The sequence below is a fragment of the Schistosoma haematobium genome, chromosome 4, assembly GCF_000699445.3.
Source record: "Schistosoma haematobium chromosome 4, whole genome shotgun sequence".
In the NCBI taxonomy this organism is placed as follows: Eukaryota; Metazoa; Platyhelminthes; class Trematoda; order Strigeidida; family Schistosomatidae; genus Schistosoma; species Schistosoma haematobium.
The window spans coordinates 16,269,465-16,413,643 of NC_067199.1; the positions used below are offsets into that span (position 1 = coordinate 16,269,465).

Genomic DNA, 144,179 nt, shown 5'->3' on the forward strand with positions numbered 1-144,179 from the left:
CTCCATCTATCTGGCGACCCGATGGCTAATTCTCGTGGACTGGCAGGAGTAGGGATAGCACTCAGTATGAGGGCAGAAAAAGCACTATGAGAATGGGTCCCCGTTAACAGTCGCCTATATGCTGTTCGGCTAGACGGCTTCGTAAGAACTCAGAAGAACAGGGAAACACGTCGTTGCCTTCCCATCGTTTCTGCCTACGCTCCCACCGACTGCAACCCGGATGAGTTGAAAGATGACTTTTACAGAAAGCTGTCTGGACTTCGTCATAAAGCTAAACGCTCAGACATAGTACTCGTAGCAGGTGACTTTGATGCCCAAGTGGGTAGTTTGAACCAAATAGAAAGACATTTAGGTGGACATTCTAGTATCCGGACTGAGCGAACAGGTAATGGTGATCGTCTACTGCAACTACGCTCAGACAATGGTTTATTTTTAGCAAACACAAATTTTAAGCAAAAGAAGAGACATCGTCTAACAAAGCGACCCCCTGCACCAAACCAACGATGGACTCAAATAGACCATATTTCCATCAGTCATCGTTGGAGAGGGTTGATAGAAGATTGTCGCTCATTCTGGAGTACCTGCTTGGACTCCGACCACGCCCTAATACGGGCACGCAGCTGCCTGCGCCTCACTAGACGCAAAAAAGCCACATTCAAAAGACGCATTAGAACTGATCTGAGCAGCGAGAAAACCAAAAGTAGGTTCCAGAAACAAGTGAAGTCACACTTAGGTAGTTCTGAAAACGAGGCTGACCCAGATGTTGCTTGGAAAGATATACAAAAGACTGTGGAAACAGCAACGAAATCTGTTAGTGACTTAAACCACAGAGTTTCAAAGAACCAGTGGATTTCTTCAAAGTCTATCACACTGATGGATTCTCGCAAACTCGTCCCATCAGGTTCCGAACATGATGAAGAGCGACAACAAATCAGATCTAGGTTAAGAAAAAGTCTAAGAAACGACCGTGAGCAGTGGTGGGCAACGAAAGCAAAAGAGATGGAAAAGGCGGCGACTGTAGGGAACACAAGACAGCTTTACAGACTAATAAAAGAAACTGGAATAAATAGTTAATCTGAAACGATGAATGGCAGCTGGTCCAGATGGATTGGCTCCAGAGGTCTTTAAGGATGGTAGTCCAATTTTAGCGATTAGGTTGACTAATATTTAAGCTAAGATCTAGGAGTTAGACGTTATTCCATCTAACTGGTCACAATCACTTATCGTCCCAAAATCATCCTGTGACAACCATAGAGGGATTAGTTTAACTAATATAATATCTAAAATACTAGCCTCGATAATTATCAGACGCCTAACTAAGACTCGTGAACTGCAAACACGAGAGAACCAAGCTGGCTTCAGACCTGGTCGTGGCTGCATCGACCACATATTCACCATTCGTCAGGTTTTAAAACACACATGTTTATCGGCGTCCGACAATGGTGTTCTTTCTCGACTCTAAATGCAATTTGTTGCTGCAGGACTGACCTTTGTCAACACCTGAACTAAGGATAGGGAGTGAAGCAGTCGAACGCGTTGACAACTCCACTTATCTTCGAAGTCTGACCAGCCCTAATGGGTTGGTATCGGGTAAGTAATAATGAGGTTAGATGCAGAGTATTCGGGAATGATGATAAATCAGTTGATGAGGTCGTGAATCTTCGTCGACTGAGATGGTTGGGTCACGTGTTATGTATGCCTGGACACCGATTACCATGGCGCACAATTCTGACTAGTGTTAGGGACAGTTGGGAGAAAGTTAGAGGCAGTCAAACCGAACATGGCACCAGTCCATGAAGTCACTAACATCTGGTGTGGGCCATGTTGGTAGACGCAGACTACTTTGTCGGGGTCTTCGGGACTTTCGTAACCAATGGTTAGAGACTGGGTGACATGGCTGAGAATCAATCACAATGGCTCAGGTGTATACACTCTCTTTCTTCCCTCAAACTATGAGATTAAAATTACATTATATCTTTCTTTCTACGAACTAATTCTTTTTTCCTGTACCATATCATTAAATGCAATCTTTCTTATATATATTACCACCATTGAATTAACTACTTCTGTGAATTCGGTGTTCATCTTGTTGTGCTAATGCGGTATGGCAATTTGGACCGATGCATATATGTCTGTTCCTACGTTGTATCTAACTCATTGATGTTCTGACTACATTGGCCAGAAACCACAAGCCGTAAGAGTTTACTCTTGTCTGTTTGACTGACTAACAATGGTAAAAAGTTTCACTAGATTCAATATCTGCGTCACTACCTACCACTATTGTGTTACCGAATAATGCCATATTCAGACGGTTTGAGGATTTTGTGGTAAGTGCCAACGCCTTCGTGTATCTCGAATCTTCAGAAAGCCTGCGTGGGATGCACTACTGCAACACCATAAGCCGCGTCCTTTTTAGGAGCATAAATCAGGAATGATAATGTGAGGTGAAGTGGTATAGCCGATATATCCTTTCTGGTTGTTCGCGATAACAGACTTTATATCACAGAAAAAGACCTAGGCATTCCCGCCTTTTCCCACAAAGTCACTATTAAGCCAACAGAATTCATTGTCTTAATTTCCGGAACATTTAGTAGCCTGACTCCCGTAATGTATAAGATTGTTTCTATAGTCTCCTTGAGTCCTCAAATTGAAAGAACGTGCGTGTTATGTCCCCCTAGACTAGGAGTATCTCTTTCTTGAAGCGCGTCACTGTTATTGTTACTACCTGTAAAGAACTTATTTATATATAAATGTTGTAAAGGGATCACTTCGGATCTTATTTCAAGTGTGTGCACAATAGTTTAAGTAACCCTTAAATAATGTCGACAATATTTTAACAAATTCTGTAAAGTTTAAAAGGGTGCCAGTTCGTTTAAACGTACCTCTAAATATTTTACAACTATGATTGTAGAATACAATTTGATTAAAGAGTATTTTATTTAGGACAAAATTCAAAGTAAACCTTAACTATGGATTATATAAATATTTACAAAATTGTGAGTATAGAGGAAAGAACCTACATTCACTAAAATGTAAAACGTAAAATAAGTGTGTTCTGAGCAAGAAAATAGATGCAAATAATCATCATGCTCTAACAAAACCATTATGGTATCCCGTTGAAACAATGAATCAAAGTGTGCGGATGAAGAAAGGTAATAGAAAAGGTTAAATGAGGTCATGAATATGAAGTGTTAGGTGTCTCTACTGCCTGAAACCTCTTTTTATGAAGTAATCTAACAGCTTATACAACTGTTAGTCTAAAATGAAAGGATGCGGACGTATATTTGAATGATAGTCGGTGTGTTGAAGTGTGTGCAGTCGAAGCTGACTAATTGTCATAGAAGCCAAGTACGAGGTACTCAAACGTGATTTGGTACATATTTTCTGACAAGGGTCCTCACCTGATTGCGTCCCGTCAATCTTATAAAATCAATATCAACGGCAAAGACTTACAAAATTATTAACCACTGAAGGTCCATGAACTATAAAATAAGCCGTATTCAAATCTCCTGAATGCCCTAAGTTTTCAGTCTTTCAATACAGAAGGATTTGGAGTGACATGAGTGACATATCACATCGCTCGCAACCCTCCTCACCCCGATAAATCACTTGTATGTTTCAGTACCGGGTGACACCTGATAGGATATCCACGTAGGGTAAAACATAAAAGAACTCACGCGAAAATTCGTGCGTGCTTTTTCTTGGTCAAAATCAGTATACTGTGAAATTTCTTACCGGGGCAACATTAATTGCACCTTTTCTCGAATGTTTTGGAAGGACGGTAAACGCCCACTTCGATCCCATAGGTACTGGGGCATTTACTTTAGTTGTTAATTCTCTATCACTTTTCCGGTAATGAAAGGAATGTTTTTGGACCTCTTTTAGGTTCAGACTTGTGTATTGCTGAAAGAAGGCCGATGGCTTGTGTTGATCAATATCTTATAGGCTTATGTGAGTGTCTGTGGGACGGAGTAAAGAGGTTTTGCTTCTCAAGCACCTGTGTGTTTGGTAAGATCCGGAACTCCAGATTTGTACTAATAGCTTCGCTCTTTACCTTTATCTAGATATCCCAGTCACCTTTTGAATAGGAGCTTGCAGCCCGAACGCAGTTTTCAAGTTTGGATCTCACCAAGGTTGTGTATACTGTAGTGGACATACTTGTATTGAATTTGGCAAATTTCCGTCTTAAGGTCCACAAAGTTCAGAACCTCTTAGTTGCAACCGCACAGTAGTGGGCCACAACCTTAAGATCGTTAATGATCTCTGTCGAATGGTTGAGGGCCTACTCGAGTTAGATAGGAATGGTGTAACCAACAGCTAACGCTAAAGCAACACCTCGCAATCAGCACCTAACGTGAATTACCCCCTCGTCGTATCAGGGCACTATGGATGCTTTGAAGACCGAACAACACAAAGGACGTTATTACAGAAATATGTTAGTTAAAGTAAGTACGAGCGAGAGTGTGATCGCTACCCTGACGAGTTTATCTTAAAACACATCTGTTCTTGCAGTAAAACGGAATGTTGTCTCATCATTGGAGATTTCAGCGCACCGCATATCAACTAGATGGAGCTAAGAGCTTCAGGTAGGGGTTTCGATGGCGACCTTCTATCAACCATTATTCAGTGTGCACCGTAAAACCGGTACATATTGACTTGCAACATGATCCGTCATTGCTGGACCCTGTTCTTACACATCATTGTGACGATATCATCGATATCCAGCGCCTTCCCTCACTAGTGAATAGTGATCACGTAGTTTACGTTAAATTTCGGATACATGGTATATAATATGTACCCGCTCCACTCCGTCCCAATATCTGGTGAACTAATATTTCGGCAATCAGAGACTGTGCTATCTTAAATAACTGGTCGGATCGATCGAAGAAGAATGGAAAACGTTTAAGGCTACATTCGAGTCCGTAACAACACCGTTTCAACATGTATGTTATTACATTGCTCTCCATGGATTAATAAGGAAACCCAAAAGCTGTTGAAATGTAGAAAACACTTCTTGTCAACAGGGCACACATCACTTAAGTGTGAATACCGAAAAATCTGGAATATATGTGAAAAGACTATAGCTAGATGCCGTACTATTTACAAAAGACAGTTGGCATATGATAGCCGTACTTGCCCCAAATGATTGTGTTCGTACTTTAAACGGCGAACCAAACGTACTGATGGTGTTCCCCCGTTACTGTTACACGAAAGTTCTGATTTACTGGCTGAATCAGATCACGCAAAAGCTGAAAAATTTTCGAACTACTTTAGCGAAGTCTACTCTACGTTTATTGCAACAAATACTTGTCCCAATCACACCGAGATACCAGCCATAGAACATGTACATGTGACTGAGGAAACTGTTCTTCCATTGATCAGTAACCTCAAACCTTGTAAAGTATCGGGCACTGATATGTTACATGCACAGCTGCTGTCATCTTCTGAGGACATTATTTCATAACCAGTCGTGACGCTCTTCAGCATGTCACCGTCACTCGGTCAACACCCTAGAGATTGGAAAGATGCTATAGTCAGTCCGATACTAGAGGATGGTTAGAGACAGACCACATCCAACTACCAACCTGTCAGTCTAACCAGCATAGGCGTTAAGTTACTTGTAAAGATAATTCGGATCAAGTTACCAAGTTACATAGGTTAGTATAATCTATTAACTCCCGATTTCGAAACAAGAATTCATGCTCAACCAACTTTTTATGAGAGAGGATTGGACAGCAGCCTTAGACAACGGTATGTTGTCGATGTGATATTCATAGACTTTAGCGAAGCGTTTGACAAAGTTTCACACCTAGATTTTATACAGAAGCTCTCGAGCTTTGGAATAACAGGTGCTGTTCAGGAACGGACAGGAAACTTGTTATATGACCACAGGCAGAGAGTAAGTGTTAATGAGACGCTATCCCAATGGAAGCCGTTAAAAAAAGGTTTACCCATGGTACTATCTAAGTTCCCTTATCCTTCCTTCTGTATGCCAATTAATTACCGCGATTGCTTAAGTCGTCGACATTGTTTGTGTGTGATGTCAAAATCTGGGGAACAATAAGCTGATAATTTTGATCTCCAAGCTGACCTAGACGAATTCATTAGACGGGCTCGAGGTTGGTACTTAGAAGTTAATTCTAGGAAGAGTGTATCCATGCATACCGGACACGGTAATGGTTACTGTTGATTGTGAATTTCTCCCATGCGTTCAGGAACATAAAGACTTAGAGGCAATAACAAGTCACGACTCGAAAACAATTATGCATTGCGGCGCAACTAGTGCTAAAGAGTTTCGTACGTTTTGGTCACTTCACCGATCAATCAAATGCTTTGATGAGGAGATATTTCGCAGTTCATATCACAGCAACGTAAGACCACAATTAGAGCACTTTGTTCAGGCAACTGGCCTATGTCTAATTAAGGATACTAACTCACTTAAGCATGTTCAGAGTGTGGGAACAAAATCAGCGATGGCTCTTTCTATAACTTTCTTACAATGAACGCTTAAAACGCTTAGACTGTTTCCCCACATCGTATCGCAGGATGCGAGGTGACCTAATATTGGCATTTCATATCTTTAATTACGACTTGAGTGTTCATATGTCTTATATTTTTGGTCCCTCCAGCACTAATAATCTACGAGGTCATAGCAAGTAGGTTCACAAACCGCGATCTAATAAACTCGAAGTGGACTTCCGTTTTTTCATCGAGTGGTCAGGGACTGACACGCCTTACCCAAACAAATGGTATCAGCCCCATCAGTGAGCGTTTTCAAGGAGAAGCTGGACCTTCACTGGAAGGCAAACATTCAGGATTAATGCAGGTCAACCAACCTACTATCCCTATTACTGAAGACAAGTCTATTATGTGGGACCTTAAAGAATGGTTTGGTGTAACCAATGTAGAAAACATCCACTGATTTTCTTTTATCTAGTAAATCTGTCCAACTCTCGAAAAGTTTGTTATTTCTGCTACTCGAAGTACAAGGTTTTGAATTTTAGCGGTACTTAGTCTTCAGTCATCGTGGTCGTTGTATCGCAACGTTTCTTAATTTGACTCTTATAATCGTCACCTACTTTTGTCTCTCGTGACTATGATTGCCAAATGATTGAAGGTCTTGTATATAATTCAGGAGTCAATCCAGGTTTTCAAAACTTTTTGGGGGAATTTGATCCGTTTTTTCCGAAGCAACCGATAAAGGGGAAATAAAGGCGAATAAAGGGGAAATAAAGCAGACTTAAGCGTAAATAAAGGGGCGATGTCTCTCTTCCCCCTTACATCGTGTATTTATGGGAAAATTATCGACAATTGGGAGATTTTGGGAAAGCCGCCATAGAAAAATTCAGGGAATATTCCGGAAAACGGCACCAAAACCCCAACATTTCCACAGATCTGGGGAAATTTCCCAAAATTTTGGGGTTTTCCCCAGAATTTTACTACCTTTTGGGGAAATTCGCCTATATTTATTGACAAAACCCCAACATTTTGCGCAATTTCGGGGAAACTATTCAAAATATGTCGTTTTAACGCAATATTTCTTCACAATTTTCTACAGGTATCAATAAAAAGCCTGACGATTCAATAGTAAGTACCCAAAGGTTCCTACTCATGTACTCCATTTTTTCCTGTCAACTTTGCACAGTAAACGCAATGCCGAAGCAATTTGACTACAATTCATAACGAGAACCGATCTGTCGCCGCAGTTAAAAGACTGACGTGTTGTACATGGAAATCTTTATCCAAGTTTAACAATGTACAAATTTTCCATTAATACATTACTTCTCCCAATTCTTAGCAATTGCTCATGCGTTTTGAATAAGTACATTAGTTTGATGTTGAACTTTCATTTACAGTGTTCTACAAAAAGAAAAACAGTACTCTTTAGTAAGCAAACAAATGTCATGACAATCATCCAACTTATGTATCTTGAATGTCACGTAAAATGTTCATGACGTACCAGCGGTATAACAACATTGTGAATATTCGAGATAAAAAAAACCTACGGTTACGTCTGTTAATACTTGCGAAGCCAGCCGAAAATAAGATGGACAAGAAATAATTATTTGCGTATAAATGTTTATTACAAACTAATATCGAAACAAAAACTGGTATTTAATCAAAGATCTAAAGTGCATTTAGCTCATCCTTTCTTTTGATTGTCATCCACGCTCATTGACTTTATCTCTTGCGTCGTGTAAGAAAGCCTTGCGTGCAACATCCATGGCTTGTGTTGTTTCTTTCTCTGGATAGGCTGCACCTCGGAACCGTGAACACAGAACATCTACAAATATATTAATTTTGCAATGTCAACTTACTTTGAATCGTCCTGTAGAATCTGTAATTACTGATACCTAGCTTACTCTTAGTTCCGTGTAACGTACAAGTGATTGCCAGTTCCGGTGTCAGCATGGGAGCTAGGCATGCTTTGGTTGGTTTCCGAGGTTCATCACATATGATCTCGGACAATCTGACCACCTAAACATTTTTAAACACCTGTTCCAACTTACGAATTGATCATACATGGGTGTGAAGGACAGGTGCAGCGACAACATAGACACTTCAAGTTTCGAATTACCATTAAAAACACATGAGAAATTGCGTACTTTTGAAGCTGCTTTAAAGGAGGTCAAGTCTCCTAATCCTGACATGACCATGATATTTGTTTGCTTACTAAAGAGTACTGTTTTTCTTTTTGTAGAACACTGTAAATGAAAGTTCAACATCAAACTAATGTACTTATTCAAAACGCATGAGCAATTGCTAAGAATTGGGAGAAGTAATGTATTAATGGAAAATTTGTACATTGTTAAACTTGGATAAAGATTTCCATGTACAACACGTCAGTCTTTTAACTGCGGCGACAGATCGGTTCTCGTTATGAATTGTAGTCAAATTGCTTCGGCATTGCGTTTACTGTGCAAAGTTGACAGGAAAAAATGGAGTACATGAGTAGGAACCTTTGGGTACTTACTATTGAATCGTCAGGCTTTTTATTGATACCTGTAGAAAATTGTGAAGAAATATTGCGTTAAAACGACATATTTTGAATAGTTTCCCCGAAATTGCGCAAAATGTTGGGGTTTTGTCAATAAATATAGGCGAATTTCCCCAAAAGGTAGTAAAATTCTGGGGAAAACCCCAAAATTTTGGGAAATTTCCCCAGATCTGTGGAAATGTTGGGGTTTTGGTGCCGTTTTCCGGAATATTCCCTGAATTTTCCTATAGCGGCTTCCCAAAAATGGGGAGATGGGGTTGGGTTTACACAGATCTCGAGACCTCTTTTCAAAACAGCCTACATTAGTGTACAACCCTTTCTTTATATCATAACTTTATGATCCATATCTATCTAATTATAAATTTATGTCAGCATTCAGTGCAACTTGTATCATGACTCAGAAAACCCTTCATTGGTCGGTAGGCAATAACTATAGCAACCAGACATATAGCGGTTTAACACCACGTATAAAATTTCCGTATACCCCATATTTACCCGACACTATATCGGGTAAAAGGTTAACCTGAATCAATTTATTTGGAATATATTGAATCGTGACGGTAGAACTAGTAGAATTTACTTTAATACAGCTATGAGTAGTTCAAGTATTCGGGCTTTTTCTATTGAAGTTGATAACAAAAACATAACAGTTAAGGACGACTCTTGTTATATAGAAAACCAGGTTGTATACTGCAAGTATTTGCGAAAATAACCCAGAAAACACTTTAGTTATAGTGAGTAATCTAGACCCAAATATCAATTTTTAGAAAAAGTATTGTAGGTGGTATATTATCTGTTGTTGAAATAACCTCGAGAGAATTCGATCTTATTAAGTACTTAACCGTAGCATCTGCTGCTGTGGGTACGTTCAATGAGGATGGTTACTGCAACAGTTTTATATAAAAATATAACTAGCCTACACTTTCAATAAATGCAGTGAAGCATCTAAATTATGTATATCATAGCTTGTAATGGATTCACCTGAACCCAAAACTCAGTTTATAATGCCATTGTTTATCTTACCAATGTTTTATGCCTGAAAATTTGATCCCATGAATTAGCGTAGTTTTTATATATACCTATAAAGAATCTAATGTAAGTAAACTACGGTATATCATTCACTTCCTGTTTCTGTGATGCTTTCATTTCATATTCATCCACTTTTCTTGAAACTTGAAAGGATATTGACGGAAGTTGACGATCTTGACTATTTCTCCCTTATTTATCCATTCGTACTACTACATATCTAGATAAGGTGTTAACTAAACCAATTATTTTGACATCTATTTGGTTATATAGCCACAAAACATATTGTGCTATCTGACTTAAAGGGACTTCGTCCACAAATTCTTTATCGTGTTTTTATTTCTAAGGTGGTTATCTTGTTTTGATACTTTGAAATTTTCTTTTCCAAGAAATTATTTTTGCTCGTAGAAGTACTTATTGAATATTTTCGACTCCTCACCTTTTTCTATTCACAAACCACTTAGTGGATCCAAGTAGCTTTCATAAGTTACAAAAATGTTTCACGAAGTAACTAGGTGTTATTCCGTTTTGTACGTTGGAACGCAAAATTTGGCCGCGTTGATTCGACTTGTAAAGTATACAACTTTCAACTAGCTGGTCTCTAAGCTTTATTGACAAATTTTACTCAAAGTCTCAACATAAATTTTCTTTTCTGACCCTATTTTGTTTATTGTTAAACCCAAACTAGTGTACCAACTGACAAGGATCACAATATTTCGTCAAATTGTTGTAAATTCACATGGAGAATGTTTAGCCAGCGAAGTACGTAAGTCTTACTCAACTTAATATTTGTTGTACTTTAGATTCTCTTTACACTCCCTGGCCAAAGTCTGAAGAATTTTCGAAATGTTCTCATTGTTTAAACACTTATTTCACAATGTCTTCTTCTCGGCATATTTACTATGTCGCTCGTGAAATGTTTCCCGCCTGTCTTTTGGCAGGTGTTGGAATGGTAGTTGCGGGATGTTATATTGATATGCTGAAGTCCTCCGTATGGTCATCATTAATAATTTATATTCTTGTAGGGCACTTTAACTTCGAAAGAGGAAAGTATTTTTGAGATCATTCCACCAATTCTTGGACTGAAAGGAAATTTAGAAGTTGCTCTTTCCTCTCGATTAGCTACTGTGGTTTGTTTGACAATATGTTTTCCTAAAACTTTTAGGTTCATTTTCGAAGAAAGTTTAACGAACTATCTTTCTGGTTGTTCACAACTACTCTGGCTTTTATACTTGTTAAGCGTCTAAATTTGTTATATATATCTTAATAGGTTCTTGCTGTGTTTGCAAGCACAATTATACCTTTAGTGGTAATAACGTTACATAAACCATCGGGTACATCTCATTTCCCTGTTGATCTTGTTCATCTTATCTGCATTTCATCAATGACTTGCATTTGTGCCACGTGTTTTATAGGCAAGTGTTCAATTTCTATTGCTCAAAATTTTTGAAGGCGTTGTTGTTTACGCAATAGTATGTGTTTGCGTCTTTTGCGGAGCGAATCCTGATAATGTTGCTCCACCCGCAGCCGCTTTGGGTGATCTTGTGACTGTTTTGATTATTTCACATGTGAACTATTACTTTATCGTGCGTAAGTTTTTTATTTGTATTTATTTTATACAACTAATCTATTCTTACTCACTCCTCAATGCAATAGTTTATACAAGACACCCGAATAGTTTATAACTTGTATTCAGTCACTAATAGGCTTCCCAAAGTGTAGATTTTCCAGTTTTTACTAATAAACGAACAGTGTTGCTTAATATATAGCAATGGCTTCCCGTAAAATTCACCATGTCAAAATGGTGAAGGGTATAATCTTGCAACATTAAATGTTCGGATTTCTGAGCATCATCCTGCGTCGTTGGTCGAGGAACAAAATAAAACAATGGGAACTCTATTCTGGGACATTTAGTCAATACCGATCGCCCCTTTGGCAAACATTTTGCTTTATATATATGTAAACCAACAGGTAAATGCAAAAACTAAGTTATCGCCTTGGCAACTGATTAATCTGTGATTGAATTTCTAAGAATACAAAGTAATGTTACGCTAGATTAATCCACAACTTATCTTAGAAGCTCATTTACTAATATTATGAAAGCAGAAGATTCACAATCATCAAAAACAATAGTTGCTTTACTGAATCACGCTCAGTATCATTTTAGCAGTTATTCATACTTCATGACAGGTGATTGAAATATCTTGTAAAACGTACGGGAATGGTTCAACTGGTCTGCAGCAGCGGTCTAGTTCCTAGCGATTAGACTTCCACTAAGGTTGAAATAGCTGCAACGAACTTAAAACAAGACGTAGCAACAAAACCTGACTGTCAGTCTACATAGTTTATCGAAGATCACGTTCTGGTGTCATTCCATTTGAAGTAATAAATAATGTATGGGAATCAGTAATAAATTCTCTAGACTAATTTCGATCCTTGATCATTTAGTTTCATAACAAAACGCAAAACACTTTAAGAGAACCACAAGGAAATCATTTTACTTAAATTGTCATCATCTGTGGCTCCAGATGTTAAATCACCTATTAAGGAGTATTTTGTGAGGAGCTTCCCTCAATTTAAGTCATGTTTACAAGTAGATTTTGATTTTTAACTCAGTCAGAACCTCTCTTCAGAATTTATTTGTTGTCTCAAATAGTTTTAGTTTGCTAAATGGGTTTTTTCTGTGAGGTATAATTAAAAGTAATGTCGGATCCATCCATTGTAAAACTAACGACATCGTTCAAACCTGTCTCTTAAACGTTTTCATCTTGTTACAGATATTACAACCAGCATATTCGTATAAGTCCCAGAGAAACTTCGCTATTTTCTTTTTATCTCAATGATTGTTCATAATCGTAGTAAAGTAATACAAATTCACTGGATATTTGTCTATCCAAAAGGTACATTCTGTGTGTTCTTATTTGAAAAATCTATGGCATCATGTTATAGCCTTGTGGTGGTTGGTTCTCTACTATGCATCAGGGATGACTCATCTCTCATTGACTGCGTCCCCGTTAGTAGTAATTGACGTCTCACTAAGTCAATCGGCAAATATGTTCCACAACTATTTACTAAATATATTGTTATAAATACCTCGACTAATCAGATTACTGAATTAATGGAATAGCAACTTCCTGATTCCGCTTCAGGGTCAGATTCTGCGCCTCCTGTTTCGATTTAGCATAGTAGTATCACACATTATATATGGATCATAGCCTATTGCACAGTCTAATACTTGGTTAGTGAGTAGTACTGATTCACTAATTACACTTTAATCCCCTTAACTAATAGTTTCTATGATCAGTCGATCATGTATATAAAGGTAATTTTGCAACGTCCAACTAATTTATAATTATATATGATGTCAGGTATATCACTAGGTAAGGGAATCTATCAAAATATTTTTCACCTTTAATTTATTTTTGGTAATGTTCTTGTAGATCCAACTTTGACTGTCACCGTTGCCGTGTGCATGATTTCTGTGGTTCTTATTTTGAGTATATCTTATTTGTTATACTATTCAAATGTCAACGTATCTGGTGATCTTCTCAGTCTTATTATTGCACCTAATACTTTTAAAGAAACTGTCATTCCTTTAACTCTTGCAATTATCATGAGTAGGTAAGTTGAAAGTAAAAATTTGCTTGAAAAATCACAAACCATATGGTATTTATGATGTAAAGATTTTGTGGTTGTTCTACTAATCTAGTCCATATAGCTTCTTTTCGATGTTTATTTATTTATTTATTTCAACACATAGATATTGGTACAAAAAGGCACCAAATACATATGCGCCACACAAATCTCATTCGATATGTGTAAGGGCTGTGATACTGCCCGGGTGCCCAAACCGAAGCAGGTGGTTTTCTTAGGGAGCCACTCCCCGAGCCTTCGACCTGAAGGTCTGATCCACAAGACAGTGGAGCATCGTAAGGAGATGCAGTCCCATGGAAGCCGGTGATCAACAATTGGTTCATACGCCATTTGTTCCCTCAGGATACTGGAGCCCATGTGCACCATTGGTTTGGAATCCGGTTAAAGCGCCGGACATTCGCTTTTCGTCCTCATTTTCGTAAACACCTGTGGTTCGAGAAGGCAGTGAGTAGGACTTCCCTGGCAGAGGCTATTTACGATGTAAATGTTATTTGCCTACTGACTACGTACGTAAATGTTATGACTGGTCGTCAATTGTTATATCAGAAACGCTTGTTAATTATACTTGAAAAGGGAGGAGCCACCGCGATTCCCACGACGCGAAGTAAGAACACCAAGACTGGTACAAATGAAGGTTTACTAACCCCAAAACACGACGACCTCAGTCAAAATTACGTTCATATATTGATTGTATACCCATTTTGATCATTAATTAGGATAGAATCATATATATGAAAAGTACCCAGAGTTACAAAAAAGTACATGTCGCATGTCATGTTGAACATAGTTCACGTTGATTTAATACAAGAATATCATAGCTTCAACAAACATCACGCTCAAATGAGTTAATGTTATAACAAATAAATTATCATACTGGAAAAACAAAACAAATACTACATTGAGTAATTATCACACTGAACTAAACATACAGAAGTAATGTTAAACAAAATCACAATGTATTTTGTTTTTTAATCCCCATATCAGTAATTTTTTTTCACTTGTGATAGTTTACTAGGTATATGTAGGTGGCATAGTATGTTTTCTCAAATAAAAACATTTCTTAGTAATAATATAAATTTCGGATTAATAAAAGTGTCTTTCAGAAATAAAATTAAAGTTATCAAATTCAGACTCCATCATAAACACCGTAGGATTTGATCCAATCGTAATTCAGTCCAAGTTACCGCACTACTTTACTTCAGTAAGATAAAACTAACATGATACACATCAAATGAGTCGAAGTGATAGTGATGTGTATGTGAATGAATTATACTAAATATATGGAATATAGTTAGTAAAAAGAAATGAATTTGCGGAAAAAATAATATTTAAACTCAAAATCTGTGAATAGATGATGAATGAATCCATCTTCTCCAGTGTGCAACTGTTACCTAACGTTAAATTCCTTAAGATGCACGTTTCACTTTACTGTTTACAGCTATAGATTCTCTCATTAGTTCATATATTTTCGATCAAGTTTTCACGCGTAGTTTATTCCATCATTCAGATGTAATCTACAGTATACTCATAAAGTGATATAAATTATCTGTTATAGGAAAACTTTATTTTTTAAATAAAGCCGTAAATGTCCCCACTTCATTAGAATTTTTCTGTAATTTACGCAGTGATGTATTTGTTTCCAAATATTGACTCTTGATGGTTTATACTAGTTGATGAAGTAAGAAATATCTACATTTTGTTTAGAAAAAACTGCTCCTAGATACGTCTGGATGTGGTGAAAGTTAGAACTGTTGTATATTTTCCCTCTGTATTCGTATAAAAGCGCGATTAGCTTCTTGTAGTTCAAGCGCCTCTGTTCATGTTTCCTATTGTTTGAGAAATCTTGGCAATCTTTAACTGTTTTCATCTTATTCCCATTCTTTTCCTGCATAATATTTAAAAAATTATTGTATTAGGTAATATCGAACAATTTCTTTCTTTTGTAAATGAAACTTTTGACTTTACTAGCATATGTGGGAATATATCCGCCCGATTTCTGATAGATTGGCCCATTATTGCGCGCCTTCAAGTCCCAATAAATGGTAATTCATCTTACATATACTTTTGTGAACTTGTTTTAACCACATTGTGTGCAAAAGCGAGAATAATACCATTTTTATATACTCATACGTACTCCATACAATGTAGTTCAGTATTTGAACCTCCTATTAACTGCTTGCAGTCAGACCTAAAACTAAACATATGTTGTTTGTAGTCTTGTAAAAAGATTTTATACCTAAAATAACACTTGACTTAATCATACGAATAAGTATCTAATTTGGAAAACAATTGGGCTTTTCCTTCATTGTTTGAAATTTATTTTGCAGTGAAATGATAATGTCCCTATTTTCAGAACCCTTATCATTTTCTAGATCAGTAGTAGTTCCACAAATTATGAAACTCATCTCATCTTAATCGTTTACATAAGTTAGTCATCACGCGACTTTTCTATTAAATGGTGCTTTTTACTCATCTATTAATGTACTTCGTAAATAATGTGTCACGCAGTGATATGTTCAACTGTGAAAAGAAAAAACCTACAATAACTGTCTTGTATAAGTTGAACTTTCTTCGTAGTTATAAGTTTTAGGATTGATTTGTGACAAATGCGGCAGTTCTGTTGGATACATTTCTAGTGTAACTTACCAGTTCGGTTATTTTATGTTGAAATGTATCTGATAGTGATTGATTTAACTGTTTAGTTTAGAGGTATAGGAAACTAAATGTCGTAGTTTGCTTACATCTAGTATAGTTAATCATCAAAGTAACTTCTTGCGCATAGCAACAAATCTATATTTAAAACATTCGTAATACTGATTGTTGTGTTTAATAAATGCAATTTTGCATTGTAAATAATCGCTTATGAGTATATAATTTATCGAGTCATTTGTTAAGTGCTACAAATCAATCACATGTACAATAACAATAATTTTTCTTGAGCTTTTGTCATCTAAGAATATAATATTTCATGATATATATAGACAGTATAACGTTGTTAGTAAACGTTTGTTATTTTTATGTACATAACGTTATGTAATTTAAAGTGCGATAACCATAAGTAACGACAATAATGATAATTCTGTTTTATTTGTTAATATAGTTTCATACTATTCCAATATCTCATACCCACTGGTAAGCGTAGTAATGTTCAAAATAGCAACCATTGTAATTAGTATTTCAAAAGTTAAGAAACTGATTACGGAGCCTTAAAAAGTACGTCAATGTCTAAACGGAAATCAGTGTTTTTTACATTTAGGTATTCATGAAATATTAAGACAACTTTTCAGTACTTTGACATTAAATATTTGTAAGACTTGTATTGTTATTTGAAATGTATATTATCCTCAAATATTATTTTGACTTAAAATAATAATTAGTAATTTATTGGGCGCTATTCTGCAGAGATCGAAATTACATAACATTGATTAAAGTTTTTAAGTAATTCTATTTAGTGGCACATTTGCATCACTTGTGAATTATATTTTGGTTTCATAGTATTGTGATGTGTGCTACTGATGTTGACAGATACAAGTAGCATGTATCGTCAATCGAAACTGAAGTGCCTCGAGTCATAAAGTTAAGAAGATCGAAGAAATAGAACGAGAACAAAGAATCATTGGTGTGGAAACGAAACAATGAAGTCTGAGACGATTGACTGATACTTGCAAAAGGAACAGTCAAGTTTGAGACAATTGATTGAATTGCAAATAAAGTATTTACTGTATGGTTCTCAGATTTTACTAAGATGTTCTGCTCGATTGTTCCCACCTATGTTCTCGCTCACTACAGTATTATCAAATTTGTGTCATTAAACGGTATGGTTATTAAAAATCTAGTCACCGTTATAAACAGTGACAGAACAGAAGGGGTTAAAATTATCCTGTGATAACCATACAGGGATTAGCTTGACTAATATAGCATCTAAAATACTAGCCTCGATAATTATCGGACGCCTAACTAAGATTCGTGAACTGCAAAAACGTGAAAATCAGATTGGCTTCAGACCTGGTTGTGGTTGCATCGACCACATATTCACCATTCGTCAGGTTTTAAAACACACATGTTTATCGGCGTCCGGCAATGATGGTCTTTCTTGACCTACAAGCAGCATTCGACTCGGTAGACCGCGAGATTCTGTGGCAGTGTCTGTCATTAAAAGGCGTACCCCAGAAGTACATAAACCTTGTAAAGGCTCTTTACTTGAACACTACTGATCGAGTTTGAGCTTATGGCGAACTGTTATCTGATTTTGCAACCTCGAGCGGTGACCGGCAAGGCTGTTCACCATCTGCAATTTTGTTTAACTTAATTATAGACCTACCGCTGGGAATAACGCTCTCGTCCTCTGAATTTTCAGGAACTCATCTCCTACCGGAAGGTCCATATATCGACTTAGAATACGCAGGTGATATAGTCCTGTTTGATGAAGACGCTGATCAAATGCAGAGTCTATTGGCAGCACTGAGCAACAATACCAGGTTGTTTGAGATGTGTTTCTCCGCCTATAAATGCAATTTGTTGCTCCAGGACTGACCTGCGTCAACACCTGAACTAAGGATAGGGAGTGAAGTAGTCGAACGCGTTGACAACTCCACTTATCTTGGAAGTCTGACCAGCCCAAATGGGTTGGCGTCTGACGAAATCTCATCACGGATTCAGAAAGCTCTTTCGGCTTTTACCAACTTACGTCATCTATGGCGAAGGCGAGATATCCGTCTATCTGTCTATTAAGGGACGAGTATACTGCGCGGTAGTTCGTTCTGTTCTACTTTACGGCTGCGAAACGTGGCCATTTAGAGTAGAAGATGCTCGTGAGCTACTAGTAATTGAGCGCAAATGCCTTAGAAATATTGCTCGCATCTGCTGGGATGACCGGGTAAGTAATAATGAGGTTAGATGCAGAGTATTCGGGAATGATGATAAATCAGTTGATGAGGTCGTGAATCTTCGTCGACTGAGATGGTTGGGCCACGTGTTATGTATGCCTGGACACCGATTACCATGGCGCACAATTCTGACTAGTGTTAGGGACAGTTGGGAGAAAGTTAGAGGCAGTCAAACCGAACATGGCACCAGTCCATGAAGTCACTAACATCTGGTGTGGGCCATGTTGGTAGATGCAGACTACTTTGTCGGGGTCTTCGGGACTTTCGTAACCAATGGTTAGAGACTGGGTGACATGGCTGAGAATCAATCACAATGGCTCAGGTGTATACACTCTCTTTCTTCCCTCAAACTATGAGATTAAAATTACTTTATATCTTTCTTTCTACGAACTAATTCTTTTTTCCTGTACCATATCATTAAATGCAATCTTTCTTATATATATTACCACCATTGAATTAACTACTTCTGTGAATTCGGTGTTCATCTTGTTGTGCTAATGCGGTATGGCAATTTGGACCGATGCATATATGTGTCTGGTCCTACGTTGTAGCTGACTGGCACACAAAAATGTATTATTTGAAGGAAGATTGTGCTCAATCATTCTTCCACTTTACGTTAGACAATAAACTATCCGTTGCTGCTTTCTGAAGGGACTCGAATTTGATGTACTTAGACTTCATTATATAACTTGTGACAGTTGACTACTAGTTCCTTATTTTATTTTAACTATCTGAGGGTTTTCGATTCTCGCTTTCACTGTATTCTAGATGATTCATTGAGTTTTGTCCAGTGATATTATGTAGTTATAAGCTCGTATTTTTGTGTTGTCATCGTTAGGATGTTTTGACTGTAACGCCGAATTGTTGTGATCCTTCCATGCTTAAACCGAATATTGAGGTAGTAAAACTAATCGCAATTGTTACTCTGTTATGAGACTGAACTATTCCGATACTTATGCAAAAAAGATATTTAATTCAGCTTCCATCTCAAGAATGTATCGTTATCTATTCACTTAATTAACTCTAGTTATAAAGCACAAAAGCTCTAATCCTATATCATCTATTGTTGTTATTTTTCATAGTTTAGTACAATAGTGAGGATGTTACGTATGTTATTACATCCAAAGCAATCTGTAACTAAATATTACAAATATTTATGTACCACACATATTTATCAACTGTAAGCTTTTTTAGTTGAAGTGATCGTTTAATCACCAATTATGCTTTGTACAGCCTATGATGGTGTTAAATAAATTATTAACTTGTATTGATTTTATATTCTCACATATTTCTCTATGTTTTTTTGTTTGCATGTAGGTGTGGGGGGGATTTTTGGTTCAATGTTAATTAGCAGAATGACAACACGCCTGCATTCAATAACTTGTTCAAAAAAGCCTCCTCTGAAGGAGTCGTTCATTGTTTCTCCAACATCTGGTCTAGTCACAGTTGAAAAAGTCAACACTGTGAACTCTGATAGAAAATCTACAACTCATAATTCACATTTCTACACATCATCTCAGTCATTCGAAACATTGGGATCCTGTAGAAAAGTACTTGAAATTCATACTGATGTTTCACGGGTATCTAAACTTATCAGATTCCTGTGTGTCCCGTTACATTTTACCTTAACTTTAGTCAGTTTAACTGTCAGTTATTATTTAAAACAGGATAATTCTCCAAAGATCACATCACCTCTGCAGTTTGACATTTTATTTCCTTACCTCATCGCTGGATTCATACAGGTAAATTATTTTCTTATTTGCTTGTTGATTACTATATATAAATGGAGATTAGTCTATTTTTTATTGAATCAAGTTCCCTAGACCTATGTTTTTGCTAAAACTTATCTTAACAAGGATCAAATAAATATCCGATTATGAAAATCCTATATGTACTACCAATATTCTGAATCTTAAGTATTTTTATCTATCATTTTCGTATTTCCTCTGGATTTGTCACTCACTGTATGTGGGTTAGTAGACCCTGCGAAATCGCTAAAACGAGTGAGATTGAACAAACTGCAATACTCAATGATACAAAAGGGGGTCAATAATAATGATAATCCATTATATAGGAATCTATTGAAAAAGTAACATGAATATTATTATCAAACAACTTGAATTGGTCAATAGCACACTAAAATTTTTTCTTTTACTTTCTGATCAGTGGATTTCCTTGGATAATTAGTTCATACCGTTAGAGAAGACTTAATTCATCAGTTTACACAGCTGAAACTGTAAATAACTTTTAATGACATTCTTAGAAAACTAGCTAATTATTGATTAAGTGAAATAAACTTCAAAATCTGGAAAAACAAAGTTATGACATTTGGACTCTTGGGTTTAGTGCACGACTATGTTTCCCTAAGGTCTCTAGTCACTATTTTGTATTATTTCTAGAACTTCATTAAGGTAGTCTACACTCATCTACACAAACCAGACTAATAGTCAGTGCTTTCTTGATAGACTAGTGCTATGTTCACAACCAAAACATCCTATTCAAAGGGCACACAACAGATCCAACATCCTCAAAATGAGCTACAATTATTAATTTGGCTAGCATTGGGCATCAGGTTACACAGTAACTTAGTATATGTAACATATAACTCAGTTGTTTCAGTCAATCCAGATACATCACTAAATGTAACCCAATTCATACAGCTTATAAGCTCTAGCTTAATCATATGTTTTACATCTCCTAGGTGTCCATTTAGTGAATGTCTTGCTTTTACCCTGCAAGATCGATGGTGGTGAGTGTTTTTTTCCTTTTGAGGTCATTGGGAGTGCACTAACAAAATTTCCTACAACCAAGTGATTCATGTATAATACATAGAAAAATATAATTGTATTTTTTTCTTGTTTCTCTCGTACTAATACTTTTAGATATGCATACTTCTCGAGTTTGCGAAATGGATTGTTTTCAAACTTTGGAAATATTTACATTCTACAAAACATTTAAACTCTCATGATAATGTTATATCCTTAGCATCAATTGATTTCTCCGCTATAGCTGTCACTACCGGTGCAGGTGATCTGATTGGAACAAGTTTATTCATTCTATTTCTATCTATTAGTAAATGGATTATAAGCGGTTGATTTTCTTTTCGTTTTTTTTTGTGTGATCATTCTGTACAATTAGTTCTTTGATGCTTATATTTCGTTCTTTGTTGTATATATGAAAATATTATTCTCCTTCTTTCATATTAACATGATTGATATAACAGTTATTTGGACGAATTACATCTTCTATACTTATGTAATAATTAAAATAACCCATAGTGTCATTGAATAAGAAAAAGAGAATTCAGCGAAGAAAATTTTCTTTTCGACGAAAACATTTACTTAAGCTGTACATTCGTATATATAGTTATATGGAAAATGTATGTCTATAGAAGGATAGAAAGGGTTGTATCACAAAAAAATGGATTCGACAATAAATAACAAATGAGGTTAACGTACTAATCAAGGGGTAAGGAAGAACAAAACTTAAGGGTCAGATAATAGTCCAATTGACAGATTGACAGATATGAAGAAAAACGACAAAACAACAAAGGTCATAATAATAAACTGAATGATAATCAAGAAAACTTGTAAAAGGTAATAATAATAAATGATTAAAGTTTAAAGTGCAAAATAGTAATTTAAAAATATGGATAATAATAAAAGTGCATTAGGAAAGAAAAAAAAAACAACAACAACCTAGCAACATACCCATTAAGGCCAAGGAAGGATAAGAGGCTGGACAAATCGTTTCTGCACGCAAAGTTCAGGCTTTAGTTTGTGGATTGCCAATGCGGTGCATAAAATATTGATTCGAACCCCCTTCGATCCAGTTCCTTTGACTCTGTAAACTATTTTAAACGAAGAGTCTTTTGGAGCGATATGTCCACAGTTGATTAAGTGCTCCTGTATAGAACTCGTGATTGTTTTTCGCTCCCCTTTCAAAAGCCAAGCCGGATAATGTTCCGAGATGCGTTTGGATAATGATCGCTTTGTGCGGCCTATGTAACATGCCCCACATGAGCAAGTAAATTTATAGATACACATTGAAGTGGCCCAAAGCGAAAGTTTGTCCTTTGCATACCCCAGAATGGTAGGTCGGCTAGAGAAGATGATTCGAAGTTTAGCTGCGTGGAATGTTTTATTCATTGATTTCGAAATCCGTTTATTTAGGATTTCAGCAGCTGTATCTCCCTTAAATTCCATATTCATAAATAGAGTTTTTTTTCTCTACTGTCAATGCTTTATCATGGGGTCTAGGTACCAAGTTTCTATCGATGAATCTCGGTGGATAACCGTTTTTGATGAGGGTCTGTCGAAGATAAAATAGTTCCCCATCTATTGTGTCGTTGGAACAAGTTCGCCTGATCCTTGAGGATAAAGAATGAATTAAGTTCCTTTTTCTAATTATGTAATATCTTATAAAGTTTTTTACATCATGTCAGTATAATTTTCAGTAATTTTTTCTACATGTTTATCTTAATGTCGAGAAACATTTAAAGGGAACATTGTCACTAAATAAGTTGTGATACGTTTTTTGTGTATTTTGTTAATATTATAAGGTTTAGAAGTTTATATTTTCAACTGGATCTTGAAGGGGTTTTGTGATGGTAATGGTTCTTTCCTTTGATTATTAGGATTTGTTACTATTCAATTATAATGTTTCTATTGAAATTATAATCATTCATTTGTATTCTCTCTATTTTCCTCCCCGTTTACAAATATTCCACTGTGTTTATTTATACCTGTTGATCCGATTAAATCTAAAATTTTTAAAAATATAATTGAATTATGCAAGAATTTATTATTTCTGATTAGATGTATAAACTATGTTTCTCAGTTTAGCATTGAACAACAACTTAACCGATTGTGAAAACTCATTCAATAGTTTTATTATTAGTCGATAATTAGAATAAGTATTAGTATATATACAGTATTTCATATTGGTAATTCGTAAATTGTAGTTATTTGATTTGAGAGAACTTATTTTAATTTTACGAAACTCTGTGTTTCATCTATTTAATTTATTTATCTGCTTTACAAGTGTAGACATGTTGATGTATATTCGACTAACTATCTACTACGATTAAACATCTAAGAGAGTATGAGAGAAAAAAGAATATGTGGTTTCAAAATGGACTGGGTAAATAAATACTGTTGTTTATTTATTTTGACTAGATTGTTTGTTAATAGCTAATTACTATAATCAATTATTTATTAAGAGAAGAATCAAGTTTTGTTTACTCTAGTACAGTAAAACTGGTCATTTTCTTACCATTGGAATATACGCCTTAAGTAATATAAATATATACATGCATATACATAATAAGTCAAATGGTTTCGCCTTTTATTTCATATGTGAATTATTTTCACGCATTGTCTCTGTGTATATTGTAAACTTGCTTATGTTTTAGTTTTTTTTTACTAAACTAGACAACCGAACCCAAAAAATCAATAGATTATTATCATCAGTTTATGGGTTGTGGAGATTGTTAAGTTTTTGACTGAAATCATAAGTCAATTGAAGCTAGACCACCATGGAAAACCTGGAAGCACTGGACGGCCGTTTCGTCCTAGTATGGGACTCCTAATCAGTGCGCATCCACGATCCCGCACTCCGCGAGACTCGAATCCAGGACCTATCAGTCTCGCGCCAGGCGCTTAACCAACTAGACCATTGAGCCGGCATCCAATGGTGTTAATGTTTAACCTCAACCAATCCACGAAATTGCGCGACCATCTTCCATTGTACTGAGGTAGACACCTGTTTCTACCCGACACGGACTAACTCCACTGGTCACGGCTTCTCATCAGAACTCCCAGAATTTTCTCACGGAGCTAGTCACTAGTGAGCACATGGTAATTATCAGTTTATGGGTTGTTGAGATTGTTAAGTTTTTGATTGAAATCATGAGTCAATTTACAAAAAAATTTTTTCAAAATTGAACCAATTGATTCCTACAATGCACCGAAATAGAATAAATTGCCTACTGATTCAAATAGTATCTTGAGTACTTATATAGTAATAATCAATAGATATAGAACTTTTCGGTGATCTGCAACTTTTAAAGCATAGTACTATTCATAGTTCATCTTAACTACATGAAAGGTCAGAAATCCTACTAGTCTTACTAAGTTCAATGTAAATAAAATGGCTTCCATTAAGAGAATGTCGTGTTTAAAGCAAATTATATTTCTACTATTAATTGTTTAGTATGTATTTATTTCATTTTTAGTAACCATTTAATAAACTGTTCTTTTTACTGGCAATATGATCGTTGTGTTTGGAAAGCATTATACGTGATAATATGTATTCCGAATGAGTCTGTTATTCTTATCAATTTTAACCACATCATCTTATTATCGGTAAACAATCTCATTGTTAGGCCTTTTAATCATCCGTTCCCAATTGTTGTCTAACATTTCAATAAAGTTGGTTTTAATCTCACAGCATATTGTAATAACATTGTTATATTTACTATTCAAATATCTCATATTAAACTATCGTAATGACCGTAGAAAGCAAAGATTAGCACAATCTTGCTCTAAATTTAATACAATACTGTTAATTATTTTTTAACATAAAGTCCGATTCGTATTGATTTCCAATTCCTTTTTAGAAATCTATTCACTGTTGAATAAAATATGGTCATTTTCAGGTTATTATTTAATATGCACATTTGTTTTATGGTGAATTGGAAAGAAAACATCAAACCGACTGATTTTTAATTTATTGTGTCGTCTCTATAATACACGAGAAATATGGATTTAGTCAGTGTTACATGTTATTTTACCATTTCATTAAACATTCTGGTTACATTATGGCTATTTTCTTGAAAATCCTCTATCCTCGTACTTGCAGATCACCTATTCTTTAACTGTACGAATATTACAATTCATTGTTCCTATTTTTAGTCTGTTCTGATTGGCTAATCATTAATGTTAATCTCTTCGATATTCTAAAACACTTTTATGATAAGCTGATATCATGTATTAAATAATAGTCATCAAGTTCAAACCGCACTGTCACGGCGTTTGGTTTGTTTTCCTCTTCATATGTTTTCGAGAAATGAAAAGTAGTTCAAACGTCTAATGTATTATGAGATGACAAAATGTGACCAAAGAAAAACGTTTACGGATGAAGACTAATTCCTGCTAACTAATATTAAAAGATGTTTTCATATATTTTTGTGAATATTAACAAGTTAAATAGGTATTAAATGCTGATTTGTTAAAATACTGCATACTTATACAGATAATTCTTCACTGCAATCAAACATACGGTATTGAATTAAACAATTATGGTTATTATTTGTTATTTTCTTCAATGAATTGCTGTTGAAATTCGCAGGTTAACGATAACGTATTATCAGCTAAAGTCACGGTTCACAGTTAGCTGAACCTAAATTACAATATTGATTATTCAGCTGCTGTGAAATTACTGAATGTAAGATTAAATAATTCTGATCCTTAGTGCCTAACCTAAACAGTTATGACCTATTCATCTTATCATAACTTAAGAATATCAATCTAAGTGGATTCACAACTTTCAATTTCACAGAACTAGAAGTGTTTCTGTGTTAGTTCCAAGTATAGTTAGTAATACAGCCACAGTATGATAACCAAATTCGATTCATAACATGCATAAGTGAAAAAAAGCCAGCAATACTTCAACTTCTTTTGCATTATTTAACTATACAGTTAAAGTGTTCATTTCTAGTGCATAATTGGAAACCTGTTTATTATAAAATCAATAATGTGAAATATGACTTTTTAGTCTACACTAATAAGGAATAAAATTTATAAAAAAAATGGTTATTCTTACATGTAAACAAATTCATATTGATGTATTTTATTGTCAGTGACAAAGTATAGATACGAATGTAAAATCAGTTTTTACTAAAATAACAAGATGTTTAATTTTCATAATAAAATGAAATATCATTAGACCTGTATCAATAGAGTTTGTTGCTAACTAGATTATATAAAACAACTGGTTATTCAATATAATCATTTCAAAGACTCAAACAAATAGTTGTATAGAAATTCCCTACAAATTTTACGTCGGCTGTTTTAACGATGCTATTGACCAGTGAGTGCTCTTATAATTTGCTTTTATCCTACTTTTTTGTATAGTATTTATACCGGTCAACAATTTACATCAAACTGATGTTTCTTCAGTATACGGATGGCAGAATTTTAATTTGTAATATAGATTTTCTCTTTTTAATTAATCATAATGAAAATAGTGGGAGTAATATGTTCATGAATATATTTCAACTAACTAAATATATAGTTGAGATCATTAACTGATCAATGTTAGACCACCATTGAAAACCTGGAAGCACTGGACGGCTGTTCCGTCCCAGTATGGGACTCCTCGGCAGTGCATACCCACTATTCCTTTATCGGGACTCGAACCCAGGGCCTTCGGTCTCGCGCGCGAACTAAATATGGTCTAATTTTGTTCGCATATATTTTACCAGTTGTTTGACGTGAGAATTATTTTTCTTTTAAAGATCACTATGTGATATCTTTTAATTTTTATTGACATTTTGGCTTTTGGTGCCCTTTACAATTGCAGCTACGTGAAGAATTAACACTCCGTTTATAATTATTTGTATTTTCCCACTAATAATGGAAAATGAAAATTTAAATAACATATTTTTTCAATAACTATAAGACCATCTGATAGAATTAATATGAATTCAGCTAAGAACTCTTCAAAATGGACGTTGAGATCATAACTATTAAGTCTTTAATTACTGGGTGTAATTCAAATAAGGACAGATAATATACTGTTGGAATTTAGTGTCCCGTTTGGTCATTTCAGAAATGACTGTCAAAAGTTAATATTATGTCATTGTTAAGTTTGTCTTACATTGTTCCTAATCGCTCCCTTTCCGCTCCTTCGTATATTGTTTTATACTACTTATTTAAATTCAGTAAGCGGTTGTATTCCCAACAATTTTTACACTTATAATGTAACGCAATTCGAAGTGTAATATTCTGAAATGTTCACATATACTTATAACGCTTATTGTACTTATCATTGTATTTATCATTTTAATTACTGTACCTTAATCACTGTACCGGTTATCCACAGTTTTGCGCATTTGTTCAAACGCAACATTTTTCATATTTAAAACAATTAGTCCCTTTGATAAATTTCGATAATGATATTAGAAGACGAATGTTATCAGAACTGTATGATATATTAGCGCAATGCATTTCGAACAATCTGGTCACACATATACTTGTTAAGAGCACTTATATATAAAAATAAAAGGTCAACTAGACAGGTAACAGGGTAAGAGGAGATAAGGATAATGATAAGAGTAATAATAATGTGAACACAAAGCAAACCTAATCGCTCTGGATAATAAGTCAATATTACCAGGGTAGGTTTAAGGTAAGAACCGCTATTGTAAACAAATCGTTGTTTTGGAAATTCCGATTTTGCGCGTATCCCAATCGGGTGGCTTGGACGCTTCGATAGATCTAACAGTCATTAATATGAAGATGTAGCTTACACAGTACGAAAAATGATAAATAAAATATAATATATTTTTGAATGATAAACAAATCTAGTTTTGGGGGGAAATTTTAAGATACCAATTTTTTTGGATTGAATGGTTTGATTGTAAAGATGTCATTTTCACTCATCAAATAAGTCAGCTTCTCATGATTAAACGATCTCAGGTGGGACATCATCAAACAAAAGGTTACTGTATATCTGCTTCGTGTTGGTGCAGCATAAAAACACCCAAAACCTTTAGGTCTCATTGTGAATGTTTTCTAAATACATAAGTTGGGGCCCAATGGTTCACGTTTTCATCTCTAACAATTACTTGACATAAGTGTTTAACTACTGAAATGGTCGGATTCCATCGATCATAAGTTCTTTATGAAACTTTAGGAAATCACCTCGAAACTATTTATGAGTAAGTATATGATTCAACATGAAAGCTATCTTAAGACTAAACTTATCTCAAACCCCATAAGTAATCACCCTTAAAAGTCATAATTTAAATATTTCACTCTAGGTATAGCTTACTCATAAGTAGCATAAATTTGAATATAATTCACTTTGTGTCAGGTGTACACATTTACAGTTTTGAAGAGTTTAATTCATAAATTGAGATCCAGATTCATTTAGATCTAAGAAGTGGTGGATACTTGTCCCCTTGTATTTTAAAACTTTAAAAGTACTCACTTATGTGATTTGCAATTATCATAATATATATATACAATATTATTAAATCATTGAGACGATTCCTAATGGTCCTGATGTTCAGCTTTACTCAATCTGTGATGCAATGTAGTTTTCATCCACTGTTATAAGTGAGCTATCCTCACGCTTTTAATAAAATAAAGTGACGATCATTCAAACATGGATGCCAACTAGAAGTCAGATTCTTTCATAAACTTAAGATTCAGGGATATGTTACATTTAGTAATCCCTTTTTTAAACTTCAGGATAACTTTATACTCAATGCTCAATTTATTTGAAACCTCAGGATATACATTTGTATTGATCGTTTGTATCTTCTCGTTAGTATTATGGACTTTAATTGATCATTCTGTTTTGACACATGAGACCCCTGTACTGAATGCTTCGATGTTCTCTTTGATTCTCAAGCAAATTAATCCGAGTTGGATAGTCACTGTTGTAGAATCGAGGATACGCATTTCCTCCTTGTTGAAACTCATCAGCTGGATGTACGTATACCGTAGTATTGGTGCGCTCATCAAGACTCAGACCCGGTAATTTCGCTTCAAACGCCTAACACGTCTACTTAACTACTGGGTCTAGCTGACGGGTCCCGAATAGAATAAAATGCACGTCCTAGATTCCACTGGTATAAATCAACTAATTTAATACAGAAGTGAGCTGGTCTTTTTTATTTAGTTGTCAATGATTTTTAGGAAAAAAATGTATTTGATCACAGTTATGCACTGAATTACTTGTATCCACTAGGCGAAAAATGTAAAAAAAGACAATAATTTCCAATATATAACTATGTTTTATTACAACGTAAAGATAGTATTATCAGCTAACACAGCCACGTATATATATAAACTTTTTTTGATTGACATTTTTATTACACCGCTATGGCATGGAGATAAACAGACTAACTGAAAGAATGTATCAGAAGTGAACAAGAAAAGTGGATTCAGCGATATTTTCTGTTAACTGACTGATTCACAAAGATTTAAAGGGTTGATATTCATTATCTGTCTCTTTTGTCGACAATAAGTTCACATAGATAAGTACATACATACACACGTTTATACATACATATCAAAAGAGAGAGAGGATCTACTTTATTTACGTTGTTCCAATATTATGCATTGGAAAACCATCCATCCTATATTTCTGTGGTATTTTATGCATGGATTAACGCATTAATTTACTTTATTAAGTTTTATGGCTTCTGTGACATTACTAGGTTATATATATGTTGCTATTCACTCTTTCCATGTTCGCCTCCATTTCTCAACTCATCATGTTCTTTGGTCTTCCTCTTTCCCTTTCACCTTCAGCATTCCAAGTTAGGGCTTGTCTCGTGATTCATTTTAATGGTGTCCAAAATTTATGTCCTACCTGCCTGGTTGTGGTAGTTCTTCAAGTTCTGGCGCCGTATAGTAGAATTGATTAAACACTTGTATTGAGGAATCTGACTTTGATGTTGGCCGACAGTTGTTTTGAATCGTATATGCTCATCAATTGTAGAAATGTTTTCCTTGCTTTGATACTCCGTGCCTGTACATTTGCGTCAGATTCTCCTTGTTTATCAGTGATGATGCTGAGACATGGGAAAGTTTCCACATTTTACAGAGCTTCTCCATCAATCGTGATTAGATTGGTGTTCTCTGTGATAGATTTTAGGATCTAGCTCTTGTCCTTGTGTATGTTGAGGCCTGCTGCTTCAGAGGCTGCTGCTACATTAGTTGTTTCCACCTGTATTTGTTGTTGTATATGGGAGAGAAGAGTTAGGTCATCTGTGAAGTTCAAATCGTTTTGTTGATTCCAAGATGTCCCTTGTAATACGTGCTTCCCTTGAAATGTGGGAGTCTTCATAAACCATTCGACTGTCAGAAGAAAGAGAAAGGACAAGAGTAAAAAGCTTTGTATGACACTGATTTTCACTTACATTCCATCTGACAGCTCTCCTCCACGTACAACTTGCAGTGCAGTCCATCGTATTCTTGTGTTATGTTGACGCTCTTCTCAGGTACATCATAGTCTCGAAGAATTTTCCATAAGGTCCTCCTATCCACACTGTCAAACACCTAACAGTCAAGGAAGTTAATTTATAGTGACAAGTTTCATCCAATTGATTGTTTAACTACGATTCGTACTGTTGCGATTCAGTCTGTACATGATTAATCCTTACGGAAGCCAGTCTGTTGATATCAAAGCTGTGCGTCTACTGAATCTTTCATCCGGTTCAGTATCACTGTTGAAAGCTTTTCCTGATACCGATAGTAGTGTGATGCCTCTGTAGTTCTCATACTTGCTGAGATCTACTTTCTTTTGTATCTTGGTGAAGTGTCCTTCTTTTCAGTCCATCAGCACTTGTTCTTCCTCTCAAATCTTCCTGAATAGTGTGAAGTTTTTTTGCAGTTACTTCTATGTCTGTCTTTAGTGCTTTAGCTGGTATATTGTTAGGTCCTACTACTTTCCTACTCTTTATTTATCCTATGGACATGGCAATTCTTCTATTGTTGGTTAGTTGACGTCTATAGGAGGGGGGTTTGTGTGCTGCTTCGATGTCCACTGGGTCCGATGGAGCTGGTCTATTTAAGAGTTCTTAAAAATGTTTCGTAGATCTGTTCTTGAATCTCTGTGATTAGCTTGCCTTCTTTGTACTTGACCAGTTTTTCTGGTTTACAATATTTCCCTGCTAGTTTCTTCGTTGTCATATAGATGTCATATTTCATTCTCTTGCAATTTAATCCGTTGTCATTGCTAGCTCTTCCATGTATTTCTGCTTGTCAGATCTAATTCTCCTTTTCACTATCTTGTATACTTCAGTGTGCTTTGACTTCCTCCGTTCTTGTTTGGCTGTTGTTATTTGCTGTCTTCTTGTTTTTCCCTTCCTGAATCTTGTTTAGGGCTTCGATAGAGATCCATTCCTTATGATGATGCGTCATGCGGCCCAGAACCTCCTGACACGTTGAAGTTAGCTCCTTTCATCCCTGTCCAATGGTCCTCCATAGTAGTTTTTTCCTTGAGTTGATCCTTTATGGCTTGGAACTTGTTGTTGAGAGTTATTTTCAGTTGGTTGAGTTCGTCAGTATCTTGAAGGAAGGCTGTACTGAATCTTGTAATGTTGTTTCCCCAGCTGTCCAGTGTTTCCTTAGCTTCAGCTTCATCTTGGAAATCACCAGGTGGTGATCTGAATCTATATCAGCTCCTCTCCTGCTTTCCATGTCTTCCACTGACCTTCTGCATTTTTTACTGATGCAAAGACGATCGATCTGGTTCTCCGTGGTGTGATCCAATGATAACCATGTAGCTTTGTGCATGCGTTTGTGTGGAAATATTGTGCCGTCTATAACCAATTTGTGAATTCAAATCTCTCCCCATCATCGTTTCTTCCTCCCACTCTGTCCATGTCGTTCCATGACATCTTCATACTCGGTGTTGTCCATTCCGACTTTGGAGTTCAAGTCTCCTATTAGGATGGTGAGATCCTTTCTTGGGCACCTCGATATGATTGATTATAACCTCTCATAGAACCGATTCTTATTGTCGTCGTTGCTATCATTGGTGGGTGGATAAGACTGGATAAAATTCATCGCGATTCCCTCCTTCTTTGTTTTGAAGTGTGATTTGATGATCCTGAGTTCATGAGTGCTTTTGGTGCTTCTTTGGACGGCATCAGAGCAACTCTCTAAATATGCGGAGCATTTTCCTCTTCGTGACCAGAGTACAGTAACATCTCTACCGAATCTAAATTTTTCTGTCCAGCTTGGGTCCAATTGGTCTCGCTGATTCCGAAAACCGTCAAGTTGCATCTCCTCATTTCCGTTGGTATGTGACTGATCCTCTCTGTCTCCCACATTATCTGTGCATTCCATGTACTTATATTAATTGTTGCTTAGAATTGAATCTGCAGTCTATTCAACTTTAATTCATCATTCAACAGATAAAAAAGTAAATTGTTAATTTCAACAATTATATAATTTCAGATCGGTTTTGGGTTTCTGGTTGTTAAAAGTCAAAGTTTTCAAAAAAATAAATTCCCAGCTCTGATGTTAGAATGTGATTTTGTGTGATGGGAATTAGTGAATTGAACAAGTCACGACATACTATTTGTGTAAATAGTAACTAATATCTGTTCATCACTACAAACGAAATCGATTCAAAAACCTCAATCAACAATATAACGGATGTAAAAATTGGTATTCAGGGCTCATATCATAAATATACCAAGTCAAAAATATTAAGATAACTGTTAGTGTAGTGAACGTGGACTCAGATGAAGACAAATAGTTTATTGGTTGACACTAAATTACAGAATGTTTTGGTGAAATACGAAAATCGCACATTAAGTACTTCATTTGCACACCCTCCATCAATTGTTCCTTACAAACTTCATCGTTCCTTCATTCCTGTTATTGTTACAGTTATATTGTTTATATCGCTGTTCTCTTCAATTCAATCTTCTCAACCTTCTGCTGCCGGGCATTCCACTTCTGATTGGTGTCACTTACAACTTATATCTACAGATTGAAGTATCGTATATATAGTACAGTTATTACTTTTCAACAATTAGTCAATGATAAAGTGATTAATTCATTATAGATAAATTGTGTTCTCATTTAAATCAGAGTTATGACAAAAATTTTCTTCTCATATTTACAGATTCTCACTAAACACGTCAGTCATTAATAATTGCCACTCTCACAAATGAGTAATATTTTTAGAGATATATTGCTCCAATGTTTAGGTGAGAAGCAATAATCTATGAAGCCAACCAAGTCTGAAGTGTAGGAGAGAGAGTTGCCCATGGATAATATATCTTGAAGACAATCATATTATGTTACAAACTGACTAGTGTAAAGTCTTAAATGGGCAGTGGACACATTCAAGTCATTTTAGACAGTTCTAAGTTACATTCATATTTATGTGTGATAACACACATATACATATGTCATACATATGTCTTTTCGATTATTGTAGAGTTGAATCAGTCAAATTTAATCAAAAGTAACAGAAAATTTTCCATAGTTTTTCGATTTACTGATCTAAATAAAATCTGTGTTCTACCAAAGTGTAAAAAAATGTATTACTTACCTAAATACAATCGACAGAAGACGGTAAACTTAAATTTTATGCTGATTGATAGTTGTTAGAAGAATGAATCTGAAAAAGTATAAATTGATTATTTATATCAGATATATTTTACAAATATTTTTACTATTTCTCTCTTAAAATCATAAATTCTGCAAAAAATGTTTATGCTGTAATTCACAGACCATTAAAATCAACTGATAGATATATTTTCGTCATGGATTGGGGTCAGCTAGCGAAACAATAAAAATCATTATGTTGAATAACTGTTTGGTCCTTGTATCAAATCCCTTAGGAAAGTGAATCCCAAACCATCTTTGAGAATAAATCTATGACATTCAAATCTCTGCAGAAAAAGTTGTGTATCGAAAAAATCTATTGTGACTTATAGAAGACATTGATAATAATTAAAGATTGAAGCAATCTACACATAAATACTTAACCTATAGATTGTTATATATATATATATATATATATATATATATATATATATATATATATATATATATCAACAGACATATAGATAAATAGTTAGTTACTTAATTGATTAGTTTATCACTTATATCACGATTTATCATGGAGCTTGCTTTAAACGAATAGTAAAATGACGAGTTTTTGATTTAAACTAAAAATTAAATAATCTCCGTAAAATTCATTACTGATAGATTTAAGTATAACTGGTCCCTATCAATTGTCTGTCTGGTATGATTCATTGAAGGAAGAAGAGATTATAGGGTATTACGTGGGATATTGACATTTGTTAGTAAGATTGCTGAATAGTTCTTTAAATTCGTGATGAATATGAATTTTCTTCAGAAATCTTGCTCGCGAACAGGAAATTTTTATTGTAATTATGTAATGATCATTCCATTTACTTACAGCTTAATTTTCTTATACATTAGTGCAAAACTCAAATATATTAACATCTGTGCATATACGCAGAAGTATTAAAATTTCGAAATATTTAACCTAATACTTATCAAAAGCATTCATAGTTGGAGATATGTATTTATCATTCTTGTAGATTTTTAATTTAATGATGAGACTTATCTACTGAGCTGCCAGTATACAGTATTGAGTATATTATTGTTCTTCTTCTTATTACTATTATTATTATTATTATTACTATGAAATCAATTTTGTTAAAGCATTACAAAATATTCTGTAATTGTAAGTAATTTTCATTTCAAGTTGAAATCAACTGGGAAACCACATTGAAAACTAGAAACCTGATTCATGATTCATCCCTGAAAGAATAGGAACTTATAATCCTATTTAGATGTATTAGTGAAAAAGATGGATACATTTAAGATGATGTATTTAACATATAAATACATCAATTAAGTTAATATCAGTGAACTGTTAATAAATTACAGTTTTTTTACATTTAACAACGTATTCCAACAGTTTATTGTATAATAATCTACTTATCCTGTTGGATAATTTATTTTGACAGATATGATATGCATATTTATTCTGACTCAAAAGAATTTCATCATTTGTCAGAAATTCCGAGTGGTGACCTAGGCTTTTGTCTTCCTAATATATTCATTTTATTAACATTTTATCATCATTTTCGACAGTATGATTATTCATTGAGTAAACTACGCATCAAAGAATGTAAAGTTCAAATTATTTTCTGTTTCGTAATTATTTCCAATAAGCAGAACAATTTCTGAATTTACTTTATTAATGTTATCAGTGACTTCTGAATTTATATTTTTCGGTTACATCTCGTATAACTAATAACCAAATAAAATATACTGTCAATAAATTTTGGTCAGTCCTTCATTCTACAAAGCAGGCTAACTGTTTGAATATTAATTTTAAATTATAATAGAAATACCCCCCTTTTTATCACATAAAATATTAGGTCACATGTGCTGTTTCATAGGCCAGATGATTGGTTAAAAATAATATTGGCGGGTCAAGATAACTAAGAGAGATTTTCATTGGTTATCGCATTACCAAATTAACCAATGGATTATACGAGAAAGAAAGATAAATATTCTATCAGTTAGATTGGTTATTTCATCCACCCTTTTCTCTGTAAAATTCGCAGGGAGGTAATGCAAGTGAATTGTACTTAGCCTGCATGGAAGTAACGGTCTGAAAAATATATCAATAATATTAAATAACTGATCTGGATTTCAGGCATCTTCATTTAAGGATTTATTAAGTGATTAATTAAAAAGAAAACGTTATGGACAAATCCAATAGTTGAATAAACCGATAAATATTTATGTACACTGCATATTTGAACAAATTTCAATAAACTGATTAATAAAGGAATGGAACTTCAGACTATTGGTCCAATTACATTAGACTCATCAAATTGTACTGATTTACGTAGAGGACAGCGTGATTACCAACCAACAACAGTGACGCAAAAAGCTAACTTGAATACATGCAATCCCAGTTCAACAGCATGCGAATTCTATGATCTCTCAACAACGCAACAAATAGAAACACGTCAAATGGAAATCAATAGAAACTATAATAATAACAATACTATACTTGAAAAAATTAAATATAACTATCAAGCATCATCTACATTTTCAGCCCCCAATCCGTCCTCTCCCAAATTACCACCGTCAATATTTCATTGTACATCAAATACTACTAAGGCATCAAGCATTACTTCTATATCTCCTCCTCCTCCTACTGCTAATAATAACAGTAATATTAATGTAATGAACGCCCCAAAATCTTCACCTATATTGCTGACGAATAATCGACTTTCAGAATTAATATCGAATTGCTATGAACAACCTACAGCGAATCTATCTGTTGATTGTTCTAATGAACAAATAAGCTTAACAAACACTGAAAACTTTCCATCAAATACACTAAATACTTTTGTTAATAATAAAATTAATAAATCTAATCAAAAAGATAATGAGGCAATCTATTATGATCATGTATCATTGAATAAATATTTAAATGAAAATAAAGACTCTGTACAGTCTACATTTTTGAATCTTCCCACTGCAACATTATCGCATTCAACGAACATAACATGTTCAACATCCATATCATCATCGTCATCAAGCATGATAGAATTGTTTTCGACTATGAAAGAACCAATGAAAACCAATAATATTTCAACATTAAACAATCTACAACAATCAGCAAGGAAAATATCAAGTAGAACACCATCACCTTCAGTGTTAACTGAACATGAATTAAATAATAATCCTAATAATGAACAATATTTATCTTCTGAAATAGAACATTCTAAGTTGTCTAATTCTGTCGAGAATAGAATTAAATCTTCAAATATATTAAACAATGATATTAACTTTTATAATAATACTAATCAATCGTCATTAAATTCTCAACGTAATTCGGAATTAAACGTAAATCTATCGACAAATGATTCATTGTTGATAATTAAATCCTCTTCCTCGTCCACCTCATCATCATCATTATTGTCATTAATATCTACTTCTATCCCATCTGTTACACCATCAATATCATCCACATCATCATCAATGTATCAACTGAATTCCGTGATCAATATGAATGAACCTACTTGTGATAGGCATGATTTATATCATAATGAATCAATACCAATTATGCCATTCGCATGTACAACTATTACAGAGACAGTCAGTACAACTACATGTTCCAACTTATCATCTGTTGATTTTCCAGTTTGTTCTACACTTCCAAACAGTTCTTGTATTACTACAGTAAATTCTATGCTACCTACATTATCAACATCAATAATTGATCATTCAATTAATAATAATAATTTATGTCAAATGAATAAATTTAATTTATATCATTTACAAAATCCATATTTGTTAACAAGTTTAGAAAGTTCTAAGTTTTCAATTCAATCTCATTTAGAACAATTTCCAGTAAATCCAATAAATTTTGTTACAACATGTTCGACAAACGTTACTTTTTCTACAAATACTACTAATACTGTCATAAATACTAATACAAACAGTAATAATAATAACATTAATGGTAATAATAGTGGTAATAGTGATGATGATGATGATGATAATGATTGTGTTAGTGGTGATGGTGGTCAGAGAGGTGGTGATAGTGACAGTAATTCAGTAATCCAGTTATATCAACAACAATCAACTGGTGTATTATCAAGATTCCCTACTCCATTAACTCTAATGTATGAGACTATGAATAATAAAACTAGTATCATGAATAATTTTCCGATTTCCCCTAGTGCTCCTACTTTTCCTCATCATCACAATCACCATCAAAATCAACATCATCATCATCAACATGTTCATCATCCATCTCATCTTCAGCATCAGCATCATCATCCCTATCAACCACCACCGCCACAACAACAACATCAACTAAATAGATATCATACGAATAATCCATGTTTGAATAATTTACCAATGAAATTATCAACATTCAACTTGATTTCATCATCATCATCATCATCGTCGTCGTCACCATCGATAACAACAACACAACCGTCATCAATGTTTTCATCATTATTATTAACAACAGATACAACGATAGACACTATGACAACAACCACAAAACCAACAGTAATTACTAATGGGACATTAACACCAACAAATTTGCAATCAACTTATTTTCCTTATTCATTTGTCAGTAATCATATGATTACCAATAGTAATAATAATTCTATTAACAATGCTAATAATAATCTAATGGATCGAATTAATACAGTATGTGATGAATATCTACCATCAGATTGTAGATCATCAGGTGGAAGTAAGATCTAAAGAGATTTTTATGAGTTATAGCAATTTATGAGTCATATTATTTTATTTCGAAAAGTGTATATTTGAAGGTGTCAATCTTAAGTATTCATTTAGTGAGTAACGAAATGATTGAAATACGCATATCGATTTATACTGTAGACTTTCTGATCTGGGATTATATAATAACTATATTCTATATTATATGATTCAAAGTCAATCTCAGTAGTGTAGATGGATTTTTTGATCATCTTCTAGATAGCAACTATTAAAAAATATAGTTTCATTCATTAACTTTATTTATTCACTACAAATTGATGATATTCCCACTCTTTTAATTAATACTTTGTTCATTTTATCTTGTTCTCTCCATATATTCAGATCAAGTGTGATGAATCCAGTGAATTGTATATATCTACTTAGTTTCATATTGTTTACGACTATTTAACTCAATGATTGAGTGCTTTAAATAATAATTAAGTTTGTATTTTTTTTTAGAAAGGATTAGTTTGTTTCTTAATTGTTTAGTGTTCACGTTAATGACTTTAAACTATATTTTAATGAATGAATGACCAAGATAAAATACATTTATCTCATATTTATAATAATAATAATAATAATAGTAATAATAATAGTTAATGATATTAGACCAGGATCTAAGTAACAGAAATCTGATTATTTCTTAATGTGGATTTCATAATATTACATAGTAAAATGTCATTAATAAGAGGTCAGTAATTAAGTAAATTATTTAACGAAATTCTAACGTAAATAACGATTTCACTTTGAATTAAAAGCTTTTATCACAAATAGAGACAAAAACTAAATAATTTCAATAGTTGAGATCATGAGTCAATTGAAGCCAGACCGCCATGGAAAACCTGGAAGCACTGGACGACCGTCTCGTCCTATTTTGGGACTCCTCAGTAGTGAGCAACCGTGACCCCGCCTCGCAAGACTCGAACCCAGGACCTATCAGTCTATTGGTTAGGTGCTCGCGCTCGCTCGGCTTGAATCCCGCTAGGCGGGATTGTGGGTGCGCACTGCTGAGGAGTCCCATAATAGAACGTGACGACCTTCCAGTGCTTCCAGGTTTTCCATTGTGATCTAGTTTCAACTGACTCATGATCTCAACCACTAAAACTTGATCATAGTTTAATTTTATTTAGCTAGTGAAAATTGTTTCAGAATTGGAATTTAAATGAGTAATAGTTATTTTAAATAAATGCCAAGTTAGTCTTATTTTAAAGAGGGCAAGAACAAAGATTTTAGTAAAATAGTAGAAATTTATTTTATTACGTTTGGTTCTCACCAGCTGCTCTCAACCTGTGACAGTTAAAAATCATAATTACTAAATGGGTTTCAATTAATTACATGAAAGTTTAGTTGGAAGTTATATTGAAGACACATCAGTATAGTTTAACAAGGATGTCAATAAATTTAATAGGCTGAATAAAATATTGTAAATATATATAGCAATAAATATTACTCTAGCCAGAACTTATCAGTCAGCCAAACTATTAATTCTGTATAAAACAACTTGTTCAATAACTCAATCTCGAGTTGACAAGCGCCCCTTTCATGTTACCACTAACTGTATTTACAAATTTACGCGCACCTGCCAAAGCAACTAAATTGGCTGGACAGAAAGAAAGGCCGATCTTAGATTTTTTGGGCATACTCCAAAAAGCCTTATAACAAGAGAAAAGACAACTTTAAACAGTGGAATTATTGAACATCTCTTGAACACAGGACATCAAGCAGATATCTTGCAATCTTTGAAGGTGACTAATAAACAGCCAAGCCCCAACCTTCTGAAGTTTGCTGAATCTCTTGCTATCAGGCGTCAAACACATGATTTATGTGTTCAAAGCAGATGGTTATTAATACTTCCTTGTCTTGATGACAAATATCCCTTCATGGCATTCTTCAAATATTTCTTTCAATTATTTCTTTCATTTAACTACATCATTATGTCTTCTAAATTAGTAATCTTATTTTATTAACTAAGCTCCACTCATTTTATTCTTACTTATTATCAGCATTTACTGATTACGTACTCACTTGTTTCTAGCCATTTAGACTCCTGTTACAATCAATGTTGCAGAATGTTCTTTTACATAAGGTATGTATTAACAATGTTTTGTTCAGTCTATTAAGTTTATTGACATCCTTGTTAGACCATACTGATGTGTCTTCAATATAACTTCCAGCTAAACTCATTCATGTAATTACTTGAAACCCATTTAGTAATTATGATTTTTAATTATCACAGATTGTAAGCACCTGACGTGAACCAAACGAAATGAGATGAATTCCTATAATTTTTCTAAAGTTTTTGTTCTTGTTATCTTCAAGATGATCAAGGAAACTATGTGTATGAGATTAGCTTTTTTATTTGGCTGGGAATAACTTCAAAGTTTCTGGAAAGCGTTGAATGATATTCCATTCCGTGCTTTTTTCTTAATTTATGTAGCTAGTTTAGTTTTGTTTATGTGTACATCATCACGAAGTAGTCTTTTCATCGCATTTCTTTCCTTTAAAAATTAAATTTAACTGTATACTATCAATTGGAAATAGTTCGCTATATAAGCTTGTATGCAGCTGAAGAGAAAGCAACAAATTTTAATAGTCAGAATTAGGATTTGCGGAGATTATAGTGGTTTTAATAATTGAACTCATGAGTCGATTTGAGCTAGACCACTACTGGAAACCTGGAAGCGCTAAACTACCTTTTCTTTCTAGTGTGAGAATCCTCAGTCAGTCTCGTGGTTAGGCATTTGCACTCAAGACCGAAGGTCTTTGGTTCGAGTCCCGTTTAGCGGAATGTAGATACGCACTTTTAAGGAGTCCCATTCTGGGACGAAACCACCGTTCAGTGCTTTCTGGTTCTCAATGATGACCTAGAGTTGATTGACTCACGAATTCAACCATTAAAAAAATTATAATGAATTCATCATATTCTGCAAACAATATCGTTTTCGCTGTTTAAATTTTTTGAAAGGAACCAACTGCACAAATGTTTCAGTTTGCGTGTATGAATAAATTTAATCCCAAATGTACGGTAAAATAGTTTTCCTACGCATCGAAATAAAATGAACACGAAGTTGTTCAACTTTCAAAACACTATCAACTATCAGAAAAAACATACGAATTGAATCGTGTTAAAGTATTTAAGAACCATAGTTGTTCTGCTATGTAACGTAAATTTAAACTAATAATTCGGTCGTACTATATATATATATATATATAGCTTTCTCTTAAATAATTTTCATTTGTGTATGCATCATTTATACTGTTTTTTCTTCTCACTTTTACCATTTCTCAATATACAAACAAATCTATGACAAAAAATATCTTGGTTTCTATTTATCAATGGACATAAATGATACATCTTTCAAACTAGAAGTACGGTCAAGAAAAAAACGCAAACCGTATACACGTTACCAAACAATGGTTTTAGAAAATGAATTTATGGGCAATGCATATATCACAAGACAGAAACGTTGGGAAATTTCTTGTAAACTGCATTTGACAGAAAGACAAGTGAGTAACGAATAACCGTGTTATTATTATTTATTATTATTCAATAAAATTCCGACGATATAAATAACCATAAAACTTGATGGATCTTTTTTTCTGATCTACATTTCACAATAAATCATGACATATCCAAATTTGGATATACTGAAGGGAACCTCTTATTTTTTGGAACTGTTGGTAGTTTAGAATTCCATTCCTTGTAATCTAAAGAATTTTGAGCCATTCAGTATTTTCTCCATATGATCACACAGAAGTTTCATTCTACCTAGTTTAAAACCGATTAACCAGTTCATTTATTGCTCTATGGACTAATATCAGCTCCGAAACATTTGAAAACCACGTTGTTGAAAAACATATTTTTTTTGAATTGATTCGAAAGTTGACCGAATGATAATGACTTATGAGGGCAAATTAGTAGAATGAAGCTCAAAAATATGTGAATATCAGAAGATCTACTATGCTTATATATTAAATAAGTATAAGAATGAACCTATTGTAGCGAATGAAAACTCAGATGGGAGAACCAATTTATTGGTTGATGCACAATCACACAGTGGTTCAGTAAAATTTGAAAATCATACATCAAATAGATCATTTACGAATCTTTGATTTGTCTCTTACAAGCTTCATCGTCCCTTCATTCCTGTCGTTATCTTGATTGCTTTCAGTTTCCTTCTCTTTTCTCTTCATTTCAATCTTCTGCTCGCAGACATTCTACTTCTAACTAGTGTTACAAACTACTTATATCTGGTTAGCATACACCACACTATGACTGAAAGTTGTGAAAAAATCTATGTTTTTATCAGATATGTACATTCGAGGATAAGCCACTAAACAATACAATTCTTTCCGACCAAATCATTTACTTAAGCTGCACATTTGTATTTATAGTTGTATGGTAAATATATTTCTATAGAACGATAGGAAAGATTGCGTCAAAAATTATTTCGAGAGTTTAATTATTAAATGACGTTGCATAATAATCAAGGGGTTGGCGAAGAATAGTAGGATGAAAATAATTTGCGGATTATAATTATTCAAATGGAGATATTTTTAGTGAATTCCTAGATGATATTTATAATTATCAGTTATGAGATAGGGTCATTTATTGAGAATCGTTATCCTTTTTCCGTAACTGGTCAACTTGTATTAATTATTAAGGATTCTATAAGGCTTTTTCCTTTGCATTATATTTCTGTGTAGTCAGAGTTTCTCTTATAATATACCTAACACAAGAAGTTTAGCATCACTTAATCATGAACATTAAAACAAGTTGGTCTTATTTCATTTTTAAAAAAAACAACTTTAAATGTAATAATTATCCTACAACTATTTAAACTACAATGAGATATGAGGAATGAATCATTGTGTAAAATTCTTTTTAATGTGTATCCTTCCATTATTTACTGCAATATAGAAATCAACTTTCTTTCTTGCGTGAAAAAAACCCAGTAAACTATACTATCTTATCTGATATTACAATTTAATATTGTTTTAATGTTCACCAATGACAGATTATTTTTATTCAATTGTTTATTCACTGTTTATTTTAGTCTTGTGACTATGTAAACAGATACAATTTAGACTTACGTATGGGTATGTGTATATGTACGTACGTATATTGGGCCCGAAACTACTATATAAGCATAATTTGTGCAGATGTGTATAGAAATGTTTGTCTGTTACGTATATGCGTTTATGTGTATATGTATGGATTTGTCTAATACACATCAATAATTTTCATTTGTATGACACGTGTATTCCAGTACTGTTTTTTATGTATTTTATGCTATTTTTACATTGTGCTATAGTAACAAGTTTACAAATCATTACTATTCCATTTTATAAGGGTTCTCATATCCATATATATTGTAAATAGACAGCTAAGCATTAATTTCATAATATACATATTGTTTGTCTGTTTTTACAGTGTTAAACTAAACCACTTATCGATAAGTGTATTAATTAGTTGGTCTTGGTGCTAAAATGGTTACAAAATAAGTACTTTTTTCTAACAAAAACTTATCAATAAATATTCTTGGTGAACAATTCTTCATTGTGTTCTTCTGTCCTGCCCTACCAAATTCGAAATTGTTACCAACACTAACAACCTTATCTAGCCTCACCCCAACTATTATGACTATCAATACTACTACGACTGTTATTATGTCCCTATCATTATCAACATAACAACCATTATCTTATTACTTCTTTCATATATGTTTATTCATTTGGAAAAAAATAAACCAAAATATATTTTAAAAAGTCACTTGATCACAATTGAATTTTGTCTGCTCGCAAAATATCCTAAGACATAACCAAAAATTACAATTGGGATTTTTAAGAAAAATCTCATAGATATTGAGTGAGAAAGAATAAAGGGGGTGGAGAGAAGGGATATGGGGGAAGAGATAAAGTTTAACATTGTTTATAATATTAGTTTTGTTTCAATTACATTTTCAGCGAATGGTATTATTAATATTGTCATAGATACTCTTAAAATAAATTAATCACTATGATGTCACTGCACTATAAATATAATAATAAGATTTACAGTGTAATTCAACAGTTGTTTCTTATAAATTACTAGGATAATATCAATTGACAAACAAATCATTTCAAGGGTGTAATTATTGTTTACATTTTTTATAAGTTACATGAAATTCTCTACAGAATTAAATTGTTTGTCTTTTCATATATAATGGTAGTATTAAGAAACAAGTGGTTTCTTATTGTTGAAAAGTAATTTTTTATGTAGAGAATTTTTTTAGGTAACAGAAAATGATTTAGCCATATCATATAACACCATTCAAGATCGTATATTAGTGAAGCATAAAGTGGCAATTAAAAAACCACTTTGAACTGAAAACTACTTATTTTCGTCAAATATATCATATCAAAGTTGAATGGTAACTAACACAGTGGGATCAACAATACGCGTTTCATACATTTGTTAACTCATCAACAGGATGTACAGTTCTAGTCACTATCTGACTTTGATAAAAACTTGCGATAAAATGGTTGTATTGAAGCAATCCGGACAAGATGCGCATATGGCAAGAAAAAAGTGATTTCAATTCAATTAATAATACCAACAAGTCTATGAATTGAACCTTTACAGATCAGTGATTTATTAATTTAAGCTCCTTTTCTGACCCACTTTATCAATTGCCTTTCAAATTGCAAAGCTATTTTCAATTAGTTGACATGCAGTTTGTTAGAAAGCTAATATCTCCTTCGTTCAAATATACACAAACATGGAGTTTTGACTAAACGATTAGGTGTGTTATCGCTTATATTAATATAAAAATTGGGATAGAATAATCTCAAAAATCGTGGATTTAAGACATTTTAAAAACGATAGAAAATTTTGAAAAGTATTACACTTTGGTTAATCTATAATCGGTAGATATATCAACATAGATCCAATCAATCAACAGATAAGGAGAAAGTCATCCAATTACATACTCAGGGATCAACTTAACCGTTAGTGAGAATATAAGGACTGGTAAAAATAAACTAGCCTGTGAAAAGTAATCAGTCATAACTAGAATCATTAGAGTGAACTGATTTACATTTTTGAGACTAAACATTCCGACTGAATTAATTGTTTTATGAGTTAAAGAGTTCAAGCAAGTTAAATTATGAAATAGTTTTGATTAAGCTAGAATATGTTTGATGTAATAAGTGTTGATAATGTTGACGAGTGTGATATTGAGAACTTCACCATAAACTTATCATATAGAACACATAGCAATTAGAAGAAATAGAACATATTTTGTCTTATTCACAATGTTTAAGATATTTATTTGATTGTACACAAAAATTAGTTAAAGTCGTGTTCTATATGTACTGACTGATTCATTAAAAAAAACAGTCATATTATTATCATTATCAAAAAGAGACTTGAGTTATATAACTGACGCCTTATTATGTAACAAATTGAAAATAAGTTTATTTTCTTTGATTAGTCCAATAACAAGGAATATCATCAAACCTTTTCTTGAATTAGATTCTTCTTATCTGATATCTTTTTTCGTTTTGTTGAATGAAAAAAATTCTGTTTTTACTTGGTCACACAAAAAATTTAATATTTTTCTTCAAAGTTGACTAAAGCAAACATTCAAACATTTTGATAACAATCTTTCTAAGTAGACGATTTTATATTCTCAAAATATACATTTTTTCGTCAATATTTTGTTACAATATTATTGGAGGTATGTCGAATGCTTACTGTTGAACTGATGTATGTTCATGTCTATATATGTATGTATATGTGTGTGTGTCTATATGAGAGACAAATATAGACAGTCAGGATAAAACAATATAAATGAAAAGAAGGTAGTTAAGATCTTCACGGGAATTTACTCATAGAATCATTCACTAATAAGCATATTATGGATTAAGATAAACACTTAAAAAGTCAATTTTCATAAGAATCCATTTTATTTAGTAACTGGTTAAAATTATAAGAATAAACATTTTAAATACAAGGGTAGTCACTAATGCAATAAATAAAAGATGAATTTAGTTTTTAGCTTTATGATATGGATCTTGAATTGGTTATCAAGATATTTATTTTTGCATTATCTTCATGGTATTTAAATCATAGCAACGTGAAATCTAGGTAGGATCAAATTGTTCTTTGTTTATATACTACAAATTGACTCACTATAAAAAATGTTTACATAATTCAGCTATCTTTTTTTAAAATGGCTAAACACTTCATTATCTTTTATAGAGAAATGTATTTTTCTTTTTTGGATATTTGTTTATCATTTTACAACATATAATTTAATTTAGCATTTTGTGACTTAAGTTAAGTGATATAATTGAGAATGGATTATTAAGAGAGCTTTGGTCTAAATAAACTGTTTATATGTAATTTGGTAATTTCAAGGGAGTCATTCGCAAATTATTGTTGATTGAATGATTAGAGATTTAAGAAAATTCACTTGGTAAAATATTTCGTCACTAACTGACATTAGTTAATAAGTCACTGAAAAATAGAAAGGATTGAAGCGTATCGTCGTCTCAGTTGAACATTGTCGTATTCTATGTTGTGAAATAGTGTGACATAGACTGTAATGGTTAAAAATTTTGTTCAGTGGTTGAATGATATATTCCCTAAATTACAACTCCAATAATCAGTGAGAAAATCTGTTTGAAATTGAAAGCTTCCATCGATAAGAAGTCAAGAGATCAGTATAAAAATTTGTACTGTCTCATATTGTTGATTAATGATCCGTCAACTACACTGAGTTATTTGAATTTTGGCAAGCAGTGAGGATTTGGATTTCGCCCTTCTTTGAAACATGCATTCCAGTATTGAGATCGGACACATCGAATCCCTCTGTCTACTTTGGATGTATAAAACCTTAGTGGTAGAAACACGAAAATTTGAAGGTTTACAACATCCATAATCAAGCGGCTATTTAACAATGACTATCTAATTGAACAATGATTGAGATGTACTCAAAAAACATTAGAAAACTGAATTCAGACTTAGTGACTGGATGATAACTATGTTTCGTAACAACTAAGTACTCTTGCCTCTATTTAGTGTAACCTCTTATAGGTGTGTAGTAGTTCAAAGATGTCTGATATCTTAAAACAAATAATTTAACCAGTATTATCTGGGTTATTTTGGTTACTTCACCATTTTATTTACTTAAAATTAAAAAGTATCACCATAGTAAATCTTCTGACAGCAAATTATATCTCACCATTAAAACCTGTCAATTTTTAATTAAAATTAAAATTTATTAAACAACTGATAAGTTCATGGCATTGAGTTGGAGTTATTATGATACCTAATATCACTTTCATACCGTAATTAGTATCAATATTAAATGAAATCCACACATTAGACGTTGTTAGCAAAGCTAATACTGTAAGCCAATAAGTAAAGACACTAGATTATACTAATTTACATCTATCATATAAGAATTGTTTTCTGTAACATTATTACAACATAGTCAGTCACTTTTTGATGATTGATTTAATAATGATGAGTAGGCTTGAACTTCAATCGAAAACACTTTTCATCTTTAAAACAATGGTATAGTAATTTATAAAAGGAAATACTGATATAAACCTCACATTTACCCATTCGCAATATTTCAAACGAGTAAAATGCTAATAGACGGCTTCGTTTTAAAATTAGTGGTTACGTAAATTTAAAATCAAATTAGAAGGCTGTTTTCATTTATTAATTTAAAAGTATTTTATTCAAACAGGGTGCTTTGTAGAGATGGGTTCAATTTGAACATATTGAAAAAAGACACTATTGGACAGATATATCATGATGGTATGCTTGAAATACTCATCTGTGGTTACACAAAAGACAGAAAATATAAACATCAAATCTTAAGATAATCACCATTCCATTGAGCCATTGAATATGAATCATCTAGTCTATATTTCCAACCTTATTTAGTTCACCAGTCTATAGTTCAATCTTTCAATTTTTAAAGAGTTTTAAACAGTTATAAGACAGCATATTTATTATAATCTAGTTTTTAATAGCCACCTATTTACTATCTAACTTGTGATAAATGTAATTAATATTTAAGAACAAATTCAGTTTATTTATGACGGAATAGTGGTACTTTTTTTTTCTTTGACTACCTAAACACTAATTCTTATGTGTTATCCATAAAAGAGGATAAGTTTAAATAATGTCTAAACGAAGAATAATTTACTACAATTTAGAAAAAGCAAAACTTTGGAAAAAATGTAAACATTAAGTTCAAAATACAAATTTTGTTAAATAGGAAAATATAAAACTGATAAGAGTTTTTAAACAAAAAAAAATGGTTGGTGAAATAGGGGTGAGTGTAAGATTTACATGTTTATTGTAAATTTTTTTTGAAAACAATGATTTGGATGAGAAAAAAAAGAAACAAATAACTACACACGATTACTAATTTTGTACGTGCCTAACTTTATATTGATACTGGTTTATGATTTCATTTTCTTAAAGATGTAAAACTGTATTAGAGTTTTTCGTAAGTTAAATAAGAAAGCTTCTTTAAAAGATTTAAATGAATATAATTTACCTGTAGATAAAGCTAAATGGAATGAGAGATAAGAAATTTTGTTTAGTTACGAATATGACAATAACATCGATTCAATGTTTAAAAATAATTGTATATATTTGGTGATAATAATAGTAGTAATAGAATAGTAATATATATGTTATATTCTTAGAAAGCTCTAGATTAATTCCTTGTGTGGTTTGACTGTGTGATATATCTACGAGATTCGAGCAAAGATTTCTTGTAAAGCAGTAATGATTACCACAGTTACCCTATGCATTTTAAAATAGTAAAGTTGTTTGTAATTAACAGTCTGAGCAAGATACGCCGGATCCATTGGCTAGAGACTGTCAGTAATGATCGATTATAGCAAGGAACAGACCAGATTCAAGCTGAGGCTTAATTTAATAGAAGACATTGGGAGTAGATAAAACACACTTTATGTAAACCATTAAAATGCATTACAAGGTAAGCCGTAACCTGGAATTCCCGAGAGATCAGTAAAAGAAACAGATCAAAGAAAACGTGATACCGGGAATCAGAGGCAGACGTCAAGAGCAATAATAGCACTTGACAACAACTAGAAAAGAAGACATAAATATTAACTACATTTCAAGTTCCAAACTTATATCTTTCACATCATTTCAGGGCATTAATCCGTGTAGCTATTCTTGACATGAGAAGTTGCAGTTTATGTCTAAGTAATTTCTCATTTTACCCAGAAGGTTGGTAAAGCTTTCTGAAGAAGCCGATTGGCTTAGCCGTGTAATGTTTCATTTGTCTGTGCGTCACACAGACCTGGGGTGGGTAAACGTTTTCAGCGGGAAACCAAATTTCAATGAACCCCAACAAATAAGTTTGCAGTATTTTTTATTGCTGAGTAAGTAAGGTGGTTTCCTAGCGTTTCATTATAACCGGTACGCTTTGCATGCACATCTGAAATACACAAGTCAAGCCAACCTATGCATCTCATAGCACTACATAGGTACAGACGCCCTCGCGTACAAAGCACGGGTAAGGTATTTTTAATCTGAATTACGATAGAATAGTTTACTAGGCCAATCTCTATCGACCGTTTATATAGGTTCTTGGGACATATTTCCACTGTTCTCCGAGAATTACGAGAAAGGATGAGTCGGATTTTGTTCGAGCAAGTTCAATCTGTAATTGAGAAATAAGTTGTTCTGGAAATTAAAGTTCATTGAATTACTTTCAGCAATTATTGGAATGATTAATTCACTAATTTTTGTAAGTGAATTACTATATTCCTGTAACTTATAAGATAAATGGTCATTGAATTAAATGGTTTATGGGCAATATTAAGTGTTTCCTCTATCCTCATTAGGATTCTTCAACAGATTAAGTGTTAGATTTAAAGAAAATCCATAACGAGTTAAACGAAAGAGTGTTCGGAGAAAGGAAAAATTAAGAAACTCTAATTCTTATCGGAAAATGTAATTAAAAGTTTATAGTCAAAGATGGATATTGGCTAACAGTGGAATCCAGGACGTGCGTTTCGCCCTATTTGGGACTCGTCAGCTGGATATACCTGCATTTTAGAGTACCGTTCGCTTCAAACGCCATCGCGTTATTCACTTAGCTACTGAGTCTTGATAACCAGTTGTTTGTGCAGTGGGGTGAAGTTCATATTCACCTAGTAATTTTTTTACTGATTTAGCAGATCACACTATTAAATCCAAAGCAAAATACAAACTGGTATAAATATTCACTACACAAGTTGAAATCATGAGTCAATTGAAGCTAGACCACCATGGAGAACCTGGAAATACTGGACGGCCGTCTCGTCCTGGTATGGGACTCCTCAGCAGAGCACACCCACGACCCCGCACATCGCGGGATTCGGACCCACAACCTACTGGCTTCGCGCGCGAGCACTTAACCATTATACCACTAAGTCGGCATCTAACGGCGTTAATGTCTAACTTCAACCAATCCACGAAGTTGCGCCACCGTACACCATTGTCTTCAGTGAGTTGTAAAATCATATCACCAGAGCAAATTGATATTTAAAATATATACAGTAAAAGAGTCCTTGAAGTAATAACAATCTCGGATTGAGAAAAAAACTAAACTTAATGTATATTGTTCTAAAAAGTAAGAAATAGATTCATAGAACAGAAAGTTTAAAATAATATTGGAAGGTAAGATCTAATAGATGACGAATGAATGAATCTACGCTATTGTAACAGAATTTTAAGTCATAACAACCAATATCTTCATAAAACCGAATAGATATCCTTTACCTGTATATTTTTTTAGAAATCTCATTAAAATAAATCATTTAAAACATTTCATTAAAACACTTTAGAGTGTATGTAATTATATATCATTTTAACTTTTAGTTACTAAGATAGTAAATCAATCTTTAATTGAATTGAATCAGTTTTTCTAGTTATAAATAAACATTGAAACAAAAGATTAAATCATTGTTGTTGCTAAATTAATTGTTATGAAATACTGAGCGATCAAAATATGATCTATGTGTGTATGTATGTATGTCTTTGGTATGTATCATTGAAAGCCAACAAATAATGAAATGACAAATCCGTGAAACCAAACAAATGAAATAAACAGCTGTAAATCAATTATCATTAGATTAGATTATTGACTATGAGAATAGGGGAAATTAATTATTTATGGCGAAACTATGACTGATTTCATGTACACATACATGCATTCCGAAAATGGGATATATATATATATATATATATTACGGTACAGAAAACTTACTTACATGCTCGTAAATTGTCTTACAGATCTATAAATATAAAGGTTCAGTTACTAAATTTGTTCTTATAGAATTTGTCTCTATGGTCTGTTTCAATTTTGTTCTGTCAATCTGTTCAATAAAGCAGATAGAGTGCGTACACACACTCGTACACTTTAGGATTAAATAGATAATTACTTTTACACGTGTATCATACAATGTCATAGTAATAGATTTCATGGAAATTACTTGTTGGAATATTGTAAAATTGAAATGATGAAGGGAGAGAAATAAGAGAGAAAAGAAACAAAATATAGTCTGTTAATGAGATCTTATTGACCATGAATTTCATTCAATTTAATCTTGTAATTTCTCTATAAATCACGAGAAACTTTACAACTTATAGATACCAATGTAGATCTGATTGTGCACTTTGATGTATGTATGTATGTGAATAGGATACTAGAGCTATTTATGAAATTCGCCCAAATTATTTCAACTGAATTTTAAAGAAATAAAAATACTTATAAATACATTGGCGTTTCTCCTATGATTATCAGTGGTGTTAAATTGAGAAGTTACATGTCTTGAAGACAATAAATTCACTCGTTTAAAATTGGAATATTCCAGAAAAGAATACACTCATGTTAAGTTTACAGATTGTTCATTTCAACGACAAAAAACTAGTGTAAACTGGGGAGTATTTCGATTATTTAGTATTGTACATTGTATAACTGTACTCAGAACCCACAAATCATATGTAAACGATATGTCCAAGTCGAACGGTTGTCAAAATCATGATATATATTAGGCATAGGTCCTAACTATACTATAGCCTTCAATGATTTATCATAACTATTATCATTAGTATTATTTTCTTAATTTATATAACTGTATCCTAATTTTATCGATTATAACAATACATGTTAATAAACAATTGAAAACTATGGGTTTTTTTAATCTAATTTTGGAGATATTAACAATAAGTATTTATTAAATTCATAGTATGATGTTAATAAATAATTATGATTTATAAAGTCACATGATACATCTATTCTATTATTTCGGTAACTGGGCTGTTTATTGCTCTCTAATTTTCAGTCTGTATTTACTAGGCACCAGTTTATGATGAGGAATATCTCCGAATTTAGTAGTACCTTAAAAGCATATTAAACATACTAATTTCTTCAACTGGTAAGAAGCTATTTGTTAAGATTTATATTATGCTATTGTCAATATAAAGGATTACAACTGATTAGTCTTTATTGGAGCATGAGAGTTGTAAAAATTCTACAGAATTGTTATTAATAATTCATAAATATCGGTTTATTATTCTTCACATGCTTCAAACGGTTAAATGCTTTACGATCTCTCTGACCTATTGCTTTACTTGAGCATTAGTAAGCTGAGAATATTCACTTTTAATTGTGAATGATATAGTAATAATATTTATTCATGTAATACAGTTATTCTACTTTTCGAAGGAAGCAAGAACGAATATTCTAACAGGTTTTTGACGCTTGATAGCAACGGCTTCGGCAAATTTCAGAAGACTGGAGTTTGGCTGCTTACCAATCATCTTTGTTCTTGCTCTTTTCGACATGATGAAGGAAACTATGTGTATGAAACAAAGATTCTAGCAGAATAAGATGAATTCATTTTATTTCGTTTGCTTCTCATCAGATGCTTGCAACATGTGATAGTTAAAAATGACTTGCACGAATGAGTTTAGCTGAGAGTTATGTTAAAGATATATCAGTATAATCTAACAAGGATGTCAATAAATTTAATAGACTGAATTAAACATTGTTAATATATGCCTTGTATAAAAGAACACACTACAACATTGATTGTAACAGGAGTCTAAATGGCTAGAAACAACCGACTGCGTAATTAGTAAGCAGTGATAAGAATACTTTTCACATTACTATTACTGTTTTCTCCAGATTTTTATCATTCATTTACAAACAAAAAAAAATGCCAAATAACATATTCGATTTGTATTTGAGAGATTATTCTAAGTCTTTATTTGCTAGTTAAGAGAATTAATCTAATTTTAATGCTTAAGTTCACTAATTTTATATTGTTATCATTTAGACTTATTGAATATGACCTTAAAATGGAAGTTTTAAACTGCAACTTAATTTTTAAGTGTATTCATCATTTATCAACAATAATGATCAATTTCTATACTTCAATACCTAATCAACTGTAATCATTCTACGGATTCACAGTTTGATTTTAAGGTTCGTTCAAATCTACCTAGATTTCTTCGTATCCAACTACTAAAAATAGCCAAAGCCGGAGTTGAACGATTAACCAATAAATCCACTGGGTTAACAACTAACGGCATAACCCTAACATAAGTCATTTTGTGATTTAACTCAACAGTCATTGATTACTATTGGAGATATCTGTTGCACTCACAACATCCGATTTCACAACTGCAAGTGGTGACCGACAAGGCTGTTCACCATCTGCAATTCTGTTTAACTTAATTATAAACCTACTGCTGGGGATAACTCTCTCGTCCTCTGAATTTTCAGGAACTCATCTCCTACCGGAAGGTCCATATATCGACTTAGAATACGCAGGTGATATAGTCCTGTTTGATGAAGACGCTGATCAAATGCAGAGTCTATTGACAGCGCTGAACGACCATGCCAGGATGGTTGAGATGTGTTTCTCCGCCTCTAAATGCAATTTGTTGCTCCAGGACTGACCTGCGTCAACACCTGAACTAAGGATAGGGAGTGAAGTAGTCGAACGCGTTGACAACTCCACTTATCTTGGAAGTCTGACCAGCCCAAATGGGTTGGCGTCTGACGAAATCTCATCACGGATTCAGAAAGCTCTTTCGGCTTTTACCAACTTATGTCATCTATGGCGAAGGCGAGATATCCGTCTATCTGTCTATTAAGGGACGAGTATACTGCGCGGTAGTTCGTTCTGTTCTACTTTACGGCTGCGAAACGTGTTCATTAAGAGTGAAAGATACTCGTAAGCCACTAGCATTTAACCACAGATGCCTTAGAAATATTGCCCGTATCTGCTGGGATGACTGGGTAAGTAACAGTGAGGTTAGATGCAGGATATTCGGGAATGATGTTAATTGGAATCATACAAGAAACGTCAGTTGTTAAAAAATTACAGATAGACAATTTTGAATCTCTTAAAAAATCATGATTTTCATGAATTGACTATGAACTTGACTGAATACGGTGTTTTTACAATGAGGATTGTCTCAAATTTCTACTAGTTGACTTTCATTTGTATGATAGTACTATGTAGATAACTTCACCCCTTTTTTAACACAGTAAATAATTAATTTCTCCCTTCATATATGTTGTTCAAGCCCAAAAAGACGAATGATATTCCAAACAGTTTTCTATGTCATTTAACATTAGATTCGATCTAGTCACATACAACAAAAAATCTGTCATGGATTTATCATTATTTACACCAAATAAGAATCAAGTTTACAAATATAAGATCTGTTTTTAACACAATGTTTCAATATAGATTTAAGAGAACGAATTACTAGTTTGTCTGATTCTTTCTTCTCTATGTTCATCATGGTCGAGTAATCTCATTTTGGAGGTGGAGAGAGAAGAAAAATCAAAGATGTATTTTCAATGTGCTGTAATCTATGGTAACATAATCATAAATAATTATTAAGTAATTAACTGAATAGTAATGAATAACTACTGAATAAACTCTAACTACTTACTAATTACCGTTAGTAAAAACACAGATTGTATATTTTTATAATTAGGTACGACTGATAATAATAATAATAATATTAGTATTCATGATACCTTAATGAAAACATACAACTTGGGTTTCTTAATACACATATATACATACATATACACGTATGGACAGATAATTTACTGAAATAGTATACAAGCAGAATGAATCATTCTACTTCAATGAATTTACCAGATTTTATTTATTGCACTTTCGCTCTTTGTCTTTATAGAATTATAAATAATTTTTGAGTGAAAACTATACTAAATCCCGTAATATCAACATGATTCACATTAAACTCTCGTAAAATATACGGATTGTAGGTACAGTTTGATTACATTTATGAAAATATCGGTTGATATGATTACTTTTTTTGAAATAAAAGAAAATGATTTATCATTAATAAAACATTTGATTAGTATAATGGAAAGACAAAATTTCATCTCATTTAAAGTAATTAGATCAGTATAGTAGATCACTAACCCTAGTATGCTCATATGGTATTCCATAGAAAAAGCTTTTTCATTACACAATCTAAATAACATTTAATTGATTTGTTGCTTTGTACGCTAAAATACGGTTTGAAAAACAGATACCTGATTTCGTCGGAAGTATTTAAATTTGTAGCTTTGACAAACGTTATCATAGTCATTAAAGAGGAAGAATGTATTTGTAAAATCTCAACGAATGAATTTGAAGTAAATCCAGCATTTCGCCTGGCAATCTGGTCCACGCTTTTTCAAGGAAACATAATCAAACATCAAAATTATCGAATATTAAGTAGGTACATGGTTCTCCGGTTTACTGTATACGTTGGGTTTACTTCAAATTCTTTCGCTGAGATTTTATAAATACATTCTTCCTCTTTAATGTCTCACATTAACTCGGCGCCTAAATACTGTGAAACTATTCGATCAAATTTAGACGAAAGTTCTTGTTTAAAGTGACCATGGTCATTCTTAAAAGCTTCCATTTAATTAACTTATGCAGAATTAAAGGTATTTTTCTTTAGTGATTGACATAAACTAGATGATCATTGAAGACCTAATTTGAAACTCTTCAAAAGTATACAGTGACAGCTCTATCAACGATTGAACCAAAGTTATTCAAGGTTTATTTAGGCGTACATCATAATAGCTAACTTACTTTAGACAATGAATAACTTCATATTTCATGATTTTTAATTAAAGCTCAATTCTTTACAAAACTAGTCAGTAATGAGAATATAATTACTTGTTAATTAAACATTTTCTACAAACCAATTCAAATTGAAGGTAGATTTTGCCAAATAATACCCTTTTAGGTTTTAGGTAGTTCGTAGTGTAACTATTAGGTGGATGAATAGAAGATATAAGTTATTTTAAAATAATCAAAAAATCAGATGATGAATTGGGGATTGTTGTAATATATTGTCCAAAAAGGCTTGTGTAAAGAAACATATTATGAAATAGTATTTATATGTAGATAAATAATGTGTAAGTTTAATTGTCTATTTCTAAAAGTTTACATTTTTTTTAAATTTCTGTTTAGCTCAGTGAAATATAGTTATTATCAGAAGGGGTTTGTGGAGATTTTTAGAAAATTTCACAGATTGAAATCATGAGTCAGTTGACGCTAGACCACCATTGAAAACCTGGAAGCACTGGACGGCCGTTTCGTCCTATTATGGGACTCCTCAGCAGTGCGCATCCACGATCCCGCACCACGCGGGGCTCGAACCCAGGACCTACTGGCTTCGCGCGCGAGCACTGCTGAGGAGTCCCATACTAGGACGAAACGGCCGTCCAGTGCTTCCAGGTTTTCAATGGTGGTCTAGCTTCAACTGACTCATGATTTCAATCTGTGAAAATATAGTTATATCATGGACATTTTCACATAAATTAACCTTTAGAAATATTTTAAAATGCAAATATCATATCGGGTTTCTGATTTGACTACAAATTATTACTAAAGGTTTTGATTTAGGAAAAGAAAGAAAAACTACAACTGGCTTCATCATGCATTAGATTCACTTTTAAGTATGCTAAGTTTGTTTATGGAATATTATTACTCAAATAGGTACCGACTTTGCGTTAAATTACTAAGGGGATACCTGAAGAAGGACTTAAGTTCAAATTAGGGATTCTTATGTGGAGAACTATCGTTTTTGCCAATAAGTTTATTGAAGTAAATCAGTACTTAATCTGAAATCACTTACAATATTAAATTATCTTTCAAACTGAATAAGACAACAAATCGTAACACGCTAGTTAAATATATCAAAGAGATAAATGTACTGAAGCTCCGTTTTGACACAAAATGATGTGAACCAGGGGAACAGTGAAATGTCTAATGAGAACTGGATGACTGTTTTGTCTTAGTTTGGGGCTCTCCAGCAGTACTCAAAAACAGTCCAGACAGTAGTTGAAACCAAATGATTTAGGCCTCTCTACGAGTCCATAATATTTACACACCTGGGTTGGTCTATTATGATCGATAATTCTCAATTCATATATCTGATAAAATTAGATATTGAATATCCCTACTGTTTAAAAGTATTTTCAGTTTCCTCATGTCAGAGATAGAACATTATTTAGAGGTTTAAGGGAACAAGGCATCTGAAAAACTGAAAAATATATTACGACTAACTGATAGGTGAATGGAGTAGTTTCATCCTCTATGTATTAGTTGAACTATGCGCTCCTATTCAACTGTTCTTATCCTTATAACTTACTGGTTTATAAAGATATGCTAAGATAATCCTGTAATATTTACCGATACTATGAAGTAAACTGAGCTTTTAAGTCTTTAGGTGACTGATGTGGGTGGTTTGTGTGGATGATCAGTATACTCTAGTTGGACGGAGATTGTGTGACCTTCAAACTTACATCGAATTCATTCTCCGCATTTAATACCTAACCTGTTATCGTGATAACCAGGTGAATTGGTTTCCTTGATGACTCGCTAAAATAAATAATCTTATCAAGGATATAGTGTATATTACTTAAAATAAATTGAATAAGAACAGAATAAAATCACCGTTGAGTGGGTTTGCCCGTGGTGTGCAATTAATTGGTCCTCCCCGAGTATCCTTGATTCTGACGAGGCTCTGTAAACTTTTCAACATTGATTGATTCCCCATCTAACATAAAAAAAAGGTTTAGCTTGATAGACGGCTGAGCGATATTTAACTGACCTAATAAGTCTCTCCACTGTGCACAAATGACTTTAAATTGTACTCAAGTGTACATCTCATTACATGCATTTACCCTCATAATAAAAAGTACGAACAGCATTATTTCCTATTCCAGTAGTAGCTATCGTAATATACTTTTGAGAAGTTCTTTTACAAAAAAACTTGAACTATATGCTTATGACGTCTATTAGAAGGTCGATGAAAGCCTTGAAACTAAGTTATTTATTTCAAAAAACACATACAGCAATTTTTTCGCTAATATTGTCTATGGAGAATAATCTGAATTGTACGTGGATTCTGACTTCTTTTTTAGTAAATTAAAACAATTTTAATGAATCATTCATACAAAATATCATGAAACTTTTGATTTTCTATCTTGTATCATATATTTTCTTGAACCAATCTAATATTAATTTCCTAGATCATTATAACCTCCTTAGTTTTGTTTTCATTGTCTATTTATCTAGTTGAATAATGCTACAGATGTCAGCTTGTTTATATCATGTTATAAAGAGTTACTTATTTATTCATTCATTTATTCAACAGAGAGAAAGTGAAAATCATAAAAATCTAATTTTGAGGAAACTATGACTTGAAGATGTTTTTTTGCGATAACTGATTGATTATTATATATTTAACTTATAGTATATATGCATGTATGTATGTGTGAATCTATTGAGATGTATGTAGACATATGGGTAGAAGAGATGCTTGTGATATTAGAAATAATGTATAAGAAAAAAAATTATTTGATACGCTCATATTTGATTCGTTAGTAAGCCATAAAATTTCCTTTTTCTCTGTTTATCGCACTGTTTTGTACAAACTAGAAAAAAAGGATATTTGCACAGAGAAAGGCCAAAGGAGTAAGGGGGGAAGAAGAGAGAGGGAGTAGGATAAAGCAAAAAAGCGAAAGTAAATATTCTGCATGGTGATGGTTTTAGTATGAAGCTAGAAAAGAAGAACTGTTTATCATATTTATGTAGATAGTTAGTAATAATGGAAGCAATGATAGCTGTAAGATGTGAAAGTTATTCAGTCGAAAATTAACTTTTTTCATCGGTGAATTAAGATAACCTTCATTTCATTCCAATACTCTTTACTAATCTTAGAATCGAACTCAAAATTGCTTAGTTTTTAAGTTCGATCTTGAATTGTCTAACATTTGTTAAGATGTATAAATGACAGTTTGATATAAAGCTGTGCCTTCTAAAAACTGTGACGTTACTTTTATTTGTAGTCAAACATATCATCTTAGACGGTTCGTTAGAATACATGGTGACATTACTAACAATCTACTTACAAAGTAACCAAATGGTTTTGTATTCATTTTGATTAAAAGTGATGTGTATTTATTCTTTATAAGTTCGTAATTAACCTTTTTAATGAGTCCAACCGTCATTAAATGTAATTTATACAAGATTTTATGGCGTATGTTTCTAATTCACTGATTTCAATGAAATATGACGAGTTTAATTTAGGTTGTCGCAATAATCACAAAAGTGGTTATTATCCACTGCATTACTATTAACATAATTTATATAGAAGTTAACCTTAACCAAACTAAGGAGTTGATTCTTGCTGAATTACGTTCTCAGTACAATCTTATTAAAAACAACTGGTGAAATAATCTCACTTTTGTTACTTCCATAAATATAAATAATCGGTGATGGCATTCGCCTATAATTTACTGACTTATTGATCGATAGATAACAGTGCAGTTTAGTTGTTTTATGGCTTGCGGAGACTCTAGTGAGAAGTCATGACCAGTGGAGCTCTATCCGTGTCAGGTGGATATAGATACCCACCTCAGACAATGGATGAATGGTTGTGCAAGAGCGTGGATCGATTGAATTTAGACATTAGCATAGTAAGATGCCGGCGAGACCGAGGGTTCTGAGTTCGAATCTCGCGTGCAGGATCGTGGATAGGCACTCCTGAAGAGTCCCGTACTAGGACGAAACGGTCGTCCAATGCTTCCAGGTTTTCAATGGTGGTCTAGCTTAGATCGGCTCATGAATTAAGCCGCTGAGCTTATATTAATCAAGTTGTAACCAGGTAGTGATGTTTGTCAATATCTCGAAGTTGAATAATTTAGCATCATATATAGTTAAAAAAACTTTAAGGTAACTAATTCGTAGTAGTAGAGTATTTTTGTAACTCATCAAAATGAGTTCGTTAACCCTCTAAGCTACCAATTTGTCTAACAATTTAATAGTAACTCAATAGTAAAAACTACACTTAACGTGGATTATTTTAATGAAGATTTTTAGTACCTAAGCTATTCAGAATTAAACTTTTTCACTGACGATCGATTAAAGAATGACATTTCGCTGTATTTGTAACGTCGGTTTATAGTGTATGATATTATGAAAACAATTCCAGGAGAATATATATCTACAAAAGGAGCTTATTAAATTAAAATCACAAATACATAAGACCTTAGGTAGTTTCAAATAATTTAATATGGCAACGTTATTGTTCAGCTTACTCACTAAAGTTCAAATGGAACAGAGCATTCGAATCTGGTAGTAAGTTTTATCAAGTGATAGATTTATTTGAATGAATAACCTTTGAAGAAATTAAGTTGCATTAAATATGACTTAACAATAACTTCTCAAGCTTTAGTGAACAGTATAAATTATTTAAATCTTAAAAAGAATAAAGTTAAGATTTCTTAGTTTCATGAAATGCAACAAAAGATATCCTGTCTATTTCTAATCAGTCTGTATAATGAATAAAGTTTACTGTATCAATGAAACATCTCTGCAACTGTAACACATAACATAGTATAACTAGATGACTTTGTAATCATTGTTTAAAAGGGGAAACAGTTATGAAGTCGTATTTGGGTTCATATTAATTCGTAGTTAACCTTTTAATATTCTATACCGAATATTCATGTGAAATATTTTACCGAGACTTTAGTCAAGATGTTTAATGGACACATAGTTAATGGAGAGGAAATTCAACGTTTTATCACTTCCTTTCTGTTATCTGAAATTATTAATCTAGATAATGGAATATAGTTTTATATTGTACTTACGAAATGTAACTCACTGCTTAGTAAAAAATATTTGACTTTAACTACAGTTGAGCAACTTGGAGAATATAATGGTTTTGTCACCAAAAGGCTGACTTAAACAAACATTATTATTGTCATTAATAGTGATGACATAATTATCTCCACGAATATTTTGATTCTCTTTTATATCAATAATCAGGTAGAAACTTTAAATTTTAAATACCTTCCTATTTGTTGAACAAGTTACTGGCTATAACACTCAACAGCTTAATGGATAACGTGTTAGGCACTTGAAATGAAAGATAATGGGTTCGAGTCATGATGTGAACACCGACATTGGTATTCAAGTACATTTAGCTTACTAATCGCAAACAGAATGTAACAGGTTTCCTGAATTCCATTCCTAGACACTATTCAACCTCAATCAATAGTTAGTTAATTGATAACAGATAAGCGTAGTTACATTTTTCTAATTTTACTTCAGCTACTATATTCTTTTTTCTGATACACTACCTTTCTTTGTTTCTTTATACATCAATATATCTAGTAGTCAGAATCTGTTTATTCATATTATGATGGACATCTTACTATTCAATTGTACATAAATGTATATTTTTATGTATGCTGTATACTGTATTATCAACACCCCTTGTGTTAAATTGCATATTTTCAATCTACCATAAATTTCATTTTTATTTTGACAAAATTTAAATCCATTTTAATTGGTTCATTAAATAAATCAACAGATGATTCGTTGAAAAGTCATAAAATTGTCTGAATGAAATTAAAATGTAGTTAAAGGGTATGGAAATGCATGCGACACGGAGAGAGAGAGGGGGGGCAGAAAGAACGAAGATATAAGAAAAACAATATTCAATTGCTCATATGTAACTTAACATACTGCTCCTATTGTTGATGAGTTTGTTTCGCTTGGTATTGGCTCAGTAATAATAATAATAATAATAATAATAGTAATAATAATAATAATGGTAATGAATAATTTTTAAGCAAATGAAAAACTTACTGAATCATGTGATTCTATAGTAAAATATACGTAATTATAGAATCAAAAATAAATGTAGAAAGGTAATGAAAACAATCAAATTCTTGATTAAAAGTATAATTTAAATAAAACCTCATTTATTATTTGGCGTTGAAGTATTCTTATAATTGTGTTGCAATGATTTAAAATATTCAGTTTTAGTGTTTTAAATGGAGATGAGAGTAACTTTCACAGTTATATACAATATGAGGATGGTAATATTTCTTGCTAAAGTGTTCCAACCTAGAATGAATTAAATGTCCAATTTTCCGTGATTTCTGGGGGTTCACCAGCTGATAATAGTCTGTGATGAAAATACTGTCAAATTAATAATCAATTAGAGAAAAACTTTTCTAAGGGAATAAAAAACTAAGATTAACATTTCGATTTGATTTCAACCTGTGAAATTTATATAACTCTCCACAAAACCCATTCTGATAATAATCAACTGCTCACTAGTGACTGACTTCAGGAAAAACTCCTGGAGTTCTAGTGAGAAGCCATTACCAGTGGAGTTCAACCAGGTTTGTTGTGAGATAGGAAGTCATTGAAGACAATGGTGTACGGTGGCGCAACTTCGTGGATTGGTTGAAGTTAGACATCAACACCGTTGGACGCCGGCTCAGTGGTCTAATGGTTAAGTGCTCGCGCGCGAAGCCAGTAGGTCCTGGGTTCTAGCCCTGCGTGGTGCGGGATCGTGGATGCGCACTGCTGAGGAGTCCCATACTAGGGCGAAACGGCCGTCCAGTGCTCTCAGGTTTTCCATGGTCGTCTAGCTTCAATTGACTCATGATTTCAATCTGTGAAATTTCTATAACTCTCCACAAAACCCATTCTGATTTCGATTGGTTTTGTTAAAATAAAGAAATAGTAGACAACTTCTTCATTTTAGAGTGGGGCATTTTTGAACGCACGAAAATCAAGTATTTGGATCAAGCCTAATTGCAAAAAGTGACTGTTCAACTATTTATAAATTGACATGTTAAAGGTATTTCCATGAAAAATTCCACTTAAAACGTTGTCATGGATTTTGTTGATACGGAAACATCAAGCTAACGGAGACTGAATATAGCGCTAATTGATTTGAGTAATTAAGGATCAGTGACTTAAATCAGCAGCAGTTTACACTAAGTAACTTAGTGTAATTCAAATATTCAAAAACTGATTCAATTCTTAATATGCAAACAAGTCTATTTTAGAGTGAAACCTTCTTGGAATAACTAATTTCGATTAAATAATCTTAGACAAATCACTTTACTAAATGTTTGATGAGTTCATTGTCAGTATTTTTATTTACTGAGTATATTATTCTGTTTAAAGAGCATATTGATTGGATATAATCTTCCATGAACTTATTTTAAAAAAATAAGTAGTTAACTGGTGGTTTCTATGATAATTATAATTCTAGTCAATAGATTGAACTGAATTTTACCTGTGAAGGTAGTAATTCTAAATGTTATCAATATTAACAACACTGATAATATTCACGGTACTACTACTACTGTAGTGAACACGAACACCAGTGGGGAAAATCAGATGTATGTGACACAAAATTACAGGACTTGTTAATAAAATCTAACAATCAAATAGTAAATACGTAATTTGTAAAATGTCCATCAATTGTCTCATAATGACTCAGACTTCATTGTTCTTGCATTTTCATACAAATTGCATTCTGTTCCCATTCTTTACTGTTTTATCCTCTTGTGTCTCTGTTGCCAGACGTTTTGTTCACGGCTAACATCATATACTACTTATATCGATATAAGTGGCACATACCACACTACTACTATCACTAATGATAATAATATTAATAGATATCTTGCTTATGGACTAATTACTCCAAAAATATACTTTTAGATAATTATTTCACATGAAAAGTTGCTGATATTCTCGGGAAAGTATGCATATAGTAATGAATGAAGTAGGGGTAACCAGTTTATTGGTTAATATAAAATTACAGAATGTCTACGCAAAATACTAAAGCCATACATTAAATACTTCATTCGCATACCTGCCATCAATTGCCTCTTATAATCTTCATCGTTCCTTCATTCTTGTTGTTATTGCAATTCCTCTATGTTTGCATTTCTGTTATCTTCAATTTGATCTTCCCAACTTTTTGCTTCTAGTCACTCCGTTTCTGATTAGCGTTACACACTACTTATGTCAACAGACATGCATCACAATATATATATGGATAATAGACTGGTTTTTTATTAATTGAGATAGTAAAATGATGGTTGTCAGCACAAATCGGAATATATATTTTCAAATATTTAGCTTTACTCATTATAGTTATTTGCGAACGTCTTAAACTCATTTTTTTTCTATGGTTAATATATAGATCATTATTTTAATGATTAAAATATCCTATTTTCAATCATTAGGAAGCAAATTTCAACCGTGCACGACCAGTCTTTATTTGAGCAGTTGGATAACAGCAATAATCATCACATGAAAGTATTGCTCAAAACAGATTATATGCAAATTTAACTAGTTACTTTAATAAAAATGTTTACGTATAGGGTTGTTATTTAGGCATAGAATTTGATCAGTAACTCATGAATCATACGAAACACTTTAGTTGAGGTAAAAAATCATTCAATTAAATATTATTATACGGACAGATTACTTTTAGTGAAATAGTGTTAATTAAATTCATTAACTTAATTATAATATGTACTGATACTTTCATGGTATTATGAATAATATAAAATTTTCAAAGAGCTGTTTCTCACTGATTATCTCGTCAATTGAACTGAAAGTTTATCAATGATTCTTAGAGAAATATAATCAAACTATTCTAATACTGTTTCTTTTGCCGACAAAACTATAACAAATTGTATTCCTATTATTAAATACTTAGATGTTTATGATTATCCTAATTATAAACGAAAGATAATAATTACCTGTCAATATCTATTTCTGAAAACAATTTAATTATTTAGCTCTATTTATGAGAGAAATTATAACATAAAATTTACAATTTAGTTGAATTATGAATATATTACTCTTGGTGTTGTTAGAATTTCCTAGTCTTTTTATAACTGGCTAATTTATCTAAGTAGTTTGAACATATAGGGTTATGAATATTATATATCCTCCATTTGAAAAATACTTTATCTAAAATTCTTGAGTTTAAAATGTAAATAATGCGAAGACTGAATAAGATGATTTTAGATGAGATTCCAAGATTATTTGGTGTAAACTTCTCACTCCTACATGAGATCAGTTATGTCTTGAATTTCTCAGTGGTATTGTCATCACTTGGCGCATATTTTGAAGTAGATTTGAATTCTGTGGATGCAGCATCAGTTTTCAACATATTCCAGAAACATCCTTCTAATTCGTCCCAACCATTTCAAAATTTTGATTCAGGACATTCTAGTTACTCAGTTTAAGTATTTGGTATTAAATCGAGTGTCACTCTACTTTTTGAGTACATGAAAGTCAATAATACTATTCTGTTGTATATGAAGAAGATTAATAAATCTCCGAACGTTTAACCAGGATACATTAATTTATAAAATTTAATTTATTATGAAATCATGTAATGAAGAACAGTTATAATTGGGAAGAATAACAATTATCAGATAGACTTGTTAATTGTTTGATATTGAACTGACTAAAAGTATTTTTCCCAAACTATTTAGTTCCGAGAGTGAAATTTTCGAACATTAACATTGTAACTGGACAAACAGATATTTTTTTAAATTATCAAATTACAAAAATAATTATTGACCACTATTATTGGCTTTCTTCTACATTTTTATCAGAAGATAATTTATTGAGTCGTTTTAACCGTATGAAATAAACTTGTAACTATGATAAATAATGTTTACCAATGGATATCTGTCAGTTATCCTGCTTAATTATGTTTTCTTCATTTAATACTATCTATAACTGCGCAATCCTTTGATTTAAATTATAAAAAACCTGGTTAATTGAAAGGATCGGAAACTCTATGTTCAATCATTCTCTCCCTACATATACAAGCGCAAACACAGATTCAATCAAATTGTTAGCTGTAAGATAATTAGATATGAAATCATGCTTTTCGTATGTGTTTGGGTGAATGTATGTATGTTTGGAAAGGGATACAGTATTGATAACAATTCCATTTTTATCATTATACCTACCAGTATGTTTTATATTTGTTTGTATTAATAAAACAAAATTTATTCATGTTTTTTATGGATTATATAAAATACTGGAGCCCATATTCTATAATTTGATAATTGCTTAAATAATGATCATTAGAAAAATGAAATAAGAATGAGAGTTTTTAGAATTATCACATATAGTCAAACAATTAAATGGGAAATCGAAAAGAAAAGAATAAATTAAAATAATTGAGGTCATAGTTATACGGAATTTATGTGTGTAGGTGTATTTGTGAATAGTTTTGATCCCAAAAATTTTACCAGTTGAGCAAGTAATAAAACAAATCATTGCAGTATGAATATTAGTCGGAATTTTACAACTATTGGTAGTGTACACATTGAAGTTTTATAACTAAGCAATGACTACAAAACTGTTAATTAGAAATCTAGCAAAAAATATATTTGAAGTTAGACTGAATATTGTTGGATGCCGGCTCAGTGGTCTAGAGGTTAAGTATTCGCACACAAGACAGGAGGCCATGAGTTTGAGTCTCACGTGCGGGATTGTGGTTGCGTAGTGTTAAGAAGTCCCATATTAAGGTGAAACGGCTGTTCGGTGTTTCCAGGTTCCTATTGGTGATCTAACACTGATCGGTCCATGATCTGAATAAAAAATCAACAGCCTTCATAAATCTATACTGATAAATACATTTTAACTTAAAAGTATGAAGGGATTTTGTTTCATTGCTATTAAAAGTGAAAATTAATATTTTCTGTTTAATTTCTTCAAATGTTTATCATTTCATCAATAATGACTGAGATAGTTTACTTCGATATTTATATAAAATTGTAAATTGTTTATCGCTGCATTCTCTGAAGAATCAATTGTTTCTAAACTTGGTCTCATAATAGTTTATAAGTATTCATCACTGATAAGTTTTAAAGTTAAATGAAAGAAATGTATGGTTCCTGTATGATTTCCATAGGTCATCTTTTAACCGACTTAATTTCAAGATGATAAAGAAGATTTTTAACTCAGGAGGATGATTTTCATAGAATTACGTTCTATGAGCTGACTAGTTTAATCGTGAGGATTTTACTATCTTACATGAGAAAATCACTGGCACAACCATCAAATGATGTTGTCTGGGAAGATTAAGCTATCCAGGTCAAAGAAAGCAGATCCATTAAAATAAGTTTATTGTAAAACAAACCAAGTTTAAAAGAATAGAATTAATCCAAACTTTGAAGTATCTAATGCACTCAAAACTGTTAGTAAAGTTAGAATACTTTAACAAAAATTGAACTAGACTAGCATTCAACTGAGTGAAACAACTGATATATGTACTATTATTATTTCAGACTATCATTTAAAGCAGTTTTTGTGTTTGGTACTGATTAGTAACTGTCATTTTGGGATAAGATACATGTCTGTGAATTTTTAGCATATTTATACTTCGAGGATCAACATGTTTGTAATACCTAGCATTTTTTCGTTCATTTAGTGGGTAGATATTCAATAAAGGAGCCTAATTTTCAAAGGGCGATTTCACTTTAAGCTGTAACCTTCACTCCATATACCTTTCCCATTCAGGAAGTTGGATTGCCTTAGAGTGTCTTATTTACAGAAGATATATTTAGATAGCCTTAGGTGATTGGAATGAAGTCCCTAGTAGAAATTATACTCTCATATACATCACAAATCCACTATATGAATGAAAAAGTGCTCAAAAATACCAGATATTGAAATTTCATTGAACATTGGAAAAGGGTGATTATCCTCATAAGTCATTATTATCAATCAATGCCCTGAAAGTGATTCGATTTTATAACATTTCGTTTTCTAATCATTATAAGTAGGAGATTTATGGTCCAAAATTTTTGATAACGATTTGTCTGAAATTGAAATAATTATATAAAAGGTTTTCAGAACAAAAGGTTTGATGAAGTGCTCCTTTAGTTAGTTATCATACCAAAAAGCATTTGCTTAATTATGAATTGACTATTCATATACTGAAAATAACTCTAATCACAGAAATCAAAGTCACTTAATCGACTAGTTATTAGATACTATGGTAATAAATACTGAAGAGCTAAACACGTCAGGTGGTTGAAGAGATTCTACAAAGAACCTATAAATTATATTCTGTGATCTCAAATATTCAAGAGACACTGATAATTTACTGAATTCTGAGTTCGTTGTTTTTTGTACTTGTTCCTATTTTATTTTACTTACAAAATATGATAAAACATAGGTGTTCTAGAAAATATATATACTGAATAAAGCAATAATTAGTGGGTTGTTTCCAACAGGTTTTCGTCTGTTAAGTTATTTTTTCAACGTATTTGGTGTACTTATTTTTGTTTGTTTGTTTTCACATTCGTTTTAGGTGAAAGTTTGGTTTCAAAATAGACGTATGAAGAAAAAGAAATTACAGTCACGTAATCATAATCCAACTGGTAATAATAATGGAATAACCAGTAGTCTTTCAGAAACTGGTAATGATATCACCGGTAAAGAAAGTGTTGAATGTATGCTAGAAGATGGTGATGATGATGAAGAAGATGATGAAGACGGGCAAATTGAAGATGACGAAGATGACGAGGAAGAAGAAGAAGAGGATAATGAGGGGGAGGAAGTGGGAGAAGATGAGGAAAAGAAAGAAATTGAAGGCAATCATCACCATCCTCATGAACAACAATACAATCGAATTATAAATAATTTTGACAGTCATCGTCATCACTATAGCAACAACAATAATAATAATGAAATGAACTTAAAAGGACAGTTAAAACAAATTGCATTTATGAAAAAAATAGATAAAACTTCGGATTCAACTATTGAAGAATATGATGAGGATTCTGTAAGAAGTGAGAAGTTGAAAATCGAACATGAATTTCTTAATTTAAGTTCAGACATCTATTCAAATGCATCATCATACTTTATTGAATCAATAAATGATTATGAAGGTAGTCATCCATCAATTACAGATGTAAGTAATAATAATGATAATAATAATAATAATAATAATAAACTTTATAATCGTACGAAATTTAATAAATTCTCCCATGAATTATTCCCTCCATTTTACTATAATTCATCAATTGAGAATAATTTAATGAATTCAGAATTCAATTTTAATCCGGTCAATATGAATCGTGATTTATTATTTGATCCTTTAAAAGAATCGTTGAGAAACCAATTAGTTAATCCAAGTCAAAGTAAACATTTAAGTTCTCATATGGGATGGCCATTGGTTAGTAATAATAATAATAATAATAACATTATAAAAGAATACAATATGAATTTATCGTCACCATCATTATCAACGTCAATCCCAACAATAAGAACATCCACTGAATCAACAAATCATTTCACAAGATTATCTTCATCTCCCAAATCAGATTTACAGACAGACTATCATCCAATATGTTCAATGTTTAATAGTTCTTTCCATCCAACAATTGATTTAAAATCAACTTATTTAACATCTAACCGTCGATTACAACAAAGAGATGATGCTCATCACAACCATTTGCATAAACAACACTGTTTAAATATCAATCAATCTGAAATATGTGATTTTATACATTCAAATGGAAGTTCTAGAGAAAACGATTCTATTCTAAAAACATGTCCAACAGAGAGTTATTCTCAAAAATCATTGAACTGTAGTGAAAATTTTAATACGTTACCACAGATGAATCCACATATTTTGTATGATAGTAATGAATCAACCGTAGACCTAACTACTAATACTGTTATAACCACAAATATTAATACTCCTACATCAATAGGTGTGCCTTCAAGAAGCAGAATGAATATTATGAATTACAATTTAAATCCATTCACAGTAAATGACTCTGATTATTATATGGGTCCAGTAGAGTCTAATCATAGTTACACATTTAATCTTGACTGTTCACCAATCTCTCATTACTCCTTTTTACCTACCTTAACAACGACATCAGCATTAGGAACACAATTAACTACCTGTTGGCCTCCTATATCTACATCAACTACTAATAAATTCTTATCACCTCCTCCAGGGTCATATCCCTTACAGTCAACCAATCCTGATACGGAAGTGAGTGCTACGGTATCAGATGATATCGATCAAAGTAGTGAGTCATTTTCAAGTAGCATAGATCATGAAGTGTCATTTCGAAAAAATATATTTCATTCCTTAAAAAGCTCTACAGCCGATCAACATAATTGTGAATTAGATCAATCTAATTTATCTTATTTACCAACATCGATGAACGTATATAATCCATTCTCGAAAGGTTCACATAATTCAAATCAATTAAATTTCTCTGAAAGTAATGATTCGTGTACTTTCTCAACTTATACATCACAACTTAATAGTTCATGTAATATGAATGCAAATGAAACAATCAATCCATATTTACCTGAAACAGATTTTCATTTGATTACTGATCGTGGTCAAGATGATCATTCTATAAAACGAAATCCTTCATTAACACAATACTCATTACCATCTAGTACAAATTTATCTCCATTACATCAATTAAATAATGTATTTAATCAAGTTAATCATAGCGATTTTAATTCGATGTTTTATTCACCATATTTGCATAATTCAAATTCATTTGGTTATTCAATAGCTGGACATGATATGTTAACTATTACCGATTCATATAATCCTAATGTTTTAAGTAATTTAACACAATCAATAAATCAGTCTTTCAATCAATCTCCTAATATAACTCCTGTTATTAGTAGTAGTAGTGGTACATTTACAATGAATACTACTATTCATTTAAGTAATTTATGTAATACGACCAATATAAATAATGTCACTCTACCATTCCCAATGATTTCTACGAATACACATTCATTAGACTTATCTTCTACATGATAAGTTTGAATTCCAATAATTGTATGAATATGTATATTTTAAAATCAGTATTCTATGATCAATATAATTTCTAGTCTCATTTAACAAACTTTTTTAAAAATTTTACACTCACAAGAATGATATCTTAATCAGATAATATCTATTATGTAAATAGAAATGGATAAGATGATATTGTTCTTTATACTACAAGACAGTTTTAAACATAACAAATGAATGTCGATTGACTTAGATACAATCATGTATTCTTATAATGAATAATTAGTCAATCGTTATTCATATTATTATGTCATAATTTGATAATTAGAAATGAAATTGATTTATATTCATTTCAAAGTTTACATTTTGTGTCATTTAAAGAAAATTATATAAGACAAATTACTCCCTTGAATTAAACAACAATATCACCTTCAATATATTGATTGTAATACTGGGATATCTGTTTTGCTTTTTTTGGTTACCTTGTGAATTAAATTTTTTTTATAACAGTATTCATATTCTCATATTTTTTTCCATTATGTCTCATATTTTATCGTTTCTTTCCTCTGCTTCGCTTATTCACTCATTCAGTTCACCTTACTTGACACGCACACAACCACACGACAGAAACTATGAAAAAGTAAGACTTGACCCAGCATATTTCTTACAAAGAGTCAATTTACCTTGTTTTTTCCTGTTGACGTTGTTTGTTTACATATAAATAATTATTTACTATTATTATTTATAATTATTATTTGTTACTTGAATTTTCAATTGTTGAATTTTGATTTCATCATCTTCACACTATTAAGACAAAACCGAAACAATTTTTTTTCTAAAAAAAGAGAAATTAATGATGAAAACGAAAACAATTTTTGTTTCTGAACAAAATTGAAAAGAAACTTTATAATTTACTATTCCTCTATTTGCCTCGCTCCCTCCCTCCCGCCTTCCAGCTTCCCGTATCATCTTTGAGGGTTTTGTAAAGTCACTTTTTTTCTTCTTCTTCGATAACGAATATCATGAAATATATGTAATATGGGTCTGAAGTTGTTTATCAAATGTAATTTATTCTTCGAAAATCAGTTACTATTGATTTAAACTTTGTGATGAGAGAATGAGGTTTATGTTCATTGAAATGGTTGAGATTTTATCGAATATAAAGTGGGTTCAACAGAAACTCAGTGTTTAGTTGCTGGATAATGATCCTGTAAATTTAGTATAGAATAGTGTTTGTATAAAAAGTGCTTACTTGCTTACTTACGCCTGTTACCCCTCGTAGAGGAGCATAGGCCACTCACCAGGAGTCTTCAAAGAACTCTGTCCTGGGCTATCCTCTCAGGTTGTTTCCAGTTGCTATCCATTCTTTTAATGTCTACTTCCAATTCGCGGCGCAATGTGTTCCTTGGTCATTACAAATGACTATCAGCTAAATTTTAAATTGCAAATAACTCTAACATGTAGATACACAAAATATCAGTTTTATTCGTGTAGTAATGAACAATTCCAAAATTAAAATTAGTTGAAAATTAGTAAGAATAATTCAGAGCAGTTATCATACAAACTGAAGTGGTTTAGTAACTGAAAATTCATTTTATTTAATCTTAAATCAAGCTAATTAGCTATACAATTAAACTAGTTCTCACCGAGAAATTAATTACCGTAAATAATTCTTTCTCACCTCTGCTAATTGAGAAAAAATGATGTAGTATAAAACAGTAATAAATTTCTACATGATTTATGATTCGAATTAGGAGAGATGTAGCTAGGAGGATATTTTAATATTTAGTTTATTTCGTAAACGGCTATCATTCTTCGATTGGTTATTCAGTCATTTCTTAAAAATTTTCGTTAAATTAGGAGAACTATTAGCCTTTTATAAGTGAATTCAGTACAGAGATCTCTAAAGTGCCAACAGCCGGTACAAAATGAATTAACTATGTACCTCGCAATTAGTCGATAATATCTGTTGTAAAGTATTACCAGATTAATGACTAGATTTGAGAGGAAATTCTTGGAGTCCTAGTAAGAGGCCGTGACAATTAGAGTTTAACCGTGTCGGGTGTCAGACAGCTATCCACCGAAGACAAAGGAAGATGGTCTCGTAATATCGTGGATTGACTGGAGTTAGACACAAACACCACTGGATGCCGGCTCAGTGGTCCTTGGTTCAACTCCCGCATGTGAGGTCGTTGATACGCACTGATGAAGAGTCCCATACCGTAATGAAATAGGCGCCAATTACTTCCATGTTTTCAATGATGGCCCAACATTGATCGGGTTATGATTATACTGAAATTAATTGAATTCGACAAAAAATTCAAAACCATTGGTTCGTGTTTATAGCGTTTACCACAAGATCTACAACTGATTAGTTTAATCCTGTTCGAATGTTATGCCCAAACTGTTGAATCATTCTGAATCACGACAAAATAATTATTCTATAACCTTTAATTTTCACTATTCACTTTAATGATGTCAGACAATTATAAAATAAATCGATTTCCAGAGAAAATTATCTATGTGCCTAATATATATATATATTTTTTAGCACAATTACTAGAATTAGGTACACACAAACAAAACCTCGATGCTACAGTTCCATAACTGATGAATATTTAAGTTAAAATATATTCATTTGTGCTTTATTTTTAACTAGATATAAACAAATACATAAGGGCATTGATTGACACTTGATAATAAATTCATGTTATACGACTTGGATTCATTTACGTAATATTTATGTCTTATTAGCCGTGTCGAATTGGTAATAATAATAATAATTCAAATAAGCAATTGTAACTTTATTTAGTCTGATATTTATTTTAATTACTATTTATAATCATAACAGTTTATCAATTGAAATGATGGTGCACTACTAATATGTAAAAGAAATATATCACAATGCTTATATACAATGAATTATTTTATCATTATTATATAATGAATAAGAATAGTAATAAAATGTAATAATGAATAATGCCTTAAAATGTTGACTTATTTAATAGATAATTAAAGCTCAATAATCATATCATAATGAATTAATTGAATGATTGACTAAATTGGTTATTTAACTGATTCAAATGACTAGGTTGAATGAATTCATTATTTGTCAAGGTCATTGTTCAATAAACATGAATGATACAATTGAAGCTGACATTTTATTATTATTGTTATAAGTATTATTCAATTAATTAGTGATAAACTGGGAACGGTTAATAATTGGTATCAATAATATTATACTGAAAAATTACTGTTTACTGTCATCCTTCTTCACGTTCAATTGTGCTTTAGAGATTGTATGAATATATTTCTCATAAGATAAATTGAATAGAAGTAAAGTGAACAGTGTTAATGATAACAGTTACTTTGAAGATAACTAGTATCATGAACTGAGGTCACCTGGAAAACCGCTGAATACCGTAGAACACTGGAAATCTAGTTTTTATTTTTTAATTTCTGGCTACTCAGGAGGTTCAAAGGTTTCAGATTCGATTTCATGTGTACCTATGGATTGCATGCTTCAGAGAGGTCCAAATAAGAAATAAAATAAATATTCAATAGTTTCTGATTATTAATGGTTTTCCAAGTATCATCAGTTCATCAAGAAAGCTACCTCTAAGATTTATCAATGATTTGAGATGATAGAGAAAATTTATAGTCTACGATCAGGGTTTCGGAAACATTTTCTTCTTTGAGCTGAATAAAATGACCGATGAAGCTTTCAATGTCTTGGTGGAAGATATCGAAAAAAATGTTATTTTTGAAGTATATGGTAATGTTGCTTCGAAAACTAATGAAAGCTTAGTAATTAAGCTGTTCAATACAGAAAGCATAATGCTTTTACACTGTATAATGATCTCTACAAAACATTTTAGAGGAATTTGTATCAAGGCTACATTAAATGATCAAAAATAACAAACTATGGAGTATTTATAAAAGTTAAAGAGTGACTAGTGATGGAATCGAGAACCAACTTTTCACCCTGTTTGAGGATTGTCCGCTGGATGTACCTGTATCCAAAACCTTTTAATTCAGATATCAACGCGTTGTTTATCAGGCTGAGTCCACAGAGTCAATAACTTGTGCAATGAGTTTAAATTTTATTTGTCAGAGTTTGTATTTTCCCTTTGTTGATATTAAAGACTACAATAAATCAGTTTTAATCTGCATATGTTGATCCTTAAGGGATTGTTTCGATGTGGTCACATAGTTACGAGCATTTATTTAAGAAAGATACAACTTCTTGCAGGCATTGAGCGTTTGCTTATCCATATATAAATAGGAAATTAGTCTCAGTGATATTAGATTTATTTTATACAGGAATCTTTGAAGAAATACGTTACAATGCATAGAAATTTTTATTGAATAAACAATACGTGATTGTTTATTTACTGTTATCATAACGAAACAGAAATCTCATTCATATTATTACTAGTGAAATATCTATATTTTTCGGACACACAATCCTGGTTTTCCCAGACATAAAGCTATTGCTTCGTCAATATTAAGGAGATGCAGTCTAACTGCCTTTGACATCCTTCTACTGACCTTGAAGATGAAAATTAAATATGTAAAAGGACAGACACCACGAGCGATAAATATTCTTTAAAGAAGTAATGAGTACTCCATCATGAATTTTACTTTAATATCTGAAGTAATATAATCTGGATTCAGTTCTACAAGAAAATACTAACACTTGAGTGAGGATACTTAACTTATCAGTCCTCATTAAAACTAAACGTTTATACCAGATTTCTCTGTCGATTATCAGTGAACAAATAATATAAAAATTAATTTTTATCACTTACAATGAATTAAAAAAACAACAGTTTGCATGTCTGAATTAAATTCAAATGATATGAATGAAAAAATTAAAAATCATTGAAATTCTCATGACTGTTTGTTTAAACAAATAAACTGCCTGTTAACATATCTCTCTAATAAATTATTTTCTTTTGTTTTGAAATAAAATTCGACAATAAAATTACATACTTACTTCTTACTTACGCCTGTTACTCCTCGTGGATAAGCATAGGCCGCCCAATAGCATTCTCCATCCTACCTTGTCGTGGGCAATCTTTCTCACTTCTTTCCAGTTGTTATTCATCCTTTTCCTATCTGCTTCCATTTACCGACGTAATGTGTTATTTGGCTTTCGTTTTTTCCGCTTACCGTGAAGATATCAAGTTAGTGCTTGGTATCCTGATGAAATTTGATGATTTCTGTAATTTATGTCCTGTCTACCTCCGATTACTTTTCCTAATTTCTTCAAGAGATGGAAGCTGGTTTTTTCTCTCTCACAATAAGCTATTGATGATGGATTCCTGTCAACGGATATTGAGTATCTTGCATAGGCAATTATTCATAAATACATGTACATTTTTGATGATGGTTGTGGTAGTTCTCCATGTTTCAGCTCCGTACAGTAGAACTGACTGTCTTGACGTTCGTATTGAAGATTCCGAATTTGATGTTGGGTTGTAGACAGTTGTTTTGAGTTCCATATGGTCCATAATTGTGGAAATGTGGTTCTTGCTTTGCCAATCCTTGCCTTTACGTCTGCATACGATCCTCCTTGTTCATCGATGATGCTTCCCAGGAAGGTGAAGGATTTCACATTTTCCATGATTTCGCCATGGAGTGTGATTGAGTTGGTGTTCTCTGTGTTGTATTTGAGGATGTTGCTTTTTCCTTTGTGTATGTTGAGGTCTACTGATGCAGAGGCTGCTACACTTCGCTACGATTGATTGCAATCTATCATAGAATTGATCTTTATTGTCGTCGTTGCTATCATTTTTGGGTGCATAACACTGGATAACATTCATTGTAATTCCCTTTTTCTTTGTTTCCAACGGTGCTTTCATGATTCTGGATCCATGAGATTCCCATCCTACAAGTGTATTTCGTGCTTCTTTGGACAACATTACAGCAACTCTCTGAGTGTGTGGAACATTCTCATCTTCGTGAACGGAGTATAGCAGCATCTCTCCCATATCTAGCCTTTGTTGTTCAGCTTGGATCCAATGGGTTTTGCTGATTCTGAGTACTGCCAATTTGTATCTGCTCATTTCCGTTTCTATTTGACTGGTCTTTCCGGTCTCCCACATTGTCCGGATGTTCAATGTACCTAAAAATTGTTTCTCTGATTTTTAGAAGGGATATCGGCCTCATGATTTCCGAAGAATCAGGGCTTTTATCCTGAGGCATCATAATTCTTCCTTCAACTCCTAGGGTAGAGGTTAAATTGTTTAATTTGTTTAATCTGGTTGACGTTTTCTTAGCAATATTTTTTCTACGGAATGAGGTTGCCGACCTCATGCACATCCCTCCTTCTTCACCCGGGCTTGGGACCGTCAGTAACTCTAAAAGAACTGCAGGCGGAAATGGCAATAAACTACATCGTTAAAAAATAGCTAAGGAAAATTAATAATATAATTGAATAGTAACAAGTGAAAATCGATAACTCTTTTATCATTTATGTTTTATTCAGTCTTGATATGAAATATTAGCTAACAGACAGAGCAAAAGATAGGATTTAAAGATGTGATTGAATATTTTTATGTAACTAAATAACCAACTAACTTTATTTAACATGGACTAAATCATTATCAAAACAGTCATTGAGAATCAATGAATCTTTAAACTTTTCACTGTCACCTGCTTACTGTTCATTTCAAGATCTGAAGTAGAAATATGATAGCTCTATGTAACTATGAAGGTTTAAAAACACGGATATGCTTAACCGGTAATTTTAGTGTTACACAAACTGTCACGTTAAATGACATATTCCTCAAGTGTTGTACTATGTAACTGAGACTCATGTTATTAAGGATCATACTAAACTTGATAGCAAGTTATTTGGAACTTAAGATATTAATTATTAGTGTCAGTCCGGGGTCGTTTGAAAGCTATACCATAACAAGGGGATTTGATACAATTAACATTAAACTATATTCAGGAGTTGCATACCACTGTACTTGTAGGTTTTAACCAAAATTCATAACCAAATAAAATCACGATCTATAAAACCATCTGATATTAAGCAAAGTTAAAATGAATTCAAAAATACACTTATCACTTAAACATCTTGATCAATTTAGAAGTTTTAAAATACGATGAAAATTTAACTTTGAACCGGACCATCAGAACATCTGAAGTAAGAAATTTAGATATAATTTGAATTGGTTATTTACTGCATTAAAGTTGCTGGAATATTGTTGAATTGAAAGATAATTTTAATTTTATCTTTCAGTTCGTTGGAAAATCAGTTAGAAAGCACTGGACAACTATTGTCTCCTAGCTTGATAATCATCAGCAATTTAGGCTTTCAAATTTACCCAAGATTAAACCCAACTCAACACGTGGATGTAGTTGCATCCATCAGACGAGTCTCTTATAGAATGAATAGCGAGTTATGTATTCCACTACCAACTATAATCGATAAATATATCAAAACCTATTGTTTTAACAATCAGAATGTTCTTTTATCGATTATAATAAAATTACTATTATCTTCTAAGTATAACTGTTCGTTACATCTACTGGTGGTCCCCTTGCAAAACTTGAATCGGCTCAAATATTCTAACATGTAAAATTATTAGTCAAACACTTTCTATTGATAAGCTTAAAACAATATGAGAATAATAATAATAATAATAATAATAATAATAATAATCAGCCAATTATATTTTATGTTAACAAAATATGATCAATATTTTGAATTCACACTAATTAAAACAAATCAATATCAATAGAATTTAATCGAATATATTTAGTAAATCAATAAATTAATTGATCATAAAATATTTAAATGACAGTTGCATTTTCTTTATGATCAATAATCTATTTAAACCATTTTAATTTTCATCTCTCTTAAAATCAATCGTTTTTAAAGGAAATTTATATAGATTTTTAAAACAACATCACTTGTTCAACTTTCTAATGATCATTTTATAATTGAAAGAATTGATGATAGAAATCGATAAAATGCTTGGAAAGTGTTTTTACTGATTTCTGTATGATTGTTTTCCAATATGTTTAATTACTTTTATTGTTCGTGTTTTGTTTTTTTTATTGACTGCGTTTTGTTCTCTCTTTCTCTCTCTTCGTAGTATGTCTTGTAAAACGTTTCTTTTTTTCTCTCGTTTTCACGTTCAAAAAAAAATCAGACTACATATGATTTTATGACCATAACCTATACACATATCGTTCTAAATTGTCTTGTATAGAGTTTTGTCTAGTATATTCGTAATTAAAGCCGTTTGTAAATATGTTATGCCAACTGTAGTGTACATCAAAATTTTATTCTTGTTCAAGGTTACTTAACTGAATACATATACACAGATATACATCACTTTGACTACAAGAATAGACACATGTAGTAGATAATTTTACAACTGAATAGGATATAAGGAAAAAAAATTGTACTCCACTGATGATAATCATCATTAATATGACCTTAGTTTATTGAACGATTTAGTATTCTTTTTATTTCTACGCAAAAGAATATAAAGTCTCAGTCATAAAATTTATACTGTTGATTTGAAAGTCATCCTGAAATATCTTATCCGTTGTTGAAGTTTACTCTTTATTCTATAGTAAAGTTCAGCGAACAATTTCACATGACCTAGTATTGAAATCTCTTCAAAAAAGAATTAATTTAATATTCTGGATATCTTATTGGCGAATCTTAAAAAGAGGTCAAATAGGAATATAGAAGGAGAGCAAGAGAAAGAAAGAAAGAAAGAGAGAGAGAGCGGTGAGCAGAATTATGATGTAAACCACTATAACCTAATTTCTGTGACTTAAAAAACCCACATTACCTTGAATATAAGGTTAAACAAATTTGATTATCAGATAACATTTTATAGTTCGTTTTAATTAAATATACATTCAATTATAGTAGTTTACACCAGTTTTTTATTCAGATTTCTAAAACTAATTTCATATAGATCAGTAACTTTTTCCTCGCATATAATCATTAATATTTAAGAAATCTGTCAAGTTTAAACTGTTTAATAGTCAGACAGTATGGTTTGAGCAAAAGCAACTAGGCTGATATTTATTAACGGCAGTGCTCAGAATGGATAGTGAACCGTATCTTAGTAAAAAACTACCGATAGAATATTTCAAGGCTATATTTAATTATTATTATATATCATTCAAATTTCGAACAGATTAAAGTCATAGACACACTTAAAACCTGGAAGCTTTGGACGCCCATTTCTTCCTAGTATGGGATTCTTCATCATTGGTTGTCTAACTGTAATCAGTTTATGATTTAAATGAAATTCAACGATTTCCACGACCCCGTACTGACTATTAAAACATATATTCATGTCACCAACATCTATCGTATAGCTTCTATTTGTCAACCTGAAAGGCAAAACATTACACTTAAATCTTCTATTATCTAACGACTAAAGTTTCGACAAAACGTATATGGAAGATCTATTATTTATTTCTTTTCTCAGCTCCAGCAGAATTTAGATTGATTGTCAAATCTCTGCTAAACACTTGAGGAGCGTTAGAAGTATACTTATCTGACAAAAAAGAAACAATAGCGATAAAGTATAAAAAGGTGAAAAAGAAGGTACATTACTACAGATTAGAATGGTTTATGCAATATTTATAAAGTGATATCAAACGTCGTTCGGATCACGTTGTGAAGAATCTTAACGACACTAGTAGTCTGCCGCCTGTTGTAGTTTGTAGTAAGAAATTGTAACAAGTTACTAAAACATCCAAAATTATCTACAATCAATTGACTTGATTTAACCTCTTTTCCAAATATAGAAAAACATAGGGAATATAAAGTATATTGCTAGAGAATGTTTGTACACCACTGTTTTTTTTCGCATTAGAAATCGAACGTAGACGTGTAACTAGTGAAGCAGTAAACAGTCGTATTATTCTTGCTCGAATTAATCGCCAAATTTTCACTTATTCGTAGAGTACCTATGATCCTGTTTTCTTCTGTTTTAATAATCATTTATTTACCAGTCTTTCAGTCTAAACTAGTTTAAATAAACAGTAATTAGGTAGACAGATTATTCCTATCTTTATTTTATTGTTATTGAAATTTGTTGGCATTGTTTGCCAGTTTATTTTTCGTGATTACGTAATTGGTTAAGTGATGACATTTAACATATTGATAGTTAATCGACAGAAAATTCTAAAAATTCCACTTGTCCAGTTTTTATTCAGTCTTTGATGAAGTAGAAAACAAATAGAACCAAATTAAAAATGATGAAATTGACAAATGTATTATTAACAGTTCAATTGTTGTTAACAGAATATGAAAGCAATAAGATTTTTAAGTCCACATGCATCTATACCTTTAATCTGACCTAAGCTACTAAAGAACATGATAGACTTAGTAACTTAACCATGATTACATAAAAACAACGTAGATCTAGCAACTAATTCTAATGACATGGTGCATATGAAAAGTTTAAGTAAGTTCCTATCATTCTTTAACTCCATTTTTAAGTGTAGTTATTTAGTTTTAAGAAAAACTCAGAAGAGAGGGTTCAATACAGAGAATTCGTTGTAAGATATATATTACAATCCCATATATAACATTTATCAATCATTGCCAACTAGTCAACCTGTTAAATAGCTTAATTTGTTTTTGTAGTCTCCTCTTAATATTTAATAGAATCCTGTATATTACTGAGTTTGTCACTTTAATTTCTAATACCTTTTTGGATCTTATTGAGACGATTTACTTCAAACTTAGTTGACTTATAAGGGGAAGAATGTATTTGTAAAATCTCAGCGAAGGAATTTGAAGTAATTCCAACGTTTCGCCTGGTAATCTGGTTCAAGCTTTTCCAAGGATTTATTCTAAAACTTTTAATGGAACTCAAACTGTTTATTAAAACATTTTAATACTTTTCACTATAACATTTAGACTAAAACAAATTATTGTCATTGGAAAGTATTAAATGAAATGAAGGGATCATGACATTGTTGTAACATGAATACAAATAGTTTATTCAAAAAATCTAATGTTTGAATACCGCGATATTATGAAGCTCGAATTCCATTAACAAAACCACAATATCAGAAGGGGTTTTGTGGAGATTGCAGTAATTTCAATAGTTGAGATCATGAGTCAGTTAAAGCTAAACCATCATGGAAAACCTGGAAGCACTGGACGGCCGTTTCGTCCTATTGTGGGCCGTCCAGTGCTTCCAGGTTTTCCATGATGGTTTAGCTTTAACTGACTCATGATCTCAACTATTGAAAATCACAATAGTCAAATGACTTGTTAGTATATTTTGTTAATTGTATAACAAACAGAAAATCAGTGTATTGTGAATTAAATAATAAAGAACTGTTAAATATTAAAGCAATGACTGATGAAGAATGTTCTTTTTAGCAAAGGGATTTATATAAATGTTCATATAATTGGTTAATTCTAAAATACTTTCTATTACCAGATAAAATATGCTGACTCAGCGTGTGAAAACTAGTCATTACAAAAAATCATATTTATCCAAACAGACATTATTTCCTTCGGTTGAAATTTTACTCACCAGCAGTAAATATCACGTTAAGTAGCTTCTTACCATAAAATATTCGCTTTAGTCTTCGAATATAGACATATTCAGATACATTATTGCATCCTATAACCTTTCTTTTTTCTAAGAAAGCTGATTTTTGATTAAATGGACCGCAAAATCATATGAATTCGTTTCAAAAGTGAGATAACTACTGATGTTTGATATACATCCGAAGAAATGTTTGTGTGGGTACAAAATTGTGAAAATTCACTAAATGAGGTCTTTGTATCTACATGATACATAAAACTCACTTGAATGATGTACGCATTTGCTATATTCTCCAACTACCCCAGATATGAAACTTTCGACATCGTTCTTCTGCTTTCGGTCAGTTACCTTAGGACTTGGCAATAGTGCGAATTGCCAAATCTTACATTAATGTATTTAGATGGAATCGATATGATGACAAGGATAAAGGGGAGGAAAATCTAGAATTCAACAGAAGGTTAAACTAGGAATATTTCTGAAGGAAAAAGTTTGATTAAAGAATGGAACTCAAAGTGTAACAGTTCCGATTGCCCCTCCTAATAATGTGTAAGCACTACTTCTGGCCACACATAGTTCACAATTTAATCATTCTATCGTTAAAAATTATAGATCGGCTTTCTTCTTTTCATTGTTCGGACCTCAAATAGTTGGAGTAATCATACTTTAAATAAAGTCATAATTTTAATGACGTTTCATTTCTTCATTAGTACAAAACAATTAAAAATAATTTATGAATATATATATACTGACCTTTTAAACTTTTGATAACCGCATGTCTAACACCATGTCACAATAAGTCTAATTTCATGTGTCAATAATGAAAATACACTTATTCAAATAAATTTGCTTCAAATTAATACAAATATTCGTATTTGTTTTAGTAAATTCAACTGTTAATTTATGATCATTTTGAAGGGTACACACTTATTCTATTCATAACTCGTAACCGAATGGCTATATCGAAGCAATCGGAACAGAATGCACATATGGCAACAAAAACAGATCACATTCAATTCCTCAACACCAACAATATGAAAACTCAAATCCAAACAAATAAATAATAAAATATATCATCACAACACAATCTAGTGGCTGTTTAAACTCAACAGCTCAGTGAATAATGTGTTAGGCAACGAAAGCTAAAGACACGTGGTTCGAGCCCCTGTACCAAAGCTAACATTAAGATGCAGATACATCTTTCTGACGAAAAGCAAATAGGTCAAAATAAGCGACTAAAATTCCATTATTAGCCACCATTCAACTTTACTTGAAAAAACCTATGTTTCTTAAATAAATCTAAGTATTTACACCGTACATTAATTTACTCATGTTTACACTGAATTATTCGACATTTTCCTTTATTTTATGTTCATTGTATCTCCTATTTTTTAACCTGTTTAAGACAGTGTTCCGAGTGATTTCTTTTAAGTAAACAGTTACTGAATATTTGTATTTATCATTTATTAGCGAAAGTATATTTGTTTGTATGCAATGAAAAATAAATGTATTAGTATATGCATGTGTTTATCAGAGAATGAGTGTGACAAACCTGTCTGGAATGTCGTTATTTTATGACTATTTAATGACTCTCATGAGGTTGAAAGTAACATATGTCCGGGGACACGTCATCAAGATATGAGAATATATATATATACATGAATCCTACCCTCATTTAAGTTAGGCCTATTCACGTATGCAAATATACCGTCTGAATAATAAAAGTGGTGAGGTTGGAGAGAATAATAAATAGTATAAGAAAGAAGTGGGAGTTTTGATAATATACAATAAACATCCGAGTAAAGTAAATAAAAACCAACTTGAATCCATGCCTAATAAGCTGATCACATCATTGTTATCCGATCAGTTATTGACTGAATTGTAACCAGTCTGTTATCACATTACAGTAACTACAATAACAATTTATTCACTTAATTTCAACTGGTATTCCAATTTTAGTTATTGTCTTGATACCAAAGTAAGAATTAATTAAATGTCGTTATTATCACTATTGTTAGTAATGTTCATTTACTTAATACTTTAATAAATATATGAAAAAGTAATATACCATTTTATAATATCACTATTAATTCATAATTTGCATCGATAAATTAATTAGCTAGTGTAGTAGTAGTAGTAGTAGTAGTAGTAGTAGTAGTAAAAGTAGTAACAGTTAACTTCATTACTTTAAGTGACTATTCAATGTTTAACCCTTGACAGGTCTTCATCAGATTCTTGAATTGGTATTTGAATAATAATCCTGGTTTTCTACTTAATCGTCAAAAAGGTTTAATGGAGAGAAGAGCAAAAGAAGAATATGAACAAGCTATTTATGGTCTTATAAAACTTAGATGGCAATATTCTAGAAAAGGCAAGCATAAATGATAGTCGAAACTCCAGCAGATTTTCAAAATCGTCACAACTGTACAAATATCAACTAATCATCTATATTTCACTTTTAAAGCAACAGCCTAATGTAGCACAGATTAGTATGTTTTAGGTTACAAAATTTAAAAGGACTCAAGTGACATAGTAACTGATGCATATCATTTTTAAGTATTCCGAACGCTGATACTTTGAACAGCAGTTCGAAATATCATAAGTGAAGTGAAATAGAAAAAAACACAAAGTTAGTGAAGGAATCTCTTGTTAACGAATTTATTATCAAACTTTATGTATGTAGGTAATCTCAAAGTTACCAAAACACCATAAACATTAGCCTTAGTTTTAAAAATAAATAATAATGTTAGTTAGCATTTATTTGAGTATGCATCTCAACAGAATACTTTGTAAGGGAAATCCAGTATGAATCTATGGATCTAGTGTAGCCTGATATCTATTCATAAAGGAATTGAGAATATTATGGATTTTTTTAGCAACAAAAGAAAAATTGTAGTTTTAAAATAGAAAAACATGTACTGTTGCACTGGCTAGCGATTTATTTATTCTATATTTCATCAAAGTTTATGATAAGCTTTGTAGTAGTTGAGCAATAGGGACGAGACTATAATTTATGGACGGACCAATCATATTTACGATAACAGGTCTTAGATTTTGGCGTGAAATTCATTCACCCATTTGACTAAATAGAGTCTTGGCATTATATTTAATATCACTTTGTGATGAAAACCATAAATCTCATTTTTAACCCTAACCATCAACTGTAAATCGTAATCCTTATTCTTCAAACTGCTTTAAATCCCTCATTTAGCCCTTGTATGTAGGTAGACATTCGCAAGGTCACTTTAGCGTCGCTCAAAGGCCGTCCATAAATTATGGTCTCACCGCAATAGATGTATAATGTATTTCCATATTAGATTAAAAAGACAATTCACTTATTGATTAGAGTACTGAGACTATAATCTAGAACGTATTATCTAGTTTAAATGATAAAACTATATAGTATTTCCTTCTCAAACATATTTGACACTGATTTCTTCAGTAAATTGTATAACACTCTTTTATGTGAGTAAAAATTCTAGTTACATAAGTTGATCCTAGTCATATTTTATCAGTAAAAATACTGATTAACAACACTCAAGTCAAGCTGAGCAGGATGAAACATAATGAAAATATTTAATGCTTACATAAATATATTGACTGTCTGATGTAATCACATTAGTCTACTAAGTGTGCGCGTAAAATTTTCCAGATGTTATTTTTTGGAAAAATATGGTTTACTGTGAATTATTACTGACATCAAATAGATTTGATGTAATCGTTAACGAGACAGAAATGGAATTTATATTTGAATCATTAGTTAGTGTTTATATATATGATAAAGGTTTAGTCGGTTATTACCTTGTGCTTTCTATTTCATTGTTTGTAAAAAGTTGGAATTTATATCCTCAGGTTTTAGTTGATTTAGCCGAAGCAGACTTACTTACCTACGCTTTTTACTTCTCGTAGAGGAGTATAGGCCGCCCAATAGCATTATCCATCCTACCTTGTCCTGGCCAATCTTTCCCACCTCTTTACAGTTGTTATTCATCCTTTTCCTATCTGCTTCTATTTACCGACGCAATGTGTTCTCTTTGGCCTTCGTTTTTTCCGCTTACTCTCAAGATTTCAAGTTAGGAATGGCATCGTGATGTAGTTTGGTTATTTCAGTAATGTATTTCCTATCGACCTCTAATGTTTTTTCCTAATTTTCTCCGCAACTGGAAGCTGGTTTTTTCTCTCCCACAGAAGGCTGTTGCTGATGGTATCCGGCAAATGGATTGGTTGGGTTGGTGTTCTCCGTGTTGTGTTTAAGGACCTTGGTTATTCCTTTGTGTATGTTGAGGCCTACTGATGCAGAGGCTGTTGCTACACTAGCTGTTTTCATCTGCATTTGTTCGTGTGTATGGGATAGGAGGGCTAGATCATCTGCAAAGTCCAAATCGTCTAATTGGTTCTGGACTGTCCATCCTATTCCGTGGATGGACTACTGCCAATTTGTATCTCCTCATCTCTGTTGCTATTTGACTGGTCTTCCTGGTCTGCCACACTGTCCGGATGTTCTATGTACCTAAAAAACTTGTCGCTCTGGTTGCCAAAGCAGAAGTTTAATATTATTTTGAAAGATGGTTCCAATAAGTTTTGAATATTCAATTTGATAGATTCAAGACTAGCTGTAGTTAATTATATTTTCCATTTTATTTCAAAGAATGTTTATTCTGTTTGGTTCTGGTAACTATACAGTTGACCAGTATTCATTAGTAATAGTATAATTTTGGCTGACGTAATTTTAAATAAATATTTAGAGATTTGTCAACACAATTTCCTGTAACGTCATAAAAATGCTTTGGTTTTTTTATCTTGTGCACACACTATGTCAAATTTTCATTTCTTATTTGATATATGAGGTTTGTAGATATTATTCAGTTTAAAGGTAATTTTCTCTTTACGGTTGTATTCAGCGATAACATAAAGATATAGTAAATTTCTTGAAGAATGAACAAGAGGTTTATGGATTTCACCAAAAGGAAGAGATATGCTGATAGCTGACTATAGACCGTTTATATCATACATAACAAGTAGTCTATTATGAATAAATATAAAATCATTACTGCTAAAATGATGTTTAAGTTATTATGTAGTACAATCGCGGTCTTTCATAATATAATGCTCCCTAAATCACCCGCCTGAACTACAAATCTTATCCATCATCTCAAATGTTCTTTCTTTAGCTATAACGAACTGATGCAAAAACGAATTATATCATGTGTTCCCCATAATTAGACTATCAACCATATTGAAAATCGGATCCATAGAATTTGGTCAGGATAAGTTAATAAACAATATAACCAACCAATTGGTATAGAATAAGAATCAGTTACTATGTTTAACTGAAAACTTACGTAAACTTATTCAATATTGAAAAAAAACTTCCATGTGAATATAACTTTCATGGGAGGTATTTTGATAGATTTATATTTTGAAATCATTAAAGAGTCACAATGAAACGTTTATTTTCTTTCTTTTTCTTTTTCAAATGAATAACAAGGTAATAAATTACACATTTCATCATTTTAAATCATTACCTTAATTTAAATGATAAGATATATTAATATTCAGTCAATGACAAAACTCTAATATTTGCATTTAACATTCTTCTCACATGTTACTTTGTTCTTCTATACCTTTAAATGTACTTAGTTAATTATTAACTATTTAAAGTTGATCCGTTTTTTTTTTCTGATCAATTATAATCAGTCACATTTTATATACGTTTCTTAATGATTCATTCCATTGTACATCAGAAAATAATTTTCTTTTAAGAGTACTGAATACTAATTAAATTACTAACAAGTAACTTTAGAAATACAAATAAAATTTTAAATGTCAAGTTTTAATACGGAATAAACCTTTTAAAACTGATTCTTTTCATAATTTATATCAAACAAATAACAATTATTAGAATGAGAGTTTCATGGAGATTGTACGGAATAGTGGAGTTCAACTGTATCTGTTGTGAGGCAATAACTCACTGAAGACAATAGTGGATGATGGTGCAATTCCATGGAATGATTGAAGTTAGACATTAACACCGTTAGATGCCGGCCGGCTCAGTGGTCTAGAAGTTAAGCGTTCGCACGCTGTAAACCGAAGGTCTTGTGTTCGAATCCCGCATGCGGGATCGTGAATGAGCACTACTTAGGAGTCCCATACTAGGACGAAACGGCCGTCCAATGTTTCCAGGTTTTCCATGATGGTCTAGCTTTAATCGACTCATCAATTCAACTATTAAATAACAATTAGAATGACTAGTTGATAATGCTCATGTATCTCATCATAGAATGACAGGTTATTCATAAAAAACAGAACCTATAAAATAAAAAATTGAAGAGCTCTTTTATATTTAGCTTGGATCTTCTCAGGAGGTATCATTTACAGTTCCATATAGAGTATAATCATTTGTTACTTTCACTAACTACAATGAATCATTGACATCTGTCACAATCCTGACAATTTTGAACTTTGTCCGTTAGTAGTTGTAACGTTCTATTAGAATTCAGTAGTGACGAACTAAGGATATAGAATAAGTCATTTACTACAATGGTTGTTTAGGGTGTAATAATATGAAGAAGAAACTGTTTACAAATGGACTAGGAATTTTCAATCTATTCTTATGTAAGTAGGTATGTGATTTAACAAATATATATTCATATATTTGGAAACCACTTCAATCTCATTGTAGACTTCAAAATATATTCACCTAACACACTCTTGGCTTTAAAATATCATATTTATTGAGAAACTTTTCGAAAATTATTCACACTATGAAGAATGTGAATGGAGAACTGTGGGTCATATCTTTTACTATTTTTTATGTATCATAGACCTAAACCGTTTTATTTATTCGCTGAACTGAATAACTAAATATGATCAATGAGATAAACAACATTATGAGCTTAGTTGCTAAGTGAAATTAACCAGTTGTGTAATTAAATCACAATCCTTATAAGCTTAAGAATTCAGTTAGCTGTATTGAATGAATGATTATCTACAAACTATAGAAACACAAAACCACATAAGCATAGGATTAGACTGAAGTTTAGATTTGACACGTTTCTTGCATATTATATATAAGTGCTTGATCGAAAGCAGATATATATATGAAGGAATAATTAATCAAGCATAAATGAAACTTCATGTTTTTTAAACTACTCATCTACTTACTGATTTACTACTCAACTTTTTTTCGGTAAACCTTTAAGCTTTCTAACTAAAAAACTATTGAATTATTTTGTAATTTTACATGTTCAACCAATGAAATAATGAATGGAAAACTTGTCAAATTTTTTTAAAAAACTTTTATTTCTTATTTGACCAACTGATTATTCAGTTAATTACTTCGTTTATCCTTCAATTAACATGATCAAATTATACTCCTGGTAACATAAATATTTTAATATTATAAACCTATAATTTTTTTTATTAAAATAAGTGCAGTAAAACATTTAACGAAACTCAATCCATCATTAACATAGATATTATGATCTTTAAAACCGACAAAACTCACGTTAAAAAAATTAATGGAAATATCCAAGTTGTATTATTTAAGAAAGTTGAATTATTATGACAAAAGGTCTTTGCTATTGATTCTCCTTTAAAAAAATATAGAAATTTTGTTCAAGATCTCAATCAATAACTTAATAATCTCCACAACCATATACTGATAATTACCATGTACTCAATAGTGACTAGATTTGTGAGGGAATTCTCGGAGTTCTAGTGAGAAACCGTGACCAGTTTAGTTATTCCGTGTCGGGTAGAGATATGTATCTATCTCAGACAATGGAAGATGGTTGCGCAATTCAGTGTATTGGATGAGGTTAAACATTAACACCGTTAGGTGTCGACCGGCTCAGTGGTCAAGTAGGTTAAGAGTTCGCGTGTGAGACTGAAGGCCCTGGATTCGAACCCCATAAGCGGGATCGTGGATGTTCACTACATAGGAGTCCTACAATAGGACGAAACGGCCGTCTAGTCCTTCCAGGTTTTCAGTGGTGGTTCAACATCAATCGGTTCAAGATTTTAATCAATAACTTAATGATTTCCACGACCCTACACTGAGAAAGTTTGTTACATGACAGTCACGTGTTCAAAGAGACAGAAAGTAAATAAATTTATTATTACGTTTTGTTTTGCTTTATTTTTCTCTACATACATTTTTAGTTTATCATCATCATCGTCATCATCATTAATCATTGTTTAGTTAATCTAATAAAAAGCTTTTTAATTGTGAACATTGAATCTTTTGACACTTTTAATAAATAAACAGCCACTTTGGTCAGATACATTGTAAAAGAAAAATAAAGTTGATTATGAAATTAATAACTGAGATTATTGTGTTCGAATTTTGTTTAAGAAAAATAAGTCATTATTAAATGATAGTTTATATTTAATTATCAAAGTAGGAAAATGGAATTGTCAATGTAGACATGAATGCCTTTCTTCAATAATATAAATAATGATGAAGTCGGTAGGTTATTTCATTGTTTTTCATTCTTTATCATGAATCGGATATGACGATAGCCGCTAGTAAATCATAGATAGGATGGTACTATCAGAAGTTTTGGAACTAAACAACTTAGAAATAACTGGATGTTACAACTTAAAAGTCCTTGAACATTACAATGTAGTGGTTGTTAAAAGAGCTTGATGGGTTAATACCGCTTCACAGAGAATTCCAATATCTTGATGAATAAATATTTGGAAGTATTTAAAAGGAAAGTATTAAGTTGGTTACAGGACTTTTTAAACCCTTAGATAAGAAGTGATTGTAACCATTAGGTCTGTTTCCTATATCTTACCATAAAATGAGCGGTGAATTAATATTAGTATTCTGTATATTGAATAACGATTTGATTGCCAATATGTCTCACCTTTTTCTGTCTGTAGGACCAACAAGATCTCAGCCTATAACAAAATAGTTTGATAAGCTCAATCGAATAAACTCAGGTTAGGATTCTACTTTTCACATCAAGCGGTTAGTAAGTGGAAAGATCTACCTTCACAAATAGTATCAGTCCCATCTGGTAATACATTTAGGAAGGAATTGGAACATGCTGCATAGACCATTAGAGCTCAAATGAATTAATATAATTGTTATTGAGCACTAAAGCTCAATGGGACTATTCAACTCTAATACAGTGGATTTTTAAAATTATAATTCTCTGTTAAAAACCTGTTGAGTTTGAAGCATTTTTCATTATGAGAATAGTTTTGATCTCAGACTAATATCACTCTGAGCACTGAAAGCAAAGAAGTACTGGATAGGTCTGCAGATGCAACCTCATATTGGATTGAATCTAGAAGAATTAGTAATAGTTTTCGGCAAATGAGTGGAAATTCGTTGGTCAGTATTTCTTTGATGGGTATTTGCGTTGATAATCATATTTTGTCAAAACATCTATTTCAGTTCAATCGACTCAGCTAATTAACATCTGGACATGGTTTTAAATATAATAAACTTTAAGTACACTAATTATCCGATTTCAACTCAATGGTTCAAATGTACCTTGAAAATACTGCAAAATCTCATGGTCCTGATTTTATTCTGACTAAGTGGGATAGATGGTCTTGAGTATATATCGTTAAGATGTTCCAAACCAGGACATCAAACATTTGTCCTTTATATTTCTTAATAATTCATCAATAAACATAATTTTGTGAGGAAAATATTTGTGAAAAAACACCATGTATAGTTGCATAATAGTTAAGACAAAATTTCTTTTTAATGTTGACAGTTTATTAAATAATTCTGTTTTGGTCATAGAAACTGAATAGTTCCAAAAAGTAACTGAAAATATTGAAGTTCAACTTGAATGTTCATACTACTATTCAAAGCAAATAGCTTAGTAAAAAAGGCGTTTAACTTATCAAGGTTTGAAAGTATCACAATACTTGATTGAAGTTGAATAAAAATGTTTTGAATAGATCAAAAGACAAAATGATTTGTTGAAACTATTTCATTTATATTACTGTATTATGCATATTATCATCAGTGTATATAACGAAAACGTCTCTGACTGTGAAGCTGGGTGACACGAGATCGAATCCGCCAGGGAGCACCAGTTCCCTCAAGATTACAGGTACACCTTGCTGACGAGTGCCAAGTAGCACGAAACCCGGGTCCAGGGTTTCCCGTTGACTACCTTCAACCACCATCTAAATCTCAATATATAGTGCCCGCAGTGTCGAGTCACCTAGACTGGTGGCCACATTGCAACATGATCGATAGCATTCGATCCGCCCTAATAAGGACTAGACAAGCATGACATTGATCACCACGCAGTGATCAATCAATTGTGATATAATGATTGAGGATAGAAAAAAAGAGATCAATTTAATGTTTCTTTAAAACAACAGAATCATATTGATATAACGTAAAAATCATGTTAAATATACTGGGGTACAATTATCGAATTATGAGTTTTTAGACAACACTTGTCTTAAAATTGTCAAATAATAAATAGTAAGTTCATATACTACTATCATTATTGTTATAAATGTAGCAAAGTAGAGTAATTTCTGGTAGAATTTAATTATATACGGGTTATCTGAGTTATCGATAACAAGTATAATATTAATAATATTGATTCCCATATTGATCATGACGATGTTATTAGTGATGATGTAACAGGTCATGATATTATCCTTGTTAATTTAATAAACAATATACCAATGAATTATTTTACTTATTGTTTATAATTTTAGAATATGAAGATGAAATATTATGTTTATTTAAGAACTCTAGCCATTACTAATTGTATATCGTATGAAAAAAGTCATGTCTATAAGAATCTGATTAAATATTTCCCATCATTATTCTAATCATCCTGATCAACATCATTCTCATCACTTTAACATTGTCTAATTCATCTGTGCTGTATTATTCCATATTAGTTTAAATAAACAACAATCTAGATAATTCATGTTCAGTATGAGTTTATTTATCTTCATATTCTGTATGCACTTAACCATATCTAATAATTATCTTGATATTATTACGCAATAGAAGTGTGTACAGCATACGATAAATATCAATACATTGGAAAAATAAATAGGCAGATATACAAGAAAAAATGTCGAAAGAAATATATGGGCAAATAAATATAGTCCAGTTGACTTGGATGACAATTGGGAAGATTCTTCTATAAGATAAAAATGATTTTTATTATGAAATAAAATTAAATGAAGAAACTTTAATAGTTGAGATCATGAGTCAAATGAAGCTAGACCACCATTGAAAACCTGAAAGAACTAGACGGCCGTTTCGTCCTATTGTGGGACTCCTAAGTAGTGAACATCCACAACCCAGCTTGGCGGACTCGAATCCAGAGCCTTCAGTCTCACACGCGAACTCTTAACCTACTTGACCACTGAGCCGGTCGACACCTAACGGTGTTAATGTTTAACCTCATCCAATACACTGAATTGCGCAACCATCTTCCATTGTCTGAGATAGATACATATCTCTACCCGACACGGAATAACTAAACTGGTCACGGTTTCTCACTAGAACTCCGAGAATTCCCTCACAAATCTAGTCACTATTGAGCATATGATAATTATCATTATAGGAGCAATTAGAGACAATCATGAACAACACAAAATTCAACAATAAACAACACTTCACTATTCTGAGCCATTTAAATTAGCTGATATACCAATAAAATTCAAATTAGAGGGTTGTCATTTGTCATTTCCTTTAATTTAATGTACAATATAAAATTATTCTTTTCAGTAAAATAGATATTGATCTTTCTTTTTTTTCATTTCTAACTACTCTGTTCTAATAATGATAACTTAATGTAAAATCCAGAATACTAAAAATGATACTTATTTATTCAATCTTTAGAAACTTACAAAAGTTACTCTGTAGTGAACGTCAACTCAGATGAGAAAGGCCATTTTATTAATTAATGCATAATTACACAATAGTTCAGTAAAATATGGAAATCATACATTATATAGATCATCTACAAATTTTTGATTTGTCTCTTACAAACTTCATTGTTTCTTCATTTCTGCTTCTATCTTGATCGCTTTCAATTTCTTTTTCTTTTCACTTCATTTCAATTATCTCAACCTTCCACTCACAAACATTCTACTTCTAACTAATGTTACATACTACTTATATCTATCAACATGGTTAACATAAAGCATAACCTTGATTGTAAGTGGGGGGGGGGAAGAATGAAGTAATATTCAAAAAAATATTTTTTTCATTACTAAATAAATAATAAATTCCATTTAAGAAACAAACAAACAAAAAAAAGAAATACGTCTTTTCTAGTTTAATATTCAACTTTATATTTAAAGATTTCAAAAAGTTCTTTTCCATTCATTTTGATACTTAAAATTTTATTGAATAAAACAACATTTCAAATCTACTTTCGTCTTGGAAATAGTGTCCTTTGTAAATATATAGATTGAGTGACTAATCAAGAATAATGACTATCCAGTTTGTTTCAAATCTTAAATACTTATATATTTAAACATTTATATCTGATAGTTTGTACATACATAAATTATACAAAAGTAACATTGAGTAGTTACAAAATAGTCTTAAATCTTTAATACAAATATGTTTGTTTTTTAACTGGAAGAATAAAACAGTTAATCATTTGTATTTTCATTATGATTATAGATTAGCTCGAATGATAATAATAATTTACACTAGAAATTTGACAAGATTTTTTTTTAAAACAGAGGCGGCCTGCTTGAGCATCTGGGCTACCTGTTCCTGCCATCTAGATATTTCAACAAGTTATCTATTTTTGTTTGTTTTATTATATCATTATGTCTACTAATCGCATAACCTATCCTGGTGCATTTCTGAAAAGTGTACAACCTTTCGTTGTCAAAGTTACAAGAAGCCCACTAAGAGATAATGTGGTCGCTGGCAATATGCAGAGAAAAGAATATACATTATTCAGATGTTCATTTACTGGACTGCTAACATCTAACTGGCGATCACTCAGTATTTATCATCAGGATCGACTAAGAAGAAGGAAACGGAAACTTGTTGAAATATTTTGTGCTGAGAATTCTATATAGTACCAAAAATATAATATTGAATAAAGCTTATAGTAATAATAATAATTATTATTTATACCTGTTAATTTTTGTGAAGGGACATAGGTTGCTAACTAAAAATTCTTTGATCAAATCTGTCCTAATCTTTCTATTCCAGTCTCTCTCAATTGATATTCATTATTTTGATGTCCGTTGCTAATTCTCAGTGGTATGTATTATTTGATCTGTCACTTTTCTGTTTACCGTGAAGATATCAAGTTAGTGCTTGGTATCCTGATGAAATTTGATGATTTCTGTAATGTATGTCCTGTCTACCTCCGATTACTTTTCCTAATTTCTTCAAGAGATGGAAGCTGGTTTTTTCTCTCTCACAATAAGCTATTGATGATGGATTCCTGTCAACGGATATTGAGTATCTTGCATAGGCAATTATTCATAAATACATGTACATTTTTGATGATGGTTGTGGTAGTTCTCCATGTTTCAGCTCCGTACAGTAGAACTGACTGTCTTGACGTTCGTATTGAAGATTCCGAATTTGATGTTGGGTTGTAGACAGTTGTTTTGAGTTCCATATGGTCCATAATTGTGGAAATGTGGTTCTTGCTTTGCCAATCCTTGCCTTTACGTCTGCATACGATCCTCCTTGTTCATCGATGATGCTTCCCAGGAAGGTGAAGGATTTCACATTTTCCATGATTTCGCCATGGAGTGTGATTGAGTTGGTGTTCTCTGTGTTGTATTTGAGGATGTTGCTTTTTCCTTTGTGTATGTTGAGGCCTACTGATTCAGAGGCTGCTGCTACACTGTTTGTATTGACCTGCATTTGTTGATGTGTATGAGACATTCTCGTCAGTTGTGAAGGTCTCCATAATCCAGTCAATCACCAGAAGAAGGAGAAAGGGAGAGAGTAAGAAACCTTGTCTGACTCCGGTCCTCACCTAGAATGCATCTATCAGCTGTCACCAATGAACCAATTTTCACTGTAGTCCGTTGTATGAATTCAGGATGATGTTGACGATTTTCTCGAGTGATCGATTGTGTCGAAGAAGTTTACATAAAGTCCCTCTATCCACACTGTCGAATGCTTTCTCATAGTCAATGAAGTTTATGTATAGTGGTTGTTCAACAATGACCCGTAGTGTTGCTATTTGATTAGTACACGATCGATCGTTATGGAATCATTCCTGTTGATCCCAAAGTTGGGCATTCACTGAATCTTTCTTCCGATTCAGCAACACTCCGTTGAAAACTTTTCCTGGTACTGACTGTAGTGTGGCGCTTTGTAATTCTCACATTTTCTCAAATCTTTCTTTGGTATCTTGATGAGATATCCTTCTTCCTGGTCTGCCGTTGCTTGTTTTTTCTCTTGAATCTTCCTGAATAGAACGTAAGACATACTTGCAGTTGTTTCTCTGTCTGACTTTAGTACTTCGGGTGGTATAGTGTCAGATCCTTCTCATTATATCAGTAGATGTAGACTACCCGGTTGAGATTTGAGTAATGACGTTGATTGTTACATAATACAACTCAGAATCGTTTATAATGGCATGGATGCGTACACTCCTTATCTTCCTCTGGGTCTTAAACTTCAATATTACTTTATGAATACTTTATCTTTTCGAACCAATTTTTCAATGTTTAGTCGTTCTTATTATCATTACTACTATATTCTCTTAATCCCTTTTAGTATCCATCCTGTTATTCTCATGTCGCCGTACTGATATAGTGACTTAAATAAGGCATACTTATGTCAGGCACCAAGTAAATTAATCATTATTGACTGATAGCATCCAAACATATAGTTTAAAAAATATCGCTAACCTTGATTTTCATCATATAACGAAATAACGACTAATTAAATATTTACTTTTAGTAAATTAAAAGTTAAGTTCATTGGATATTATTTACTTAAACCTTCCCATTGATGTTAAGGGCTGCCATTGATCAGTCTCTTATTGATATATGTACACACTTTGCGTATTGCCCAGATATCGCCTTAATCCACAAGCATTCTAAGCAAACATGGATAGTGGTTAGCAGTTGGAATACAGGATGCGCGTTTCGTCCTATTTGAAACTCGTCAGCCGGATGTTCACTCCAGGACTAGGACCCAGTACCGTTCGCTTCAAACACCATCACGTTATCCACTTAGTTACTGAGTCCTGATAGCCACTTGCTTGTGCAATCGGGTGAAGTTTAAATTCATTTGGTATTGTTTACTTGAATCTTCCCATTGATGTTTAGGACTGTCATTGATCAGTTTCTTATTGGTATATGTGTATACTGTGTGTATTGCTTCAATGTTGCCTTAATTCACAAGCATTCTAAGCAAAATTAATTTAATTGTATTAAAAATAGAGCTTTTCACAGATCTCATTTCATTCCTAAAACTCTACTCTTAACTTATTTATCTTACAGATGGTAATCTAATTCAAGAAATATTGGTTACTATTAAATCAATAATTTATTTAAGAATTTTTTTCATTTCAATAAAATCATCATAAGTAGTTTAGTTTATTAATTTGTTCAATTAAAATGAATTATTAGTTTATAACTGTCATTTAAATGACAGTAAGTAAAAAGGTACCCTGATTATTTGACCTAAATAAACTGAAGTATTTATCACACTACATGTTTAAGATCAAACTATTATTATATTTATTTACTTATATCAAATTATATTATAGTGAAGATCCGATCAAAGTATATCAACCTTATTTTAAAATATTAACATATATTTAATATAATTATTATTCTATTCTATTACTATCAGTTTAGTTACTTAATCATTTTTAAAATAAGAGAACCCGGATATTATCAGTTAAATGATCTGTGAAAAGAAAAATGATACTGATCATTAAGAAATATTGACTATAGACATGGTGAATATCTTATTCAATTATTATTGTCTTATGTTAATATTATTAGATTAGTAAACTTTCTCATGTATTACTCTAATGTCAGAAGAAAATAATATGACGTATTCACTAATGATATATATTGATGATTGAATTGATTTATGTAATAGAGTATTGGGCTTGAGAATCATAATTCAAAATATGGACTATTTTAGATGATAAATATAAGTAAGGACTAGTAGTCTGAATTTAATAAAACAAATAATTGATTATTTTAGTGAATTCTTGAGAATTACACATCTTACCATGAGTTTTCAACAGTATTCATGATATATAAAAAAGAGAGAGATTAGGATAACAAATAGTCTATGTTAGGGTTAGTTATAATAAATAACCAGATTGTTAGTGATAAAAAAATTATATAATGATGGATTTAAATTATCTTTCAGCTGATTAACGGTCGGATGTTTAGTGTTATGATGACAGATACAAGTATTATGTTGGGAAGTAATAGTAATTCTTGTGTTGTTAGTTGAACACAAGTTATTTTAATTAATGAGCCAACTTTCTGTCGCACAATAATCATCAATCTTTAGTTTAGGAATAAGATACTTACGGTGAGCTTATTACAACCTGAATAACTCATTGGTAATAAGTGGTGCGGGTTCAAATTCTTTATAATTCATTGGTTCTCTAAAACTAAATTACACCTTGGTAATTTGTGGTAACTAATATTAAACCTTAAACGTTCGGGACTATTTGTAATTCGCCTACAAACCTAAAATGTTATGTAAAATACACCAAATTCCAGCAGTTACATTTAAACGTGATTGACATAATTCAGTCGAAACTAATACTAAATTAAACAATGTTACCCTGATTATCGTTAGATAATCAGTTAATCTATACAGTCGTTTAAAAAGTGATACTAAATGTTTTATCCTTGAAATCAATGTATATTTTTAGTATTTAGGTGGTACCATTTAGTTCATTATAAATTGCATAGCTACTTTTCTTATACATAGTTCTTTGATGATTGAATTATTTTTATTTTAAAAGAGAAAAAGCCACAATTGTCATAGTTCCATTCAAATTACTATTACCATAGAATTAAACGATTCATTTGGTAATGTTTAGCTTAGTTGTTTAGATTGTGTTTTTTTTTCAGAGTGTTGTGAATAATAATTTTTTTCAACACAAAACTTGTTAGCTTTAACTTAAACGTAATCTGGTAGCCAAATGTTACATAAATTTATGCTGACATCGTAAATGATTTCGATTTTCTTCCTTCGAATCAGTAAGATGAAATCAGAGAGCAAAACACTCCGTTTTAAATCTGTAACACTGTTTGGGTTTCCCCAAAAAATTTTACGGTTGGAGCAGGAGTTAATTCTATAATGGTCTATTTTTAGTTATTATAGGCTTTATATTTTCAGATTTATTATTGTATAATCAATGTCTTACTAAACTCCTGGACTAGCTAATACTAGTTAATACATGCAATCTGATGCCTTAAACAAGTAATAACGAACACGGAACTTAGATTCAGAGCTATCTATTGACTAATTATATTTCTTTAGAGCTAATTGTTATTTAAAGATATGGGTAAAATAGTCTTTACATCACAGAATGAGTTCCAAAATTTGTAATGATTACAGTCGATCAAGGTTAATATACCGTAGTACCCAGGATATTCCCTAAATAATAAATCAGAAAGTATAAAACCATTAAATACTACAGTCAAAATCCAGATCTAGTTCAGTGAAGTTTTCTATCATCTAGTGAACGCCTCTGATATAATTTACTTGTAAGAAATGTGCCACTTTCGGCGATAAAATGTATCTACGTCATAACTTATTTGGTCAATATATCTATTTATGTAAGATAGGGAGGTTGCTTCAGCTTAGTTTAAAGTTATGTTGGTCAATATAAGTTTACTTCAGTCTTCCTGATTATTTTTTGCTCTGTTTGTGCTTAAAAAGTCAACTCATTATCTTTTTTATTTTCAGAAAGGGAATTTTGTGAAGATTGTAGTAATTTAATAGTTGAAATCATGAGTCGATTAAAGCTAGACCGTCATGGAAAACCTGGAAGCATTGGACAGCCGTTTCGCCCTAGTACGGGACTCCTAAGTAGTGCTCATCCACGATCTCGCATGCGGGATTCGAACACAGGACCTTCGGCCTTCTGCGTGCGAACGCTTAACTTCTAGACCACTGAGCCGGCGGGCATCTAATGGTGTTAATGTCTAACTTCAATCATTCCATGGAATTGCACCACCATCCACTATTGTCTTCAGTGAGTTATTGCCTAACAACAAACCCGGTTGATCTTCAGTGGTCACGGCCTCTCACTAGAACTCCAAGAAATACATCTCAAAGCCAGCCACTAGTGAGTACATGATGATTACTATCAGAAAGGGGGCTTTTGTGGAGATTGTAGTAATTTGTTTATTTCAAGAATATAAAATATAAATTAGATCTCCAGTGAATTGTTTCTTCTGCAGTTCAATAAATTTGCGTTCACTTTGATCAAGAATATTCCATTCTGATTATGACCGATACACTGCTTAGCAAATATAATCAAATAAAAACCAACATGTATAATGTGTCTCTAGAAAAATGTTTATTAAAACTACCATGGCATCAAAAATATTTCCTTTTCTTACATTCAATTGCCCTTGAGTTTTCTTTTGTTTACGAGTTTATTTGTATTAAAAAATTATTTACTTGAGATAATAAAGGATAAAGTCATAAATGATATAACTCTATGATCTATTCTTTAACTTCACTGTTTCGATAGTTCTGATCTAAGGTCAAAGGGAAATTTAAATAATGTTACCTTAATACCATCATCAATAGCATCTACTATAAATCTGTTCAACAAAAAAGGTGTTTGGTTAGGATTACGTGTACGTGATTCAGTAAGTCAGTAGATTTTTGTTGGTTGTAACTCGTGTATTTTCATTATATTCATAAATGGAGTTTTATAATAATATCTAAATTATTCCAGTATAATGCCCTGGTACGGCCGAGGATTGGGAGAGTCAGCTCTCCCTCTCGAAATGTTCTCACATGGCCACGCGTGTACAGACACTACCAGGGATATCCTACTCATTGCCTTCTCTCAGCCGGGGTGCTTTTACGAAATTGAGAGAACGAAAAGCTAATATCCGGCGCTTTAACCGGTTTGGTCGAAACGGAGAGAGTTGGAAAACTCTGATTTCAAACCAGTGGTGCACATGGGCTCCAGTATCCTGACGGAACAAATGGCATATGAACCGATTATTGGTCACCGGCTACCATGGGATTCCATCTCCTGACGTTGCTTCACTTCCTTGTGGATCTGACCTTTAGGTCGGAGGCTCCGGGTATGACCCCCTAAGGAAACCACCTGCTTCGGTTTGGACACCTGGGCGGTATCACAACCCACATACAAATCAAGTGGCTTGTGTGGCGCATATGTATTCGGTGCCTCTTTGTACCAATATTTATGTGTTCAAAAATATAAATAAATAATATGTATTTGTATAAGTTTCTTTGTAAATTAATCACGCACCAGATGAGTGGATTATACTTATTCAACTTAAACTATTAATCATTGTAAATTAAATATATTTTTTCGATTGTATTTAGATGTTAATTTTAATTAAGTATTTAAGTTTAAGATGAAAACTTTAATAAACTTTTTCGTGTTCTTTCTTATATCAAACTGTATTTTGCTAATATATAGATTTCTAGAATTAAAACTCAATAAGGCATGCATTAGGCATCTAGTAGCATTATTAGTATAAAAAAGGGAAGTGGTTACTTCTTTTATCAACGATTAACTTTAGAATCATAATATCAACCTATAATATGATAACATTAGGTAATCTTGAATATTCAATATATTTTCTAAAACTGGTTAGATCCGATTCAATATTCATTTCAAAAGATTATAATAGAATATGAATATTCCCATGAAAATGCAGATACTATACACCCTTTATATTATATACTAATAAACAGAGCTTACATACCCACATATGCACGCATATTTAAATGAAAATACTTATGTTTAAACATTTGTACCATATATAACTAGACAAATTACAATGTATTCAGTTTGTTAGAACTGTTAAAGCCATGATTCTTTTGTTTTGCATAATTGTTGTTACTATTATTATTATTATTATTATTATAGTATTAGTAGTAGTAGTAGTAGTAGCAGTGGTAGTAGTAGTACTAGTAATTGCAGTATTGTTACGAACCGATTGTTTCACAAAGCATGTATAGTACCAATAAACACTCAAATTTACACTCAAAATATATATATATATATATATATATATATATATATATATATGCTAGAAAGCTTAGTTTTCATTTTCACAGCATTCAAATTAATCAACAAAACAAATTATTTGAAAGAATAGAGAGACGTTGGTGATAAAGGAGAAACAATAAGGGAAAAAAAGGGAGAGGTGAATCGGTTAGTTTGTTTATTTTTTCTATGTGACTGCCTACGTGTGTATGTCTGTGCAATTCTGTGTTTTGTTTTGTTCGTGCTTGTTTCATAGATTAGACAAAGTCATAAAATCACTTTTTTATGACCAAATTTGAACGAATGATGAAACATAGTTGACTGATTTACTAACTGATTGACGAAAGAACTGTCTTACCCGATGCACGTGGGATTCAAATGTTCGGTTATATATATATATATATATATATATATATATATATAATGAATAGGTAGAAAGTATGTATTTGTGAATACATAAATGGGTGGTATCTTGATGAATATTTTTCATTTCTAACTTTTGTTGATTGAAACTCAACTGATTAAAAAGAAGGAAATTAGTTTCTTTTTTTTAAAAAAAAACCATAATGTCGCCGTACGCCTGTATATGGATAGAAATAGAAGTTTGAAAGTTTTCAGTTATTATTTGCTGAACATAAAATTTCGAAAAATATAGTGTTTTTTTGTTGAGAATATGTAGATACTCGTATACAATGAGGCGAAGTGAAATGTGAAATATAAAAGTTACGGGAATGAGAATCCAAGTATAATAATAATAATAATAATAATAATAATAATAATAATAATAATAATAATAATAATGGTAATAATAATAATAATCAGTAATAATTAATTTTTAAAGAAAGTTGACTAAAAATTTTCTATATTCTCTTGGAAATTAGAAAGTTTTATTTATGCATGAAAACTTTTTCTGTTATGTAGAAAATAGTTTAAAAGAAATTTGAGCATGAATATTTGAAAACAAAATTTCTTTTTAAACGATGTCAGATCATTAGTTGCCATATAGCATAGAATTCCGAGAAAAAAACAATGGTTGATACTTGTTTTCAGAACACTTCAGTAATATACACTTGAAACTTGAATGTTATAAAGTTGAAGAAATGTATGTGATCTGTGGAACTTGTTTAAAGGGTAGATATAGTGTTAAGATTTACTTTTTAAGATGGTTATGGTATAAAACAAAAGCTATTTTTTATTTTCCTTAAAAGTGTGGTGTTTGAATGAACTAGTGATTCCTTTGTACGTGTTGAATGCTTGATTTCGAATTCTAAATACAGTACATTCGTTTTTGGTTATCTAGTACTTCTTGATCCGATTACGTTATTTCTGGGATTCTTCTTTTATACTATAATTCAAATACTTCTAATTATCACAAAAAGACAACAGTTTACAATCGTGTTTAAAATATTTTTTATAACTTATTAACACTTCACTCGAAAATGTTAATTCAGTGAGGCATATCCAATCATCCAACCGTAGATAAAATGAGAATATTTTTTTAGCGTGATGATAAAGGTTTACAGCTTAGGTAAATGTTTTGTTAGTGTTATGTTTTCTAAGGTAGATGGCTTAATTGTAGAGCTTTCGTCGTTAATTCAAACAGAGTCTCCATAGCCTTTGAGTAATTTTATAGGGGTTTGTAGAGGCCGCTGAAATTTGTACACTGTGATATTAAAAGTGTTAACTAATATCGAAAGTTGATCAAGGGTATCCTGACAACTACTTTCAGCCAATTAACATGAAGACATAGGATAGGTGATGTTGAATGGTTCATACTAGTGGCCATATTGCAGCTTAAAAGACATAATTTGATTAGAATTAAGGGATCAGACAAACATGAAATTATTCACTAATCAATAATGAACTTACATCATTGCTTCTGTTTGAACTAAATAACCCCTCATACTGTTATTATCATTGTTTAAAATTAGTTTGGTAAAAAGTGCGTTTACAAAACTAGTTATAGCTTAGATAACTAACATATGTATGCCAGTGAATAGATAAAAAAAATTTATAACATAAGTGATATAGAGTTCATGATGCTTCTGTATAATATGATGAATTGAATGAGACTGGAAATACAGATTATTATCTTGATAGTTTCGTGGTTATCATGACAAATGAGGATGCTTTTCCCATATGATTTTGGTTAGTTATAAAAAGTGACTTTTATCGAAGACTTAAATATTTGTTAATAACTGTTTAATCGAATAATTATATTAACTTTAAAATGTCAAAAGACCAAGATTATCAGGAGTTTTGTGTTTTCTTGTGTTAGTGTAAAAACAATGTGGATATTGTTCTAAAAGATAACATTTTTATGATAAAAATTTTCCAGTCTTTTCAGTGTTACGGAATATTCGACATACTGAATAATCTGATTGACTGATTATACTGTACACTATAAGGAAAGTTACTTGATTCACTTCATTACATTAATGTTTGTAATGTTAATAAACAGAAATGCATAGTATATTGACACTGATAGACAATTTTTTTATATTTGGATTATTATTGTAAAATGTACTATTTAGTTATAAAATAAACTGGAAATAAATAATGATCAAATTCACTTATGAATAATAGTACGAGTTAATTATGATGCTTAATAAATCATTTCCTTTAATTCATAACTATATTCTCATACGGAAAGATAGATCGTGGCTAACAGTGAAATCCAGGATGCGCGTTTCGTCCTATTTGGGACTTGTCAGCCGGATGTACCTGCATCTTGGAGTTGATGTTCACTCTGGTACTCGAACCCAGTACCGTTTGCTTCAGACGTCATCGCGTTATCTACTTAACTACTGGATTCCACTGCTAGCCACTATCCATCTTTGCTTATAAAGTTTGTAACTTCAGGTAATATCGAGGTAGTTTGCACAGGATGCACATATGCCAACAAGAGACTGATCAATTGCAGTCCTAAACAACAATGAGAATATACAAGTAAAACAACACCAAGTGAACATATATTCGCGTATGTCCCATGAAATCATTATAGAGTTAAATGTTTAATTTGATGATGAACTAACTAAATATAACATAACACATTATTCAAAATGAAAATCATTTAATGAAAGTACATTTGTGACAGAGAAAACACCTTCACATATGCATAGAACATTTGAATTCTGCCATTTTTAAAACTGATCTTAAGGTCTGAATAATTTTTTCTGGTTAGCGTTTTTTTTTAGCGAGTTAGTTTTCTATAGGATGGGGTCAATAACCTCATGACCAATCCTCCTCCTTTATCCGGGCTTGGGACCGGCAGTAGCCCCCGGAGGGACTCCAAGCGGAGTTAAAAAACTGATCTAGTATAATTAATTAAGTGTTCTATCATCTTAATAGTAATTCTACTTAAATATTTCATCAATAAAATCATAATAATTGTAAACGTGTATCATAAACATAAATGACTATTTGTGTAAAAATATTTTCTAGATAGGAAATAACAACCGATATAAATGCTAAATGGTTAGGAAGTGAGGAAGATAGATAAGGGATTGAAGGAATATGACAATAACAAAAAGAAAAGACACGATACTACATTTCAAGAAAAAAACCATTTATTAAAGTGATGATTTTATTGCTCATTATTATTATTACTATTATTGTTATCATTATTAAATTAAATCAATAAGTTGTCATAAGTGATTGACATTAATTTCAACTACTGAATTGTTAGCAAACAACACATATAATACACAAAAAGGATTTTGCGTATTTACTGTACTGGATGTAATACCTTTTATATATGTGTAAAGTAAGTGTTCTCTATATATTCTAAATGGTTGGCTCGATTTGTTTTTACATAGAATGGAATATGTATATACTTAGGTATAAACAAATGCTTCATACATACATACACTCTAGCACAGAAAATATGCATATATATATATATATATATATATATATATATATATATATATATATATATAATGCTCAAAGAACAGAGACAAAACAATAACTGACAAAATGGAATATAAAATCTTCACAAATCCGTCTAATAGTTTACTAATTTTTTTTCTGTTTGCATTTTCCACTCCTGTTCTAGTCATATTAATAGATGAAATGATTTGCGGCAATACAGAATTAAATTTTTATTATGATCATATCTGTCTAATGGAATGGATGGTTAAATTAACAACTCATTGATCTTGATTTTAAGTTTAAAATGAATTGACTGATTCGACACTTCTGAATATGTTCTCAAATCATTTACTTTACAGTTGTTTATTTCTGTACACCGCTAGTTAGTTTGTAATTGGGTTGGAAGAAAACTTAAACGGGCCAAACCAAGGCTTGATATCAGTTAATAGTCACTGATATGTTCTGAACCGTGTTGTTTGAGGTCCGAGTGATAATGCATAGGGACGTAAGGTGATATGGATTAAAATTGAATATAAAAACGCAGACACATTCGTTTCTTATCCCTACTTAAATCTTAGCTTTCGATATTAATTCATAATTGTCCTGGCCTTGTTTAATTCTTTCTTCTAGAATCGTATTCTATGTTTACTTCTACAATCATAAAATTGATATTATTCTAATTCATCAAGTATTCATCTGTTAAAATCATCTCTTTTTGTTGGTGGGACTCGTCAATATGGGTAAGTATACGTGTTCTACATCATTTATTAATCATAACCAACTTATACACCAGTTAGTGATGACGTCTAGAACTGTGATACTAAGCGGTCCAGGTTAGAATTCTTCTGAGGATTTCAGTCCCATTGATAATACGTGCAAGTTTTGTTAACCCGTGTTAATTACGAGACGAATGCTAGGGGTTCCCTGATGACCGATTTCAACCAATTAACATCGAAACATAGTCAGTGTGATACCGAGATACTTATGACCCTATTACAACTTGATAGGTAAGACACCATTAGTTACTATAAAGTTTCACATTCAAATTTGTTTTACAGACGGAAATTTTGCTTTGTTGTTATGATACTACTTTTAGTGGTTAACTATATAACTGTCATATGGATCAGATAACATACACTTTTATATTGAGACTCTGGAAAGAACTCTTACAGATAGTTAATTTATTTCACAGGCTTTAATTCAAAACTTAATTGAAAACTAACTTGATTCTCAATCTGTTGGTTAAAAAAATTATACTCCGTATTTTTTTTTATTGTGGAAGCTTATGACACTAACATTCATTCTGATTGACTTCGGTTTTGCATCAAACTCGGTAGGATAAAAATCATCCGTTACTTATGTAATTTAAACTGCGAAATTTGGTTAAAGCAATGAGAAAAGCTGTCCATTTTAAGCACTAACCTACACTGAGATGGATTCTATCTGAAACAAAATTATACATGGTCTCTAGCATCAGTTACTTGATACTAAATATATCGTGCATAACTAGATTAGGAGTTCATTATCCACCTACCTAACAGCGATGATGACACTTGACTGCAATTATAAGGAACCATAAAAATAATTTAGAGGATGCTCATGTCTATAAACATACGTATTCAGTTGGCCTCTTTTAATGTCTAGATACATGGCGTTTGTCTCTTGTGTACTGAGTGAGCTTTGTACGAAACATTCACATTAATTTTGTGAAGATGGTGAGACAAGATGGTTATAAGCACCGATAAAATGGAAGCTACATTTTTGATTGACAATTGTAGTGAGTTCTTAGTTTCAATAAAGCTAACAGTATCAAAACAATGGTAACGGTAAAACACCTAAGAAGTTAGATGAAATGTTAACTAGAAACGTCTAAAACCATTTTAAAAGCTAAGTGAAGCGCTTGGGAAAGAACTTCAATGTGAATAAAACATTTTTAGCTTTACCTGTGTTCATCCACTGATAGATGCTTGAAAGGAAACATTATTCCCAACAGATATGAGTGTAAGACACAATGTTTTCCATCTCTCTGAGCTTCATCATTGTGATACTCTCAACCTAAAATACACAAAATATGGTTTAGACAATGAACAGGTTATCTGGTTACATTTTAGCATACAGTTCTTCAGGTATATTTTAGTTCTCTTCCTAGTTATTTTATACACTGTAGGATATTGATATGAGATTTCAGAGTACGAAATAGTTTTCTTACAGAATATAAAAATTCGAAAAACAAACTGGATATAATAGCCTTGCATCAGAAGTATTTTAAGACTGCCACTACTGGCAGTTACATGGCGAAGATAGTGGAAGATGGTTTCACAATATAGTGAATTTGTCGAAGTTAGACATATATACCATTGAATGGTTTGGAAGTGTTTGAGGGCCAGACCGAAGATCCTAGGTTTCGACGCTCGCTACCGCCGGGAATGTCAACTACTGGGGAGTTTTGTATTAATACAAAATATCTCTTCTGGTTTTTAATTGATCTCTAAATTACGTCGGTTCGTTAAATCAATAACATTCAATAATCTCCATAACCCTCTATAGACATTTTCTCTTGTAAAGCTGTAGAGAAGTTGTTTGTTGAGTGTTTTAAAGTTATCGAACAGAATTATAAACGAAAGAGGAAAACGTTAAGTTGCCGATTGATGTTTTTAGAATATATATCAATCCATCGAAAATTTTAGAAAATATTATTAGGGACCCCAGAGAATACGTTAAAGATCAGATAATTTTCAACGTTTTGAGTATGTGTACTTACAACAGTTTAAAGTAGTATAAAACGTCAATCTAAAATATCATGATCAAATAATCAATAAGCATGTTGTAGACAAAAATATCTGAAAGTTACAAATTCCCATAGAATATTTAAGAACCAGGAGTATTGGGGCAAACGATCATTTTCTATAACCTCGTATCCTGGATCGTACACTCATATTTTTTTATTTTACATGATATTCTTGTCAATAATTATTCTCTTTGACACTATTATTATTAATATTAATATTATTATTATTATTATTATTATTATTATTCACCCCATTGCAAAAGCTCGTGGCTATCCAAACTCAGTAGATAAGTGGATAATGTGATTGCGTTTGAAGCGAACAGTATTGCGTTCGAGTTCTGGAGTGAACATCACCTCTAGGATGCAGGTACATCCAGTTGGTGAGTCCCAAACTGGATGGAAGACGAGTCCTGGATTCCAGTGCTAACCAACATTTCTGCTTATATTACTTGTGACTTGAAACAATATCGAGGCAATCCGCACAAAATGCACATACGCCAATGAGAGACTGATCAATTGCAGTCCTAAACATTAATGGGAAGATATGAACAACCAAAACAAAAATGTGTTATTATTATTATATCAACAAGCCATGACAATTTCTGTCTTGTATTAATGTATTTTACTTACAATTTTATCATATTGATTAAAGTTCATGATATTATTCATGACTTGATTTTTTCATACCCTTTATATATTACTTTTTCTCAACATTACTCATGACATTATTTTATATTTTTAGTATTTAATACTCAATCGACATGAAGTTCACCATTTTACATTCATCACATGAATTAACTCATCTTGAATACTTCGTTATTTGTAACACAATAATAATAATAATTTTGGATTTGTAACTGTAAACCCTGATGAAGGTGTTATGGAAAACGATTGTTCGCTTGAATACTTTTTGTCCTTAACCAAAAGTATCAATGAGAAAATTCGTTCCGATCAAAGTTTCAGTATTTAGATTAGTTTTCTTAGTGATTTATTAGTGACTATAGTCAAGTTTGCGGATTGCGCATGTCACTCAAAGTTTGGCATTACAATACTTTTGGCAGCAATTTGTGTTACCTTACTGAATACCCCATTCATATTTTGTCAATAAAGTGATCGAAGTAACCGCTTTTAACAACTTTTCTGGATGGAAATAACGCAAATCAGTGTTAGCAGTGGTAAATATTCAGTCAGATGGGAACAAAAATAGGATTACTCTACACGCTACTATATTTATAAGTGAAGAGTTTGGTCAGTTGATCGTTCTATGTTGATCTTCCTCAAATAAATCACTGTTGGAAATCTTTACTGAATTTAGTAATTAACACGAATAGAAAAAAGTACAAATAATCGTAATTCCCCATCCAAAGTAAATTCAAAGGTGGAATCCAACTATTGAGTAAACACTGTAGCTAAAGTTAGATAACGTTCTCATTAATCGTCTATAGAAGTCAAAACGTTTGTTTATTGAACTCAGATATCCTCAACTATGTGAATCACAAACTCAATGACTTATGAACCTTATTTGTTATAATGTTTTTTACAACTATTATATTCCTCATCTTAAAGAAATGAACATTTGAACATAACGACACTCTTGAATATGAATGATCTATATGGAGAAACAAACAATTTCAGAAGAATGCTTCACTGCTTCAAGCCAGTTTAACACGAAAATTCAATTTTATGGTAACGTATGGTAGGAAAGTCTATTAGTTCTATTCGGAAAGGAAGCATTTTAAGTAGTACATCTTCCTACAGCTTATCTAGTTATGCTGGACTTAGATAATATTTTGTTTTGTATAGTCCTAATATATGTATACAGTTTGTACATTTCAGTTTCATAAGCAATTACGAACCTGTGATTATAGCAATGATTGAAATGAATACTTTACAAGTGATATTTATTATCAATTAAAATGGAAATATAGCTGTTTTGTTTAGGCTTGTCCAGGAAAAATCTTCAGTAAAAATCGAGGTTTTATCAGTAAGTAAGTATATGCAGTCATAGCATTTTAGTTTGCAATGTGATTAGATTGTTGTTCACGAAACACAAGGACTGGCAAGTAAATATTATAAACTGTTTTAATTAATTCAGTCGCTTAATAGTATCATACGAACCATGAGTCTGGACAGTCATGAGTTCGATCCTTTGTGAGTGTAATGTGTGTACTAGCAACTAGTTAAAAATTAGAGTGGAACAGGTAACTAATAATTCTTGATTAGTAATAGTACTTGAATTAATGGCAATTCAAGACGACAACTTTCTTTTATCTCCGTAGATTGTTTTGAACTACTTAAATGAAAAATAAGTAAACAATATTAGATATTCAATTTTTCGTGTTTGAAAAACATTCATTAAGCCCTGAATGACTGCATCATCACATATGAAATTTTTGTCTGTGGTCTCGTTATCATATCAAGCGAAACTTAGATAAGGATCCGAAAGAGCTTAATATCCTTTCAAATAGGTTATAAAGTACAAAGTTGAGATTATCGAGGTTCGTAAATGAATTTTGAACCGAATTGTTTTGTGTTACTCATAGTAATGTAAAGAACTTTAAAAGAATAATGAACTAACTATTAATAGTCTGGATGTATATGAACTAATATAATCTGAATCCCCATAAATTCTAAAGTCAACACCTAATATAAGTAAAGTGATTCACTACAATTATACAATTAAATTACTAATATCTGCTCAATAAAACTTAATTAACTTAGTTGTGGAAAGAAGGTTTCCGAAATATATCCACTTATTGGCAGGGATCGATTAACAGAGCATTAGTCTTAACATGTATAAAATCTCAATGTACACGGGTATATATTATCACATAGTAATAAGATGTATTGCGTGCGATACATTGTTAACGATTTCATTAATTGGAAAATAATCTAAACCTGAAATAGACAAATAACTGTATCATAAATATAATTTAGTAAATACTTATGTTTTACAGTGACATACTGATATACTTGAATGTCATTACGAGTTCACCTTACTCGGTAAACGAAACGAAGGCCATATATACAGTGACACAATAGGCTATTCTAATCCGTTGTCCCCGGCCTTGTTAACTAGATCAAGAAGTCTTGATGAGGCGTAGAGAATGTATTCTACAAGCACCCAGAGAATACGAGGTCACTACGCATTCAAATCAAGCTTATTTATACAATGATAGAAACGCCCTTGAGAGAGCCACAAAATAGCGTACTGAAAAAATCCGTCAACCAATGACAGTCAAGGATTTCCGAGTGGGAAATGTAAGTTGTACGTCAACTTAGCATTTCTCGGCGCGAAAACATAGAATTCAAATTTTCAGAATAGAATTACAAAATTAGGACCTTCTCCAAGTGAGTTCTGGGGATCTAACGTCCTTAGTTAAATGTATCAGTATTCATCAAAACTTGACTGTATTATCAGAGTTTTGTTCTTATCCTATGAAATCTCACCATGTTATAAGTTGTACTTAGTGTCTTAGATGATTTTTCTAGTAAACTTTTAGAACACATAGAAAAGAGGAGTTACGTTGTCATTTTTTTTAATGAAAGTCAGGTCACATGTAAATCAACGTTCTTTATTGATAATTACTGAATTCAGTACATTCTAATTCGTAGAACTGTAGTTTAAATTTAGTTTCATAAAAGATAAATCATATTTTTTTAAAGAGATATTATTGACTGATTTAATTTTATATAAATAAAAGAAGTTTTGCCAATACTTTAATTTTACCTAATAGAATATCATTCTCGGTCTCTGTTAAAAGTTTATCCACTGATGACGAAGATGCTAACGTGTAATAAAAATGCAATTCAAGAAATTGGGTGTACCATCCCTATTTGTTTTTATCTCAATTTCTTTCGATAATTTTATAAAGCGAGTGATATTCTGTAATTTCAATTACTCTTGAAATACCAGAATTATGAGTATATATATTCCATAAAAAAAGTAAACATCAGTTTATTGTTCCAAAAGTCTTTTACTTTTGTAAAGAAGATACTCAAATATTCAGGTACCCATTGAATGGGAATGATTCTAGATAACTTCCACACTACTTGCTCTTCAAATAATTAACTCTTTTTGTGATTTTTACGGAGTGTTTGTAATTGATATTCATATTATTTGTACCGCAGAGCAGAATCAAATGTTCTGTAGTATAATGATAAATATGTTAAACCTCCAGTAAATAAATAATTGTAAGTCCTTGTTATAACATTTTGAATATTAAAATTATCAAGGGATAAGTTTTTTAAGTATAACAACCTTCAACTTTTTTGTTTTAACACATACTACTGTTAGTAGTGTGTTTGAAAAACGTTGTTTTTAGACTGGTATGCATAAGTCAACTTAATATTGGTATCATAATTCCATTTTACTCCGTAGTACTTGCAATTGAAAGATATTCATGTTAAAGCTATGAGTTATCTGTAACCCATTTTATCATTACGATTGGTGTTTGTTGTTTCGGATCTTCTTTTAATATAATGATAGTATTTGATAAATAAATTAAAGTGGAAATGTCTAAATAAACATCAAAAAAATATATCATGATTCTAAAATAGTGCATTATTCATCAAATGACAGTGTTCGGGTTTGAATGGTAACTTGAGTAACTATTAGATAATATTCAATTGCCTTTTTCTTCTTAACCATGAATTCAATTCAATTTGTTATCTTATTAAACTATTTACTTACTTACTTACTTACTTACGCCTGTTACTCCCAATGGAGCATAGGCCACCGACCAGCATTCTCTAACCCACTCTGTCCTGGGCTTTCTCTTCCAGTTCTATACAATCTTTGTTCATTTTTCTCATGTCTGTATCTATTTCTCGACATAACGTGTTATTTGGTCTTCCTCTTTTCCTTTGGCCTGAAGGATTCCGTGTGGGGGCTTGCCTTATGACGCAGTTAGGTGCTTTCCTCAATGTATGTCCTATCCTGATTTCTTCCTCCTCTGCTGCGATCTGGTTTGTTCTCTTCCATAGTAGGTTGTTGCTGATAGTGTCTGACCAACGGATCCGAAGTATTTTGCGTAGACAACTGTTAATAAACAGTTATATCTTCTGGATGATGGCTTTCGTAGTTCTCCAAGTTTCTGCCCCATAATTAGACTATTTAAGTCTATTTTTAAAAGATAACTAATTGTTGTGTATGACTGCTACATCAGGTAAATAATCATACAAATCACTTTTTCAGTTACACATGCCAGTAGTAGATTTTCGACCTTTGTTTTCACAAAGTTATTGTTTAATCAGTGACGTGAGCTAATCAAAACTATTTCTTTAAAAAAAACTATGTAATTGGTGCAAATAAAACCTATGAGTTGAATTTATAAATTTGCATTTAGTACCTTTTCGGCCTTTGCATCGAGTCTCATCAATCCGCTAGGGCTTTTTCAATGTAAAAGAATCAATGTGGGACCACAAATAGGGAAAACACAACTAGATATGAAATTGTATTAGATAGTAAAGAAACAATTTTCCCGTTCATTCATAAATAAACAGAGCAGTAATATCAGTTTTCTGAGATCATATCAATCAGTTGGTTATAGTTTTTCATTATTTTTATTCCTTTTCATCATAAAAAAGAAAATTAAACTGAACTTACATTAACAGATCAGCTTTCGTTGATGTGTATGGACGGTTTTATTGCTCAAAAGTTAAAGGACAGATAGCATAAATTTTCCAGGAAACTAATGATATTTGGTTAGATAATCTTATAATTTATTTAAGAGATTTTAATAATCTTTGGGAAGATTGCATGTGTTTATTTCAGCTTGCTCACCTTTTTCTTGTCTGTTATTAGCTCCTCTATGATCGTGTGATAATGATGCTAAACAAACTTTTATATCCGACCTATAACTTTGCATACATACATCTAAACGCAATAGATATATCTGCTTTATCAGGTTTTTATCTCTTAACACCCACCTGGACTAAAGAATGCATGAAGTGCATGTTTATAAATTATTTATATTCAACGGTTTAATTCCGTTATTCACTAATTCGACCAATTTGATGAACGTATACGAAGTAAAAGATTTGTTTTCATCAATACATCTATTGTCCGAATGTAACAGAGTAAGGAACAGACAGTGAAATTGCGAGCCAGAGGAAAGAACTATAGGTAACCTTTCCTAGAATCATCAAAGTGGTGACAAATAGATGACGTAATATTTGATAAGCTTAGAATAATTTATTTGTTTCATAGGTAGAATAGATTCTATCATTGAAAACCCTTTATATTCGATCGATACTAACAGATAAATTACAAATTAGTATTTAAATATTTTTTGTCAAGACGGTCAAATCAAATGCCTTTAACTCAGCAAGTCATTATTAGTCATTTTAACTTCTTATCAGAATAATGATTACTTTGTAACACACCATTTCGTTTATAAAATTTGTCTAATGGATCTAATATCATTAAAGCATGTTTCTGAATTACGAATATTTCTATTAGTTCTTGACTCATCATTTTATTTTTTATAACAAGCATTTAGGAATTGATCATTCCTTCTAATAAAGTTCTTTTAAACGTATGATTTGAAGCGAGAAAATTATCTAGCCATATATTCAGCAAAATATGTCATGGCATAATAAGTGGATAAAGTTTTACAACCGTAATAGGTATGACAAAGTATAAATAGAGAGGATGGTCTATTCACAAAATGTTAAAAAAATGATAAAGTATGATATATGTTTCCATCGAGTTTATAAACGAAGAAGAATAATGACAGTGCAATTTAACTACATCCATAAAATCAACATGTAAAATTATAATAACTGGAGAGTATTTCTTCCAAATTATCTACTATTATCCATCCAAAATATAGATACAATAACAACGACCTAGTCTTTCATATTTATTTTATCATATAACCTATGTATCTCTACTTTAATCGATCCGAAATCAAAGAAAATCAATTGATTCGTTAAATGTGATTTGTTTTATTTTACTTACCATTCTTTATCTGATGATTCTAGTATATTATCAGAAGGGGTTTGTGGAGATTTTAGTAATATCAGTAGTTGTGATATCATGAGTCAATTGAAGCTAGACCACTATGGAAAACCTGGAAGCACTGGACGGCCGTTTAGTCCTAGTATTAGACTCCTCAGCCAAGAAATATTTCTATTCGATGATATCATTCATTAAAGATGTAAAAAAACTATTTATAACAATGTACTAAATAGTCTATAGAAGGATAGATCGTGGATGCGCACTGCTGAGGAGTCCCATACTAGGACGAAACGGCCATCCAGTGCTTCCACGTTTTCCATAGTGGTCTAGATTCAATTGACTCATGATTTCAATCAGTGAAGATTCTAGTATACCTTGATGGATTCATCGATGTCTATAGTATTTATGTGTTAAACGACAGAAGAATTAATTATACATTTGTTTAGAATTAACAAGAGATTATTATAAGATGTGATATAACAGAAGAGATCATGCGTAAATAAAATAGGCAACATGAGCACGAAATGAGATTTATAAGATAAACATAATTAGTGCGATCATACTTAAAGCAATATATTCTAATTAGCATTGTCTAATACTTAAAGAAATCATCGAATAGAAAACATTTAAAGACTTCACTAATATTGAAAGCTAATTTCCAAAATTATGCAAAATACTTCGGATCCGTTGGCCGGACAATATTAGCAACAACCTATTGTGGGAGAGAACAAACCAGATCCCAGTGGAGGAAGAAATCAAGAAGAAGCGCTGGAAGTGGATAGGACACACATTAAGGAAGGCATCCAACTGAGTCACAAGACAAGCCCCCACACGGAATCCTTCAGGCCAAAGGGAAAGAGGAAGACTAAAGAACACATTACACCGGGAAATGGGAATAGACATGAGAAAAATGAACAAGAATTGGATGGAACTAGAAAAGAAGGCCCAGGAAGAGTGGGTTGGGGAATGCTGATCGGTGGCCTATGCTCCTTTAGGAGTAATAGGCGTAAGTAAGTATGTAAGTAAGTAATTTCCAAAATGTTCTCGAACTACGTAGACAAGTATCACAAATACAATTACGTAACATTATATATGCTTGTTAAATATTAAACTAAAAAGAACATATTTTAATTACAGAATTACACCAGAAGCTTTCTGTAAATCAACATAAATTATTCTATAATAAAGGTATTTCTTTCATTTATTCATTATTAGATAGACTATATGAATATTGAATTATCTTATAATGATCAAATTGTTGGGTAGGAGTGTGTGTGTATATGTGTATAAATATATGTAAGTGTTTGTTTGACCTATATTGACGTTAAAATATATGATCTATTCCCATGTAGAGGAAACATTATCAGATTTTCCACTCATATACACAAGAAAAGAAACGATTGAATAAAATAGTCATTCTTTCAGATTTACAGAATAAAATGGAGAATTTGTATTTTCTTTATTATGATTGTGTGTGTGTTTTTTTCATTCTTTTGACATTTTTATTATTTCTCATAAATTTTATTAAAAAATTTTTTTGGTTATCTATTTCATTAGTTTATCAAATAGACTATCACAACAACAACAACAAAAAAAAACCATGCGAAATGGGACAAATTTTTTTATGGAAACAAAATCATAAACAGTAAGAAAAATACCGAGAGAAAAAAAATTTGCATATTCGACACATTAGTAATAAGTCTAGACTCTTGATGATATTACTGACTACAGTAATAACAATAATGGCTACTACTACTACTAATAGTAGTAGTACATTTGTTGCTGCTGTCACTGTTCATGATAATAATTAGGCATTGAGCTGTAACGACGTGAATTGAACAAAGCGATTGTTGAGGTAAGGCTAGTCATATATACATATATATTACCTATCTTTGATTTAAACAAATAAATTCTTATCTTATCTATCCCAATATATATTTTTGTCTTAAATATTTAATTATACAAAATTATGGAATTGATTAATGTGTGTTTGAGAACTCATAAAATAAAATGGAACATTCGATTTCTGAGATGACCGACTGGATGAATGAAAAGATTTAAGATGAAGGGTTGATCTATTCATAGAATATATATGATTGATATCAGTTAATATTATGATTTTATTTATGAATTTTATTATGCCAGTTCGTCTGTCTGTTGTTTTTTTTTAAAGTAGCAAATGTTCGAATATTAATCATTATTGAAAATTATAGAAACCTTTTTCTGTATTTATGCTTTTCAACTGGATGCTAAGCAAAAAAATGGACTTACCTAGTTAAATTATTAACGAGAAATTTTTTGCTTAAAATTGAACGAAAAATAGTTTAATAGTTGAGATCATGAGTCAATTGAAGCTAGACCATCATGGAAATCTTGGAGGCATTGAACGGCTGTTTCGTCCTATCGTGGGACTCCTCAGCAGTGCGTGGCTGCGATCCTGTCCTACGGAATTTCAACACAGGACACATCGATCTCGCGAACGAACGCTTACCCTCTAGACCACTGAGCCGGTATCCAATGATGTTAATGTCTAACTTCAGCCAATCCACGAAATTGCGCCACCGTCCACTATTGCTTTCAGTGAGTTACAATCTCACAATAGACTTGGTTGACTTCCACTTGTCACTGCTTTTCACTAGAACTCCAGGAAATACTTCTTGAAGCGAGTCACTAGTGAGCGTATGCTGATTAATATCAGAAAGTGGTTTTTGTGAATATTATAGTAATTTAATAGCTGAGATCATAATTTATTGTTTACTTAAAGTTTGTTGATTGTAAATTTAGTTCAATAGTACTGTGAAATCTGATTTTATATTTCATTTCATACATACATCTAGACATGATAACACTTTATGAAATCTTAAATGATTAAGATTCAATATAAGTTTTGATATTCATAACGATTCAGTTGTGAATAATGTATTTTTAGCACAAAATTTTGCAAAGTTTGTGAACTGACTGAAGAATAATGTTTTAAGAAAGCAGAATTTTTACTTTAAGTTACATTGATGATTCGAATTTACTATGTTAATTATTAATACTTTGTTAAAGAGTAGAAATGAAAAGAAAACCTAACTACTGTTGACTTACAGTGGTTTTTTCACGTAATATTTTATTCTGGTACATACATTACCTATTTTTATGACGAAATTACTTAAGCTGGTCAATATCGAGATTGTAGTAGTCAAGTGCTTACAGATTTTCAATGGTGATCTAGTTTAGATCGACTTATGAAGTCAAGCATTAAAAATACATTTGTAAATGACAAATTTCACACGTTCATTAAATATTGATCATTGGTTCCATAAACGTTCAATATATCAGTATATAGAATAGTTAAATAATGACGTAATGGCAGTAGAAGTAAAAAGGAAAGAGATTGATTTTTTTTCTCGTTCACTGACTTCCTTAGATAATCCACTAAAAGTAGAGAAAAGTTTTCGTTAAAGAAATATAAAACTATTTTTATTTAAAACTTACATTATTGTCACAAAGTAGTGAAAGACAGTTTTAAAAGTCTTGAATCCTATAAAATTTCTGTATGGAATTCGTAAGCTACAGTGAAACCAGTATACATACACTGTCTCAGAGTTATATTCTTTATTTAGATTCTCATCTTCGTCATATGATAAATTAGTATATTGTGAAGAAATCGGCTATTATTATTATTATTATTATCAGGATTTCTCTATAAACTTTAATTAAGTTACTTGAAGTTAATAAAACTTATGACTTAAGGCAATATCGAGGCAGTCCGCACACGATGCAAATATACCAACAAAAGACTAATCAATTACAATCCTAAACAACAATGCGAATATCCAAGTAAACCATACCAAATGAATTTAACTTATGTTTATTCAGTTTCTTTATACAGAATGATTATTATTATTTTTTCAACACTTTCACATAGACACTAATATGAATAATTGAAGTTTCTTTACAGGCTATTGTTTTCCTTTTTATCATAATCATTGTGTGTACATCGATTATTTTTGTTTTCAGTTCTCTTTCTAGTTTTTTTTGTCGTTAATTTAACAAAAAAACACAAAGTGAAACAGAAGTAAAAAGAAGAAAACTAAAGTTAACTAGATTTGTTATTATCATGATGAATATATGATTTATTACAATATTGATTTCAATTAGTTTCCTTTTTTCTTTCTTTATTCAATAATAACAATCAACTAGTTTTTTATATTATTTATTTACTTATTATTACTGTATACAAATGATTCGATGAAATTTTATCCAATTGTGTTCTTCTTTTCTTTTATAAAACTATTCAGATAAACACACAAATACATAGTTATTTATACACAATCACCTTTCCCCCCCCCAAGAAAAACGTTTTCATAGGCAAGTACATATTCATTAATCTCTTCTGAAAATTTGTCTGTAAATCAGACATGTATATATCAACAGATTTCTTTTTGAAAAAAATTGTTTTAATAACTAGTCATTTTGTCGTTGTGGTCAGTTGTCATGATGGTTTAATATTTAATGTCTGTTGTCAAAAGTAGAAAAGAAATTTATCCTATTTTCACTGGTATCTGTGACAATAACTAGCCATATATATATATATATATATATATATATATATATATATATATATATGGCTAGATAGATAGATAGATCTTGTTCTATATAGAAGAGTATTAATGACTATTAAATGAAGAAAAAGAAGCGAGATCAATAAATATTAATCATGTTAACAAGCAAATAAAAAAAAGAAAATTAAAATTATTAGTTACCAAAAGGTATTTATTGAAGGAAGATTCAATATCATACAATGAAATGAAAAGATTTAAGCAAATATTTAATTCTATATATACAAAAAGAATAAAGATTTATTTCTGTGTGGTAAACTAATTTAGATCTTAGATCATTTGTTCATTATTAAATGTTGTTTTTTATGAAAAATAGAATCTAATAAAGAAAAAAAACTAAATCTGATCTCATTTGATGATTTGATTGATTATGAAAATTTCATCTAAAATTGATCAGAAAATAATTAATTTCTATGAAATATTTATTATTAAATAATGCTATGGATTAGTTGATGTTAATTGCTTACATTTTGTTACTATGACAACTAACAGTTGAACATTCAAAGTGATGTAGATTTGAATAATGTATTATCGTCTGTAAGAGAAGTACTACTTAAACAGGAGTTTGTTAGTTAATAAAGATCAATATGAATACTGTTTAGATTCCTCTTAATTGAATATATACTCTAGAAATAAATAATGATGAAAAATTAATGAGTAACTAAGAAATTAAGATTCATTTTGGATCAGAGCTACTAAGTAAAATTGATTTATATTTTAAATATTAATGAAGTACTTCCTATCTTACTTACGTCTGTTACTCCTCGTGGGTAACCAAAGGCCGACCACTAACACTCTCCATCCAATTCTGTCCTGAATAATCCTTTTTAGTTAATTCTAGTTGCTATTCATCCTTTTCATGTCTGCTTCACATTCCCAACACAATTTGTTCTTTAGTCCTTTTTTTCCGTTTCCCTTCACGATTCCAAATTAGCACTTGACTCTTGATGAAGTTTGATGATTTCTGCTTTGTGTGTCCTATCCATCTCCAACGTCTTTTCCTAATTTCCTATTCAGCTGGAACCTGATTTATTTTTTCCACAGTAGACTGTTGCTGATGGTATCTGGCCAACAGACACGTAGTATCCTGCGTAGACAATTGTTTATAAATACTTGTACTTTTCTAATGGTGGTTGTGGTAGTTCTCAAAGTTTCAACTCCGTATAGTAAAATTGTCTTAACTTTCATCTGAAGTTCTTCTAGGGTTACTCTCAGTCCCAAGCCCGGGTAAAGGAGGAAGGTTGGGCATCAGATCAGCAATCCCATTCAGTAGAAAGCAAACTTGCTAAAAAAGGCTAACCAGATAAGAACAATATAAACTATTTAATGAGTTCCTACTATTCCCTAATTCAATACTTATCATTTACAGATGAAGTTTGACCATGTTAACTGCAAACGGTTAGAAGTAAGTTAATTGAGTAAAAGGAATACAGTATCTTGAAAAAATCTTGTTAGTGAAAAACTGAACAGTTTTTTTCAGGAATTTATTTATAATTACTCACACCTAATGATAATTTGAACATTTATAATGTATATACTTAAGCAGTTGAAATTTGTGATACTTAACACAGAGCAAAAACATTTTAGCACAGCGATTTTTCACGTCTCATTTAATGGTCATCAGAATCTATTGAGTAAGTAAAATAAACTTATTTGGAAAATATATTTAGTTAGTCAGACTGAACTTAAATCTCAGAAAATATATGCATAACTTCAAGTCGCCGCATTATATTCGTGAAGCGAGATGAATTTATCATAATAAATGTTAGACTAGTAAAAGTGGTAACAGTATGAATTGTGATAGTGATGATTAAGCATAGATAATATGATTCGAGATGTAATGAAAAGCATATAGATAATTTTAAAACATAAGATCTAAGACAAAAAGTGAATACATCTATATAACTGTAACCGATTGTGAGTTCTGTCACCTAATGCTTTCAATCGTTCGTTACGACAATCGTGTTGAAATAATAATGATCGAATTGTTTAAGAGAATTTAATTAACTGATCAATCGTCTGTATTCATTTTCTTTTAGAAGTTATGATAATTTAAGAACATTGAACCAATAATGACTGTACTTGTTATATTGTGTATCATACAGAAATTAAGTACATATCTTATTTCCAGGAAAAATGAATATAATAAGCATTTTTCAATCCAAAAACATTTTATTCACTAGTATGATATCATTATCCACATCTATCACTAGGATTCTAATGCTAATGCCATAATCACCCATCCTTATAATAAACTTAGAGGAGAATTTCAATATTATTAATCTCTTATTATCAGATTAAATAGATACTGTATACAAATCTAAGTATAGCATACACCTATTACATAACTGATATTTACATATCCACTTTATTCCAATTATTGATAAACAAATCAATTTTAACTAATAAACACATAAAATGAATAATCTTCATTCTAAAATGTAGAAAGATAATTATGGAAATGACTTGAGGTTTACAAAAATATTTATTATACTAACGAGTGAATTGATAGAGAATATTACAATAATAAATTCTTTCATTTCTGAGAACATCTTAATAATTTTAACAGTTGAGATCATGAGTCGATCAAAGCTAGAGCACCGTGGATAACCTGGAAGCACTGGATGACCATTTCGTCCTATTGCGGGACTCCTCAGCGGTGCACATCCACGACCTCGCCCCGCGGGATTCGAACTCATGACCTGTCAGTCTCGCGTGCGAGTGGACCACTGAGCTGGCCGGCATCCAACGTTTTTAATGTCTAACTTCAACTAATTCACGAATAATAGATTAATAGTAAAAATATTCGGAAATGATGTAACTAATTATGATTATCATCGTATTTTGTACTTACGGCTTATAATTTGATGCAATGCTTGAATCAAGCTATCAGTTTTTTTACACTTTTTTATCATAGTGTTTTGTAATTCAATTACCTCGAGGAACGTTATACATATACTTACTGGAGATTTTAGTACATTTTCATTATTACACGTACATTATAGGAAATTCCCGAAAAAAATCTAGTCGAAATGGTCTAAAAAATTGATTATTTCCCTCTTATTCTTTTTACTTTATAAATACACTTTTAAAGGTTAAAAGTAAATAGACACAAACGTTGACATTAGTCTTATACAAACTAAATTGCTATAAATCACAACAACTTTAATTCTGTTTAATGGATCAACATTCACAAGACTTAGAAACCTACCCTGTTTTTGTTATTCCATTCCCTATCTCTGAAACTTTTGATTTGCCTAGTTTAAAATTAATTCGTAAAAGTATTCAAATGTATATTTGACTTTTTTAAAAAAACTAGTCTAGTTATTCGCATAAGTCATGCCCTTTTCAATGTATCTTATCTCTTCCACTTTCATGGTGTCATATGCATATTTATACAATCGAAAATATACATATATTGTGGGTATATATTTGTATATGAATACACACATAATTTATACAAATCTGTCTATAAGTTGAAAAGCATAGGTTTGAAGAAATCATTGATCTGATAAGTTAGTTTTGCGTTTACGTAAATTTTCTAAGAGTAATTTTTAAGAACGAGGATTGTTTCTATTGTCAAGTTTGGAAGACGTCACTTACGAGTTTCAGGGAATTCGATAATATTGTGGTGTATGTTATTTGTGTAGACAGACATAAGTAGTATGTAACATTAATCGGAATTGGAAAACCTGATAGTAGAACGTTTGGATGATTGAATCGAAGAGAACAGGAGCAGAGAGTAATTGACGGAGAGTTCGCAAGTGAGCTACTGAACGTATGATTTTCACATATGATGGAAGAACTCTGCAATTTCGTACTAAAATGTAACTGTCCTCACATGTTTTCTTATTCATTACAATATGTCTACTATTTTGTTATACACGAAGGATTGCCATATTTCTGAACATTATTGCTCAATGAAGTGTTTTTCTCATTGGCATACTTTTATAATTGATAAATGAAAATTTATTTAAATGTTAAACATGATTTCGAATAAATAAGTTGAGTGACTATTTATCGGTATTCACTCGAGAGAATATGTTCAGTCTTTGTTTATCTCAGGCAGTGGTGAGTAAAGAGTACTTTAATTCATAAAATCTTTACATAAACAAGCAATTGGTAAACGGATTAACATTAAAAGTTTGGATAATGGTTAAAAACTGAATTCAAGGCATATATTCAGTCCACCACTTGTTATTATGCCCAAAAAACATTAATGAAATCTATCATCAGTAGCAGTAAGTCGGTTTAACTTCTAAAAATCTATATCCAAACAGAAACTGAATAAATCCAGTCATAAATAGAGATAAGAAGGTAAAAAAATTATTTTGAATGATGATACCGACTAAAGTAAAATGACTGAAGAATTTTTCTTTATGAGAATGACTTTGACCGTTAACACAATCGTATGATAGATTGTTAGAAAAATAAATAAGTTATCATTTGTGAAATAAGTTTATTGATTTGTTTTTTGAACACAAGTTTAAAATGGGATTTCAAATGATATAAATTACTCAAAAGATAAATTTCGATAAAGAATCACTGATTGAATGGACTCTTTCAAGTCTTATTTCGACAAAAGATTTCTTGAATAAGATTAAGGCTTCGATGTTGTTACAGCTGATTGATGATATTTGGTTCGGTAATAATGATTACAATGTCGCTGTTGAGCTATGTTTGTTTACGGATAATCAATCAATCTATTATTAGTAATTATTTATATAGCCATTTGAAGTAGTAATTTGTTAAAAAGCGATATATATCTAATGTACGCTACTTATGTCTGTCGACATAAGTAGTATGTAACACCAATCCGAAAAGGAATGCCTGGTAGCAAAAGTTTGAGAAGACCAAATTGAAGAGGACAGAAATGTAAACACAGAGAAACTCTCATGACAAAAGGAATGAACGAACAATGAAGCTTGTAGGTGACAATTGATGGAAGGCGTACAAATGAAGCATTTATTGTATGATTTTCGTATTTTATGAATATATTTTGTAATTTTGTATTAATCAATAAATTGATTATCCCCACTTCATTCACATGCCTAGTTTACAATTAATTCGTAAAAGTATTCAAATGTATATTTGAATATATATATATATATATATATATATTGTAGCGGTAAATGAATCCCCAAAATAAATAGCTCTGTAAGTCTTAGAAATTGAATGCTGACCACATTAATCTTAATGGACTCACCTAGCTGAAGACGATCGGTCATGCATTCGCACTAGATTACGAGTGGGTACGCCGTGCTCAACATCTTTTGCAATCGCTAGCTAGTCTAGACCAGTCGATCCTCGATACATTGATAGCCTATCAAATATATCTTTGAACATCCTCGCTTCCGTCTTTTGATTTCATTTGATGGGTACGATGCATAGTAGGTGTTACTGGATAAAGCATTGTCAATCTCCAAATACCTGTGGCATCTTCAATATATATATATATATATATATATATATATATACCAGTACTCTTTGTTCCAATATTCATATACAAATCCATTTCTTTCCCAAAAACACTAATGAGTAAGATGAAACACTGACATAATGTTAAATTAGACTGTGGAAGAGGATAAATGCTGAGAATTTTTTGAATTATAAAACAAGAGAGAGTGAAATCTTTTACTGTAAGTGTAATAAACATAAAAATTTACTATAATTTTAGTAAACATATTATCATTTGATCAACAATGTCATTAAATTAATTTCATTTTAATTGAAAGCAAATGTAAAACTCTTACTAATGAAAACATATTCGATATCCATACACCCCTTTTTCATTTATAAAATGATCAAAATAGTTAATCAAACCTTTAAATTTGTGTTGATAATCTCGTACATATATATATATATATGTTTGACAGAGTAAGTGGGAAGGGAATGATAATACTAACTTTCTTAATACAATAATCACTATTCCACTTATTAATTGACAAAGATTGCGTGATTGAAGTCGTTTATGATATCAATATTTACTTGTTTATCTAAAATTTTTATTTTTCTTTGGTTTTTTTCTCATTCAAATAACTCCAAAATTTATTTTCTCAATAAATTTATTTGAAAGTAATAAAATAGTTTACATAATTAATTTAAATTATGATAAAATGAATTCAATAGTTGAGATCATGAGTCAGTTGAGGCTAGACCATCATGGAAATCTTCGAAGAACTGGACGACCTTTTCGTCCCATTGTGGGACTCCTCAGAAGTGCGCATCCATGATCCCACCTCGCGGGATTCGAATCCAGGACATATCAGTCCCGCGCGCGATCACTTAACTACTAGACCCATGAGCTGACCGGCATCTAACGGTGTTAATGTCTAACTTCAACCAATCCATGAAATTGGTGAACACATCAACAATTGTCTTCAGTGAGTTACAATCTCACAACAGACTCGGTTGAACTCAACTGGTCACTAGAACTTCTTGAAGCCAGTCACTAGTGAGGAAGGGCTTTTGTGGAGATTGTAGTAATTTCAATGTCTGGGATCATGAGTCAGTTGAATGAGTCAATAAAATGATTATTATTTGCGAAATAGGAAAAGCTTTGTTTGACTTGTCTATATATACAAATACTCTATAATGTATTTCACATTAATGTTTCACATTTGTCACTTTCTACAAGGATGATTTTTCTTACAAAACTGTCATAAAATAATCACATATGAGGTTTTTAACGGTAATAGCTTATAGAAATAATTGTCAGTTATTTTGATCGAAAATATCAATAACTAAGCAGTTTGTAAAATTTTTTATATACAAAATAAGACAGTATCAATAAAGACACCAATTGTCATTGTAGATGCAATCTAATGCTTCGTATAAACCATGATGAGTAAAAATAAAAATATATAGTTTAGTTCTCTTTTTACTGTCTTGAATAAAGAAAGAACAAAGAATTGAACAGAATAACACAAACTTATTTCCCTAGGATCTCATCGACTGCTTACAACCTACAATATTTAAAATTAAAATTATTGTAAAGTTTAAATACTTAAATAACAGTAAAAATGGATATGTTCGTCATGGTAGAGTTGAGAAAGTGGAGGCATATAGTGATTATGGTATATAAATATAATATATGAGAGAAGATTCTGTATCATCAGACATAGTGACAAATAATTAAATATGAAGTAGTTGAGCATAAACTAAAAATAATTAAGAACAACATAAGTTGAGGTCCGTTAGTTAAAAAGTAATAATAAAACTATTACTTCAAAATAAATGACTCAATTAAAATGAGATAGAGACAGAAGAAAATTGCAAAAAATGATGTAATAAACTAACAGTAAAATTACCATGATAAGGATAGATTTGCAAATGTGTCCTTTTAGACACTAAGGTACGGCTTTAGTCATTAGGCAAACTTAAGAACAATATTCGATTGTCGATTGGTGATGCTGAAAGATTTTAGTCTGCTTATCTTCAAACATAGTTGTAACCACAAGTTGAATAAATATATCAATAAATTTCGTATATATATAACAATTAAACTGAAATCCAACTTTCATTCGAACATTTTGTGCGCTAGAATATACAACTATGTCTTTGACTGTGTAATGTTAACATATCATTTAAGCACTTTTAAGATGGGTTCAGATGTTTTCAGTCAGATCGTTAAATTTCTTTTTGGGTGAAAAATCTATCAAACAACTACTCAGTATGTGTGACTACAAGTGAGATTCTTAAGTTTAATCATATGAAGGTATAAATAGCGTTGACGACCATAGTGTATGTGAATAAACCTAGTATCTTACATCAATAGGTATTTTATGGAAAACAACCAAACTTTAAAAAATATTTTTATATAATAAACATAATGAGATTAACTTATCACGTTAATAAAATACTTTAACAATTCTTCAGGCTTATTGAATCTTTTTCAGGATATTTTCATGTGTTTGATCGTCCTGGGTAGTGTATCGTGAATGAATAAATTCAGTGTTAGATATTTATTTATTCAGTGAGTCTAGTGATAGCTTACATTTCACTTAGTAAATCTAAATGATACACGTCACTTCATAAAGTGGCTTTTTATTATTATGTGTCTTTTTTAGACTTTTATATTTTTAATGAGTGACAAGTGGTAAAATCCAGTAGGGTTTAGTTTTCATTAAAGTTTCATTAATTTCTATAATACACAGGACCATCATTTGGAATAATGAAAGCTCTTATATGTAGTTTGTTTCTATGAACTGGAGTATGGTATGGAATTTTACGAATCAATCATGTAAATCTTTAGTCAAATGGTTACAGTAATATTAGAATGCATTCTAATTGAAAATTTCAGTGGACTTTCTTGGTTAAATTCATGTCATGTAAATATGGATTAAGAGTACAAGCTAGATAGTGAACTACAATCATTATTGTACTATAAATTTCAGTATTATCATCTACATTAGTGGAATACATCCTAAATATTGAAAAGATGCAAAATGTCAACTGTTGTTGTATTTTTACACAGAGATAATCTAGCAAATCCCATTGATTTAAAGAATATTTTAATTATAAGCAGACATCAGTTCTAAAACTGTTAAAAATTAAAAAAAACTAAACATTCGTTACATTTCCATTTACGAATTTACAACTATACACACCTATAACCTAATTGGGCTTGTATCTCGTATCTGCAAGTTTTCTAGTGAAAAAAAGTATCAGTGAAACAGTAGAGTGAAATACGAGTTCACGTTTTGAGCATTAGCCAGCCTGAATTACAGCTGAACACTTATCCAGTGTTAACAGTAACTTAATATCTCATTCCTCATCATTTATGTATGATGATATTGTTCATACTAGAAGAAATGGAGAAACAATAATATTAAATAATTCCTAATCTCATTTCTGAATAATAAATGTTTTCAAATATCAAATGAATGATTTACTATTGTAAACCTTGATGGACGAAATTAAAGGTAAATATTTCGAAATACTGATCTTTTCAGTAAACCTTTATTTCTTATTAGAAAACAATGACCTTTCAGAATATACATTTTATCAGATAGACTGTAAACGACCAATTATCTCGTTCGAAAGATTCCCGCATGTTTGTATCAAAGAGAAAATGACAATGAATTGATATTTAACTCATCATTTGAACATAAAGAATCATTTCATTATAATGTCCACCTGAATCCAACAATATGAAGATAGATGTTATCACTGACTAGTATCGTTTGAGTTAAATATTAAAAGCTAAATGTCTATTACTCTTCGATTTTCAGTGACTCTCTGACTGAAAATAATAAAAAGAACTGAACACATATAATTCAGCCAAGAAATATTTCTATTCGATGATATCATTCACTAAAGATGTAACAAAACTATTTATAACAATCTACTAAATAGTCTATAGATGGATAGAAAGAAACAACGTCATAAAGTGCTTGAAGATTTCATGAATCAAAAGTAGTTTGCATGATGATCTAAAACTTAAAGATGCACAGGAAAATCAAAATGAATCATGGATATATATGAAGACGAAATGAATAAAAGTAGGGTGATGATCATTAGAGTTGAAAAAGTTACCTTAGAATTCAATGAATCACTACAAATCATTTGAACTAAAACAAACGAACAATTCCTAATAATTATTCCAATACATACTCAAACTACTTATTTTCCTACAAATATACAATGAAATCGATCGGATGTGCCTTTTTATTACTGTTATTGTTATTATTAATATTCCCTGACTCAAATAGCTGCATATAATCATGAGACTAGTTTGTTTATATACAAATAAAACGATGGAATAAATAAATAAATAAATTAAGGATAATAAAAGTCGAAAATCTTTTATGACAATATCATGCCCTATTGACCTTATTACGCGTGTCATATAACAATGTGTTTTGATGGTTATTTCAGTAAAGAAGAAATCACTGAAAAAGTTGTAAACTTTGAGTAAGTCTATGGAAAAGAAATATATATATAATCTGTATTAGTTAATTTTTGTTATGGACAGTGTGACTAATCTACTCATTCTCTTCATATTATAAATATAATTATCTGACAGGATAAACAATATGCAAAAGAAGTGCTAGTATTTTTAAATCAACTTATTAATTTGGTCTTTAGTTCACTAGGAATGATAAGTATTTTACTTTAAAAGTCAAATCAAAATTACTTTATTATCATTTTACAATTATAGAAGAAGCAGTTTGTGGAAGACAATACCAACTGACTACTTGACTATTTGACCTAGAACTCATAAATTAACCGTGAAATAAAAACAAATAAAACGGCAACGAGAATGAAAGAATTCCATAAGGAAGTAGGTCTTTTTCCTGACTTTCTTTCTTTACTTCGAAGTGGGAAAGGAAAGAGAGAGGGAAGACAATCAATGTAAGGGGTGATCAATGTTAATGTATATTTACATATATAAAATGGTTATATTTAGTTAGAGAGAAAAAAGGAAATTATCCACTATTGCTTTCAGTCACTTATTAGACTCTTACATTTTCAGCTTTGGTTTTCATCCCACTGCCCTTATTTTAACTAGTTTTGTTTTTCATCCTACTTTTTTTTGTTTTATTTATAGCCTTCACCAACACCCTTGATTGTCCACTTACTGATATAATAAACAAGCCTAACTCACTTTGATACTTTATGTGTTTTTCTATTCAATTTTACCATTATTCCCGCTGTTGTTATTACAACTAGTAGTAGTACTAATGGCATCACCAATTAATGACTTCATTTTATGTTCCCTGTTATTTATAAGTCTTTAAGAAAAACCAGTCTAGTTGCTATCGTATAACTTAATATCTTGTAAATTACTTGTTGACTCATACAACCATTGAAATATCATTGATCTAAAACACGAAATAAGCATATTATTAAATCATAATCAACAATAGACGAATAAATTAATTATCAAACAATTCTATGAGTAGGAATATTGATAAGGCATAAAGATAATTTACCATAAAAGTTTTTAAGATAACATATTGTTATAGACATTTTTATAATTACATTGTTAATACAGTTTTATAAAAGTAAAAAAAATGATATGTGAGAAGAATTATTAGATAAATGTAGCAGCAGCCTCAGCAGCAGTAGGTCTCAACACACATAAAGGGAAAAGCAAGATTCTCCGATACAACACAGCATGCAACAATCCAATCACAATTGACGGAGAAGATTTGGAAGATGTAAAAACCTTTACGTATTTGTGCAGCATCATTGGTGAACACTGTGGTGGATCTGAAGCAGATGTGAAAGCGTGGGTCGGAAAAGCAAGAACAGCATATTTACAGCTGAAGAACATCTGGAACTCAAAACAATTGGCAACCAACACCAAGGTCAGGATTTTCCATACAAATATCAAGACAGTTCTACTGTATGGGGCGGAAACCTGGAGAATTACGAAAGCAATCACCCAGAAGATACAGGTGTTTATTAACAGTTGTCTACGCAAAATACTTCGGATCCGTTGGCCAGACATCATCAGCAACAACTTATTGTGGAGGAAAACAAGCCAGATTCCAGCGGAGAAAGAAATCAGGAAGAAGAGCTGGAAGTGGATAGGACATACATTGAGGAAAGCACCCAACTGAGTCACAAGGCGAGTTCCCACACGGAATCCTTCAGGCCAAAGGGAAAGTGGAAGACCAAAGAACACATTACACCGAGAAATGGAGATAGACATGAGAAGAATGAACAAAAATCGTATATAACTAGAAAGGAAGGCTCAGGACAGAGTGAGTTGATGAATGTTGATCGGTGGCCTATGCTCCATTGGGAGTAATAGGCGTAAGTAAGTAGGTATTATTAGTTTAATTGTTTCATAAATAAACTGAAATATAATACAATGCCCATTTCGTTTGAGTTGATGACACTTTATAAAAGCACTTAATATCAAACCTGATCGGATCCAGAGAACTAGTTTTTATATCGTAGTAGATAGTTTTGAGTCCATTGGTTAATATTTTCAACGGGAGTATTCAATAAATGATTTTAATTGATATAGTTAATGCTAAAATAGTTATTAAGCATCAAGCAGCTAAATATTATTCTAATTAATAATAAGTTATTTTGATTGTTTATTTATTTAAACACATAAACATTGGTTTAAGGAGGCACTAAATAGATATGCGCCACACAAATCGAATGATTTGTGTGAGGGCTGGTATACTGCCCGAGTGCCCGAACCGAAGCAGGTGGTTTCCTTAGGTGGCCGCACCTGGAGCCTTTGACCTAAAGGTCTGACCCATAAGACAGTGGAGCAACGTAAGGAGATGTAGTCCCATGGTAGTCGGTGACCAACGATTGGTTTATACGCCATTTTTCCCTCATGATACTGGGGCCATGTGCACCATTGGTTTGAAATCAGAGTTTCCCAACTCTCCTAAATGAACTATCCGTGTCCACCAACCTGGTTAAAGCGCCAGACATTCGCTTTCGTCCTCTCAATTTCGTAAACAACACCCCCGCCGCGAGAAGACGGTGAGCAGGACTTCCCTGGCAGTGGTTGTAGGAGCGTGGCCATGTGAGAGCATTTCGAGAGGAAGAGCCGACTCTCCCTATTCTCTGCCGCACCAGGGCATTTGGAGCATTTGACTATTACCATAATCTAAAAAATACTGCCCGATTCGTCTTATGTTTGTTTACTCATTATTGATAATGACTGAAAAATAAGGAACCTGTTTCAATGATGGTTAAACTAAGAGGAGATATATTAAGATGATTGGTTGCTTAACTTTAATTAGAATCCTTTTCTATTACTTTGTGAGTCTTATTTTATAATAACATGAATAGTTAATTATACTCATACTTTTAGAGTAGTGTGAATTAAAATTTAGTATGTTTCTTCAAAATATTACCGTGTACACTTAGTAATATAATCTAGTTTATGGAATTTTAACATAAAAAGTTTAGATTCGTTTTACTTTACTTTAGTCTCCAAGTAAATTTTAGAGATTCTATGAGAGTTTGGTACAGTTTATTCACACAATGAGAATTTTCTCCCTTTTTGCATTCTTTTAAATATCACAGTTCAATATTGAATTCCCATGGATAACCGATAAGTAAACTGCATCGACGTTCACAATTGTCTTCAGTGAATTCTTATTTCACAGCAGACATGACTGAACTCCACTGGTCACGGCTTCTCACTAGAACTCCAGGAAATACCTCATTGATCCAGTGGTTAATCGTTCACTCACGAAACCATTAGATCTTAGGTTCCAATCCCGCTGGATAGGATCGTGATTGGAATTTATTACAAGCGTATATTACAAATCTTGAACATTTTGTCGGATTAATTATAGACTTTGCCTTAGTCATTTAGTTATTTTAATGACTAATATTGACTAGTAGATTAGTTTGAAAGATTTTTCTCTGCAGACCATTTGGCTGAAAAACAATGAAGAACACTTATGAAGAAAAACTTGTTAGAATATCTCTTTGATTATTGCTTCCTGATCATAATGCAAATATGAACTTTATGACTAAAGTAAAATCGCTTAACATCGCATTACTTGGTTTAATTTAACCCAAAGCCAACATTTTTGTCATTTTATTGATAAAATACTAGTTCTCAAGTGCTCCATTCTCTTTTTAATAAGCAAGAAACGACATTAGATCTGGTTTGGAATTTTGTATGTATCATAGGTTTTAGATTATTAATAACTCTGTAGCAAAATTTTGATCGAAATATTTTATGAATTTCATCTTTTCCAATTATGTATTCTTAGTTTTTCTTAAGTGTTGCCTCTCCTTTAAAATTAAAAAATATATACCAATCATCAGTCCATGGTCAATCGTAGCCGTACTATTCACTAGCAAAATTAACACAAATTATCGTCACAATTGATTGATCACTGGGTGGCGATCAATGTCACGTGTGTCAAGTTCTTCTTAGTGCAGATCGAATGCTATCGACGAATTTGCAATTTGGCCACTAGTCTAGGTGATTCAACATTGCGTGCACTATGTTGAGATAAGATGGTGGATAGAGGTAGTCAACAGAAAACTAGTGGTAACGTCTCTGATTGTCAAGCTGAGTGACACAGGATAGAATCCATCAGGGAGCACCAATCACCTCGAGATCACAGGTACACCTTGCTGACGAGTGCCAAGTAGCCAGAAACCCGGGTCCAGGGTTTCCTGTTGAATACCTCTAACCACCATCTTATTACAAATTATCGTCAACTTATTCATCTAATATTTATCTCTGTGAAAGATGAGATAGTATAATTATGTTAGTCCTAATATCTACGAAATCTCAAACAGTTCGTCAGTTTCATGGAATGTATCAAAGTATATACTTAGAGAACATTGTTTGTCCAGTAAAGTTGATAAAACTTTAAAGAAGACAAACGCCAGACGTCATTGGTGATAGAAAGTAACTTAACTGAGAAATTCGTTGCTACTACTACTACTATTGTAGTTACCTTTTCTGATACTGGTTTATTTAATTTATTAAATATTTCTCGCATTATATTTTATAAAATAAAAAAGGGGACAAGAGCTTATATCATTTACCACTTTTTTCATCAGTACGAGGTTGTGGAGATTGTGGAGTTTTAATTGAGTTTATGAACCGACCACTGTTAGACCAATATTGGAAACCTGGAAGCGCTGGACACCCGTTTTGTCCTAGTACTGGACTCCTCAAAAGTGCGCACCTACGTCCCCACACGCAGGACCCAGACGCAGAACCCATGGTCTCGCGCGCGAACGCTTAAACGGCCGGCATCCAACGGTGTTATTGTCTAACTTCAACCAATCCAAGATATTTCGCGACCATCTTCCGTTGTCTGAGATAGATACTTGTCTCTATCTGATATGGATTAGCTCCACTGGTCACGGCTTCTCGCTAGAACTCCGAGAATTACCCCATAAAGCTAGTCACAAGTGAGCACATGGTGTTATGACTTAAAGTTATTCACGTTTATATAAAAAAAGATAATATTTTACTTATACTCCAATTGTTTTATATGGTTTATTCATTTGTGTTCCTTTATTAGGTAGTTTGTTTTCTTCAAGTTACTACATAAAATTACACAAGAAAAAGTGAATTTACTATCAAGTAAGAAATAAGATTTATGTATTTTTTTAGTAAATGCATAAAGAATATAGTTCGTTTCATTAACTCATTGAATGACTTAATGGTATAATTAAAATTCCCTTAACAATAATCAACCTCAAAAAGAAAATAACTAGAAAAATAATTTATAAACAAATGTTCTTAGAATCTGTTTATGGTACTTCTTGAAAATTCACTATATATTATAATATACTACTATTTTACATACATACTAGTTTATATGTGGACTAATCTGCAATGGTCAAGTTGAAAAAAGAACAATATTTATTTCGTTGCTTCATGGAAGAAAAAAACTGGATATTGTTACTTCTTTTCATATCTCTTTGTATAAGGTCATAAACAAGAAACATATACACTATCATCATTAGTAGGACGAACAATGACGATCAATGTTAATAATTATAAAAATGGAAGAAAACACATGTTCACAAATGTAGCGGCAAAATTTCTTATATTACTTTGATCTTCAAGTATTAAATAACTGTGCCGCTTTCATTTAGATGACTTGTCGCCCTGATAGTTAATGTTACAGAATAATATGTACGTTTGTCTACATATTTATATGCTTACCATCGTGCATATATATATCTAAATAACTATGTGTTTATGAATAATAATACTTCTATTGTACTACTATGAGTGCACAAGTTATGTAGTTTTGTCTCAATTTATTTTAACAGTAAACATTTTGAAAAAATGTGAGAAAAGGAGTACATGAATTTTCATTGATACCTACTCCTCTCTTCTCCTTCATCATCATCATCATCATCATCATCATCATCATCATCATCATCATCATCATCAAATGTATCATAAAACTAAATAAACTTTTATTTCTGGCAGCGTGAATTAATTGATTTTATGTGTAACATTTTCCGTAGTTTATTTTTGAGTAACATTTTTTTTCGGTTTATATTTTCTTACTTCCGTTTTCTTCACAATAAGATTGCGGCATCAATTTGGTTCATTTTCAGTATTTTCGTTTATAGACTTTATAAAATATGGTAACTACTAACTAATTTCATGATTATTCATCTTCTGGTCAAGTACAAATTAGTAAAGATCTATTGACTTTGACGTGTACATCAGTTATTGAAAACTTTGACTCCATGTATTTAGGAGGAAATATCATTTAATTTCTAAATGAATAGCCATTACAAAACTGGGCCAATAACTACGAACTCATAATATCCATTAGTACTCAAATGTAAAATGAATAGGAAATGTCGAATGTAATTAATAATCTACTGAAAGCAACCAAAAACCTTATAATATATTTCTTAACCAATCACTTTAAAGATATATATAGTATGTCTCTCTAAAACTGCACCACAACAAGGTATAAACAATATCATATAACTTCAGTGTTATAAAAAATGTTCACTGGTTCTGAAGTAAAGTTTGTTAATAAAAGTTCCATTTTTTTTCTATCCAAATATAACTTCACAGAGAACAAACTTACTAGAGATGAACTTAATAATGGGTAGTCCAATGGCGTACAAACTATACGAATATACACAGTCACCAAAGTTGTTGATTCATAAGAAAAAGCATATAGGAACAAGATGAGTGTATAAAATCGTATAAAAAGCTTTTCACGATCTAATAAAGGGATATAGAGGCACTAATCTGGATTTATATGAATGAATTTCTGTGCCAAATATGAACATTAGGGACTAGTTTTGAGAGGTGGTTTTAATGAGAAGCTGTAACAAGCGAATTTTATTCATATTAGGTGTGCTTTCGTTACCCACCAACAACATTGAAATATAGTTGCACACCATTGAGAACTGATTAGAGTTAGAAACATAAATAATTGGGTCCCAACCCCATGGCTTGAAGTTTTATTGCTTAACATGAGCTTTGAAGGTTGTGGCCTCGCTGTCCAGTGATATCATGGATGTATACTGCTAAGGAGTTTTATACGAGAACAAAACAGGTGTCCAGTGCTTCTTTTTTTCCAGTGGGTGTCTTGCTATGATCAGATGGTGATATAAACTGAAAATCGTTGGGTAACTATCTTTGTTAAACTACGCGGCTTCCAGTTGTCACTGTTTTGTTGAAGTAAACGTTTTGTAACTTATTTAAAATCTTACACTATCAACTTGTAGTTTCGATTGTCAGATGATCTTAATCTGATGCATACTTTATCGCGATTTATTGTTGATTGTTTTCATTACTGAATGTAAGTATATTCTATTTGATTACCGAATTGTCGGTTCACTTTTTCCCTTCTGTCCTTTTCCAGGTTTCTTGATAAGTTGGCCTACTTACGCTTCCAGGCCGTAATATATCGTCAGACTACGCATCAATTTCCACATTTTTCAGTGATCTCTTTGTTAAAAATAAAATAATACAAGTCACATAGACATTATTATTGATCTGTTGTTCGAATGTTTTCAAATATGCTAGAATGAAGATTAGGAAAGAAATAAATAAGCAACATATTTTTCCAATGACTTATAATGATCATCATAATTAAAGGATATTTACTTCAAGTTTGATTACAAATTTTGATTTATTGAGTCTCAGTTGTCATCTTTATTGTGACAAATTAATAGTTAGAATAAGTTTTCTGTAAAGAAAAATGAATTACAAATTATATTTTGTTCAAGTTTGCTAGTTTCATAGTTGCTTGCAATCATGTGATTCATGGGATTATTATACGAATGAATACATTGCACGTGTATATATATATACATATAATCATATCAGCTACAGGACTTTCTGCTATTACCTGAATGTTGGTAAATGAATGAGTAGGTTTACATAAGTCATGATGTTTTGTATAAGATAGTTTTTATGTCTGTTTTGTGGGCAACATATGTGAAATATGAAATAAATAACTAAATAATAAAATTTATTCAGTTAAATGTAACATAATTTATGTTGAAAGATGATTTTTCTGGCTCCATTTATGATTGTAAACAATGAAACTATTATTCTTTAGATAAACAAATGAGTAACTTTTGTTTTGATTCAAAGTTAATTTTAACAACATTTTCAATTTTTATCAACCAATTACAATAGTTGATAGGTTTTAATACTAGTTGATTTTAAAAGTTTGATAAATGATGCATCCATTTATTATAGTAAATATAATTACGAAGTGAATGTAGCAGATCAAATACATTTTCTTAACGATGAAGGAAGTGATTTTCTTTGAGTCGGTTTTATCGGATCATAAAATGAAATTTATATCTGTGAATATTACAAAAAATAATTAAACTAAATTAATTTAACGTTTCGTCAGGCAATCGGATCTAGACTTCTTCAAGAAAACAATAAAACTTAACAAATCAGTACAAAAAATGTCTACTTATAATAAATATTCATTTTATAGCCGGATTTATGGGTCAATCTAAGTTAGATCACCATTGAAAACTTGGAAGCACTGGATGTACACTACTGAAGAGTTTCATACTAGGACAAAAGTGCCGTCCAGTGCTTTCAGGTTTTCAGTAATTTCAGATTAATAAATTGATATTACTATTCATTTATCAACAGAGATTTATAAAGAAATGTGATTCATATGAATTCCATTGGTTAAGTGCTCGCTCGCAAGGCGGGATCGTGGATGCACACTGATGAAGAGTTCCACAATAAGACGAAACGGCCATCCAGTGCAACCAACTTTTCCATGATCGTCTAGCTTTAATGGATTCGTGATCTCAGCAATTGAAATTACTATAATATCCACAAAAATCCTTCTGATATAATAATGATTACATTACACTCCTGAGAGATAGATGAGTAGTTTATCGCGTATATATATATATATGTATACCTAATATCAATGGTCACTTATGATTTCTTATTTTATTGTTTTTGCACACTCATCAGTACAAATACAGATAGACAGATATCAATTTTCATTTTACAAAAATTAAAAGGTTTTTTTTTAAAAATCAGATTAAACATTACACAGTGTTAGACAACTGACAAGATAAATAAATTTGTCATTTCAAGCGTTCTTTTAACTTATAAATGTATATGCATATACATATATTTATATTCACTTTACATGTATTCCATACGTAGATATCACTGCATGTGTGTTCTTTATTGATGACAAGTCAATTAGACGAATATTTATGTTATTTAATTTAAAGATACTTTACAATTTAATGTTTATTTATTTATTTATATAATCTACAAATGACGCGTGTTTTAGTCAGTTTTGTTACTTGTTGTGTTGATTCTCTATTGAATTCTATTTGTTGCTATTTCTCTTATTATTTATTTTAATCTTTTTTTTCTTTTTAAACTTATTGGCGCGTATGTTCATTCAATAGATATGCAAAAGAAGATATGATAGAAATTTATGATCTTTTATTTATTTGAAAGGAAAAGGGATTCCTTTTTAACTTTGTCCTACTTTCATTGAATTTAATTAAGTATAAACAGATATGAAATATGTTTATTATATTAGATTCAATAGGTAATTTGTAACATGAAAGAATACTGTCTGCTACTACTACTACTGCTATTATTATTATTATTATTATCACAATTACTGGCTGCATTCATTCGTGTTCACTTTTTGCTGATAATAAAGATGTACACTATTTTTTTTTAGGAAAAAGATGAAGATATATGTATAAATTTATAATAAGATCTTTCCTTACAAGTATTATCACTCAATCTCCTTTTTTACTTCATCATTTGTTTTATTATTGACCTCTGTAATTACAAAAAAACCACATTTTTTTGGTGGGAGTTCATCAGCAGTTAGTGATTCTAAAATAATATGCATATAACCATACATTTCTTTACTCTAGACTGATCGAATAAATCATTATTGAATGAATGGATTAGTTGTGCTTTTCTTTTTGGTTTATACTCTGACTCATAATTAATATCAATATTTGGCGACTAACTTATAACAAACGATTGATACTTGAATAAATTTGCTTGTCATTAGAAAATATAGACATTTTTGTAAGTGAAAATAATGTTTATTCGAAGCGTGTGTTCAGTTAGATGATTAAGAAAAAAAACAGTTCTGTGAACATGTTGGATATGTCGACAAATTTAGTTTAGAGTGGAGATAGACTATTGCATAATACATTGACCGATAATAAGCAAAGATGGTTGGTCGCTAGCAGTGAAATTCAGGACGCGTGTTTCGTCCTATTTGGGACTCGTCAGCTGGAGCTCTCGGCATCCCAGAGTTGACGTTCACAACAGGACTCGAACCCAACACCATTCACTTCAAACACCATCGCGATATTCACTTGGCTACTGAGTCCTGATAGCTACTAGATTATGTAATGGAGTGAAGTTTAAACTCATTTCGTATTCTAATAGTTGACTTCATGAGTCAATTAAAGCTGGACCACCATGGAAAACTTGGAAGCGCTGGACGACCACTTATTCCTAGTATGGGACATCCACGATCCCGCCTCGCGATATTTAAACCTAGGACCTATCGGTCTCGCGCGCAGACACCTAAGCTCTAGACCACTGAGCCGACATCCAACGGTAATAATGTTCAACTTTAATCAACCCACGAAAACTGTGTCACCGTCCACCATTGTATTCAGTGAAGTACTATCTCACAACAGACTCGGCTGAACTTCACTGGTCACTGATTCTCACTAGAACTCTAGGGAATACCTCTTGGAAACCTTCACTAGTGAGCATCTAGTGCTTCCAGGTTTTCTATGGTGGTCTAGCTTCAATCGACTCATGAATTCAACCATTAATTCACTACAATATCCACAAATTCCCTCTCTGATCATAATAATTTTGTATTGTTTGTTTGAATTTCCCAATAAGAAACTGATCAATCGCAGTTCTAAACATCAATGGGAGGATTCAAACAAACAATACGAAATGAATTTACATCGACTGACAGTTTGAAAACGTACTGAACATTGTTAGAGAGTCTAAAATAAGTAACTGATTCTTTCATTTCTATATCAATCACAACGAAGTTTTGTTGGCGACACTAGGTAAATATCCATGGCTGATATGTATATAACTGGGAGTGAACTTTTACGTAGCTATGAGCATAAAATAACTTTATGTACTTTAATTTCTGCTAGAAATTGTATTGATAAATGCTTGTTGTCAGTTCAGGAGTGAATCTAAACGTCCATCATAGGAACTTTAAATATAATGAAATATTTTTAGGTATTATTTTATTGAAAAAGAACTCATTATCTCAACAAGTATATACCTCCATACATTTACCCACTGTTTAATAACTAATTATTTTAATTTAGATCATCAGCCGAAGACAATGGAATATGGTCGTGCAATTTCGTGGATTGGTTGAATTTATACGTTAACACTTTTGGATACCGGCCGGCTCAGTTGTTCAAAGTTTAAGCACTCGCGCGCAAGATCGAAAGTCTTGTGTTCGAGTCTTGTGTGTAGGATTGTGGATGCGCACTTCTGAGGAGTCACATGCTAGGATGAAACTGCTGTCCAATACCTCCAGGTTTCCAATAGTGGTCTAACTTTGATCGGTTCATGATTTCAATTAAAACTCAAGATTTTCCACAACCCTATACTGAGAATTAAATGTTTTATTCTATCTCTTAGTTGTAATTTAGAACTAACAGTTGTTTATTTATTCTGGATGAAAACTAAAAAAAAACTGAAATTGAACAAAACTATAAAGTCGATAATAAATATTTAATTAACTACTTACTTTTACTGGATTATTTTACCGGTAAAAATATATGACTGAATATCCTGAAAATTAAGTATACTGCTCAGTACTAAAGTGGAATTAAGAGATTCCAACTTAAAATATATTCCATTTTTTATTATTCCTAAAGTAAATCGGACTGTATTATCATATGTATATCTACTATATACACTAATTAATAAAGACGTAATTATTTTAAGGTGACAGAAATAAGCAATACTCAGGTACACAATCACCTAGTGGTTTAGCAAAATGTGAAAATCACACATCACATACATCATTTACACATTTTCCCCAACTGTCTCCTACAAAATTGATCAATTCTTCATTCATGTTGTTATCTTGATTGCTATTAGTTCCATCCTCTCTTCTCTTCATTCCAATCTTCTCAACCTTCTGCTTTTAAATATTCCACTTTCGACTAGTGTAACATACTACTTATATTAGCAAACATAAGTATTATACACCACATTATCAATTAAGTCAACTGGAATATAGCTTAGAACTTAAAAGAGGAATGTAATTCCATTTGACTAGTTCCGATTTCCAATCATTTCAAATCACCAGAACGGATATAAATCTTGTGATAAACAGAGAAATTAGTTTTGTGAAGCAC

The 144,179-nt window shown here is 31.7% G+C and overlaps 2 protein-coding genes across 4 annotated transcripts; both read left to right on the plus strand.

The window, feature by feature from the left end:
* The first annotated feature begins 10,711 nt into the window (after nucleotides 1-10,711).
* On the plus strand, nucleotides 10,712-23,053 carry MS3_00007516 (uncharacterized protein). Of its 2 annotated transcripts, XM_051215804.1 has the most exons (9): nucleotides 10,712-10,790; nucleotides 10,828-11,015; nucleotides 11,050-11,154; nucleotides 11,190-11,258; nucleotides 11,295-11,614; nucleotides 13,465-13,645; nucleotides 15,647-15,720; nucleotides 19,882-20,306; nucleotides 21,447-23,053. In XM_051215804.1, exons 6-9 carry the CDS (start codon nucleotides 13,497-13,499, stop codon nucleotides 21,657-21,659), a joined length of 861 nt encoding a protein of 286 aa, XP_051066338.1. In that variant the 5' UTR covers nucleotides 10,712-10,790; nucleotides 10,828-11,015; nucleotides 11,050-11,154; nucleotides 11,190-11,258; nucleotides 11,295-11,614; nucleotides 13,465-13,496; the 3' UTR covers nucleotides 21,660-23,053. The 2 variants fall into 2 exon arrangements, with proteins under 2 accessions (XP_051066338.1, XP_051066339.1); XM_051215805.1 differs by lacking the exon at nucleotides 15,647-15,720 and having other exon boundaries at nucleotides 11,190-11,614.
* Nucleotides 23,054-35,784: 12,731 nt separating this feature from the next.
* Nucleotides 35,785-71,934, plus strand: MS3_00007518 (uncharacterized protein; the record flags this gene model as incomplete). 2 transcript variants are annotated; one of them, XM_051215806.1, is made up of 3 exons in its annotated part: nucleotides 35,785-38,595; nucleotides 41,992-42,128; nucleotides 69,382-71,934. In XM_051215806.1, the coding sequence occupies 3 exons, from the start codon at nucleotides 36,162-36,164 to the stop codon at nucleotides 71,872-71,874; spliced, it is 5,064 nt and encodes a 1,687-aa protein (XP_051066340.1). The 2 variants fall into 2 exon arrangements, with proteins under 2 accessions (XP_051066340.1, XP_035587519.2); XM_035733292.2 differs by lacking the exons at nucleotides 41,992-42,128; nucleotides 69,382-71,934 and adding an exon at nucleotides 40,287-40,588 and having other exon boundaries at nucleotides 36,162-38,595.
* Nucleotides 71,935-144,179: the final 72,245 nt, after the last annotated feature.

Coding starts and splice junctions, on each gene's coding strand:
- MS3_00007516 (XM_051215804.1), top strand. CDS start 13,497: ATGATTTCTGTGGTTCTTATTTTGAGTATATCTTATTTGTTATACTAT. Junction 13,646..15,646: donor CTTGCAATTATCATGAGTAG/GTAAGTTGAAAG, acceptor TGACTTTACTAG/CATATGTGGGAATATATCCG. Junction 15,721..19,881: donor CCTTCAAGTCCCAATAAATG/GTAATTCATCTT, acceptor GTTTGCATGTAG/GTGTGGGGGGGATTTTTGGT.